Raw genomic sequence first — 144,179 nt, forward strand, 5'->3', positions numbered from 1 at the left:
AGGTCTAAGGGGAGGGTGACAGTGTGTGTGTGTGTGTGTGTGTGTGTGTGTGTGTGTGTGTGTGTGTGTGTGTGTGCTTTGTATGTACTGTATGTCGTATAGATTTCTTGCCGCTGGAGAGGTCCAGGGAAAATGATGAATGGAGCTGACAAACACCATGGAAGGATCTGTCCCATCTGTCCAGCCCCGTCGTCTCTGTCTCTCTCTCTCTGTCTCTCCAACGCTGCCAACTTTAAGACTCGTCGTCCGTGTGTGTGTGTGTGTGTGTGTGTGTGTGTGTGTGTATGTATGTGTGTGTTTTATGTGTGTGCGCGCGCGCGGTTTTCGAGGCTCGACTCAAAGTCCCTGCGTTTTTCAGTCCGGCTGTCTCAGATCCAAAAAGGCTGGAGGGGGGTGGGGGTGTGTGGTGGTGGGGTGTGTGTGTGTGTGTGTGTGTGGGGGTTGAGTATGAGCCGGGCTCCACGAGAAGCACACAAACCCTACAGACGTTGGAAGTGAAGTGACTGTGATCCAAAATCCCGAGAGTCTCTCTCTTTTGTGTCCGCCTTCGTTACTCTCACACAAAACACACCAACGTCCTCCTTAATGGTGTGTGTGTGTGTGTGTGTGTGTGTCTGTGTGCGTTGCAGAGAGACGGCTTCGAACGTCCTCCAGAAAACTCTCCCCCTCCGCGAAAAGGCCGTTGTTGATGTCTGGACGTCTGTTGGTTGACATTTAGGTGTCTGCGCGCGTGTGTTGTGTGTGTGTTGTGTGCGTGTGTGTGTGCGTGCGTGCGTGCGTATGTGTTTGTGAGTTCACATTTATGAGACGGAGAGTAGTAACGCTGGCAGAAGGGACACACACACAGTCACAGAGATGTGGCGGAGGAGTGGAGCTGATCGCCGGCTGCTGCTCTTCGGTCCTGCAGAATCCTGAGAGTCTATCGACCCCTGGGCCAACAGAGCCTGAGCAGGGGGGGGGGGAGATGGGTAACAAGATGCAATCAAATAGTTCAGAGACCGTTCCTGTTGGACGCAAGCACAGCGATGCAAGTTGAAACGTCGAGAATAAAGTTAAAAATTATATTTTGGGAATGAAGTTGAAATGTCAAAACAAAGAGTCGAAATGTCGAGAATGAGGTCAAAAATGTTTGGAAAAGGTCGAAATGTCGAGATAAAAACGTCGAGCGTAAAGTCCAAGTGTTGAAATAAAACATCAAAATGCGGAGAATAAAGTTAAAAATTGTATTTTGAGGGTGAATTTGAAATGTTGAGGGAAAAAAAAGTCAAAATATGTCGAAAACAAAGTCGAAATGCGGAGAATAAATGTTGAAATAGAAAGTCAAAATGTCGGGAATAAAGTTTAGATTACATTTTTCAGTTAAAAAGTCAAAATGTCGAGAATAAAGTTTAGATTACATTTTTCAGTTAAAAAGTCAAAATGTCGAGAATAAAGTTTAGATTACATTTTTAAGTTAAAAAGTCAAAATGTCGAGAATAAAATTTAGATTACATTTTTCAGTTAAAAAGTCAAAATGTCGAGAATAAAGTTTAGATTACATTTTTAAGTTAAAAAGTCAAAATGTCGAGAATAAAGTTTAGATTACATTTTTAAGTTAAAAAGTCAAAATGTCGAGAATAAAGTTTAGATTACATTTTTAAGTTAAAAAGTCAAAATGTTGAGAATGATGTCAAATTGATGAGAGCAAACTGAGAGCAAAGAAAAAAAACAGAAATGCCGAATAAAGTTGAAATGTTGAGAATGAACTTAAAATTATATTTCGAGAAAGAAGTCAAAATGTCAATGTAGTTTTTAAGAAAAAGTCACAATGACGAGAATGAAGTTGAAATGATGTTTTTAGAATAACATTGAAATGTTGAGATAGAAAGTAAAAAAAATTAAGGAAAAAAAGTCAAAATGTCGAGAATGAAGTCGAAATGATGAAAATTGACTTCAAATTATATTTCACGAAAAAAGAAAAGACCAGACTACAATTGAAATGGTGACATAAAAAGTCCAAGGATTGAGAAATATTGAAAGTACGGTAGAAATGTTGAGTAAAGAGTCAAAATAAAAGTAGAAAGGTTGAGGACAAGTCCAAATGACGACAATGGAGTTGGAAATTATATTTCAAGAGTAACATCAAAATGTCGAGATAAAAGCTCAAAATGTAGAGAAACAAAGTCGAAATGACGAGAACAAAATCAAAATTTATATTAGGAGAAAATGAATTTGACTTTATTCTCAACGTTTATACTTTATTCTCGCAAGCAAAATTAAAAAAAACAAAAATCCTCCAGCTCTGTTCCCTAATGTGGCCCTATTACTCGTAGTTGTTTGTCATGTGAATATTTCATGAGATATTTCTTTATCTGCTGTTGCAGTTTTAAAAGTTTTAAGTACAAATATGATTAAATATGACATTTTTTTTTTCCAGCGGTCTCGTCGCCACCTCCGGCTTATACGGAGGACCTAAATATTTGAATCTGTGTTGAATATTTTAAACTTAACCGGCTAATTATTTTTGCTTTACGTGTGTTGAGTTAGAGCAGGTGATAAAACATTCAGCGCGGTGAATGTTTTACATGCAAATAAGCTGTGAGGCAGAGGTGGGAAACCGACAATAGTTCCTAGGTATCGCTTAATTAAAATGCTATAAAAAAGCGATATAATTAGTTTCTAAACTGTCGAACCACAGGGAGACACGAAATGAAAGCTGCTCACCTCCTCGCACTCGAAGTCGTCAGAGGGAACGCACTTCTGACCTCCATCCTGTAAAACAAGAGCTCGTTGTGAGAAACTTTCAGGTCACAAACACAGTCAGCCATTTATTCTATACGACGACATGTTTAACGACATAATACACGACGACATGTTTAACGACATAATATACGGCATGTTTAACGACATAATATACGACGACGTGTTTAACGACATAATATACGACGGCATGTTTAACGACATAATATACGGCATGTTTAACGACATAATATACGACGACGTGTTTAATGACATAATATACGGCATGTTTAACGACATAATATACGACGACGTGTTTAACGACATAATATACGATGGCGTGTTTAACGACATAATATACGACGACGTGTTTAATGACATAATATACGGCATGTTTAACGACATAATATACGACGACGTGTTTAACGACATAATATACGATGACGTGTTTAACGACATAATATACGATGACGTGTCTAACGACATAATATACGACGACGTGTTTAACGACATAATATACGACGACGTGTTTAACGACATAATATACGACGACGTGTTTAACGACATAATATACGGCATGTTTAACGACATAATATACGACGACGTGTTTAACGACATAATATACGACGGCATGTTTAACGACATAATATACGACGACGTGTTTAACGACATAATATACGACGACATGTTTAATGACATAATATACGACGACGTGTTTAACGACATAATATACGACGACGTGTTTAACGACATAATATACGGCATGTTTAACGACATAATATACGACATGTTTAACGACATAATATACGATGACATGTTTAACGACATAATATATGATGTTTAACGACACAATATACGACATGTTTAACGACATAATATACGACGACGTGTTTAACGACATAATATATGACATGTTTAACGACAATATACGATGACATATTTAACGACATAATATACGATGACATGTTTTACGACATACTATCCGATGACATGTTTAACGACATGTTTTATGACATAATATACGACATGTTTTATGACATAATATACAATGACATGTTTAACGAGATAACATACGCTATGTTTAACGACATAATATACATGTTTTACGACATAATATACAACGACATATTTTACAACATAATATACGATAGGTTTAACGACAAAATATACGATGACATGTTTAACGACATACTAAACTATGACATTTTTAACGACATGTTTTACGACATAATATACGATGACATTTTTTGAGAGGTCAGAGAACAAAAGTCCGATCCACGCAGAAATCCTTTCCAGAAGAGCTTTTAACGTCTGCTCAGAAGAACAGATACGGTTCGGTTTTATCAGATCGCCACGACTCACTGAGTGTGTTTAACTTTCAAATCTACAAATTCACGAAGACCATAAATTGCTGATTTTCTTCCACCGGAGCCGACTACAAAGCCGACCGAAACCGACGCTACGTCTGAAATCTGCGACGGCCGACGCTTATGTTCCGCAAAGCTCGCGCGGAGGTCTCCGGGTTTTTTTGACGGCTGCGAACACGAGGCCTCTCAACATCTCTTCAAGCGGTCGATCCCGTCGTCGAGTCTCCTGCCAGATGTCAACGAGAAGGCCGCTGAAGACGACGAAGGCGACGCCGCTCCTGAAAAACCGCTGACGGGACCCGGCGACAGCGAGGAGTCCTCAGATGTTTGACGAGACGATCTGCTTCAACTTGTGCGGTAAAAAAAAACAAAAAACAGTTCAGATCTGTTTCTTAAATGCGGCAGAAAAAAAACAACCCAAAAAAAGCGTCGCACGAGACAAAAACCGAACGCCGTCAGAGTTGACTCACTCGTATGAGACACGAAATGAAACCGGGAGGCCTGTTGAGCTTCACTATCATTGAAATGCAGCGCAGTAATGATGACAAAGATGCAGACTTCTGTTTGCTCTCACACACACACACACACACACGCACACACCGCGCACACGCACGCGCACACACACAGCAACATTTATCTCCGTCCTCCATCGGCCTCTTTGTCGCCGCTTCATAAGCATATCCCCCCCCCTTCTTGTCGCCTGGGTGGGAGAGCCAATCAGATCTTATCGCCCGATGAGGGCGAAAGAAAAAAAATCTCTTTTCAGCGACGGGGGAAAAAAATCATGGAGATGCATCCACACACGCGCACACACACACACACACACACACACACACACACACACACACACACACACACACACACACACACGGTTGTTGACGGCGACCATTAAAACATGCAGATGAGTTATTATCCCACGGACCGCTGCAGCACTAACCTGCTCTGACTCCCGACGCTTTCTGCAGAGCTGCCTCCCGTTTAAAAAAAAACCCAAAACAAACAAACAAACAAACAAACAACAACAAAAAAACGGCTCGCACGAGAATACAATCAATATTCACATGCGCTTTCCCGTGAAAACGGATACAATTCAGAAAACAAATTTACAATGTTTCAGGCGTCCCCGTTTATTTCCTTGTAAACGAGCTGCTCCTTAAACCAGAACGGAAACCTGCACCAAAACAGAAATGACTGAAGACTTATCTGCTTCAAACACGTGCGATTAAGCGTTTATAGTCGCCGCGGTTGCTTTCGTAATTAAATAAAAACGATCTCTTCTGTTTCGATTCCGGCCGGATGAGCGCGGCGCGCGGCGCCCGAAGGCCGTTTGAAAGAAAGTAAAAAAAAAAAAAAAAATAAAACATAAATTCACCGCCAGAGAGACGAGAGACGAGAGCTGCCTTCGCTCCAAACGTCGGACATATAAAACGTCTAATTAAACTGTTTTTTTTTCTTCCCATTTACATATCGTGCTCAGCGTATTTAAATGATTCACGTTTGTGCATTTAATGGTGCGAGGGGATTTACAAAAAAAAACAGAGCGGAGAGCAGACGCCGCAGACAAGGTTACTACGCTTTCGCAGGTATTTAATTAGTGGTTAGTAGACAAATAAATCCATGAATTGCTGTATTACAAAGCACGGACCCAACTACCACCTTGAGTTCACCTTGAAAAATATCACCTTGAAAAATATCAAACCGTCTTTTTAACGTCGACCACGAACCTTTACACTCGGTTGCCGGGGGACCGTTTTCGCGGCCCTGAGTTTTGTCTGCAGGTTTCACCACGAGCCGCCTGCAGCCTCAACGAGCTCCAGCTCGACGGTCAACGTAGCCGTTTGAAGCGGGTTGTGAAATTCTCATTTCGGATTTCCTTCATTTTGTCTTTCCGTTCGCCGTTTTACCTGAACATCAAAGAGGAATCGGCGTCCGCAAGGGTCGCCGGAAGACACCGGCACGTCCGCGGGTTAAACAATCACTTTAGCGAGCGCAGAAATGTACCGGCGTCCCTGAAAGATCCCTTAAAACAAACCCGACGCTCTCCTCTGAACTCGCGTCGTCAAGACTTCCTGGTCGGGATCCGTTTAAAAACCCGCCCGTTCTGTCAAACATCTAGTTATGCATATTACAACACATTACAATATCTATTTTTAAACTTTGGTCCATGTTTGTTTATTTGTCCTTTGCCCTTTCTGGAACAAAATCGTTTACATTGTAGATTTTCAGAAAGAAATGTGACTTTCTCAGTCGCAGTGATTTAAAAAAAAAAAGCACACACGGTAGCAGGTGTAACTTTTCCTCCCCCTTCGCGTCGCATTTCATCATTAAGAGTGGTATGAATATGTAAGCGAGTTGAAAGTGAAACAGCTTCAGTGAAATATCTCTGCGTTGTACGTGTGGCGGTATTCTATAATTCAGGCTTTAAATCTCTTCCATAATGGAGAGCAATTTCTGCCGGCCTTTAACCTGCAGCCTTACACCTCGTCTCGGTACATAATGGATGGCTTTCCGCTCTCCCCGACGCGGGCAGGCAGACGTTAATGTGTGCGAAGGTGAAGAAGAGCGAGGCTCATAAATGTGACGGGACATGTTTCCTTTTCTCTCCGTCTCGCTCGCTAATCCAGTTTTGTTATGAATTTTATGACGCAATTCCAAGTTTTCAGGCTTGCTGGGAAAAGTTATAGCCTTTTTTTTGTTTTTTAGTCTCAGAAATAAAATCTTTGTTAAAAGACTTTTAATAAGATCTAAAAAAAAATATATATATATATATATATATATATATACCGACACAAATGCGAGAGGAAAAAAAACGTGGATCGATAAGTGAAATGTATTCTTTTCCGTTTCTCTCGCACTTTCGTTCGTTCGTTCACAAATGCACCTCTGCTGCGTCTCGTTTTATTGCCGGAAATTACCGACTCAATGCGCGTAATTATTTATTTAGTTTTTTTTTTTATTTCACTTTATTAATCCCCGAGGGGAAATTTCTTCGCTACAGCAGGGGGGCTCTCAAGGGGGAGCTGCTGCAGCGGGCTGCCACTAGCGCGGCGCCAGGTAACCTGACGTGCATGTTTTTGGATGATGGGAGGAAGCCGGAGAACCCGGAGAGAACCCACGCAAGCACAGGGAGAACGTGCAAACTCCGCACAGAAAGGCCCGGGACCGGACTCGAATCCCGGAACCTTTTTGCTGTGAGGCGACAACGCTAACCACTGCACCACCGTGCCGCCCAATTAACTGCATTAGTTGGCTCCCCACCCCCCCACGGATCGATTGCCCGAGCGTGGCGGTTGTACCCGGACGGGTGACGACGTCGCCGCCGGCCCCCGCTCGGGCGAGGGCCTCGGACCGACGTCGGGTTCTTTAAACGCACGGGTTAACCGTCGCTCCCGCGGATATTCATTCGGCAGCCACGAACGCGAGCCGCGTCCGTCCAAACTCACCTGCAGGTTGGCACACGTGGAGAACACGCAGGCGCTGTCCATGGGTTTGATTGCGTTGCCGTGCAGAGAGGGGGCAGGCTTAGAGATGACGGGCGGCTGGGCGGGGGGCGGGAAGGTGGACGCGGGCTCGGTCCCCAGAAGAGTTCCTCCTTCGGAGCCGTAACCGAATGACTGGATGGCGTTTTCTGAGAGAGAGAGAGAGAGAGAAACGGGAGTGGGGGGGGTCAATATCACCGTATCGCCTTTCACGTCCGCTGAAAGCCACATCACCACGGCAACTAAATGTTCTCTCCACGATGTTTTCAAAAACAACTTTTTTTTTTTAATTTTTTTTTTTTTAACCATCTACCGACACTAAATAATAACAAAACATTTGCAGTCAACCTAACGTGAGGAAAAAAGTCAAGTTTAATTTCTGAACGGTAGAAAAACTGAAAAAAACAAAACAGTTTGGGGTCTTACTGGATGATTTTCTTTACGAACAGGAGGTTGTGTATTTAATAGGAAGGATGTCCAGATAAAAAAATGGGCAATGTTAGTCCCACAAACTGGATGTAAAACTGTTCGTAGTGTCCGGTTCTGAAAAGTGAAGCCTTAAAGTGTAATACCACCGAGGGCCACTAGGGGCTGGCTCCAAAAAAAAACTCCAGCTCCAATAGACTCCCATTCAAAAAGCATCAAGTTCTCTCCTGAGATACAAAGTCAGTAAGTGTTTTCCACGAGTCATCATGGTGTCATTAGATAAAACTTCTGGAAATAATTCCAGCGTTCATCAGATATTAGGACTCAAACACAGCTATGTTCTGGGGGCGGGCCTGTTTGATTGACAGGCCCGTGGTGCAGTCGGGTTTTTGCCGTAGGTGGGCGGGGCATAGCGTCCTCGGGGTTTCCAATCAGATCGAGTCAGATCAACCCCTCGCTCCCCCCCCCACCTCGTCCAAATATGGTCACTTCTGGCTCCGAAAAAACACAAGATGGCGACGGCTGAAATACCGAACTGGAGGCTTTTAAATGACAGCTCACAAATCGTCCACTGGCGCCACACTATTCCTATGAGAACCCTTTTCCACATGTTCTTCCTACGTTAATCATACGTTGCTCAACATGCGTCGTACATGTGATCACGTGCGGTAAACATGGGAAACTTTTCGGTAAGGATTCAGTGCCTAAAAATGTCAAATATTTTCTTTTGTTTTCTTTGTCACACAGTGAACCGAATATCTTTGTTCACTGAACATTTGCAGATTATCAACAGGCTTTTTTTTTTTTTTTTTTTTTTTTTTTTAATATTTATTGTCATTTTATTGTCAAAATTACGAATCACAAAAATTGGGAATGAGTTTGTCCCGAAGCGTCTCGGCCCCGTGCGCAGCTTCCACCGACGTTTAACACCACGCGATCACGTGACGCTTGCCCTTTGTGCGACGCGTTGGTTCGCGCGAGGATGAAGGCTGTGTCTGACGAAGAGGAGCAGAGGTTATTTAAAGAAGGTCTCGTGGGATCTCCGGCGCGTCATTTCACACCTCTCACTTTCCCTCCTCCGTCTCACCTTTCTCCTCAAATTATCGGGCCTCGCTCGGCTCTTTTTCCTCGTCCACGAGCGTACTGGAAAGAAAAAAAAATACCCGACTCGCGCGATCCGAAGAGGGCGGCCCGGCGTCTCCTTTCAAATGCGCCGATTAAGATCTGAATCATTCGAGACGTCGTCCAAGAATAAACACTCAAGTCAGGTAAAATCTGAGCACCGCTGCGATCAGATCGCCGCGCAGCTCAAACGATCTGCCGACTCATCGGAGAAGGAATGAACTCGTCTTTAAGCGTTTTGATCGTTCAAATTCAGTCACGTTTCAGGCAACAACAACAACAACAAAAAAGAAGAAGCCCCAAAACGCTTCTGATTTCAGCTTCTTAAAAGATGTTTTTCAGTTTTTCTCTGCTCCGTGTTGTAACTGAACTACAGCTGAAATGATCAGCTGATTGATTGTTTAGTTAATGGACAGAAAATGAATCAGCAATTATTTTTCATAATCAATGAGATTAATCATTTTCCAAGGAATGGGAATGTTTTCTGCTTCTTTTTTTTTTCCCCCTCCACGTCACATCTTTATAAACCGAACATCGGCCGAACTTATTTGTTCGTTGATCGATGAGTGAATCGGTTAATCAACAGAAAAACAACGTAAATCAATACAATTGTTCCAATTTCGCTGCTTTTCAGTTGATTTGGCAGAAAACCATTTCAACTTTTCAAAGCAAAAGATGTTAAATAAAAACGTTATTTTCTACTCTCCGTCACTTCGTTTCAAAATGAATCAGCAGAAACTCAATCGTTCAAAATGTCCTTAATTAAGAGAGAGAAAAAAACCCCGATTATTTCATAAAGAGGATAATCGTTAACCGCCCGCCCCGCTCTGACCCCGACTGTAATCGCCTCCCACTTTGGAGGATCTTCTTTCTGTCTTTTCATGATTATTTCTTCTAATCTTTGTGTGTCTAAATTTGGGTCTTTTGTACGTCAGTGCGGCGGCGGCACCGCGGGACTCACTGAGGCAGGTGTTGTGCGTGAAGTCCCGGTGGAAGGCGTCGCACTCGGGCTCCTGGTGGCCGGTGCCCCTGCAGGTGCACCACAGGCTCATGGTGATGTTGGAGGGGCTGCTGTCGCTGTAGTTCGGCGTCACGTCTGAACCTGAAGGGGAAGAGACACGAGGGAGGAGGAGGAGAAGGAGGAGGAGGAGGAGGAAGAGGAAGAGGGAGGGAAGGAAGAATTACCGTGGAGATTAGCCCGGAGGGGGGTGAGGGCGGGGTGGGGGGGCGAGAAAGGGAAAGAGGATTTCTCCAAATTGGGAATTGATTCGCTTGACGATTTCCAGAGAAGAAATGAGTCACTCTAAATTTCTCAAATGGAGTTTTTCCTCCATTCGAGGAATTCAGAGCGACTCGTAATAATCGTCGAGGGACGAAAGCGCCTGGACTACAGCGGCTCGTGTGGTGAACACAGAATAATTCAACAACGACGGCGCATTAACTTTAACATTTCTGCTTCATCAGAAAAAAAAAAAAAAAAAAAAAACACGCCGATGAACGAGCTCGACCTTTTGCTTTGAAAAGGAGGGCTTCCCGCGGGACTCACCGATGAGGCCGACGTAGGACATGAGGCAGCCGTGGTAGTTGTCGTGAGGGCAGCTGGTGACGGCGTGCGGCGTCATCTGGCAGTTCATGTGGAAGTCGGCGAGTCGAGACCTGCGGCGGCAGAAACGACACGCGACAGGTTAGCACCGCTGGAAAAGAAAAGGTGCAGAATGCCGAGTCGTGTTTTTTTTTTTTTTTGTTGAACGACGCCAGCTGCGAGCTAACAGCTAACATGCTAACCAGCCAGGAGCGCGCTAGCACGGGTCGGTAACAACATGTCAGCTGCTTATTGTTTCTCAGAAGTGTTTTTTTTTTTTTTGACCAGAGGAGCCACAGCTAACAGAAAGAACATCTTGTCGAAACAGTTTGCTGTTGATTAACATCCAGGTTTCCATCCAAATGTAGCACAAATATTAACGGCTGATTCGGACAAAGGAGCGTACGGCAGGCAGGAGATTAAATAAATCACAGTGGAAAATCAGACTAGCCCTTTGACGACGTTGTGTTTTGGTTTCAGGAAAAGATCCCTGGTTTGAGTATCAGATACATATCAGTGAGGTTGTAGGACCTTCGTCGTCATAGTTTCAAACAGGAATTCAAGTTTTGTTGACCCGTCCATCCAGCCCAACCTCCTCCCTTTATCTACATTACCTCCTCTGTTCGTGTCATAACTATTATGGCCAGTAGAGGGCAGTGAATGTCAACAGATGTTGGTTTTTTTGGGGGGGGTGGGGGTGCAGAAAAGACAGTATGCCCCGCCAATCTATACCAGAAACCTGACTGCATCATAGGCCTGTCAATCAAACCACACCCACCCCAGAACATAGGTGTGTTTGAGTCCTAATATCTAATCAATGCTGGAATTATTTTCAGAAGGAACCACCAGAATACTGATCAGAAGGAGGGAGTTTATATAACGACACCATGATGACTCGTGGAAAACATTTACTGACTTTGTATTTCAGGAGAGAACTTGATGCTTTTTGAATGGGAGTCTATTGGAGTTAGAGTTTTTTTTTGGAGCCAGCCCCTAGTGGCCCTCAGTGGTATTACACTTTACGGCACTTCTTTGGAATAAAACGTAAGGATCATAATGAGTACAAATAACCTCTGGTGTTGATCTTTTTTCTTTTAATTGATGATGATGAAACAATAAGATGTCGTAAAAAAAAAAAAAAAAAAAGTTAATAAAGCGAAATCCAAGTGATTATGTTTGAATTACTCAACGAGATGCTCCAAGTTCCTGCAAAACCAAACTTCAGGACTCTTTTAGAAGAAGGATTGAGTCGAACAAGGTAAAAACAAGAAAGAAGCAAAATTCGGCCTTCAAGATCGACGGCAGCTCAAACCTTTATCTTCTGTATTCATTTTGTTTGAGAGTAAGTTGACGTATTTGTGTGATTAAAAATGTTGGAAACATCCGGTGGAGAAGTTCTCCAGAGATTTTTGCCACTTTAGCAGGTAAACTGTCTTTTTTGGTTGGTGGAGGTGGCTCATTGAATTTTTGATCCAGTAGACAAAAGGTAATTTAATGTTGTGAGTAATGACACTGCACTGTTTTGTTTTTTTGGTGGTACTAGTAAATACTTGTGTTTTTTTTTTACTAATAAATACTTTTTTTTTTTTTTTTTTAAACCAAAACCAAAACCAAAACGGCTCAATTATCCAAGACATTCTCAGCTGAATGAGTTGGAATGAGCGTGTCTAACGTTCACCGTCCGTCCGTCCGTCTGTAGCTTCGAGGCCAATTCGAACATCGAGGGGTCTCCGACAACGTCGGGGAAAAAAAAATATGTGAAAACGAACAACGCAAATTCACTCGTCCCTTCCCGAAGCTCATCCGTCGATCGCAGCGACGCCACTCAAACAAACCGATTGTCGGTCCGTCGCTTTTATCCGCGCGTTGGCGAGCACGTGCGCGCCCGTTCGACCGCCTGTAATTTCCACCGTCGTTGTGTAACGTCCTTCAGAAATGCAATTCAAATTTAAGCAACGCAGATTGAACAGACGCACGGGGAAGCTCGCCGAGAGAGAGAGAGAGAGAGAGAGAGAGAGAGAGAGAGAGACAGAGAGAGCAAATCCTCGTGGAGATAAAAGGCTGATTCGCGCAGTCGTTGGGAGATTATCTGCACTTCCAGCGCGCGTGTCCCGCAGTATCCACGACATCATGCATATGTTAACGCGCGAGAAAACTGTCGCAGGTAATAACCGCTCAGAAGAGCCGGCTTAATCTACCGTCTGTCCTAGTTTTTCCATCTCGTTCCCTTTGTCTCTCTGTCCTCCTCCTTTAAAACCGGAGCTTGTCTTCCTCCGTCCTGATGGAAAAAGGGACGACGCGGCGTGTTTATTTATTTTTGTTTTTTTGGGGGAGGCGGGAGGGCGGGGGTGAAGGGAGGTGAAAGACGGCGTATGGTCGGGTCAGCGGGGGCGACAGGGACGCGTGATCCCCTCGCTGTTTGAGGGCGGCGTGATAGATGCAGGTCCACCTGTGTGTGTGTGTGTGTGTGTGTGTGTGTGTGTGTGTGTGTGTGTGTGTGTGTGTGTGTGTGTTCAGCTATCTTTGTGAAGACATATCAGATTAGAGGCAGGTTTAGGTGGATGGTGAAGGTGCGTCTCCTCACAGAGAGAGAAGAACAGACGTGTGTGTGTGTGTGTGTGTGTGTGTGTGTGTGTGTGTGTGTGTGTGTGTGTGTGTGTGTGTGTGTGTGTGTGGATGCGAGTGCTCAAAACAAGTATCAGTGAAAGTGTTTGTGTTTGCTTTGTCTGTCTGCCGCAGAGAGTGATACAGGCTGACAGGTCTGAGTGCTGAGTGTTTGACTTTCACGCAGAGGTCAGTGTGTGTGTGTGTGTGTGTGTGTGTGTGTGTGTGTGTACGTGTGTGGACAGAAATACGTCTACACAGTGACATTGTGGCGACATCTGTCCCTCACGGCAACAAAAAAACAAGTAAGATGACTGAGCTTTAGTCCGAACCGAGCGGCAGCCGGCAGAGACGTCGCCCGCTGTTTGGTGAACGAGGTTCGGAGGTCATCTTCGTCACCATCTTGCAAGTTTGGAGCAGTTTGGAACAGGAAGTGACCACATCTGGAGGAGCGAGCGGTGGATCTGACTTGATCTGATTGGAAACCTGGGGACTCTAAGTCCCGCCCAACGATAGCAGAAACCTGACTGCACCACAGGGCATGTCAATCAAACAGACTCTAGCGGCACCCGGTGGTACCGCAGTCTAAGGCGCTTCCGCATCGGCCCCACTTTTCAGACACGGAAACTTCGTCCACGTTTATATGCAGTTGGTCCAAACCAAGCAGTCACCTCCGTGGCTGCAACATGAAGCCAACAAGAAAAACTATTCGTGCAAGAAATAAATGCAAGTCAATGTCATGTCCTCTGAGGTGTGTTGCTGTGTGTGTGTGTGTGTGTGCGTGTGTGTGTGTGTGTGTGTGTGTGTGTGTGTGTGTGTGTGTGTGTGTGTGTGTAGTTGGCCGTTGAACTGCATGAGTCACACTGGCGACAAAAGACACAATGACGAACACACACTCTCTGCCAGTTTTCAATTTGGCACATTTATGCATGCGCGCACACACACACACACACACACACGCTACTATCTGTGTGAGGACCCTCACTGATGTAATGCAGTTCTTCACCTCCCAGGACCTGATCCCCACTTGAACCCTGAACCAGGTCTTTGGACACAGGCTTCAGTCTTCCCAGAGACACACACACACACACACACACACACACACACACACACACACACACACACACACACACACACACACACACACACACACACACACACACACACACACACACACACACACACACACACACCGGCGCTCTCAAAATCGGGGTGACACCTCCACCCTCGACTTGTCAGACTGCAGTGGGAGAAGTGACTCAGCCGGTCGACTGCGGAGTTGTGTTTTGTGTTCGGCAGCTCGTCGTTTCAAAGCAACACGAGGAGAGACAAGTTTCCACACACGTGGCTGAATTTTAAAGGACGACTGCAACAGGTCGGCATCGATCAGCCGACGCACCATAATCATGTTACGCCTGTCAGACATTTTACCGACAGAGGCTGCTTCTTTGCTTTTTGATTTACCGGACGTCGTCCGTGATGGCGTGACAGCGACGCTTCAGACTTTAGGCTTCTCGCGTGTCTTGTTTTGCTTTTATTGTTGACGGAGTCGCTTTTAAATCGTGCGTTAATTGTGCCGCTGTGATGTTCGGGTGCAGCTGAGCTGCTGAACACAGCTTTTTTTTTTTTTTTTTTTTTAAAGATTTCTAATTAATGATGGGATTATTTTCAGATGCACCGCCAGAAAACTAATCTGGAAGAGTGAATTTAGCAAATGACAAACAGGAAACTTGTGGAAAATTTTAACTGACTGAGAAGTTGAATCGGGGTCTATGGAAACTGGCGCTTTTTGGAGCCACCCTCTAGTGGCACTCAGTGGTATTGCAGTTTAAGGCCTCATTTTTCAGAGCCGGAAGCTACGTCCACTTTTATACACAGTCTATGCACACGGCAAGGAAAAAAAAAATTCTGATGCTAAGTCTAATTAATGTCCTCATCAGCCTGTAAGGCATCATGGGAAATGCGTGTGAAAATGTGGCACGTAAACCTGCGAGCATGACTTCCTGTGCTCGGTAGAACCATATCTAAGTTTCACGGTTGGCTTGCAACATCTTTATCTTTCCATCATTTATTACACGTTATAATTAATGTGATTATTTTGAAGGTTTCTGACTCAACCCGTTTGGACTGGAACTAAACCCAGTAACAGATGGTGGACTCGGCCGAAGGTGTTCAAGGCTCCCCCCGGTGTTCCTGACGGCTCTACAGCGGGGCGTCACGGTTACGAGCGCCAGAGGGAGTAAATTAACAGCTTCGTATCTCCTGTTATCACGGATAAAAAGGAAATACGTGCGGTCTCCTTTAAACAAAACACCGTAATTGTCTGAGGAAGCGGATCGGTACCACTGAAGGTCAGAGCGGCGAAGACAGCAGGAAGAGTCACCGAGAGGTTCAATCTGCCGCCTCGGAAACCACTTGATCAAATCCAGGCTGAGCTCGCTCGTTTCCCCGCAGGGCTCGTTAAAGATTCATCTAAACTAATCATCAGCTGGGAGACGGAGAGGAGGACGGGGGGAGAGGAGAGGTGTAACTGTACTTTCTCTGACCTTAGTAGTCCCCCCCCAAAAAAAATAAATAAATCAGATTCCAGACATTCGGCTTCAAAGCAAAATTCATGAAAAAATAAACGTATTTGAATAAGACATGACTGACGGTTTTGCAGCCAGCAGAAAGTGCCGAGGGTCTAGAGCACCACGTGGACCTGAACGCAGCGAGGACTTTCATGCATGCACACGATAGCTGCAGGGTGCTTCTGTGTATTTAAAGTCCAAACTCTGCGGCTCCATCAAAATTTAACCCCGCTCCCCTCCCTCCAAAAAAAAAGAAAGAAAGAAAAAAAAAAAAAGCCCTCGTCTGCAGGGCAGCGCTGGAACCACAGATTCTGTAATGGACAGACACAGGCAGTACTCTGTTGTCAGTTCGTTAGCCCCGGGGTACGATTTTTTAATTTTTTTTATTAAGGAAAACTGGGTCGGACCAACTGACCCAGAATGGACCGGACCAACTTACCCGACTGAGCCATCCTGGATCAAACCAATTGATACAGACTGGACCAAGTGACCCGACTGATCCAAACTGGACCAGATAAACTCACTCAAAATGGAACCAACCAACTGACCCAATTGATCCAGGCTGGACCAACTGATGTGGACTGGACCGGACCAAGTAAGACCCAAATAATGCCGATAGAAACAGCCCAACAGACCCAGACTGGACTAGACCAACTGACAGCGACTGATTCCGACTGGAACAGATGTTCTTTTAGTATTTTAGCGTGTTCTCGTGCAGATTAAACCTGCCGGGCCGTTTGTCGTGTTGACATTTCCTCGAGTGTACGACGGTTGTCGTGTGCTGCGGCGACGTCTCGACATTCTCTCAGTTTGACCTGCGCGTGAAAGAGAAGGTGAAGAATATTAAAATGAAATTACAGCGAGGCTGAGTGAGTCTAATTGGCCTCATTACTGACTGTCACGCAGCAATGTGCATTCAGAGTCTCACACACACACACACACACACACACACACACACACACACACACACACACACACACACACACACACACACACACACACACACACACACACTGGTGCAACAAACCCATCCAATTATCTCCAGTGAAAACACACACACACACACACACACACACACACACACACACACACACACACACACACACACACACACACACACACACATTTAAACATATATGTGCACACAGTCTGCTGCACGTGTGAGCTGGTCCGCCGTCGGAGCTCCGCCCACTTTCTTTCTCTCACCTGTCAATCACGGTGTGAAAGACTCCGAGATCCCTCGAGTGTTATTTAATTATCACGTCTGCATTAACAGGGATAAACAAAGCACGCACACACACACACACACACACACACACACACACACACACACACACACACACACACACACACACACACACACACACACACACACACACACACACACACACACACAAAACCTGACACTTCACACACTCTTTCTGTATCATCTGTGATTCATCATTAATACGCAGCATATTAACATTCAATAAATTGTTTATTATGTAGTTGTTTGTAGAGAAAAATACTCAGTGTTATTTAATGTTGTTATTATTTATGTAACTCCTCATATTCAGCATCTGCGACCAGCGTATAAACTGATTACTTATACATAAGATCATAATTATTGTAACACCGATCCCTGAATCTCTACGACGGAGCAGGTGGAGAGTTAAAGGTTCGCCCTCATGCAAGCAGGCTGCAATAAAGCGCAGGCGTCCTTTAACGCAGCATACCGGCGACTCGCTGAACTCTCAGAGACCTCCCTCTTCAGTTAGAACACTTGAACGCATCAGCTCATCTTTTACAAAAGTCGCAGTGCATCAAAAATTCACTTTGTGTTGCGTCTGAACACCCTGAGACGTCCGCGTGTCCTTAAATGTCATCACGGCGCCCCGCGAAGGATTCATTTTTAGAGGAGCGGCGCTCGAACACGAGGGAGCCGACTTCTTGTTTCTATTTTCCCTCCTCCCGGAAAAAAAAAAAAAAAAAAAAAGACACAGAAAGCTCCGGACTTACACACAAAAAAAACCCCCAAAAAACCCGGAAGGATACAAGACACTGACCGGAGCCGCCGCCGTAACTTATCTACACCTCTGTAATTTGTGTGAACTGAACCTTTGAGGCCTTCGGCGGGGTGTCGGACGAAGAAAGTCACAACTCAACTTCTAATGGACTCGTCGGCGGGTTTCCATCGGGACACATCTGGCAGATGCGAGGATTTATGTGCATCAGGTTCCTCGTGACCCCCATCAAACCCGGGAACACTCGCTCTAATGACGGTATGTATGCAAACACACACACACACACACACAGAAACACACACGCGCGCGCGCACTGATGCGTGCGGCGCTAAACTGCTTTTCCAAAACCCCGGCAGCGGCTGAATGGTGTTTTTAAGGCGAGGGAGCCAATCTAGCGACGGCGGCGCTCCATTACACGGTCAGTGAGGTGAGGTGGTGGCGTGATGGAAATATCTGCCTCCTCTCCGGAGGTCAGGGAGGACGCGGCGATGCAACAGGCCCGCTCGCCTCCTCTCCCCCACGCCAACGAGCGTCTGTGCGTGTGCGTCGGTGTGTGTGTGTGTGTGTTTACACAGAATCAACCCCGCTGATTCATCTCATTTCCTCCGAGCTCGTCTCGAAAGCGTCCGTTTTTTTTTAGGGGGGAGAGCCGAGAGGGCCCCCCCCACCAGGAATGAGTCTTTAAAAAAAGGGGGAAATAAGGTCGTGCTCGTCCCGTGGAGAGACGGAGCAGGAAGCGGCGTTGGGTAGGGGAGGCGGTAGAGGGGGTAGCGTGGGCGGGACCGGAGGGCGAAGCATCCTGATGCAGAGCGAGAGCGACACCCGGCTGCTCATCAGCTATGCAAATATGTAAGTATGCAAATGAGAAGCTCCACTGAGGGATTGTTAATTAGAGAGAACACTGAGACAAAACAAAGCAGCTAATCGTCCCACACACACACACACACACACACACACACACACACACACACACACACACACACACACACACACACACACACACACACACACACACACACACACACACACACACACACACACAGGCAAGATGAAGAGGAGGAAACTAATCGCATGCGCAGCGAGGTTAAACAAACCTTCAGCGGCGCCGCCGAGTCGTCGCTTCGCATCATTTTCCAGCACGACGACGGCAGAAATCGGAGAGCAGCCGGCGACCCGCCGCTCATCTTCATCACAACAACCACAACATGTCTGTGTTGGTTTAGCGGAACCGAATTAGATCCAACCCCCCTCCCCCCATCCCTTCCCCTCCACCCCTCACCCCCCCACCGGAGGAGAATCGTCTCCACGAGCGCGCGGGGGGAGACCGAGCCGTCCGCAGGACGGGAGGCTCTCAAAGCAAACAAACAAACAAAGCGAACGCGAAGGGCTGCTGGAGTCACCTCTGACCTTCCGTGGTCATTAAAACCCGAGCGATGACGATGACGAGGACGGGAAGTCGAACTTAGGACGACGTTGTCTGCGCGAGTGGAACACGGTTTTGCCGGGGAAAATTCGCTTTTGAAGGTTATCAGAGAGGGAAGAAAAAATAAATAAATAAATTAAAAAAAAACGACGGTGGCCCCGAGGGTCAAACGCAAAAACATTTCAATCGACCGAAACATCTCGGCGTTTTTGCGTTAACCGAAATGTGTTTGCGATTTCTGAAATGTTCTGTGAAATGGTTTTGACCCTCGGGGCCACCGTATAAAACAAGCTCCTTTATTTGGTCGACACTCGGGGAGCTGAAGAAGCTCCGGCGGCGGCGGGATTTCACCGAGCGGTTCTCACCGGAGAGGAGTTCAGCTTTCTAAAACACGAGAGTTTGGCAAGTTCTCCAAACGGGCTCTGAACGTACCGATCGACCCTCTCATGAGTTAGTCGTAGTTGGATGTCTCCAGTTCTTTTTTTGTTGTTGTAGAAAATAGTCTGTTATTTTTTTTTTGGAGGGGGGAGGGGGAGGGGGGGACTAGTTTTCTACAAGTGAGTATTAAACATAAAAGTCCATGTGTCGACCTTGTAGCTTGGAGAGAAAAAAAATGAACGTGACTTGTCCTCGTGAACTCTTCCTCTGCTGCGTGTTCACCGAGGAGTCTGACGGAGCAGCGAGCGTGACGGGAGCGCTTCGCTTCTCGCTGAAAATGAACCGCAGGTGCGACTGCGCTCTTATTTGAAATGCAAATGCGGAGCCGCACGTCCTAAAACCTTTCAGACGCTCTCCGTGGGTTTCCCTCTGCGTTACTTGTGGCGAAGACCATATTTAATTACTCGCCGTGTCAATCAGCGCCGCTCCCCCGCTGCAGCCGCTTCCTCCCGCCGGCTCTCGGGCCTCCGCGGGAGACGGGGACGCCCCCCCGCGGAGGCCGTCGGGGACCCGGGGGACCCGCGGTGGGGAGGGGGGGGAAGGGTGATTATGCAGCTCTCCATTCAGAGGTTAATGGAGGCTAAAAGCAAAGAGAAGGAGCTCGCTTCAGGTTTCCTTTTACGGCCAATCAAACGACGGGATTCGCGCTCCGAGAGCGATACCTGGGCCGAGTGCACGGTTGTGGGACCTCTGGGAAGGGTGGAGGGGGGGAGGGTCACGCGGGTACCGAGCTGGGTCCTTCTGGCTCTGCAGTGCTGCTCTCCTGCGTGTGGTCTCATTCCCCCGATATCGATTTATCCGCCGCCGCCGATCTGTAAGTCGCTCGGAGAGAGACTCCCGCTCTGGTTACCGGCAGCAGACCAGAGCCCTTGGAGCGGCGGCGAGCCCTTCTGCCGGGGGGGGGGGGCGAGGCTCATCGTCTGCAGGCTTTTTCAGCTCGGCACCCATCCCGCTCTCTTTGTCCGCTTTTGCGCCGAGACGGAGGGAAACATGCAGGTTGACACCGTCCCGCGTACAAACCGAGCGGCGACGTCACCCGGCCGTCGCGAAGCTTCGATTTCGGAATTTAGCCGTCGGCGTCTCGCCAGTTCCCGGTGGCGGTTTTGGAGCAGGAAGTGACCATATTTGGACGGGCCGGGAGCGGGAGCGAGGCGGTGGGTCTGACTCGATGTGATTGGAAACCCGGCGACACTACGTCCCGCCCACCGACAGCTGTGACCTGACTGCGCCGCAGGCCTGTCAATCAAACAGACACGCACCCAAAAACACCAGAAAACTAATAAGAAGGACGAACTTAAGGTAACAACAGCAAAAAAAAAACTTGGTGGAAAAAATGTCTTGACTTCGATTCTATGGAGCCGGAGTTTTTTTAATTTTTTTTTAGATTCATCATCTAGTGGCCCTCGGTGGTATTGCACTTTAAAGGCACTTCTGCATCGGCCTCATTTTTCAGACAGCTCAAGAGTCATGGTTTTACGAGGGTATTTTAGTTTCCTGGAAAGAGACGCTGCCTGACAGACTAAGCTCGGGGAACAGTAATCCCGGAGCTTCGAAGTGGATTCTGGAAACACCTTCAGAGTTTGAGTGAACAACTTTCTGGGTTCAAAACAACCTTGAAAGGCGCACGAAAAACAAAAAGTATTTTTTAATCCATCCAGTCGTCAGGGGGTGAAAGTTCTTCTCCACGTAAACAAACACAAACAAAGACAAACAATCCCACTGTGCAGCAGACGGGCTGTTTTCCATCCAGATGGTCAGACGAGTTCGAGGATTCTGCAGATACCTCGAGAGTCTGGGACGAGTTTCCAAAAGGTCGCCCGGTGTTTATTCTCTGAAAATCAGACGTGAGCCGCGTGACTCGAATCTCACTCGAACAGTTCCCCCCTGACGTCGTTCAACTTCATAAAAAGTAAAACTGCATTTTCACGCGACGGCTTCCTATTAGCACGTCGTAATGGATTAATAATAACACGTCGTCGTGTACTGAGGGAGGGAAAAAAAAGGTCCATCGGTAACACTTCACTTCAGGCTGAATTCATTATCATGAATTCCTGCATTAATACCTCATGAAACCATCAGGAAGTAACATGAGCTCAACGTCTTCTAATTTGACATTCTCTTGCATGAACAACACACAAATTGAAGCATTAAAGGGGTGAGTACATCATCAATCATTGTGATTTATTAAACACGATTATGATGAACGTGTTGTTGCGTTGTTCGTGCATGAGGTGATGAATGAAAGAGTTTGAACTCGTGTTACTTCCTGATGATTTCACGAGGTACTAACGCAGGAATTCACGATAATTCACGTATTCACCACTTCATCAAACGCGTTTATTTACACATGCCTGTGGTACGAGGAATATGCGATCACTGCCCCTCTCATTGCCGATGAATGTCTCCGAGTTTTAAAATGAAATCTAAAAAAAAAAAAAATCCTCTTCTGCCGGACTGTAAAAAGAAACTCTTTCGCTGCCTCTCAAGGTGAGACGCTCAGGAAGAAAAACTGCGAGCTGCGAGGACAAAAGGGAAAAAAAAGACAAAAAAAAAACCACGCCTCAAAAAAAAGAAGGGGGGCGAGGAGCTCGGGCGACCTGTGACGCTTTGCACGCATGAAAATACTGCAAGTGTGCAGCCGCCTCAGCACCGAGAGTCGGCGTGAGAGGAAGCGATCCGATGTGAGCCGACGAGAGGAGCGAAACGCCGAGTCGGCTTTTTTTTCTTCTTTTTTAATAATTTTTTTTTTAAACGGGTACCTTTGACTTGCTCGCTGACAGTCCGGGTCAACGCTCGAGTCAAAGTGACGATGTAAACTTATCACGTGATCGGTCACGTCAGAGAAACGATCTGCTGACTGCAGCCTCAACAACACAGCAAGTCCAGCTGCAGCTACGGATTCATTTCAAACATTTGAATCAGATTTCTTCCAAAATTCTTTTTTTTTTTGCCCACATCTTTTACAAAGTCATTATTTTGTTTTTACTGATATATTATTTACATATATACACGTAACTTTTCATACACAGATCAATATTCGGAGCTCATCGATCTTGATTAGACATTGAATTAATATTTTTTGGAATATTTTTCAAAAATATTTGAGAAATTTCATGAATATATATATATATCTTTCATTGTATTTATATTTTCATATATTTGTATTTACATTTTTCTGAGATACTTGGGCAATTTGTAAAAGTCATATTTTTTCATATTTATTCCAGTTTTTTTGACATTTTATGAATATATTCTTAAACATATTTCAGACTTTTTCTCATATTTTTCCTCAAAGTGCATTTATATTTTCAGATAATTTCTTTCAGACATTTTAAGATTATGTTTTTTTAAAGACAATTTTCAGACATATTTGGGACATTTTATTAATATTTTTTTTGAAAAGGACATTTTAGCACATTTTATTCCTTTTACTAACGTTTTTAAGTATCCCATCTCGTTGCTGAACGGTTAGACAACGGCTGAGGTCCCCGTTCGCTCTTTTAATCATAAACGATGAGGAAAGTCTGAAGAGACGAAGACTACCGAGAGTCTTTTGTTCACTTCAGTCTGTCAACTCGTCACGGCCCTGCAGAGACTCAACACCTCGGAGTATTTGTGAGCAGCCATCGTAGCACGGAGTGGCCCTTTAACGGCACAAATCAACAGTAAATCTGAAGCTGGGAACGACGTGCCCGATCGCAGTCTGCTTTAAAACCGCATCGCCACTCCTGACGATGTGTCTACTGATCAATAACAACTACTCACGGCATCAATCAGTGTGTTTGTGGCCGTTTCCTGTCGGCCACGTGACCCGCTCCTGCTGCTCACCTTCCAACGTCAGACAAATATCTCACTTTGGATAAATGCAGAAGATGTTCTGCCTTTCTGAAACCTCCGCGCAGTTCTGATCGATTGATTGATCTTCCCCTCCTTCCATTTTCGCCCCTACCTCCCCACCCCGCTGAAACCTTCCCTTCCTGCCTCCACCACGGGATTCAGCTCATGCCAAAGCAGCCAATCACGCGCCTGCTTGTTTTCCACCGCGGTGACAGAGGGAGTTTGAGGAGAGTGAGTGTTCCTCACTTCATTTCCTCCACTTCCGAGCTCCCCTAACCTTTTAAAGCCAGCAGTTATCAATCAAATGTGTAATTTGGACCCGAGAGCCTCACACATTTCTTTCCAATTAAGCTCTTCAGCAGCTGATTTCACTGATTAGTTCCTCAATTCGACCGTAATCAGCGGCGCGGGCTTGCCAGCCGGAGGAGGGCCTCCTCCCGCGGCCGAGGTCGCGCCTGATTGGCCGCCGAGAGGGGCCCGCTCTCACCTGCAGAGGGCGTCGGAGCGGCAGGTGCGCCGGAGCTCCAGGCAGGTGGGCTTGTGCCTCTCCTGGTGCGAGCAGGACGGCACGATGGTGCGGCGGCGGCGCTCGGCGCACGCCTGGTCCGGGCAGGAGCAGAAGAGCAGCGGGTAGCTGAGCTCCCACGACACCCGCTCGAAAAACTGACGCAGCGCCTGCGACACACAGGAGGGACAAAAAATAAATAAATAAATAAATAAACCTCAAGATTAACCAACACAGCGCCGTTTAATCGTCGTCTCCTGAAAACATAAAGCTTTAACGGGATCGGGCTGATCTTTGCTACGTTTGTGCACAACATGGTGAAAAAAATAAATAGAGAGGATCGTAAACAATATTTTTGTAAATATTTGCGTGCATTTGTCGCTTTTTTTTTCGTGGCGTTCACTGGCTGATATAAATGCTGCATTGAAATGGACCTTGTGTCCACCGTGTGCTTGGGCATTTAAGTGGTTAAGTCATTGCCAGGCAACAGCAACGTGGACAGCGTCTAGAAGCCACACAGGCTAACAATTTAGCAAGCTAACAGGCGGATGACAAATACGTTTTAGAATTAGTATATTAGTAATTTGTGACAATAGAGTTAGAAAAAGAAACAAGACAGTTTTCCCAGTTTAACATGGCAGGGACATTAAAATACATAATAAATCCAGGGCGTTTTGTGAGGTGAGAGCAACACCTAAAACCACGCCCACCTCAGGCCACGCCCCCTTCTCTGCAGGCTGCAGCCAGAACCGTATCGTCCTTCACAAACACCTGAATGTCTCTTGACTGTCTGTATTCAGCATTCAAACATCAAACTGCACCGACCTTCTGACATCTCTTCCTGCTGCACGGCTCCTGATTGGCCACAGAGGGCTGCGGGGGCGTGGCCTTGCTGCAGATGGAGTTGTAGGCGGAGCGCAGACGTTTACACGTCTCGTTGAGGTTGCAGGCCTTCGCCGCGTCCAGGCAGGGGTTACAGGGTTTCCCGGCCTCGGAGCAGGGGCTCATCTTCGACAGAGACGAATCTGAGAGAGAGAGAGAAAAAAAGTTTCATCAGATTTAAAGTCGCAAACTCATCGGATCTGTTCGAGAGCGCTTGTTAAAGGATAACTGAACATTTTCAGACTTCCTGCTGGTGTTGAACTCAAATCACTGCTGCTGTGCGACTGTTTGTTACTGTTTGTCCCAAATTTTCTAATTGTTAGTTTTGTGAGAAACAGCGTTGTTGTTTACTTCTTCTGTTTATCGTTCAGTGATGTAAACACGACCGCCGGGAAACACAGACCGGACCCACACCCGCGACTCAGGACACGTAATTAAAGTGCTAAGTTTTTATTCAGTGCCCACAACCCAGTGTCACTGCAAAGCGTGAAATAGACACGCCTGTTCGCTGCAGCAAAGCGTGACATAGCTATGCTTGGGGCAGTCCAGGCGTGACAGTTACACGCTTAGCTGTCTGTTACACATCTTTGAATCTGACGCAGCAGAAATGTAAACGTTTTCCTCCGAAATGCATTTCCTCGACCACCTGCTGCTCTACAACCTCTGACGGCTCGAGAAAAAAGCTGTCAGCAAACGTGAACGCGTTTCACGTGCAAACGTGTGTAAATGAGAGCCTCCACCCTGATCAGCACGGCGTCACAGCGGAGCTCCGTCCATCCGTCTGTCCGTCCCCTGCCGACCCGAGACGACGTCTGACACCTTCGCAGACGAGTGGACATCTCCAGAGATCCCATCACACGTGTGAATGTCACAGCATAGTGCTGAGCGCGAACACACACACACAAACACGTCGACACCATTAAGCTCCGGCCCAACACATCCAATTCCACCAGTCTAATGGGAGAGGGAACTGGAACCTCGGCCCATAAAAGCCCTTTAAAGTGTGGCGTGATGACCCCCCCCCCCTTGAGCTCTTACACGTTTTCATCAGGAAACAGCAACAACTGCAGGTTAATGAAGGAAAACCGGAGGCCTGCCTGCCTGCCTAGAACGAATCGATCGAGCTGTTAACAACTAGATTTCCTACCAGATCCAGGCTTTAAATATCGAAAGGTATTTCCTCCCTCATCAATAAATTCTGTTCAGGCAGGAAAGGTGGAAAAACACGGATTGAACAGCAATTCGAACAGTGCCGAACCCCCAGGAGCCCCTAAGGACCCCCAGAAATCTCCGGGACCCCCCCCCCCCCCCCCCCCAGGAGCCGCTAAGAACCCCTCCCAGAAACCCCGTAACCCCCAAAAAACACCCCAGGAACCCCACTAGGAACCTCCTCAGAACCCCCCCGGGAGTCCTGCACTTTGCTACCGGATCATGTGCCCGGTCTTTAAGGAGCGCTACATCAGATTATACCGATAATAAATCCAGAGCGACGACCAAGTGGGTTAAACCATGATCTCCGAGTCCTCTCGTTCGAATCCCGGCCGTGCGCACAATTATCTGATTTATTTCCCCACATTTCCTGTCTGTCGACACAACTATACACCAAAATACTCTGAAAACTCGGATTCCCGAGAGGCTGAGATGTCTGAAAAGCGTCGTCCGCTGTTTTGTTCTCGGTGAGTCGGAAACGTTGACCGGCCTGCGGTGCTTCAGAGGGAAGAGAAACGCTGCTGCTGCTGCTGTAGCTGCGTGCGTGTAAATGTCTTCTCAGCCTTTGAACCAGAAGAGCGTGCGTATCGTTACAAGAAAGAGCGGCGAGCCGAAGTGAGAGGGGTGACGGAGGGTCCACCACCGCGAGCTGCCATCACCTCCACACGTCTCTTACAATTAATTATGAATATTGCCACAATTACCGCACGCGCGCGTGCGTGATGTGTGTGTGTGTGGGTGTGGGTGTGGGTGTGAGGCAACGCGGTGTTTGTCTCTGGTATCAGTATGTTCCCTTGGAGCTTCACACTGTGTTGTTTTCCCTGCAGATAACCTTGGTGCACGTCAGTCTGAACACATACACACACACACACTGACGACACACACACACACACACACACACACACACACACACACTGGCAACACACACAAGCTCGGTCTCTGTGTACTCGGCATGCAGGAGTTTACAAGATGGGATGTACTGTAGTGCTTTGCAGCATTTTATTATCACTGACAGAGTCGTCTCTAATGGAACATGTTTTTCTTCAAACTCAAACATCCACTGGCAGTTTACTTACACACACACACACACACACACACACACACACGCACGCACACGCACGCACACACATACACACACACAAGAAGCCCCTGAGCTGCAACAAACAGCAGTGCGTTTCCAGGAAAGCGGCGATGATGAGCCGCTGAATGAAACCAGATCTTCTTCTGAATGCAAAAATAAAGACACACCGCACAGGACGGGATGATTTATAATGTAGTATAAACATACCTCGTCTCCATCGAACCCTTTATGTAAATGTTTATGTTCCTTTTGAGGAATCGTTACGAGTCGCTTTCATTTTTAGTATTGCTATTAGTTGTGTTTACTTATTAAACCCGCGTCGATTTATTTTGGTGCTGTTTTTCTTTGAATAATAGAGATAAATTTGTTGACTCTGTTATTAATACCATTACTTTAATGAATCGGAGGAATTGTTGATGCTTTTATTTTGAAGGCACCGTGTCAGCTCAGGCACCTCAGGTGAATCTACAAATATGGGTATGGAGGTATAGCAACAGCAGGCAGGGTTTATAGTCTTTTTTTTTTTTTAAATCGGGGCTAGAGAAGCAGCGGACGCTGTCGTTTTGCTGTTTTGCTTGTTTGAAATGGTCAAATTAATCTTCTGAAACGTTCGGCTCGCCTAAATAGACTTTTTTCCATGAGATTCGTTCGTTGGTGCCTCAGTGGCCATTTGGGATTTGAGCATTGATTTATTTATTTTTGGTTGTTGAGCCACTAGAAAAAGAAAGTCAAATCATTTTAACACGAGTTCGAGAAGATGCTTCAGGCGATGGAGCGACCTGACCGCTTGATTAAAAAGGTGAACTTGTAATGAAAGTAAAAAGCAGCAAATGGTCTTTGGTTTGTTTGTTTGACGGTGTTTGAATTAAATCTTTCTTTTTTTTTTCTTTTTTTTCCCCAAACGGAATCATTTTTTCTGCTTTTGATCCGAGGAGAAAGTCAAATATTTGCCTGTTAATTTTGTATTTCTATCGGTGAGAGAACTGGTGATGCAGAAAGCTGAGTAACATTACGGTGATTTAACGGTAAAATAAAAACAGAGCGGGACCCAGAATCGTTCCTTGATGAACACCACATTTTGCTACAAACGTCTGCGACACCTAAAACTGACCACAAATCTTCCTCCTGAGAAACAAAGGAAAAGAATGATTGATTAAAACGTCATGATCGGTTGTATCGAAGCGGCAACCAGCGGCGACGTCACCGGTTAGTTTGTAATAAGCCATTATGAAGCGTGGAGTTCGAACGTTGTCTGGCGCCATCTTGCCAGTTCGGAGCAGTGAATCTGACTCGATCTGCTTGGTAACCCGAGGATATTACGTCCCGCCCACCGATAGCCGTAACCTAACTGCACCACAGGCCTGTCAATCAAACAGACATGCCCGCCGTTTTGAAGCTTAGTTTATAATTAATGACGGATTATTTGAATCTGGAACAGTGAATTTAGCGAATGACATAAAGACACAAGTTGAATGGGAGTCTACCTCTAGTGGCACTCGGTGGTATTGCAGGTTAAGGCACTTCTGCACTGGCCTCTATTTTCAGATCTGGACGCTGCATCCACTTTCATATACAGTTTGCGGTTGTATCAAACGCAGCGCTCACATGCGGCAGGGGGAGGAGGACCTCGCTGTTTGAAGTTTGTTTCCGCCTTCAGCGAAGCCGTTTAATTGCTCTGGTGGGTTCAGAGATCTGTGAGTCCGCTGCTGCGGCGCGGAAACCTGTCGGGTTTGTTTAACTTAAAAGTACACACAGCCGGTACAACACAATCGTTTGGAGACCATCGGCTGAATCCGGAGGAAACTACACCGTCTTCAACCCCGACAGACGGCGGAGACGGACATCCGGAACAAACGCAGGCTTCTCCACGGGACGATGCACCGCAGAGAGCACGCGCGGGATTCGACAGCTTACGTCCGGAGATCTTAAAAACGAAGGCACGCCGAGCGTCTTTTACGACGCGTTCAAGGAACGCGCGGCGAAACCGCCGCTCCCAGCAGCATGACTAATTTCTCCGGTCGCTTCAGAGCCTCCTGCCGTAATGCACGCATGGTGAAATGAGCATGTTTGGTCTCGGAGGAGCGGCCGACACCTCCTCACGGCCTCACGTCCTCGCTGCCGTATCGATTGTGTGAAACGAAGCGGGCTGGAAGCACGCCTCGGTTGGTGCACGTGTCGGAGGCTCGTCCCACGACTTTCAGAATAAAAGAGTTCGCGGCGGCTGCCGCTCGCAGGTTAACGGGACTTCATTAGCCTCCGAATTGCTTCATTTAAGGCTCGCGCGCCATCTTGATGCACCGGCTTCTTATTGACATATTAAACGAACGACTGACGCCGCGTCAGCGAAATGTAAAGAAAGACATCTTTTTTTTTTTGTTGTTTCTGCCGCAGCTGATTCTACCTGATTGCTCCCATTTAATGGCTTAAATAGAAGAAAAACACTTTCGCTGTCACATTTGGAGGCACAAATAACTTTTTTTGTTTTTTTTTGTTTTTTTGTCTTTGTGAAAATGTAGCACATTTAAAAAAATGTTTTCTTCCACATTAAATAAATTCAATTTGCAAGATTTTTTGTTTTGTTTTGTTTTGCAGTGAAATTAAAAACATTAACCACGAACAATTGTTTTCATGTTGACGTGTGAAAGTGCTCGGGAAGATACTTTTATTTTTCACAGAAAAACAGCAGCACTTATAAACTTCTAATTCTCTCATAATTGTAGCTGATAAGTTGTTAAGCCTCCAAACCCCCGGGGCAATTTTTTTTTGTTTGGGTCATTGTTGGGGCTAACCATTTTATATCTTGTTTTTTTTTCAGGACAGTCGAGGCTCTTCAGATCTTTCATCATTTAATTTGATAATACTGAGAGATTTGTTTTTATATTAGGCTTTATATATATATATATATATATATATATATATATATATATATATATATATATATATATATATATAAAAAAAAAAAAGAATTTCGTCTCCTGAAATTGTTATGTTTTTACATGTCTCACCATAAAACATTGGCGGGAGAGATATCTTTTTATAATTGCGTAGATGAGATTTTTCTACAATCTGGCATTACCTGAACCACGTTTGTGGGACGCTGTATGACTCGTTGTTATTATAATTTTTCACACAAAGTGGGCTGTAATGTCAACCTCTATGTTGGAGACGGTACAGAAGGTCAGCTGTGATTTAAAAACCGGATTAGCTGGAAATCGCTTCGTCGTACAGAGAAACGAGCGGTGTCGTCAGAAAGGGCCAGTTCTGCCGTTTATTTTGATATGCAGCACGTTATGAAGCGATAAGGAGTTATTTGATTAAGCGCAGCGTGGTGGAGATGGACGCAGTGCTACGTGCATGCGGAGTGTAACAACGGTAAAGTGTTCATGCAACTCTAAAGTAGGTTTTCTCTGCAATGCTTCGATACTCAGACGAGGAACTGACATTTTTGGAAAGCTGAATTTGTGAAGTTTCATAGATATTCCGTGCATCTGTCTGTGATAAATACTCATAATGTGCTACTCGACCCGAGAAGAAGGGGTGGGCATATGCACGTTAATAATTCGGACATCTGCATTTGTTCGACCGCCGTCCACACGAGAAAGAGAAGCTGACGAACTGGAGAAAGTGGATATTAGTGTTGAACCGCACTTTAAGTTGAACATCAGCTGTGAACAAACAGCAGAAAAAAAGAGCCCCGTGAATTAAAGATAAGCACACAGGAAAGCATATTTCCCACCACTGGAGACAAAAACCGACCTCAGAAACTGAAATCAGGACCTCGGCTGCCTGCGTTTTAAATCCTTTATGTGGAAACAGCACATTTTGAAAAGAGAAGCTCTAAATGTGTGTTGACACAAGCCGGATCCACAACTGCCTTCGAACAGGCACATTTCTCCTTTAAATGCGGCATTTTCATTCGAGCCGGTCTCGCTGTTTAACCCTCTCAACCCGAGGCGTCATCTCCGAGGTCCCCCTTCCTTGTCCTCCTCCTCTCTTTGCCTTTAATGCATCGCCTGGCTCGCACTACCTAACAGCAGAGGCAGAGGAGGAGGAGGAGAACGAGAAGGAGACGAACAAGCAGTCAGAGAGTTTGAAAGGGAGCAGATATATATATAGAGAGAACGGGAGCAAGTATTCGGGGCAAGAGTGCGGGCCAATTAGAGAGTTGCCCTGGGTTGTCCTGTTATCTTATCTCACACACAGCCTCAACAGGATGTACACACAAAGCCCTGCCCTGGGGCGCGCACACACACACACACACACACACACACACACACACACACACACACACACACACACACACACACACACACACACACACACACACACACACACACACACACACACACACGATCTACACACACACACACGATCTACGCACACACAATCGCTCGTTTCGCTCACATGATGTTTTATTAAAACACTGTGTACCCCAGTGTCCGTAATAGATGTATATATACACACACCGCGGAGACATGATCTAACAAGGTCAAAAGCAGAGTCGGAGGGAGGAGGTGGGCGAAGGGGGGGAGTCGGAGGAGGGAGAGGGAGAGAGAGAGGGGGGATAGAGGGGTTGCGGTTGAGGGGAAACAGGTCGGGCTGTGAAAAGAACGAGGGAAGACGTGAGGAACAACCGAGGGCTGCGAAGGAGCGCCAGACGCTCTTCTGTAGTTAGAAAAACGCTCTGCAGACCGCAGGAGGGCCGAGCGCTTTGGGAGCGCCTGCAGCGAAGCTCCTGCCGGATTCACCTTTTAAGTAAAAAAAAAAAAAAAAAAAAAAAAAAAAAACGACCCCGCAAAACTATGTTTCCACCGTGTTTTCCCGCAGACTCTGAGGAGGAACTTTACATGTTAATTTTTTTACGCCTGCCGATCCGAATCGGGGTGAAAAAAAACAACAACTCGGAGCTGTCTTCACAAAAAGTGGACGTATCTTCCGGGTCATGAAAAGTTGAAGCGAGAGCGGAAGGGCCTGAATGTGCAATACCACTGAGGGCCACTAGGGGCTGGCTAAAAAAAAAAAAAAAAAAAAAAAAAAAAAAAAAAAAAAGCAACTCCAATAGCCCTTACTGCTGCCATGACAACAAGGGCTGCATACCATGACAGAAGTATTACATTTTAACACACAACCACAGACTGTCTATAAAAGTGGACGTAGTTTACCGTTTGAAGGGTGGAGCCAAGACAGAAGTGCAATACCAATGAGGGCCACTAGGGGCTGGCTCCAATGGACTCCCATTCAAAAAGCATCAACTTCTCTCCTGAAATACAAAGTCAGTAAATGTTTTCCACAAGTCATTATTGTGTCGTTAGATAAATTCTGTCTTTCTGCAGTGTTCTGGTGGTTCCTTCTGAAAATAATTCCAGCATTCATTAGACATTAGGACTCAAACACAGCTATGTTTGGGGGCGGGGCTGTTTGATTAACAGGCACAGTGCACTCAGGTTTCTGTTATTGGGGGAGGGAGGGGGGGCCATAATGTCCTCACTCCTTCCCCAGCTCGTCCAAATATGGCTGGAAAATAACAAGATGGCGACGGACAAAATGCCAAAGTCGAGGCTTCAGAACAGCAGCTGTCGGCAAGAAAGCTGAGAGAAGTTGAGCATATACAGGTCATGACCTTAACACTCAAGATCTCCCCTCTTTTGTCAATTTTTTCCATCTTTTTCCGACACAACACCGGAGCAATTCAGTCATTTGGAGGAGCTACTATCTAATAAGAATCAAAGTTTCTTCTCGTCGTGAATTTTCGCTCTGAAAAGGGTTTGAAAACGAAATAAAATGTCAGTGAAAAGAGATGTAAGCAGCTGAAGTATCATGTCTTACCACTAAAAGGAATTGCAATGTCATTTGAAGGGTAAGTCGTGAAAGTATTTGAGTTGTCAGCCGAAGAGAAAGATGAAACCACAGTCAAATAAGAGATGAAAGCAGCTGAAATATCAGAAGAGAAAGAAATCAATACAGTGTGGCTGCTGTCATTACATGTCACCCGCTATGTTTACCTTTTTTTTTCTTCCCCCAAGCAGGAAGGTTAAATAATTTATGGAAGTGGTCTTTTAGTTAAATCTTCGTTAAACTCCAATGTTTGTTCATCTTTTATAAATTATTCATGTGTATTCTGGGCATCTTTCATCACCAAAGAAAGACAACATAATTACACTGCATGTGAAACTGTATTCAAGATGCATCGTGTAGCAGCAGGCTAATCCTCATGCAAGTGCTAATCCAAATCATAATGCCAGTGTTAATCCTAATCTAGCCCATTAAAATCAAAATCAAATGGCTTTTTGTGATTATCTTGCTTTTTACATATTTTCTATCAGATCGTGGTGTCATTTCCAATCTGACCTCAAAATGTACGAACGTAATCTGCAGTTTAAACTCAGAAACATTACATCTAATGTTTGAGTTTGTTTGTCAAACGAGCAGTAGTAAAATAATTTGAAATATGTTTTACCATACTTTAATAACATAATAACATAATAATAATTTAATAACATTGTATTTGAAAATACTGAAATAAGTCGAATACTGAATACTAAATACAAAATAATGAAATAAATAAATACTAAATACTGAAATAAGTCGAAGTGGTTGTCAAAGTAGAATTACTGAAGGAAGTTGAAGTGGCAGCTAAAATAGGTATTAAATATGTTCTGACAGTGAGAGAAGTTGGTGTTTTTTTTTTTAGATGACTTGAGACCTGAAAGGATGTGAAGTGTCAATAAAGAAGTGGAAACGTAATGACTGAAAAGAAATAGGCTAAAATCGAAAGCAGCTGAAACGTCATTAGAGAAGGAGATGAATGCACTGAAAGCAGTTGCAGTGTCATTTGAAGAGTATATGATAAAATCAGTTGAAACGTCAATAGAGAAAGAGACGAACGCAGTGAAAGAGGTTGAAGTGTCAGTAAAGAAAAAGAGGAATGCACTGAGAGCGGTTGAAGTGTCATTCGAAGAGTATATGATGAAATCAGCTGAAATGTCAATAGAGCAAGAGATGAAAAATTAAAATGTCATTTAAAGAGTATAAGATGAAAGCAGTTGAAGTGTAAGTAGAAAAAGAGACAAACGCACTGAAAGCAGTTGAAACGTCAGAGATGAGTGAAGTCGATGTGCAAGTAGTAAAAGTAGTTGAAATTTCCGTCGAAGTGGAAGCACCGACGACAGTTCAGGCGCACTGTTAGGAGCCAAAGTGTCCGCTGCTGTGAACACTTCAGTTGATTTCAGCGTTTCCCTTCAACACTATCACTCCATTCTTTCACAGCATTACCTCGTCAGCTACACACAACGCCTCGCGTCTTTGCGACGTCGAAGCGAGAGGCAGCGAAAGTACCGAAGCCAAAGTAAATGTAAGGAAAGTGTTTTTTGAGGCCGCCTCGAGGACCACATCCTGACCAAACCCACACCGATGAAGCTGCGTCAGGAGGAAAACGCTTTCCTCCTCTCTCCCCTGTGGATAGATTATCTGCTTTGCTCTCTTTTCTGCTGCCATCGCCTCTCCTCTGCTTTCTGCTTTTCCAAGCTCTCGTATCACATTTCCTCTTCGGCTTTTCGTGTACTCCCTCCTCCTTCCTCACCTGTCACCCCCCCCCCTCCCCCCACTGCCCCTCTTCATCCTCCTCGTGTCCTCTTCTCCTTTCCTTTCATTTCTCTCCTTTATCATCTTTTTCCTTTTCTCCTTATTGGACACCACTTGGTCCCTCTGAGACTCCTCTCATCACATTTCATCTCTCTTTGTCTCTCCTCCTGTCTTGTTTCCTCAAATCCTTTCTCCTTTCTTCTCTCCTATCATCTATCATCTCCAATGTCTCGTACCGGCTTATCTCCTCCCCTTTGTCTTCTCTCCTCCTCCTCCTGGTCGTCTTTTGTTTTCTCTCCTCTCCTCAGTTTATCTCCTCGTTTCCTCAGGTGTATTCTCCTCTCTTCCTGAGCCTCTTTGGACTGTGCAGCTCCAAAGAGGAAGCAAACATCCCTGAATTCAGAGTCCACGAGTTCAGATGATGCTTCTCTGAAGTCAAATCTGCGAATCTGATAATTTCAGTGTTTAACGTCAATGTGTTCACGGTTACCGACCCGAACACGCGGTTAGAAAGCGGGAGCGTCTCAGGCGGTGACCTCCGAGGGGGCCGAAAAACGAAGCCAGCGCGGAAGTACCTAAAGCTGCAGTTCCTCGAATGTCCACTTTAGGCTCCAGCAGCAAGTCAGTGCCCAAAGACCTCAGTGTTAAAACTGTACAGCAGAAATAAACATGTTTGCAGCCCGGGCACAAAAAAAAAACGGTTTTGTTTTTTGTAGCTAATATTCATATTGATGACAACTGTACGAATTTGTTTTCATAGAACTCAGTTCGAGTTGTATTAAGGCTTAAAGTTCTGCAGAATTAAGGGGCGGGGCTACTTTGGATCAACCGGTAGTACGGCTGAGTCAGGCGCTGCCAAGATGGAGGCAAGCCTGCTCTAAATCTGTAACCAAGGCTACTTCCTGTTTCTATAAACAGTCTGTTGTATATCTCCAACCTTTACGTTCTCTCTTTGTAATTAGTCCTATCACCAGAGGGCACTGCCACTTTAACGTAAACAGAAAAAATAGCATTTTTCGGGAAGATGCGTTTGCTAGAACGACTGACGTGGTCTCACGTGACCACCGGCGGTCGCTCAAAAATGAAAATCAGCTGCTGCACCAAGGACTCGTGGGGCCGTTACATCGTGTCCAAACAAACACACCTCGCAGAGAAAAGTCGGGGATTTAAAGTGATGACATAAATAGGTGTTCACGTGAAAAAAACACAAACACAAAACTGGACGGTGGAAACCTTGAAACACTCGATAATGACATTTAAATTCCCTCATCAGATTTGCAGCTGCCTCTATAATTCTAACGATTACAGCTCTTATTGGCTTTACTCACGCCCCTGAAATATTCTCACTGCTGCTCTTTTCAAGTCTGTAAACAGTTCACTACTTTCCAAACTCCCTTTGTCATAAAAAAAAAAAAACACACACACACACACACACACACACACACACACACACACACACACACACACAAGGCTCCACATTCACAAACGCTGTCACGCCTACCCTTTCCCTCCAATCAATTTGTGACACCCTTGTCTGAAACATACTTTAATGTTCCAGCTCTCTTTCTTCTGCCACTGCTATTTAACACACTTCTGTATTATCCTCTTATCTCTCCCTCCCTCCATCTTCCCTCCGTCTCCTTCCCTCTTTATCTACTGGGCGCATTTGGAGGCGCTCTCGCCTCGGATCTTCACATCACGCCTTCCAGACTCCAGTCGACAGGTGATTTGACTGCGAACAGCGATAACAAATGGAATCGGCCGCCGCGCGCCGCCCCGGCCGCCGCGCCGCTCACCTCCGCGTGCGCCCGTTTTGTCGTCGACGTTGTGTTTTTTTTTTTTTTTTTTTTTGCCGGAGTCCCCGGCTGGGTGTTGGAAATAATTGAAATGTTACACAACACCTGCACAGCAACACCCCCTGCTTGTGTTTGTACGTGTGTGTGTAGGTGTGCGTGTGTGTGTGTGGGTAGCAAAGATAGGGACAGAAAATGCTTTTGAAGTTGCATTGGTTGCAGCTCTCCTGCTTTGACCGTGTTTGTACTTGTGTTAATCTGAGAGAGCAGAAGCCAATTTACAGAGCTGCGAGTCTATTTCACAGCTGTTTGACCACACACACACACACACACACACACACACACACACACACACACACACACACACACACACACACACACACACACACACACACACACACACACACACACACACATGCGCACACACAGAGTGTAAATGACGATGTATCGCTCGGGGCCCCTGACATTTAAACACTCCTCAGAAACGTGCGTGAAGCCGTCGCAGCGTGTTGCGCGGCAGGTTTAATGCAGCCGACGGAGGCCGAAACATGTCTAACTAAACGTATTTTATTATTTATTGAAGTGTGTGGGTTTTTTTTTGTGACTTGGAACTTATTTCATATTTCCGGAAGTGTGTTTCCTTATGGATGAAGCTTCCTTGCTGCAGAGGGACAGATAAGAATAATGCGTACCGGGGATCCTGCGGAGTCTCCGGCTGTGACACTGAGCAACAAACTGGACCTCCAACCCACCTGATCACACTCAGGCTCGCCAGAGAGCTCCGAGTCTGTGTCAGCCTGCTGCTCTTCATTCCCTACACGTTGGAAATGTGACAGAACACCAGCTGCTGAGTCACGATCACCATTAATTATCATACAAGTAATTTTTTTCCATTAACACTTTAATGGTCTTTTTTCCGTTCATTTAATGCCACTGTTACCGTTTAAGTCAAATCATGGTTTAACAGAACACCTAACGAAGAAGAAGACACCGTTGTTGGCGTTAAACGTAGAAATAAAACCTCTAACGCCACCTTTCTGCGTTAAAAAACAACCTAGCGTCCGCGAGGGGAAAATGTGTAACTTTCACGCCTAGACAGCGTAGCTATCTCACGTTTTGCTGTAGTGGGAGGGCGTGTCTATTTCACGCTTTGCCGTGATGCCAGGCTGGAAAAACCACATGAAATTTCACGTGCAAAAACTCGTGAACACATACTGTACTGTGAAACGTGTGGGTTTTTAACATTTTCATGGTGTTAATGTGTGAAGCCCATGTAGATTTCCCGGGTGAAAACCTTTCCGCATGTTTCCGCTACGTTATCACATGTTGCAACGTGTTGTAAACGTGTGCCATACATGCGATCACAAGCAGAAAACATGGGAAACATGTCTTTTTTTTTGGAGGGGAAGCTTTTGGGCTCCTTTTTTTAATTGGCTTAAATCTCAGTCAAATAATTTGGGGATGGCTGTTTCACACTAATTTTAAGGTTTGGCAGTTTGATCCCTGACTGCACCACGGGCCTGTCAATCAAATAAACACACCCCCAAAACACATATTTTTTAAGCTTGTAATTGTAATTAATGACTGGAAAATGTTCAGATGGACTGCCCGAAAACTAATAGGAAGGATCGACTTTAGCTAACAACACAAAAATTACTTGAGGAAAATATTTATTGACTTTTTTTTATGAGACTAGTTGAACTGGAGACCCCTAATGGCCCGCGGTGGTATCGCAGCTTAAGGCACTTCAGCCTTGGCCTCACTTTTCAGACCCATTAAAAAATTTCCCCTCGGGGATTAATAAAGTAAATACCTACCTACCTACCTACCTATAAACTATGTCCAATAAAGCCGATTCTAATTATTCGTGTGGGACTTTGACGTCAAATCGAGTAAAAAAAACAACAACATTTAAAGGCAACAACATTTAAACAACATTTAAAGTTCAGGTTCGAAGTTCTGATAGGCATCTTTTGAAAAAAGAAAAAAATTGGATCTTGAAATGACCAAATGATTGATTGACTTTTTTTTTTTTTTTAAATGTGCAGAATTATCAATAAAGAAAATAACGGTATAGCTGCAGTCCTGATCAGATTGATACACCGAGGCCGGTACATCTGTGGCGAGAACAGGTTTCCTCTCTGCCCTCCAAATAATGAGAACATTATGCTGCAGCACATACGAACTTTGGAAGGAAAATAGGTTTCTGTGAAAGAACTGCTTCAGCTGCAGAGAGTCTCACACTCAGACACACACACACACACACACACACACACACACACACACACACACACACACACACACACACACACACACACACACACACACACACACACACACACACACACACAGCCTTGCAATTACAAAGACACGCATTCATTCACGCACTCACAGATGGAGCGAGTGGGCCGAGCTGTTCAGTTCGTCTTCATCAGCGGGGAATCCGCTCAGTTCCCCTCCCCGACACATCAGTAGTCGCTGCTGCTGATGAGCGTGTGTCAGTCTGTTCAATCTGCTCACACACACACACACACACACACACACACACACACACACACACACACACACACACACACACACACACACACACACACACACACACACACACACACACACACTTGGCAGCGTTACCTGAGATGATGGAGGCGTGTCTGAATTCCTCGGAGAAATGGATGGGCTCGTACGGAGACGTCTCGTAAAACTCTTCCCCTGAAAGATGACAGAAGGCAGAAAAGTGTTCAGCCGGTATACGCACGCACGCACGCACGCACGCACGCACGCACGCACGCACGCACAAACAAACAAACAAACAAACAAACAGATAAACAAACAGCAGCTTCCACACCGGACCATTTAGCTCTTCCTGGAAATTACCTTCAAAGTGTTGCTGCGGGAAAAAAAAAAAAAAAGCTGTCCGACTCAATTTTAGCTTCAAAAACACGCTTGTGAAATCGAACTTCCTGGTTCTGTGCCAGACGAGAAGAAAAACCTCAATCACTCCACATGTCTGTCGGGAAGTAAACACTCTCAAGGTGACAGCTGTACCACTGTGTCCAGGTGCTGCGCCTGTGCTGGACTTCACACCCACAGGCTGTACAGAAGTGAATTAAGCAATATTACAGGAGATCACCCCCCCCCCCTCCCGAGTGTAATATTGCGATTACATATCTATCTATATCTATATATTTACCAACTAAATAATCAAACTAACTAATACTAATCAAAATGTATTCATATTGTGGGGCAATTCGCACCCAAAACACACAACTTTTTGTTAGTGTGATCTCCGTTTCCACGGCAACACATGGGGGTGTGACTAAGAACCGGAAGAACTGGCATCAGCAGAAGCGAGCGTAACGCGTGCAGTGTTTACCACGCCGGGAAGTAGGCCGAGCCTTGGCAACGACCCTAGCAACAGGGAAGAGATCCGCGAGGAGTACCGATTAGGTACAGCACATAGAAACACTGAACTGCTTAGCGAGCTTAATCTCGTCGCAAGTAAGAAATCCACTGAAAAACTTGGACTCATGTATTTTTTTTTAAAGATTTTAGCACCGTATTATGTGTCAAAACCAAACCGGTCACGCTAGCCGCCGCTAGGATTTTACTGTAAGTGCGCGACTACGGTACGGGTGCACGGAGCGACAAAAAAAGGACCCGAAGAGACCCGATTTCGCCAAATGGGTCACATTCAATAGACCCATAACAAGTAAAAACAACATTATATTGCATATTGTATGAAATTCAGTTCCAATTATATATTCCCATTGAGAAGGCGGAGTGATATTTTCTCGTGATGAGCACGGTGTGCTGTTACGCTCATTTGAGCACGTTACCAATTGTACAGTTGACCGACCAGATCAGCTGGGTCGGAATTACTTGTTGCATAAATTAAGAATATCAGCTGACATCTCACGTTGGTGATGTAATTTCCAACGGTGAGCGTGTGCGGAAGCAGCCTCACTGTGGTGGCATTGGAGAACATCTGTCTGTCTGCAACCAAGCTCGTAGCTCATTATGCTACCGGGGGGTGGGGGGGCGACGACAACAACAACAACAACACTTGTTTGTATTTCTTTAAACCAATCACAATTGTCCTGGGCGGAGCTAAGCCAAGGATGCAGCGCTTCGTAAAATAGCGTCGGGTGGAATTTGCCTGGTGGCACGTTCGCACGCACGTTTATACCAACAGTCTACATCCAGTGAGGCAGACTAAAGCAGGAGTTCGGACACATTTTAACGATTAGACTGCTTGTTTTTCCAGCATTTTACAGTAGGAAGAAGTTGATTTAAAATATGAATCAGAGATGAGAATCAGTGAGTGTCCTCCCTCTGTCGAAAAAGAAAAAGTAGATAACCCCAACAAATATCCACTACCAGATATAATAAATCATCAGATCTCTCTTTTCGTATCTGTCCACCCCCCCCCCAAAAAAAGTAATTTAATATGAGAATTTGTTGTGACACTAAGTGCGAGGCCCCGTGTGACAGCCTTTATCGTGGAGGCGGCGGGTTCATCAGATTTCTGCTGCCATCAATCACGAAGTAATTTGTCCTTTAAACATCCTCCATGCTGAGCCGAGGCCTGCGAGCGCCGGCTGTCAGCGTTTCTCACGCCGCCGCGGCTTCACCCGCTACAACTTTCTGGTCGGCTGCCAGAGAGCGTCGAGCGCTCGCTTCTGAAAATGCATCAAAGATGACAAACAAAAGCCGCCGAGCGCCCGCGACTGTAAATCACCGAGAGAAACCCGAGCGGGTAGTCCAACAGCCAGAAACAGGAAATGAGCTGTGTTTGGCTCGATCTGCAGACTCCACAGATCACTCGGAGGATAATTCTGCTTTATTCCAACCTGCTGTATTGCCCATTCATGTGGTTTCGTGTGGCTCCGAGGCTTCCAGGCGGCTAATTTTCGTGTTCCCTTTCAGTCGGACTGAAAATTTTAACTGATTCAAGTGGAAATCAGGTTTGCTGGAAAGCTGCAGGGAGTAGATCAGTGAGACTCTTCGTTTGACTCAAGTCTCAAATCTTCCAGGTCGTGGTCTCTCTAAGTCCTCTCTAAAGACAGCTGGACTTTGTTGATAAAGCTTCTTTAGTTCTTCCTGACTGGTGGGGACTCCCAGGCTTTGACCTCTTGTGGGCTGCCTGAGGAGGGATTTCCGCACTGCATTGTAAGTGGTTGATAATTGGTGTCAAAGGCGAAGTTTAACGATGGTTGTTTCAGTTTGACGTTCTTCCACTCGTCTTCAAGAACCTTCAGCCTGTCCGGGGGGTCTCTGGAAAGTTTTTTGAGTCACTTGCTTTCTTTTCCTTTGAAGGAATTTGTCTAACGAATCCGACTCTTATAAAACACAAAGTTGTTGCCATGACAGCAGACGATGCTTCAAATCTGGATGTTGCTGCAAAGAAGCTACAGATTCTATTCATTTCAGTTCACTTCAATTCACTATCAGACCAACGGTCTCCCCTTCTGTTCCTCAGTTATGGTGTTGCATTCACAAAAATGTCACAGACATGACTTTCGTGTGATCTTTGACCACCAAAATCTAATCAGTTCCATCGTTAAGTCCCAGTGAATGTTTGTGCCAAATTTAAAGACATTTTCAAAAAGGCGCTCTTGCGATATCACGTTTGTGTGGATGGGAGGACATGAGGTTACTAGAACCTATTACCACTAAAATCTAGCCAGTTTATCTTTGGGACCAAGTGGACATTTGTGCCGAATTCAAAGAAATTCCATCGAGATTAGTTTCACCAATTCAGTATGTGATCACTTTTTAAAATACAGTCACAATCTCCCCTTTTGTTCTTCAGTTACGGTGTTGCGTTCAACAAGAATGGGACGGACTTGAGGTCAGAGTGACCTTTGACCACCAAAATCGAACCGGTTCGTCTTTGGTACCGAGTAAACGTTTCGGTTAAATTTGAAGAAAATGCCTTTAAGCATTCTTGAGATATAACGTTCAGAAGAGATGGTAGAAAAACTAGTAACTAACCTTTACCCTAAAAATCAAATAGGTTTTTCCTTCAGTGAACGTTTGTGCCAAATTTGAAGACATTTTCCAAAAGGCGCTGTTGAGATATCACATTCATGAGGGTGGGAGGACCCCATGAGGTTACCGGAACCTATTACCACTAAAATCTAGTCAGTTTATCTTTAGGGCCGAGTGGACGTTTTGTGCCGAATTTGAAGAAATTCCATCGAGATTAGTTTCACCTATTGAGTATCTGATTACACGTTAAAATACAGCCACAATCTCCACACGGTGTTGCGTTCACGAGAATGGGACGGACTTGAGTGACCTTTGACCACCAAAATCGAACCAGTTCTTCTTTGGGACCGAGTAAGCGTTTGTGCAAAATTGTAAGAAATTCCCTCCGGGCGTTTTTTGACACACCAAAAACACGGCTTTTAAAACGCGATTCCTCCGGTTGCAACAAGTCACCATCGCGGAGGCATACATTTTATTTACACCTGCAGCGTATCATAAATCTGGAGGTAATGTTGAGTAAAAACGTTCAAAAATAATTACCGAGGAATTGCATTTCCTCTGAAAACAGCAGATGGTGGAAACCCAAACCTGACCTGCGAAAGGTTCGCCTCCTTCACTTGTGCCCATGAAACACTGCACTGATTGTATTTTCCAGTTCCTGTGTGACTCCATCAGATATTTTGCTCTGCGTTGTGCTGCAGCGACGAAGACAAACAGAATGGCTCAGTGTCACTTCGGGACAGAGGGAGACGGCGGGGGGAGCTTATCATCAACTTCCCTGTTTCTGCTGCCGCCGCGCTGATGGTACACAAGCGCAGGGGCTTCTGCACTCCGGCAAAATCAAACGCACCCAGACGCGACGACCACTTTAACCAGTCCCTCCAGTCTAACCGGCCCCTCCGGCACGTATTAGAGGTGTTTTCTGATTATTGCTGTCAAAAATAATTTGAATAAAATGTTTAATTAAGAAATTTGAATTTTACAATTTGTACTTTTTTCCCCCCAAAGAATATATGTATTCATTGTCCTATATTTTCATTTAGATGAATACATTGAGTAATTTAATTTTGTACATCTAATAGTACGATATTTAATTGTTCGGTTGAAGTCGGTCCTGTGATGTTTACGTCGAGCCTTAAACAGACACATCTCCATTTAGAGATTAAAAATACAACATCTTCAGACACGTTAGTGACAGAGTCGGCATTTCATCCAGAGGCCAACAGCTGCCTGCAGCTGTGTGTGTGTCCATGGTGTGTGTGTGTGTGTGTGTAGACATTGTGTTGCCTTTGACATATTACGTGATGTTTACTTCCTTGTGTCCAGCTGGTCGGCCCGCAGCTGCTGAGATATGAGCTTATTGACGAGCCCTTTCAGCTTAAACCAGCTATACAACGAGTGCTAATTAAATCATATTTTGTTTTCTTGTCAACAAACAAACAAACGAGTGCTGTTTACACTCTGACCAAAAGTCGGCATATGAAATCTTTGAGCTCCAACCAACATGTTAAATTAATTTCCTCCCCAAATAAACATTATTGTTACGAATTCTGAACTCCACTGTCTTCTAGCTCAGGTGTGGTTTAACGTTAAGGGCGGGTTTAAACCTCGGTTGTTTCGGGCAAAGTCACATGATCACTTAAACTCAACTGCTGCGTCCTCAGTTAAACTGCCTCTACGGTTTAGCCTGAACCAGATGCTAAATCCTGTAACAAACTTATCTGAGGTTCGACTTAAACCTGCAGTATACCTGGTTTAACTCAGGCTAAATTTAAACCTTACGCAGACCTGTGTTAACTCAGGTTCAACTTAAACCTGCAGCATACCTGGTTTAACTGAGGTTTAACTTGAACCTGCAGTAGATCTGGTTTAACTCAGGTTTAACTTAAACCTGCCTTAAAACCCAGGTGTGCAGAGGTTTAACTTAAACCTGCCACAGATCTGGTTGAGCTCAAGTTCAAGTTAAATCTGCTGCAGACCTGGTTTAATTGAGGTTTAACTTAAACCTGCCTCAAACCCAGCTTAACTCAGATTTAACTTAAACCTGCCACAGACCTGGTTTAACTCAAGTTGAAGCTAAAACTGCTGCAGACCTTGTTAAACTGAGGATTAACTTAAACCTGCGGCAACCCTGGTTTACCGGAGCTTAATCAAACACTCAAATCAGAATTGTTCTTCATTCGACAAGGTAACTGATTATCTCACAAAAATCAGAAACATCAGAAATATATCAACACTAATATTTCTTAACCAGTTTGAGGACACGTGCTCTGGCCACAATAGGTTCGCGATTCCTCGGTGGAAATAAATCTACCGTCAGCGCTTCACTGACTCATCTGGTCATCACCGATACAAACGATCTCAATATCGGCGCATAAAGCGTCGCCCACGGTGTGTTCATCGCTGATGAATGTTTTTAATTTTCTTTCGACTGGAGCAGCAGTCCGAACACGACTCTGCAAACACTAAATGCGGACTGTCGAGCTCAGCGTCACTTCAGTCGACCAGAGAGCTCGTTTCCCTTTTTTTTTCTTTCTTTTTTTTTTTTTTTACCTTTAACGGGAACCAGGCCGAGGATTATGGCGGCCAACATGTCCCCCTTCTATCCTTCAGGTAAACGCTCGGCTCGCTTCGCACCGCATTCAACCATGCAGCTCGACGCTTCCAAACCGCCGTCTGCAGGAGCTCTCTGTAGCTCAGCCCCGGGGATCCACCCAACCCACGGCTCCTCGCTCATTCGGCGTTTTTGTCTTTAATCTCTGAGCAACACATTAGCATGCCGGCAAAGTATTGCTGATTTACTGCGGCCCCGGTATCAACACTGCCCTAAATTCTCTCTGCAATCATTTGCCACCCCGTGAGCATTTGTCTGGCATTTAGCGGTGACGCGCCCTCCCACTGATCCACTGACACAGCATCCCGCCTGTAGTTACAGAGCTGAGATCATCGCCTCCCGGAGAGCTTCGACTCATTTACTCAGACTCTTCGACTCTCACGGAGCAAAAAAAAAACAACAATGCTTCACGGAGAGACGAGCGGGGCCGCCGCCCGCCGCTGCCACCCGCCGCAGCGACAGAACGGCAATCGATCAACCGTAAACCTCCCGTGTTACACCTGCCGCATCCTCGTGTACGTATGTGTCGGTGCTGCCGCAGCTCATTGTGTTTGCGGTGTTTTTGACTCCTGCAGAGGGATGATCTCTTTAAAGTAGCAACGTCTCCAAATGGGGGGGGGGGGGGGGTGCCTCTATTTCTGTCCACAGATTGGTGCTGAGGGGAGATGAAAGGAATACTAAAGGAAAAAGGGAGAGGTCGTGGCCGAAGTGCTGCTCCGTGGCTGTGGTTACCGGGCAGGAGCTGCTGTTTGCATCCCCCTAGAAAACGACCTTCATGTGCTCACACGGCGGAGGAAGCCCGACTGTGACTGGATTACTGGAGGAAATGCTAATTAAGTCATTGGTGGTTTTTTTGGAGGGGTGGGGGGGGGGTGCGTCTCTGTTTGATTGACAGGCCTGTGGTGCTGTCAGGTTACGGCTATCGGTAAGGCGGGACGTAGTATCGCCGGGCTTACAATCACAATCGGATCGAGTCAAATCCACCGCTCGCTCCTCCCACCCACCCGGCTCGTCCAAATATGGTCACAAGACGGCGTCGGCCACATTCCGAACTCGAGGCTTCACGACGGCCGTTCACAACCCGACGGGTGACGTCGCCGCTGGTCGCCGCTCGGTTTGAATCCGGTCCTGCAGAACAACCTCCACCGGCAGCGACTCCACTGTTACGAAACTGTTCCGTTCGGACGCCATCAGCAGTCGGTTAAAGTCCCGCTCAGGCCGACGATTTGAGACGAAACCGATTTCACAACGGCGCAGGAAACATCGCAGCAGCGTGAAGCGACCTGTCTCAACCCACGGGCTCGTAAATAAAAGTGGACGTAGCTTCCGGCTCCGAAAAAACACGAGGCCGATGCGGAAAGCGCCTGGCGATTCAACCCGCAGCCGCTGTTAGAAACGCGGCCGGGCCTCCGGTTTCCCTGCAGAACATCGCTGACTCAGCAGCACCGTGATGACGGGAAACACGAGGACATAGAGCCCAGAAGTAAATTACTCCGAGCGGTGAGGGTCTTTCTCGGCGTCACATCACGGACCGCTGTGGAGTTAAAATAAACAACAACAAAAAACAACAACAACCCCGCTTCGAACATCAAAGTCCGATTTCATCCAGTCAGCGGTGCGTCATGGGAACTCGTCGCGTCCGCGCGGTTCTCGAATGTTCCCGCGTCGGAAAAACAGACTCCGTTCAGATTAAAAACAACGATGTGAAGAGCAGGATTAGCCCGACGTCGTTCGAAAGCAAATGTTTCTCGTTTAAATGTTCTGCTCAGCCACACGGTTAATGACAACACCGTTTCACCGGGAGCTTCATTATCGAGACACGTGAACCACCTTGAAAACCAGGAGAGTGTGTCAGGAGGAGAGGAGTGTGTGTGTGTGTGTGTGTGTGTGTGTGTGTGTGTGTGTGTGTGTGTGTGTGTGTGTGTGTGTGTGTGTGTGTGTGTGTGTGTGTGTACACATATGTTAATGGCGATGCAGTGAGAGAGAGAGAGAGGGTGTGTTCAGGTAATCCAGCCTGGGGGTGAAGCAGCAGTGACGGTAAACAGAGCAGCTGTTTATGTATGAAGCTATAACAGTGATTTCAGCCTGCAGGCACGCGCGCGCGCGCACACACACACACACACACACACACACACACACACACACACAGGCAAATGGCAGCGCGGCGCTCAGGTCCAATGAAGGTGTGAAAAATGTTATGAAGAACGCTTTTCCGCTGGCGGCGTTTTCCTTATCGCACCTATTGATCCTTTAAGTGTTTGCAGAGGATTCACGCAGCAGTTACTGTTGCCGCAGCTGAACTGCACTTGCAGGAAGCATCCAGGTCCTTCAATTAAAAGTAACAGTGCAACACTAAAGAAATAGACCTGCATTTAAAACTGCTGGGATTCAAAGCCTCTTGTAAATATCACAGCTTCAACTGAAGAGGACACTTCCACCATCAAATATCAGCATGAAGTACTTTTTACTTAAAAAAAACCCTGGAGAAAACAGACCTCAAATACGTAAAAAATAAATAAATAAATAAATCGTAATTAAAAATATGCTGTTTTCTGTAATTGAGCATCTTCATGGATCTTATTCAGGCTGTTTCTCTGATAGAAAATGTTCAAAGAGGTTTTGGATGTCTTGAATGTGATGTAATGCTCGAGAGTGATTTATGCTGATTTATTTACATGTTTGCGAAGATAAATCTGCTTTTAGATTGCACTCGGGTTCTAACTGGGAGGCCAGTTTGTTGCATTTTGCCAGCTTATTCCGTAAATGCCTTCGTGCGGCAACCGAGAGTGATGTCAGCATTTGGGGCACTTTGGAGCTACAAGTGACCATATTTGGACGAGTTGCGACGGAGTGAGAGGTGTACCTGGGTCGATCTGATCGGGAACCACTGGGCACTATGCCTATCGCGGATATGTGACTGCTCCGCAGACCTGTCAATCAAACAGCCACGCCCCCTCCTCCCCGTTCCCCCAAACATAGCTGTGTTCGAGGCCTAATATCTAATCAATGCTCGATATATTTTCAGACGGAACCACCAGAACACTGATCGGAGAAGTCGACGCTTTTTTGAACGGGAGTCTATTTGAGTCGGCCCCTACTGGCCCTCAGCGGTATTGCACTTTAAGGCACTTCTGCATTGGCCTCACTCGTCAGACCCAGAAGCTACAAACACTTTCATATGTAGTTTATGGTTGCGACCCAAAAGTGAGTCACGGGAAAAAAGCGTCCAACTCTCATTTGGAAGTCGAGCAAATTTCTGCAACTGCGCTTTTATTTTGAAGGCCATGCGTTTTCCACGACACAACACGTCGCGCAGATGCCGTCTGCCGCCGGTGTAGTCACGACAGTAACGTCCGAACCACACCAGTAGCCGTCTCTCATCGAAACACAAACATGACGACATTAAAACCGTTCTTTTTCTTTTCTTCACTGTGACGACCAGAGAACAAAACTTTAGAGTGATGTGTGCAGCCAAGTGCCGGCGCAAGAAGGCACGAAGCAACAAAATAAAACAGCCATTTAAGACATTTTTAAAGACGACTCCAGCAGCTGAGGAGGCGGAATCAACGCTCGGCATCTCAACACGTAGCTCACCGTGTGGTCCCTCTCCGCTGCAGGAAACCAAATCGAACCTGGAGCTGCACTGCGGCTCCTGTATACATACATGCATGCATTTTTAGGTGTCAAACGTGTGTGTGTGTATAATACGCTGAACTGGAGGAATCACAAAGTGCTGAGTTGCACTCCTCCCTGCTGCCCCTCTCAGCTTTCACTCCTCCCTTTTAATTATTACTGACGGAGGAGAGAGGCGAGCAGCTTCACCCTCTCAAACATCTTTTACTTTCCATCAAACAATCACCTGAAGTGCTGCGACATCACTTCACCTCCTCCTCCTCCTCACTCTTCGTCCTTCCTTCGTTCTTCACAAGAACACAACGTGGGCCGCGCAGCGCTGATCACTTTAGACAGTTCGTGTCCAGTTAAGAGATCGAACCCACACCTCTGTAATAACAATGCTAACAGCCTGAAGCTAACACGTCCCCGCTAACAAGTCTTCGTCCTCACCCGCTGATGATTAAAAAAAAACAAAAAAAACCTGTCAGATCAGACTGTTATTTCAGTAGCTAGAGGCGGAAACGCGACATTTTTGCTTTACCGAACGAGTATTTCGGAAAAAGAATTCAGCGATGAGGACAAATCGATGGATCTGATGCCAACTACTCAGCTAATGTCAGCCTGAACTCTGACAGCATCCAGGACCGGCTTCCACACAGAAGACGCGCAAACGTGGATGCATTCAGGAAAAATGGAGAAGAAAGAAGAAGAAGAAGGAAGAAGAAGAAGAAGAAGGAAGAAGGAAGAAGAAGAAGAAGAAGAAGAAGAAGAAGAAGAAGAAGAAGAAGAAGAAGAAGAAGAAGAAGAAGAAGAAGAAGAAGAGGAAGAAGAAGCATTAAAAGGAAATGTACTTGTCCCAAATTTTTCCTTTTATTTCAAATGTCAAGGTGCATTTTTTATGACAAATTAGTACGTCCCAAATGTGTACATACTGCGCGCAACAGTACACACTTTTTAAGGTAGCGGCAGCACATACTGAAAGTAAACTGAACAAGTACGACATTCGAGATGCGACAAGGAAGTGCATCTAATGTTGTCTTTAAACTTCCTGTCTGCACAGGAAGTCGGGTTGTGTTGCACTCTGTGCGGTCTGACCGGCGCGGATGAGTTCATCAGATTAGGTTCTGGGATGAACTGCATGTCGGTGGTGTTATTACTGGAGGTTTCTGCATCGTTAATGTGAGCTCATATCAACGTGACATCAGAACAGAAGCTGCCTGAAGGGTTTTCCATTCCCGTCGCGTGTCAGCACAATATTCCAGTCTCGTTACAGTCCTGGTTGTTTTTTTTTTTTTTTCCAACCTGATCTCACAGAAATGTTTGAAATGACCATGACCTCATCGCACCGCATCACGCGGCAGCGTCACGGCCTTTTTCCGCCTCTTTCTCTGAGATCATCGGAGATCACGCAAAAATGACGATCACGAATGTGGTTCGCAAAAATGAATGTTTCACAAAGGGCCACAGATTGGAAGCTTGTGAAGGTTAAAGCAGTTATAATTCCTGTCGAGTGTGTGTGTGTGTGTGTGTGTGTGTGTTTGTGTGTAATGTGAGGGGGTGAGGAGGAGAGGGGAGGAGCGGGGGGTGGGGGGGATTTGTTTTCTTTATGCTTAATGAGCACACGCACACACACACACACACACACACACACACACACACACACACACACACACACACACACACACACACACACACACACACTGAGCTGAATGCTGGCAAAGAAGAAAGTGAGAATCATTTCAGGCCTAATCACTGTAATTACAGCGTTACTGTTCTTGTTTTTACTGTTGTGAGGACACAGTGAATGTGTTTACACAGTCACACTGTGGGGATAAAAAGCAACAACATAAGACCATTGTGCGAGGGTGAAGAGTCTTTAGGGTTTAGGTCAGGTTTAAGTTAGATTTAGGTTCTGTTTGGGTCGGGGTTTAGGTCGATTTTAAGTTAGGGTTTAGGTCAGGTCAGCTTAGGTTAAATTATTGTTAAATTTATGTCAGGTTTAGATCAGATTTAGGTTCTGTTTAGGTCAGGTTTACGTTAGGGTTTAGGACAGGTATATAATAGGTTTATGCCAGGTTTAGGTCATGTTAGGGTTAGATTTATGTCAGGTTTAAGTCCGGTTTATTTGAGGGTTTAGGTCAGGTTTGGGTCAGACCTAGGCTAATTTTAGGGTCGATTTAGGTCAGGTTTATTTGAAGATTTAGGTCAGGTTTAAGTTAGATTTAGGTCAGGTTTATTTGAGGGTTTAGGTCAGGTAGAGGTTAGATTTAGGTCAGATTTATTTGAGGGTTTAGGTCAGGTTTAAGTCAGGCAGAGGTTAGATTTAGGTCAGGTTAGGGTCAGATTCATTTTGAGGGTTTATATCAGGTTTAGGTCAGGCAGAGGTTAGATTTAGGTCAGGTTTGTGTCAGGTTTAGTTCCTTTTCCAAATTTTGTAAGCTTTGTGATTTTTGGGGTTCAATATTCTAAATACTACATTCAAGTTAATCCTCAGTTAATTACAGTACTCACTACCTGTTGCTCAAAATCAGTTGGTAATTTTCAAATCAAGCGCCGCTGATTTTGATGGAAGGATGGAGCGTGGATCCGAGAACATTTGGCCTAAAAAAAACGCCGTACATCCTAAAGTCCAGTAGGTAGCAATAGAGTTCGATAGTCACGCCGGGTTCATTCAGTTTGTCTATCGCCTACATCCTTCAAGAGGTTGACTAAAAATCTCTCAGCTGGCACTTCTACAATCAGACAGTGAAACTTTCACAACAGACACACACACACACACACACACACACACACAGTGTGTGTTCGATCCTGAGGGCTGTGTAGTCAGCAGTATCCAAAATGAGCCGATGAACACAGAAATCTAGCCACTTAGCTTTCTTTTGTTTTCAGATAATCGATAGAGAGGCCGTGAGGTGGAGAGCCTGGTGGAAGTTTACACATAATGAATCAAGCTCGGTCTGTTACGTTTCCGGGTCAACCAAACGCGCTCCTGTCAGGGGAAACCGTGGCGCTTTTAGCGCCTTGTTTTGGTCCTTTTGCACGTTCGCAAAAATGGTTCGAACCGTGGAACCCTAAAGCCTCGTGTTTGAAGACTGAGGTAGAAGTCTGAACCTTTTGTTCCTACTTGGCTTACGGTCTCTGGTCTCAGACTTGACAGGACCAGGTGGGTTTGGTTGGGTCTTGAAGGGTTCCAGTACAGGTTCCGGTTTTAAGTTTTGGTTTAAGGCTCAAACAGAACTTTTCCAGATTTGTTTGTATGCTTTTTTGGGGGGAGGGGGAGGGGTAGGGGGCTTTTGTGTATGAAATATACTTTACAAACACAAGTTGCCTCTTTGGGACGTAACAGGACATCAAATTCACAGCTCGGTACATTTTCAGCAGAGAAAAACGAACAGAAAAGGTCCGCCATCCTTTCTTCAATAAGAAAAGACTCCGCCCTGCTAACTCACGGCTGTGAAGTGAAATCGTAAATCGAGGAGAGTTAAGCCGACATAAATCGACTTCGCAGCCACGAAAAGTCACAACTCTAACCGAACGCCGAGTACCGAACAGCATTCCTCTACCTTTATAGCTCTGAGAGTCACACACAGAGGAAATAAGTGAGAATGCAAGAGACAGAGGAAATCTCCACGTAATTGCAGCCGGTGATTTGCTCAGAGAGTTGGAGAGGAGCAAGTCTATCCTGCACCGCAACCTTCCAACGATCTGAGGGAAATCAACGGGCCACGACGGCACGAGATCTGATTTTGAATTTTTCGTTTCTTTTTCCTGGAGCTGTCCCACTCATACATTAAAAAACAAACAAAAACAAAAAAAACCACACACGCACACTCTCTTCACATTCGTGTGCATTCTCCGCTCGCGCTCGGCAGACTCCCGGTGACTGTTTCTGTGTGTGCGTCTGTCAGGCAGCTGAGAATGAGATGAGTAAACAGCGAACAGTGGCGTCTCTCTGCGGAGCAATACTAATCAGCCTCCAGCTCACTCATTAGCCTGCATGCTAAACACATCACTCATTAGTCAGACTGGTAAATTAGCCATTTGTTTGACTGCATGCTAAATACCAATGTCGGTGTTAAATGTGTAATTTAGCAGGCTGAACTCTAAGCACCTCTGTGATTAGGGGTGCTCGCACGAGCCAGTTACGGGACGGAATACTTAAAGCCCCGCACATTAGCTCGCATGCTAAATAGCTTCAGTCGATACGAAGTGCCCTGATCTATTAGCTCGAGGATTTGGCAATCTAGTCTGAGCAATTACTTAAATACTGCCTGGTCACCGTGTGACTGATCCACGGCCTGCTTAAAAACCCTGCATAGCCCGAGGGAGCCGCAGATCCCCAACGATTCTCACTGGACCTGAACATCCACACAGGCAGGGCTGCTATCCTTCTATCGAACAGCTATGGCCCTATTAATGTGATTATTTATTATTATTTACGCCAGAGGCGCGCACATAATCTCCTACGAAGGGCCGAACATGAATCTGGATGGATGACCACGGGCCACAAATAAATGTTTATGCTACGTGTGCTATGTTTCATTGAAACTTATATGGTTTACAGAAGATCAACATTCTAAATCTGAAATAAAATTTGGGAATAATTCAGACACTGCTCTTTAATCTGCTTAATAGTGATGATGCCACGCCATCATTTTCCGATGTCTGAATAGTCATTAAAACAACATTTTTGTGTGTTATTATACGCGACTCACGTTCTTACTTATTTCCCGTTTTTACCCCGCCCGGGTTGTGATACGATAGTCCCGTCAGAAGGTGGCGGTAAAGCCCCTAAAAGCTGTCTGCCAGCCGCCGGTAAATAACAGAAGAAGAAGAAGAAGACGTCGTCGCCGGGCTCTGGAGCTCCGACAGTCGACGAATGCTGCGTTCAAATGGAACTCGGGAGCTCGCGGCGACAACACGGGTGCGTCGTATGCTCGGCGCTCAAGCGGTTTAAGTAGTAAAAACACCGTTGCTAGGCAACAGCAACACGGACTATGTCTGTAAGCCACGGGGGGGTGGGGGGGGGGGTAAACATATTTGGCACGCTAACAGCAGGGGGCCGCGTACTGAAGGAAATGCAAAAGGCACCGAGGGGAAGGATGAAAGGATGAAGCTGTTGGGAAGATCAACATAAGTTATGGAGACAAACTACACGACTCAAACTACGACACGTCGCGACGTTGACGCGAAACGAAAAATAACACGCTCCCCGTTGGAACGCAGCGTACTCGTCAAATAGTTCGGTGCTGAATAACGGACAGGAATTTTTTTTTTTTTTTTTTTTTTTTTTTTTTTTTTACAGAGCATTATGATGTCGCAGTAAAGACCTTTGACCTGTTGGATAAAAAAAAAAACCCCGTCATCGCTTCATCATTTATAACATTGACTTTTAGCTCACCAGTTCATTGTTTAACTGTCTATCCATTAGTTTTAGGCAACAATTTCAAATATATATGTTTATCTTTATTTAACGTTTGCCCATTGCTACTGGCTAACTCATAGAAGTGTTTGTCCGCTTTTAGCACCTAAAACATTACCTTTATGGCAAATTGTTTAGCCGGCAGTTTAACTTTCTATATTTCAGTTTATCCCTTATGTTTAGCTAATTATTAGTCAGCTATCAAATTTATGCTTATCCACTACGTTTGGCTAATCCTTTCAACCTGCGTAAACTTACGATTATTCCCTTTTGGCAAACTATTTCGACTTGCTATACGGCACCATTTGCTTTTAAAAGTGTATTAGGATGGTTAATCTCCTTATACACTGAAAAGTCTGGTCGTATCTTTTAAAATCAAGCTACGGTTCCTATATTTTTAAATTAGCTGAAGTACTACAAGTCTTTCCACCTCCGGCAACTCCCCTGAATAAATGTAGGCTGTTTGTGAATCGCAGATAGCCGCAACACTCAATTCCCTGATAGTTTGAATCCATCCCAGCATTGTAATTCTGAATATCATTATTATCTGGAGTCAGACAGGTATAAAAAAAAAACCCACGAGTACAGGTTTTTCTTGTCGCTTGCTCGAAATGAAATTCAGAAAATGTAAAAACTGCATCCATTTATCTCACATGATGATTTAAAACTGCTACTAATGTTTTATTCAACACTGTATCAATGTAATCAGCTTATAAGTGACACCGTGTCTTGAACCGTCGCTGTATTTTAAACTGCTGATAAATACATTTGTATTTGACTAATTTGCAACCGTACGTCAAACCCCCCCCCCCCTCCTCCTCCATCATCAAAGAAAAGGGCTGAAGGCGGTATCTGCAATTTCTATCTGCTGTGATTTCGGAGGGTAAATAATCAGCATATAATAAAAGCATTACAACATTTTCATGTATTTTGCAGTTTGCCTTCGAGCCTGAAAACTTTTAACCATTTTTTATCAACTTTACAGATCCTGCAGTTTTTCCGCTCTCTGGCTTTGCAAGTTGGAATATATCTGAAAAATACTAAACTTTAATAAAAGTCCAATTCATGGCTGAACTGTTGGACTGGACCGCATTTGATTTTAATAAAGTGGACTGTGACGGTCCTTAAACTTATAATAACCTTATAATTCCTACAATTTAAACTGAAAGTAACACCAAAGAGCTCGAACTCTAACGAACTTTTACTCTAATCACGTTAACATAATTTAACTTGTTGTTTATCTGAGCTCCGTCTTTCCCACATGACTCTCTTAATGACTTTTTAATTGCATTTCGCTGCAAACTTGGATGATCGCAAGGTCTAAAACCCGGTATGAAGAACAAAAAGTGTCTGAAGAGAAAACTGGCAGGCCTGTTTGAGGATGTTTTGCTCTTATTGTAGAGCTACTTTGTTACATCTGTAATCAGGCATTGTCTGAGGATTATAAAGGAGGATTTCAGCCTCCGACTGTCTCATTTCCTGCAGTCAGACCGTTCACGTTAAGCCACTTGAGACTTTCCATCATCAACAAACTTATTAAAATTCATCACACATGAACAAGGATGTCTGAACCAAATAAAGATCAACTCAACAGCTGCAAGGAATTTAGTTTAGTAGTTATAATATACAAAATGACAGAGCACTGTTGCCTCCAGTTGTTTATTTTAATCCACTAATGTTATAAAAAAGGGCATTAAAAAAGTTGCCGTGGCATCCCTGAGCAGCAAAAAAAAAAACAATCAGCAGATTTTGTGAGTTTTTTTTTTTTTTTGGTAACCAACACGATAACTTATTAGCAATAACCTGTATTATTGTACTAATGAATTGAAATGAAAGGTTTCTCCACAGAAACATCAAGCTTCTACGACAAGACACGGTTAGCGAGATGAGTTGTGACGATAACGCTGTAGGTGAGTGACGCTGTACCAAAAATCGCTTTCAAAAAATACAAATATGGATGTTGTCGTCTCGGGTGATATGAGCGCCTCGTAAATGTAGACGTGTGTTTTAGCGACCAGATGTCAGACAGGCAAACAGGAAAAGGGAATAAATGTAAAAAAAAAAAAAAAAAAAAAAGGGGGGGGGGGGGGCGCATGAGGTCAATTTTATCGTCAACTTTAGCAGAGGGCCCGCGCAAACGTCTCGCGTTTCAAAGTGCCACCCTCAGTCGCGGTGGCTCGCCTGGCCAGCCCTCACCGCGGTGGACGCTGCACATTTTGGCACAACCGGCAGCAGGAAATAGAGCCACTTCACCAGCCGGCCCGTCGGCACGCTTTGGTCCCACCAGGAGCTCGGAGCGGAGGTAAAGAAATCAGCTGGCCGTGCAGAGAGCTGCCCGTGACTAATGCTGCCGCCTGCCCTCACGCGCGCGACTCCCTCCGGGGACAGCTTACACCGGTCCCCCGTGCAGATTACTCCAAACCCTGCAGCCTGCAGCCCCCAACCCCCCTTCCCCCCCACAGCCGCACGCGCAGAAATCAATAATTATACACTTTCTGTTGTCTCGTAAGCCTCACGGGGAGGGGGTGAGGGGGAGTGGGGGTGATTTCTCTGAGAACAAATGTGTGCAGCGCGATCATCTGTCGCGCTTTGATGCTGAGAAAACACCTTCAGTTTGGCCCCTGAATTCCGGATCTTAGAGGGATTGAAAATCCGCAAAGAATCCAAAATACATATTTCTCTTTAATCAAAGCTTTTTTTTTTTTTTCCCCCTCACGGGCGTATCGAATCGATTCAAGGGGAAGTGTTTTATCTTCCCCTCGCTCTTCCTTCGACCCGTTATATCTCCGCTCTCCAGGAGTTCGCCGCAGTTGCGAGGCGGCGCCCGGTGAAACATCTCGAATTTTGCCCGTATCTGCCCGTCTGATCTGCCGCGACTCGATAAGAAACCGCCGGGCTCGATCGCGCTTCAAACAGCTGTTTGTCTGAAAGTCGCGCGTGAGGATGTCACACGGGCGCTTCCGCGGCGTCCGTCTCTCGCGAAGGGAAGCGGCGTCCCCGCTGTGAAACGTGGACGGGGGCTCAGGTGTGTTATTGAGCTGCTTCGCCGCGGCCCTCGAAGAAATCTGAATATTATAGAGGGGGGCGCAATCCTGGAGAGAGACATTGCGTCCGGCGTCGCGGCCCTACTTATTGTAGGAGAAAATTAAGGGTTTTTTCTTTTTTGGAAACGTAGCTCCCAATAATTTTAGCGTCACCTGTGCGTGCAGATGGTACGTCCGTTGGTCTTTATATATGTTTGTTGCGTTCCTTCCCACAAATGAATGTATCTTCTTTGGGTAATGTGCTGCTCTGTCGGCCTCAGCTCCGAATCCTTCCCTCCTCATTTTTTCCCTCCCCGATTGGTACAGCTGGAGACCTGCAGCCAATCAGTGTTTATAATGACTGAGGAGCCACTCTTCCTTTTTCCTTTCTGCCTTGTGTTAGTGTGCCTTCCTGTGTGAGTAAAAGAGCAGCTGTGTTTTACGCTGTCTTTGTCAAAATAGGGCGAGCCACCTTTTTCTTTAACCCTCTTTTCTCCTGTTTTTTTGGTGTTGTTAGGGAGGAACTGGTATCCTGGATTTTTCCTTCGCTAGTGGCTTTAGTTTTGTGGCTTCAGATTTTTATTTTAAGTTTTGCTTTTTTTTTTGGCCTAAGCTCTCCCTGAAGTTAAAGTTTAAAAAAAAAAAAAAAGAAGAAAAAAAAAGAAAGAATATTTAAACAAAATGACCCATTAGATCATTTATCGAGACTTATGTTACTCCTCTTTTCCCCTGGACTGAGCTGGAGACGTGACATAATTGGGGGCTCGTCCGGGATCATATCTTGGCATCCGATTACTTATTTTGGGCTTTTCTTCTAGATTTTGGTACATCTTTGTTAGGTTGTGTGGTCATAAGTAGCCTGTCTCTCCCTTTTGTGTGCGGTAAAAGTGAACCATCTGAACTGATTTCTCATTTCTTCCAGCGGCTCAATATTTGATCATTTTTGCCCTGTTTGTTCTGAGGTATATCCTGTTTGGGGACACCGGTCCGTTTGCTGGTCTCAGGTCCCTCCAACACCTGCACAACGCGAATGTGAACAGTTCCATCAATTTCTGAAGCAGGACCTCCTGTCTGCTCCGTTCGCTGTAAATGGTTTTCCTCACGACCACACCGGTGATGATCGTCGCTCTCCGGCGTGGTTTAATGGACCACCAAACAGCAAACATCACGGCGCACATCAGAGGCAAAGTGATGGATCTGCGCGGGTCAATGAGAAATCAGATCTCCATATATCACCCCCGACGTGTTTGAGCAGCTCGTAATGAAAGAGCCAGACAGTGATTCATTGACCGTTTCACCGTTTCTGCCACCAAACGGATGATACGACTTTACAATCCCAAAAGTTTTCCAGACAGTTTAAAAACAAATAATCCTCAGAGTGGGCTGTTTGCACAGGGAGACAGTTGTTCAACCACCGTCCGACGCACTTCCCTCTGTCCCTCAATGGACAGAAGGCACGCAAGGGTTCAGATACACAGCGGTTCGATGCCCCTCCGTTTATTTGATCTCATCTTTCTGCTCTCTACTCCACTTTTTTCTTCTTTCTGCTCCCCGTCCTCAAATTGCATCTGCCTCCGTCATCCGCCGTTATCACACTTTCATCTAATTCCCTGGATATCGGTGTTTGATCTGCGCTGATCCTCTGTTACCCGCAGCTCCTCTGTCCCGCTGCCATTCACACAAAGACTGGAGTTTAATCAGCGTTGTGTTTTTTTTGTTTAAATAGCCCGCAGACTCGTTCTTTTAAGTAAACGAAGGCAGACAACAGAGCGGATTAATCTGCTGTCAAAAAACATTAGTTACATATTTCAATCACCCATCCACTCACTGCCTGTGAGCATTATGTAAGCAGTTAAATAATGCTTCATCGTGGAGTTGTCAGCCGATACGGCGAGAGCAGTTTAAACTTGTCTGTTGGCTTGTTTGGTAACGATTAGAATTCCTCCCATGAAGCGTCTGTCACTGATCTATGAACTGTTAACGGGTGATTCATGACACAATAATGCAGAGCTGTCATCCATCGGCCTTAATAATCCCTGATTCATGAAGCAGGTTAGTAATTAGATATGTAATGACCGGTCCCCCCAGGAGTTGTTTGTGATTGCTGCGATCAAAAATGCCGGATTTTTGCAGCGTATTTTCGCAAAACTTCTGAAGTTTTAAGTGACTTTTTTGCCTAAAATCTTAGGAATTTCAAAAAATTGCAAGTCGAGAAAGAAAAGGCCAATTTTTTTTTTTTTTTTTTTTTAGCACCCCGCTAAAGGAATAAATATGTAATAATTTTCTTTGGTAATAATCATGCCGCACCTCAGAAATATTTTAGTTCTAATCTTTTTTTTGTATTTATTCAAATGACTGAAAAACCGTTGGGTTAAACGTTACAAAAACTCATAAAAAGTGACATAACTTCACAGAACGGCCTCCACAGTGTCTCCACTGTTTGAAAACCAATCCGCACATCTAAGAGTTACGTGTATTTTTTTTAAATTTCCTTTATCTATTTCACATGCATTTGTTCTGTGTTATTTGAGTTTCTGTCAGCTGGAGAGCATTTGAAGTGCTCCAAAATAAAGTTTGATTGAATCATTTAAAACATAAATCACGATAAATCCGTGTTGTTCCATGCCGCTCGTACGTGCGGAAAAGGAGGTTAAACTAAAGTGTTACTGTAAAGTTGTTTGATAATTTCTTTGTCCTTCATCGCTCTTCCGTTCCGCCGCGTCCTCCTCGGCGTTTTCCTCCTCCTCCTCCTCCCCCTCCTCTTCCTCCTCCTCCGTCTCACGCTTTGTTTCGCGTATGAATATGTTTGTGCAGCTGCTGATTCTCTAGACCCGCCTCACACCTCTGGCCTTTTTTTTTTTTCATGGTCCACGCTGATGTGATGAATTACATGTCATCAGCGAGCTGTACAGAGTATCGCTCCCTATCTGCTCTCTCTCACCTGCAGGCTGCTGAATCATGTTTGAAATCAGTGCGATGAAGACCGCAAACACAAATCAGGATGGATGATGGGGCTCTGCGGCGTCGGGGCATTGAAGATGCACGGGATGAGGTGTGTGTGTGTGTGTGTGTGTGTGTGTGTGTGTGTGTGTGTGTGTGTGTGTGTGTGTGTGTGTGTGTGTGTGCGCGCGCGCGCGCTTCGTCGGTGTGGAACGTAAAGTAGGGCAGCAGAGGAGAGCCGAGCGCCTTCCTAAATGAGATGTCAGAAATTCGGCATGTTTACCGAAATCAAAGTGAGGCGGTGCTGCGGGAGGTGGAGCATCTCTTTAGCACACGAGAGGCAACGGATCTAGAATTAGTCAAATGAAATGTGTCCTGAGACGCGATGATATCAGAGGCAGCAACAACAACAACAACAACGTCGGAACTTCCTGAAGATTCCTTAAAAGCCTCCAGCGCTTTATTTTTTTTTCCGCAGTCCGTGTCCGTTACCTGAATCTGAAGCCGACTTCGGACTTGCGGGATGTCTCGCGTGACGGCCGCTTGGCTCCCGACCAATCAGAGGTTTCCGTCGACCTGCGTGAGGTCACCGTGGGAGGAGGAGCCAGGAATATAAACTGCCATAAACAAGGATGTAAACAAACACTGCTGTCCAAAGTTATTTACGCGACGGCGACTGTGGACCCGTCCTTGTGCAGTGCGAGTCGTCTGTCCTTCAGACCGCCTTTACCGTCGCTATAGTAACAGTCTCTGCTTTTATTGGTCAAGGTCAGAAACGAGAGGGCGAAAAAGAAAAAAAGAAGTCTGACTGGCCCATCTTTCTGTCGGGACGTTGTGAGGCGACAAAGATGCAGCTGCTATGATCCTCTACTTTGAGGTCGGGTTATTTACGTAAAGATACCGTGGAGTCTGACAATTTAGCCCTTTGTGTCTGTGAAAAGTTTTTGTACAAATAAACGTGATAGGTCATGATTTCCAAATATTAGAAGTCGTCAAAATATATATATAAATTTTTTTTTTTTTTTAAAATTTGATTTGTACATGTGACTCTCGTTCTTCCTTATTATTGCTGTTTTTACCGGTGCCTGGTTGTAATGTGTTGCTCCCGTCAGAAGGTGGCGGTAAAGCACCCGAAAGCTATTTGATAGTTTTAATAATCAAATAGTAACGAGGGAATTTAAAAACAGTATTTTTGCTTGAAATGCTCATCCTCAAAATAAACTCGTTACAGACTTTCTACCCGACAGCTTGTTTGACTTTTTTCGTGTACGTCAATTTACCTCCTCAGCACAAGCTTTGAACTGATAATCTGGAAGATTTCCATTAAAATAAAAATAAAATCTTTACAGGATCATGAGCTGAACGAGCGATGAAAAATCACCAACGATGAGCAGCTAAGAGACGCGTTTCCCATCAGCCGGCAGCGGTCGGTCGGCCTGAGAAGGTTGGGCGGGGCTAACGCTGCCGGCTCGCTCTTCAACTGCCGACCGACCAGGAGGTGACGCCCCAAAAAAAACACAGCCGCAATTACCACTCATCACCACAGGTGCCGCCAAAGAGACCATCTTTAGACCTTTAATCCTTAAAAAATGTTCCGCAGAGCTTCTTGTCTGGCAGAGGAGCACTTAATAACAGGTGGGTGGAAACTTTTAAGACTTTGAGATACTCTACTCCGCTCCCTCTCAGTCTGTCTCAGGCAGGGAGTCGTGGTCCTCAAAGAACAAATAATGAACAGAAAGCCTGAGGAAAAGGTTGCAGAGCGACTCCGGGTTTTCCATCTCCAGACTCGGCTCTCTCCTCCGACAACCAATTTCCCCTCCCTCAGCTCATTAGTCATATCCACCCTCCCTTTCAACGCCGTCCCAGATCCTCTCAGAGGATCTGCGGGGTAGCGAGATTCAGTGGAGAGTCTGCGGAGTGAAACCTGGATGCTGCTGTCAGTCACAGCCCTCTTCATTAACCAGGAGGCTGACGATTCACTCAGTGACTGACAGAACGGATTAAAGTTTAGAAACTAGATTGAAAAATTGATTAACAGCTATAAACTAGATTTAAGACGAGATCAAGGCGATAAACTAGATTTAACATTAAATTAAAGACTAAAAACTAGATTTAAGACTCCAATTAAAGACTATAAAATAGATTTAATATTACATAAAAAAACTAGATTTAAGACTCGATTAAAGACTACAAACTAGATTTAACACTAGATGAAAGCATAAAAAAATAGATTTAAGACACGATTAAAGACTATAAACTAAATTGAACACTAGATTAAAGTGTAAAAACTACTAGATTTAAAACAAAATGAAAGACTACAAACTACATTTAACACCAAATTAAAAATTACAAACTAGATTAAAAACTAGATTAAAGATTAAAAAAAATTTTAAGACTAGACTAAAAACTAGATTTAACACGAGATTAAAGACACAAAAAAATTGATTTAAAACTAGATTAAAGACTAAAGACTAGTTTAAAGACTTAAGACTAACTACGACAGACTAAGAGACCATTTAAGACTAAAGACTAGATACAAAACTAGATTAAAGACAACATTCAACAGGAGATTTCAGACTGAAGAAGAGATTAAAGACTAAAGACTAACTATTGAAGACAAAAGACTACGTGCTTGATTTACTGAAGGTTTGCGTGTGTAAAATCACGTACAAACTCCACACCACCCGCAAACAAATTACCAAGCAGATTTACCAACGACGTGCAGTGAGCATTGCGTCTTTCAAATGTGCAATTTAACACGCGTTGTCCATTTTGCGTGTTGCGTATGTAATATTGGGCGTTTCTACCAGAAGGTGCAAAATACCGGGAGGTGAACACGCAAATGGAACAATTTAGCACCCGCGACGATATTCACTAAACCTGAAAGTAGAAATATGAGAAGTGATTGTTGCGTATTTTAGTACGACTGAAAGGAGCGTCTTAATCAGGCGCGCAAATCTGGAGAGACGGCCGCTGTTATTGTGGTTTTACACCCAGTGGAAACATTTCTGAGACGTCAGGGGGAAAAAATGATTCAGATATATCGTTTGTCCAGGCGACGACGTTTCTTAGTTATTGAATGACAACAACATGGAGGAGCCACGAAATACCAGCAATTAAAAAGAAATTCGTACGACTCAGCATTTTTTCCCCCAGCCTCTGGGTCGTTCCGGCGTACCGCTGCTAGGATATCCCGCCCGGTCCCGTTATTCAGGTGTGCTGTCACGGGTCCTGAATGTGTCCCGCAGAACTCACAGGGAGCTTCACGAGGTTCTCGAGCACTCGCGAGGAACTGAATTAAACCAATTCACTTGCTCATCGCGGAAAGATCTGGACCTGCTGATCGTTGATCGTCAAGAGGATCTCGCGTTTTATCATGAAGCCTTTTTTTTTTTTATTCCTCGCCTTTTGGTTTTTCCCACAGCATTGGACTTTCTTGCTAATAATCTACAATGTAGCGTTTTGTTCTTGTTACGTTTGTATTTATTCATTTCAATGGGATCCGATTTCCTTTTCCTTTTCGCGGCCGCTCCGTTTTCCATCGCTGGAATCACTTTGACACGCGCAGACCCCTCATTTAAATACAGCGATTTGCATCTGATCTGAATGACGAAATTACTGGTAACAAATCACCTGCAAAACGGGTGAAAAAAAAAGAAAAAAAAAAGGTGCAAACTTTTGGAAGGAACACGCAATTTAGTACCCTTTATTTGACCTCTTAGTAAATCAGGCGATAAGACCATACTTAAGACTAAAGACTAAATAAAAACAAAAGACGAGATTTAAGACTAAATGAGTGTCTCGTACGTCCCAGTTGTTTTCCCCCCCGAGTTGCACACTCATTTCACATTTCAGCATCTTTGTTTTAACATTATTTTGTCTTGCGTAAATCACTGTAAGACTACATTTAAGTAATATTATTGCCGTGGGGTAAAAAGCCTGCACTCGACTTAATCTCCTTTCCAACACTGACCACGGCTTCTTACTTCTTGAATTTTTAATCCTCCCCCCCCCTCCCCCCACCCCCCAAACTTTTTCACCTGCTGCGCTTCAGCACATCCTCCACCTCGGACGCAGAGGAGCTAGCGAATTATTTCAGTCTCACCTGTTCTGTCCTCCCGCCCGGGCTTCTAATATAAGTTTTAAGCTGAAAAGCCAACAAATCCTCCTCCGCCTTGTTAAATATTCATGCACGAACGAGACACCGAGGGGGGAGAAAAAAAATAAATAAATAACAGCGCAGGATAAAACTCTTTTGTTCACATGAAAGACAAAATAAAGCCGGAAAGTAAAACTACAAGAGCACAATTTCTTTTTTTTTTTTCATAAATCAAACCGTTTATAAAGCCATCGGAGAAGTGATGTAAATATCCGAGCGGCAGGTGAACCTTCCTCTCAGAAACATTCGAAAGCTTCTTTGCAGTCGGACGAACGTGTTGTGCCCGTCTGCCGCTCGCTTTGCCGCCACGTTCGGCGCATTTGTGGGATGTTTTAAGATTAAGGACTCGGAGGCGGCGTCCAACGTGAACCCATTTACCTCCACGGCTGGAATCCCGCCCTTGAACTAACGTGCTCAGGAAGAGTCCATCCAAAAAAACAACAACAACAACGCTGTTTTAGATTTAAACTCTTAAATCATCGTGAAGATTTTTAAACAAAGGTGTAGCCGACCGGCTAGAAAGCTTCGTGAGCACGAACTGCTTCTCAGGTCAGACCGATGGACCCAAACCGGTCAGCACAGTCATCACCGATCACAGATTTAAGACTGGATGAAAGATTCAAAACTAGATTTCAAACTAGATTGAAGACTAAAAGCTGCATTTACAACTACATTAAAGACTGAAAACTACATTTAAGATTAGATTAAAAACTAAAAACTAGTATTAAAACTAAAAATTACACTTGAAACCAGATTAAAGACTGAAAAATACTTGTAAAACTAGACTAAAAACTAGATTTAACACAAGATTAAAGACTAAAAACAAAAAATTTAACTAGATTAAAGACTAAAAACTATTTTTAAAACTAGACTAAAAACTATTTAACACTAGATTAAACACTGAAAACAAAATTTTAAACCAGATTAAAGACTAAAAACAAAATTTTAAACTAGTTCAAACACACGGACGCATCGCAGTACTGAGACACACGAACGCCCTGTGGTACCGAAACACACGAAACAAAGTGCAGTGCTGAAGCTCAATAATGCACCACAGGCGCACCGTAGTCCTGCGACACCCGAACGCACCGCGCCGCACATCCTTGAACGTGTTCAGCTGCTGCTTGACAGTCACAGATGTCTGAGACGTCTTTATGCTCCTGTACATTGTAGGTTCAGCTTAAATGTGCATCCTGTGCAAGGCTGCCAAGTGTGTGTGTGTGTGTGTGTGTGTGTGTGTGTGTGTGTGTGTGTGTGTGTGTGTGTGTGTGTGTGTGTGTGTGTGTGTGTGTGTGTGTGTGTGTGAGATGCAGGGGCTTTGCGAGCATTGCTGGCACTACAGAGACATCCTTGGTGGAATGGAGAACAAAGCGAGAGGCTCTTAATGAGCTCTGCCACTGCTGAGACCCGAACTAGGCCAGCCAACAGGCCGTGTGTGTGTGTGTGTGTGTGTGTGTGTGTGTGTGTGTGTGTGTGTGTGTGTGTGTGTGTGTGTGTGTGTGTGTGTGTGTGTGTGTGTGTGTGTGTGTGTGCGTGCGTGCCAGAGTGCAGGACCAGCAGTGGGATCTGAACCAACGCCGCGGGCGTTAGCAGGTGACTTGGAAGACGCAGCAGCTTCCGCCACGAACAGCTGATCACCGGCGTGTCGCTCGGCGCTCACAGGGACGGTTTCAATAAACGATCAATATCCGTTTGAGTTTCCTCCGCAGACACAACAAACACGTTTCCCCTTTCACGGTCAACTCAGCGGCCCAGGACCAGTCCAGTTTGGGTTCGATAGAACACAATCCAGGGTTAAAGTAAGAGTTTCTGCTCTCTTCCGTATGTTTAATTTTCTTTAGTTTATTACTTATCGATCATAAAAATGCGAACACTGCTCGGCTTTAAAGGGCATTAACAGCATTTTTTTTTTTTTTATATATAAATGTGAGACGGTTTCAGAGTAAATGCGGAGCTTGTTGTGTTTAACAACTGGATCGAAACAGCAGAATAACAGCAACAGTGACACGAACCAATGGGTCCAAAACCGGCCAGCTCAAACGAACATAATACGAAGTATTTTTTGGTATATGACTAGCCTGACATTTGTTTCTCACCGTGGCTCAACAATAACAAAAAAAAATGCTGGCAACTTTTAGAAAAATTCAAATGAATTCTGCAAATAGTTCTCCTCTTGTGATGAAAACATTTCTCTGAAGCTAAATTCTGGGGCTCTTCTGCAAATCGTGGTCTAATAGATAATAAATGTGGCAATTTCGGATGAACCCGTATCAATCCCAGGCTCAAACGAACAATTTACAGTTACACCCCGCCCACTTCCAGATTAAGCCCCGCCCCACCGAGCACGGCTACAGGGCAGCGAGCGGTGGATCTGACTCGATCTGATTGGAAACCAGGCGACGCTATGTCCCGCCCGCCGAAAGCTGTAAAACTGACTGCACCGCAGGCCTGTCAATCAAACAGCCCCCCCCCCCCCCCCCCCAAAAAAAAAAACAACCCACACCTTTTTGAAACTTATTTTAAAATTAACGACGGGACTGTTTCAAGAAGGAGCGGCTTTAGCCGACAGCGCCCGAGATAACTCGAACTAGAAAAAAAAAATGTCATGACTTTTGTATTTCCAGAGAGGAGTTGAACGGAGGTCTCCGGAGGCTTTTTTGTTTGGAGCCGACCTCTAGTGGCACTCGGCGGTACCGCGGCTCGGGGCGCGTCAACGCCTGCCTCCTTTTCTCAAACCCCGAAGCTCCGTCCGCCGTGACACACGGTCTGCGACTCTGAAACGTGTCGGTACGCCAGTAAGTCCTTTACGACGCAGCGTCGCGCGCCTTCGATACAAAAAAAGCTTCAAACGACGGCGGAGTTTTCTCCTCGTCGCGCCCTCCGAGGCGCGAACCGACAGGACGGGGACGGCACGGCGCTCTTACCCTCGGTCAGGCCCATGTGGATGCTCCAGTAGTTCTGCAGGCACTGCAGCTCCTTCTTCATGCCCCTCTTGCAGCGGCAGTCGTACAGCGGCGAGTCCTGCAGCACCTCCAGCGCCCCCTGGCACTCCTTGGAGGCCAGCATGGCGCTGCGCTCCTTGTCGCCGCCCGACAGGCACTGGCGCATGATCCGGTACCGGGAGCTGCACTGGCTGTTCTGGTTGCACAGTTCGGAGGCTCGGACGCAGTCCAGAGGTTCCCTCCAGCCGGGCGGGCCCAGCTCCGAGTCGCACGCGCACACATCTGCAAAAAAACAAAAAGAAAAAAAAAGGGGCGGGACACACACACACACACACACACACACACACACACACACACACACACACACACACACACACACACACACACACACACACAGGGAGAAGGTTACACCTGTAGGTGGGAGGGGCTTCAATCGGGATCAGGTTTTAGAGCTTCAGAACCAGACTCCGTCTCTAACTGTTTTTAACATTCAAACTTCCCGTTTGATAAAAGTTTACGGTTGGAGCCGCTACGTTTATTTTTTTTAAACCGATGTTGTTGTTTTTTTTTTTTTGGGGGGGGGGGTTATTTTTTTTATTTGTTATTTTCTCACCGTGGTTTCTCTTTGTGTAAACTGTCCCGGGATCACGCCGCACCGAGAACTGACACTTTAAACGAACAGAAAGCGTTTTTTTTTATTTATTCGCGACGGTATCGAGCTGCGTCGACACACGCGCGACTTTTATTTTTGAAGTTCAGATGCCGTTTCTTCTTCGCTCCTTGCTTTTTTTTTCTTTTTTTTTAAATGTCAGTTTTCTTTGGGTTTTTTTTACTCACCGTGTGTTTTCACTGGAGTTAAAGGTGGGGGGGAGAGCAAACAAACACTTCCCGCTTCCTGCTCCGCCTGCTGACGTCCTCGACGACGTCACGGGTTGAACCATGTATGGTGCGGGGGTGTGGCGGGGGAGGAAGGGGTATTGATTCGTATAGGTCACGGAGTTTGTATGAGGTTTGGTTTGTTCGTTGTTGGATACGTTCTTTTTTTTTTTTTTTCAGAGAACAACCAATTCATTCATTTATCTTTTTATTTTATTTTTTATTTTATGTTATTTGTGTGGTTTATGTGTTGTTCGTTTTGTTCCTCTCCTTATAAAAGACAGTAAAGCTCTCCCCCCTCAGCCCGACCGGTCGAGGCAGATGCTCCGCCCACCTCTGAGCCTTTTTCCTGTCGGAGGTTTCTTCACCGTTAAAAGGGAGTTTTTGTTTTCACCCTTAAAGGGGAGTTGTCCCCCCCCCCCCCCCAACGGGGGAATTGTTGAACGGTTGGGTTCCTTCTGTATCACGTCATAACGTCCCGTTGTAAAGGACTTGGATGTGTTAAGTGCCAATGAAATAAGATGTGTTGTGATTTGGCGCTGTGTGAATAAAATTGTATTCATTTGACATGTTGAAAAAAACAACAACCAAAAAAAGTGTTCTCACATCACTTATTGTTGTTTTATCCGTTGTTTCTTGGAGATTCCTGGCCGTTTAATTTTCAGTGAAGTTCGGGCCAGGGGCCTCTTGACTGCACTCAAGTTCAAAAAGCTTCCGTTAACGGCGGAGAGGTCTAATTTTAACGGAGCGTCACGGAGACGGGAGTTACTCGGGTGTGAATGTTTACCTGCCGATAGCTCAGGCAGAACTTCCGGCTGCCAGGTGTGCACCTTCTTTATCTGCTGGGATTTAAAGAAACAGGGCGAGTTCACGTCCTGCACAGCGCATTGTGTACGCACGGATTAATCAAAGGTCCCATAATTCGAACCTTTTTCCAAGTCTTGTAATCTATATTTCTGTCATTTTAAGAGCTAAAAATCATCTCCTCTCTGCAGCTTTAACACCAACAGGCTCTTTGTACCTATGTCTTGAACAGCTCATATATATATATATATATATAAACATATTGAGTTTGTGACATCACAAACTTACAGGAAGTCCAAACTGGATGAACTGGGACTCATTTTTAATGGGCATCTTTTAAAGACTGTGAAACAAAAACATCGTTTGTAACGGGGAAAAAAATGGTTTTGGACATTTTTCAGCCCCGAGTCGAGTCCGCAGGCGCTTTGTCTTTCAGGGCGCATCCAGCCCGAGAGGCGAAACTCAGGGGGCCACCAAAGCCCCAGTTACCGCAGATTTCTCTCTGCAACTCCGTAACACAACATATCGATTTACATTATTCCACCCGTGCAGCCGAACACCTGGAAACACTCGCTGAGGTGGAAAACCCCCGCTGCAGTTCACCTTCAAAATAAATGTAACAACAACAGCTGGCTTTCGCTTTCTCCTCCTCTTCCTCCCCCTCCTCCTCCTCTTCATCCCTTTTTTGCACTTCGGGCAAAAATCAAACCGGCGCCCACACAGCAATCGATGCGGAGCGTCTCTGACCTCGACACGCGTGAAGTTTCTCACAGAAAAATCTCAAAAGTTTTCCCGTTCGACAGCTCAAAACTCGGAGGACGAATCAACAGGCAGCAGCAGGCTTCGTTAAGTCAGACACCGAGTTCACCTTCAAAGTTGCTGCCGGAGACAAACCGCCAATAATGCGTCCCCCCCCCCCCACACCAAAAAAAAAAAACAAAAAAACCAGACTCACAATAATAATCCGCCAATCAATACCTCGGGGCGTCGCTGACAAACGTCACCGTAAAAGTCGCCGTAGCCGCCAGGAGGAAAACACCAAAAGAAAACAACGATCAGCTGACGCAATCAAACAGACACGCCTCCAAAAGCTTCATTTTCCCATTAATGACGGGATTATTTTCAGATGGAACTACTAAGAAGGAGCGACTTTAACTAACAACACCCGAGATAACTCGTTCAGAAATTTTATTGGCTGAGAAAGTTGAATGGGAGTCGACTGGAGGCTTTTTTTTTTTTTTTTTAGCCACTCCACCCCTAGTGGCCCCCCGGCGGTATTGCAGCTTCCGCATCGGCCTCATTTTTCAGACCCGGAAGCCACGTCCACTTTTACATGAAGTCTATGATTTGTGATTATCCGATACAGTCCTCCATCTCAATTGATTCGGACCACGAGCTCACTTCAATCGCTGCACAGCAGCGCCGCAGAGGAACGAAGTAGTTTTGACTCGAGTTCGGAGGCAGTTTCACGTCACTACTTGCCACTCGTCTACGTCTAAAGAGGAAATATTGTACTTTTCACCGCGTTCATTTCACTTCGCTGTTTATTTTTGTGGACGACGTTAGAACAAAACCTCCTGTAAGACACAGTGTAAGAACTGCATGGAGGAAATAATTCACCCAGAATCAGCTGCAGCTAAAACACAAGATAAGATTAGATAACATCAAATAAGATAAGATAAAATCAGATTAGATAACATCAAATAAGATAAGATAACACCAAATAAGATAAGATAAGATTAGATAACATCAAATAAGATAAGATAACACCAAATAAGATAAGATAAGATAAGATTAGATAACACCAAATAAGATAAGATAAGATAAGATAAGATTAGATTAGATTAGATAACATCAAATAAGATAAGATAAAATAAGATAAGATACGATTTGATAGATCCATAACAACAGGGACAGAAAATAACAAGCACTGCCCACAGTCATACAGCAGTACTGTATATACTCTGTGTACTCTGTAGTAGTACTACAGGCTGGTACGGATGAGAAAAACACAAGGTGAAATGTACAAAATGTTATATAACGTGACGAAGGACAGCAGAACAGTCTGGAATAATGTCCTGTCATGAGAGGCCTAAATATTTATGTAATTAAAGGAAATAAATACATGACACCTAAATATTAACGTGAGGTTTTTCCACAACATATTTATGGGAACCAATTTACTTGGGATAGGTTAGTTAAGAGAGTTTTTACAGGTAATGGAGTATTTTGTGTGTTTACTGGAGTATCAGAGTACTTCGACACTGCTGTACTGCGACCACGGGCGCGCACCCCCCTCCCCCCCCACACACACACACAGGTGATTGTCCTTTTAAGCCAACATTTCATTTCACCACTCAAGTGTTTTTTCTGCTTCAAGTGAACATCAGACCTTCATCTGAACGCAGCTTCGATCCGAGTCTCACACGCGCGCGCGCGCGCACACACACACACACACACACACACACACACACACACACACACACACACACACACACACACACACACCTGAATGATGGGGGTTGGGGAGCAGTAGGGGGTTCAGTGGCTGACATCTTAATGATCCCCAGCAGGGTTCCCGCGCGGTCATCCTGTGCTCTCACCTGTGTGCGTGCGTGCGTGCGTGTGCGCGCGTGCACTCACCCAACATGAACAGCAGACAGAAGACTTGGATGAGGCTCATGTCGCGTGCAGCTGTAATCCCACAGGTCATGATGGAGAACGGGGGTCGGTTTCCCGCGCTGCACGGTCTCTCCGTGTCCCGGTCTCTCTCTCTCTCTCTCTCTCTCTTTCTTTCTCTCTCTCTCACTCTCTCACGCGCTTTTTCTGTCTGCGCTGGAATCCGGTGAAACTACCACCGACATGGTGGCGCGAGCGAATCCGCGCGGAGACGGTGTTAACGGGGAGCCTGCACCCCCACCGGGCCCCCGGACTCAGACCGGCACGGAGGAAAACGTGTGGGCAGAGCCCGTTAACGATCGCATATTCCGGTGAGGCGCAGCGAGCGTCCACGTTTTATCCGGTGAAGTCGGTCCATGAACGGTGAAATAAGCACTTTCCTCGGTGATGAGTCGGTGGCTGTCACTCGGTTACCGTCCCGGTGTCGCCTCTCTCCGCCCTCCCCCCGCGTTACTCCCAACTTTCCACGGTGGTCGGTGTGCTACCGGAGCTGGACTTCGGACTCGGTTAACGGTGGTACCACGTCTCTGTCTCCTCCTCCTCCTCGCCTCTTCCTCTCGCTAACATTAACAGCAGGAAGAACCACCGGAACCGATTCAGCAGCTCGATGCGTAATGGCACGCGCGTCTCTCGGTAACATCCACTCCAGCTGCCTCGTGCGTCTCCTTCAGCGAGCCCGGCGCGTGTGACCACAGTTGAAAACCTCGAAACCGTACCCGGTCTCTCCTCCTCCTCCTCCCCCGCCTCCCCCCGAACACACTGAGAAACACTCCAGGCGCGTGTCAGCCCGGGAGGAGGCTCCGTTATTACTGACTCTCTCACACCAGGTGTCTAACTCGTACCACGCACGCGAATTGACTCCGCGTGATGACCCGGGGTGATGGCGCCATTAAAAATAACGACCCCAACGGAGTTACATGCACGTGCCCTCCCACGTATAATATACAGGATTATTATTTTTTTTATGTTAATCCTGTCCCCCCTCCCTCTTTATTTCTTTTATTGTTTGTTTCATTTATCTTTTCTTCTTTCTTAATTTATATTTCTAATATAAAAAATTGTTTTGAAAATTAGTGTCATAGTTCATTTATTATTTAAATGTTTCCCTTTTCAATTTTTTTCAATTTGTATTTTTCTCCTTTGTCTTTATTTTTTTAATGAACTTTTATTGTCCTTTATCATTTATTCATATTTTATTTTAATTTAGGCCTACATTTAAAATGTTTTTTCATTAGGCAATTCTTTAAACTTTTATAAATATTAACAAATAATTTATATTTCATTATTCATTACTTTTTCTTCATTTTAAACTTTTATCATTTATTCCTAATAATTTCATTTCATTTACATTTGAGAGTTTTCTTTCATTATTCATCAGTTTCATAATTATGTAATTTTTTTAAAGATTTTATTATGTTTAAATATGCTGGATTCTTATTAAAAATTTTATCATTTATTATTATTTTATTTGGATTTAAAAATGTTCTTTAATTACTCATTAAACTTATAATAATTACTTACAGATTATTTTTATTTTAGTATTTCTTTCTTTTCCCATTTTACTTATTATTTATACATTCTTACATTAATGAAAGTTGATGGGTTGACAGCTGTTGACTTGAGGTCGAGGGTTTGATATTTTCTGCTTGAGGGCCTGGTTTTACCACCTGAGGCACATCGTCCACGCTATGAATATATCACGTGAAACTTGTAAAAACTGTTTGTGCCTGAAGACGCTCGTATTGATCAAACCATTCCTCGAAATGATCAATAAAATATTGCGGGAGGATGGACTGTATGAGGAGGATGGACTGTGTGAGAGCCAACGTGTCACTCTCAGTTTGATGCCGGGCTTTATTTACTTCTTTGTTTTTCGAGTTGAACAACACCACTCCTCAGTAGATGAAGATGAATAGACAGTCAGTGTCTATCGTCCCGGCATGAGACGTCTGTATTCACAATCAGCAAAGGTTCCTGTCTCACAGGAGACGGAAAAACATGCAGAAGCCCAGAGCTCATAAAGAAGACATATTAATACAGCGACACGTCTGTGCACACATACGAGGTGATCAGTCATAAAGCGCTGGGGACCAAAGTCTCTCTGCAGACTGACTGACGGACTAACAGCCCATCAACTTCTGCTTCATCAAACTGTTTATTCCCTCAGAAAAAAAAAAAGGCTAGCTTCAGAGGTGTGCTAACGCAAAAATAATTAATTATGATAAACTGTTCTAGTGTGCCGTCACAAATAACGAAACGTAAACTTATGTATTGCGGCTCCACGTAGAAAACTTCATTTATCTTTATTGGGGGGAGGGGGAGAGGGTCTGTATTATTAATAAGATACTAACTGTAAGTAAGAAGAGCAACATGCTTTTTACAGCCCTGGTTGCAGGTTTTACACGGCTAAAAGCTTATATATAGCTTGCTCGCAGTTATTGATCATGTTTGTCTAGAAAATAATCAGCATACGGTGAGCGTCCACGACAGTCCAACACATTCGAGATAATAGCGGAGCGGAAGCTGGGCTACGTTGAAGGGGTGTGGCTTCACATTTGGGCGGGGAAGAAGGCGGGACCTCAATACCGTGTCTCCACCCCACTCGACACTAATGTACACACTCAGGTTGTCTCAAGCGGCCACCAGCAGTGACATCACCCATTGGTTTGTCAGCAGCCGTCATGAAGCCTCGAGTGGCCGGCGCCATCTTGCTAGTTCGGAGCGGTTTGGAGTCGGAAGTGACCATATTTGGACGGGCCTGGGGGGGGAAGCGGAAACCCGACGACACTACGTCCCGCCCACCGACAGCCGTAACCTGACTGCACCACAGGCCTGTCAATCAAACAGACACGCTCCACAAAACACAGCTTTTTTTTTAAAGATAATTTTGTAATTAATGACGGGATTATTTTCCGATGGACGGCCAGAACACTAATCTGGAAGAATGAATTCAGCGAATGACATACGGGAAACTTGTGGAAAAGGTTTATTGACTTAGAATTTCACGAGAGAAGTTGAATGGGAGTCTATGGAAAACGGCGCTTTTCGGAGCCAACCTCTAGTGGCACTTGGTGGTATTGCAGCTTAAGGCAATTCCGCATCGGCCTCAATTTTCGGAGCCGGGAGCTACGTTCATTCTTTTATATACAGTCTGTTAGTTGTCTATAAAAATGTTCTTAGTCGGGGCCCCTCAGGAGGTGAATCTGGCCCTGCTGATAAGATACAACCTGTTTCAATGAGCGGACCACCTGTGCTTTACTGCGCTGTGGTCAGTGAGTGTCTTCTTAAATAGTCCAGTAAAAAGTATTGATCGTTCACTCTTCCCTTTGGGCCTCATGAGTCAGAACTTCACCTCAAATTTGCACAATGAAAGGGATAAAAAAAATGTGTGCCATGGTGAAAGCTGCCCTGCTGCTTATTTATACATATTCTTAGCTTCTAAATTACAGTTCATTTAGCTACTAAATTATCTGAGAGATGTCAGCAGGTCCACCTGGACACAGCGCTCGCTTCTCATTAGCTGCCCATTCAACGCAGGTAATATGGAGCCACAAGCTGAAAGGGATTATTTCAGAGATTCACAGCGGGACACCGAAACCTCACACTGATAGAAGAAACGCCGTCGGATCTAGACTCTAGTTCGCTAGAAATGCACCGTCCCCATACCATCATACTATTAAGTGAAAACGACTTAGTATGTCCCAATACATAGTATTGGAAATGCAGTATGTCAAAAGTACTTATGTCCTTATGTAACACAACAGGAAGAAGAAGAAGAAGACACGTTAAAAAGAAGTTTAACGTTAAGTGCAGCACTCGTACAAAATCCTTTTTCTTTTTACTTCAAATGTCGCGCTGTAGGTCATGACGGATTTGACCAAGAAGGTCAAAGGTCAAGGCAGACTTTTTTTTGGTAACAAATTAGTATGGGATTTGTGAGCTCGGGGTTACAACACGGGAAGTCGTGTGCACCGTATACGCTTGGCGTTCAAGTGGTTAAGTCGTCAAAAAGAAAAACATTGCTTGGCAACGTGGACGGCGTCTAGAAGCCACCAAGGCTAGCAATTTAGTAAGCTAACAGTGCGGGGAAACGTTATGCAGGAAATGCAAAAGGGACAGAGGGAAAAGATGAGGCCTTTGGGAAGATAAATATTTCCCTCAGACGTAGAATATATCTAAGTTATGAAGACAAACTAGACATGACTAAAATTACAATATATTAGCTCAACATCCAACGAAAAATGAACTTCCACGGCCTCTGGCATTTCTGTAAACGTCAGCAAGCCCGTCACAACTCGTGAACTCGAAGCTTGTAGAAAGTTGTAAGTTTCCCGACGTCCTGAATACCACAAGAGGGCGCCGTTCATACAGACTCTTTTTCGCGTACACGGTAAATACGATCCCGTTTGAACGCCGCATCGGCACCAATTGTAGACACGCTGCGCGCAACAGTGCAGACTGTGAAAGGGCAGCGCTGCAGTACAGTTCGTCGTTCGTGATGCTCATGAGAACCTGGTGGCAGTGCTCATCAAAGACATTTGTTGCATCGTGAAATTCAATATTTAGGACTCCAGTATTATATGTGGGAACACATAGAGAGCTCTGATATCAGCGGGGCCCGTCCTCCTTCCTATAAACGGGATGATACGTTCGGTTTGAGATGTGTTCATCGAACCAGCAGACTGGCACAAAGGGCAGCACGCAGCCCCTCATTATGTCAAATTTACCAAGACAGATCAAAGGAGCTGCAGCCGAAATCACGGAGCTCGAACACAACTCATTTAGATGGGAGACGAGCGATCGACCAAAACACACGTTCGTAGAATCCTCGAGAAAAAGCCAGATCGTCTGTCTGTCTGTCTGTCTGTCTGTCTGTCTGTCTGTCTGTCTGTCTGTCTGTCTGTCTACCAGCAGCATCGGAGGAGAAGCTGCTCTCCTGGTTTTAATGAGCCGCAAGTGAAGACTTTACATTTATAATTTCACTGTTTAACCTGGAGGAAGGATTACAGCAATTAGTTGACTTCCTGTGACACAGACAATTCCCCTTCCTGCCACGGAATATGAGTCTCATCGTGGGAAACTAGTTTGTCGCACAACCAAATAAAAACTTCCCGCAGATGTTTGAAACCGATGTATATACAGCATCAGGTTTCGTGTTGAGGTCGATTTCTATTCACGCAATAGGGTTGCAACTAGGGATGGGCATTTCCAGCAAAAAAAACACTATTCGAAATTTGCTCGAAACCAAGCGGCAACCAACGGGGACGTCACCCGGCTGGTGTGTGAACGGCCGTGATGAAGTTCGGATTTTGTCCGGCACCATTTTGCTAGTTTGGAGCGGTTTGGAGCAGGAAGTGACCATATTTGGACGAGCTGGGGGGGACGAGCGAACGGTGGATCTGACTCGATCTGATTGGAAACCAGTCGATACTACGTCCCGCCCACTGATAGCTGTAACCTGACTGCACCACAGGCCTGTCAATCAAAATGACCCACCCCTCCCCAAAACAAACAAACAAACAAACGTGTGTTTTTGACGTAGATTAATGATGGGATTATTTTCAGATTGACGGCCAGAAAACTCATAAGAAGGAGAAATTTAAGCTTGCAACACCGAAATAAATTGTACACTTAAACATTTTTACATTCAGGAAAAAACTGTTATGGAAGGTAAACTAAAGAACATGGTTAAGGCCGGTAATGTCAAAGACTTGGAAATCATAATCATATTTTTTTTACACTTTTTTTTTGGGGCTGTAAACTGTGGCATTTAATTTGACCTATTCGATAATTATTTGTTGTATTCTTACAATGTCAGGCTTGCTAGGATTATTTTCAGATGGACCATCAAAAAACTAAAAAGAAGGAGTGACTTTAGCCAACAACACCGAAATAACTTGAGGAAAAAAATTCATTGACTTGAAGTGGAATGGGTGGCTTTTTGGAACCTGCCCCTGGTGGCCCTCAGTGGTATTGCACGCTAGAGCGATTTTTGCACCGGCTTCATTTTTCAGACCCGAAAGCTACATCCACTTTTAACATAGTGTTTTGGACGATGTGACACGGCTACAAACGCGACGTTCGTTGGGATTGCGAGAACTCGTTTTGAGGGGTTCGTGAGGCATGAATAACAAGCGCAGATTTTCCGGATGGAGCTCAGAAGAGAGTCGCCGCCTGGTTGCCGGGTTGAGGCGGTTCGGGCTTCCGATCGGGATTCCTCCCGGACGGCTTCCATTTGAGGTTTTCAGGGCTCATCAAGCTGGTAGACCCCCCCCCCCCTCTCTCCCCGGGGTAGACCCAGAACACGCTGGAGAAATTACATATCTCATCTGTAGTAGGAACGTTTTGGGATTCCCCAGGAGGAGCATGGAAGACGCCGGGAATGAGAGACGCCTGACAAAGCAGCGGAAAATGAGTTGATGGGTAAATATATAAAGTGTGATTTTCGAAATACCTCCGTGTCACTTTGCAACGCGTGCATCCACCAGCTGCAGTGAAGGCAACCAGCTGGCCCCACCACCAGGGTTCATTAGGATTCTGCACGGTTTCACAGGAGTTTTCTGCACATCCTGCCCGGATCGGCTGGAAATCGCAGCCTGCAGCAGAGCAGCGACCGATGCCAGATTTCAAACACAATCACTGGAGGAGGTTTCTTTTTTTCTTTTTTCTTTTTTTCAGCTGCCGGTGGCTTTGGCTGCACCACAATCACCCCCCGACATCACAAGACACGAGAAGTGTTTGAGATAACGGCTCGCACAAAGACCCCGCGTTTCTGAAGAGACCACAAAAAAAACAAAAAAAACCCCACCTCCGAACGTTATTAGAGCTTCCCAAAATTCACAAAGACTTTGTCAAAATGAAACGTTCCTGCGTTTGAAAATTAAGAAGAGAAAGTGTGACAATTCAATGCAGACGCAGTGTGCTGGGAAATCACTTCTTACAACAAACTCTCGGGATTAGTCTGCCATGATTTCCCCCTTCATCATCCTCCCTGTTTTCACGCCCTCCGCCCGTCCACGCTGTCCTTCCTCCTTCCTCTTTCCTCATCCTCCTCGCTCAGACCTCACCTCTCTGATTGCCCTACTCTCTGTTTCCATTTCTCCGCAGCACAGAACCTGAATGTCCCGCGACACCGACCTCTCCTACCTTGGCACTAATTCAATTACAGCGACCACTAGGAAAGGCAATTATAATTAACACTGATTAATGAGGTGAAGTCAGAGGATACATCAGCGATAGAGTGATTGGGCAACATTAGCGGGGAACAATTAGGGAGCCCAGGAATTAAGTGAATCGCGGCCGTGGTCGTTAGAGGAGGAATCAGCGCTCGACATGAGAGGGAGAGAGTGAAGGCCAGAGGTTCATGTTCGGGTAAACGAGTCCAAATCAAGACCAAATCAATTGGCTTTTCATCAGAACCAGCAGGTGTGTGTGTGTGTGTGTGTGTGTGTGTGTGTGTGTGTGTGTGTGTGTGTGTGTGTGTGTGTGTGTGTGTGTGTGTGTGTGTAAAGTGTGTGTGCAGGTTTTTCAGAGAAAAGCACACGAAGAACTGGGTCAACCTATTAAATCTTCTACGATCTTAAAAATGTACAAAAATATGTAAAACAAAAGTCACACTCAACAAATGCAGAATATTTTTGACTTAATTGTGCCTGCATAAAAAAGGCAACTAACCGCGACCTTGAGTTCCATATTTTTCCCGCCCACCTATCGTTGAAACCTGACTCGAACCCCAGGCCTGTCAATCAAACAGCCACGCCCCCAAACATAGCTATGTTTAAGTCCTAATACCTAATCAAAATTAATCTCAAATTAATTAACCGTGACCTTGAGTTCCATATTTTTGCTGTCGCCATCTTGTTCTTTTTTTGGAGCCAGATGTGACCATATTTGGGATGAGCTGGGGAGGAGCAACGACAGTATGCCCCGCCCACCTATAGTTGAAACCTGACAGCATCCAAGGCCTGTCGATGACAAAAGCCACTCCCCTAAACATAGCTGTGTTTTGAGTCCTAATATTTAATCAAAATTAATTCAAAATTAATCTAAAATACTGGGTGGGAGCCGCCTAGTGGTTATTGGTGGTATTTCACCCTTCATACCATCAAGACCGCATGAATCCTTACAATACTCCTGACTGAAAAAAGTAATCACATGACTGGAACCCTCGCTGGTCTCCAGCAGCATGCCTGGTGACGGGCTTGAATTAAACTTTTGCGTTATTTAAGTACATGATCTCGTACTGGAATCAGAATTTAATCACGTGGAGAGACGGCGGCAGGAACAGAACCGACATCTTTCTTTTTACAGCTGTTTTATTTTTTTCAGAACTCTCTCCAGGCTGCTTTTGGTCTTATCCCCATCATTAATTCATGCAGACCTGTATCACGTTCACGTGGCAGATGTGACTCGTCACATCTGTGTCTTCAGCCCTTTCTTTACAGCCAATGTCATCTCCAGTTACACACAGCTTGGCTCATTTAATAAAGATGTAATTATATCTGAAGATACAGACATGTACTGGGGAGTTCTCTGCAGGTTTAATATTACTCATGCCCTCATCACGCAGGGCAAATCCAATCTTCTTTAAACTAAATCTAAAATTAAATCTGGGATCAGTCTTAAATCAAATTTGTGCTACTTTGAAGTGAGTGCATTATCTGCAGTTTGGTGGCTTTAAAGAACTATTTTGTTGTACAACAGAGATGATTGAAACTGAGATTTGAACCAGAGGTTATTTTAGCAATTGCTGACGTCCACGCTAAGTGTAGCAGCTAAATGAGACCTGTGAGGTAACTATGTGTGGATGTAATTAATCCAGTTAACTTGGTGGCGAACCAACCTGCGAGTCCTCGAGGTGGATCGTTCAGACTAACAACTATTTGAGAGTGGACTTCCCTTCTTCACTTCACTGTGCGGTAGGACGGACAAAAACACAAACACGGATCAAGCCCAGCGATCAATCCGCTAACTGACAATCCCAGACTGGACCCAGAGACAATTATTTATTTTATTTGTGCGCACTTTATTATTTTTGTTTTGTTATTTTTGGGGCGAATTTTTGTCATCTGGTCTTTAACCATCTTTACAGTTGTAAATACAGTTCACGAAAAGTTCATTCCTGTGTTGTGCCTCTTTACTGACGTTCAATTCCTGAGCTCCTGCGGTCCCAGTTCTTTCTGATACGGGTTCACATTCCTTTCTAATCATTAAACCTAACCAGGGTTACACAGGTTTACAGGTAGTTTTCCTTTAAAATGATGTTGGTGCAGAGTTCAGCTGCTCCTCTTCAACCTTAAGATCTGGTGGATGGTTTGGATTGTCCGTTCGAGCCGCCCCAAGCGGTTTAAGTCTTTAAACCCTTAATGCCGGCAACATCTGACACGTTGCCGGCAAGAACCGAACGTTCATCCCGGACTTTGGCACGACCCGTTCTTACAAGATAAACAATGTCGAATATTTCCCTCAATGTGTATTTACAAGAAAAAAATTACAAATATGAAGTCAATATACAACCCTGTTTCCAAAAAAAGTTGGGCACGTGTAAAATGTAAATAAAACTAGAACGCGATGATTTACAAATCATGTAAACCGATATTTAGTTGCAAATAGACTAAAGAAAACAATTAAAATGTTGAAACTAAGAAATGTTATTGCTTTATTAAAAATATATGCTCTGAACTGTGTTCACAGACAATAGTTCTCAAAAGTGTTCCTGAGCCCATGCAGTGATTTCCACTCCAGAACTGTGTATTGGTTTTCAGCCTCGTCCCTCGCGTACAGCGATTTGTCCAGCTTTTCTGAATCTTTTAATGATATTATGAACCGTAGATGATGACATCCACAAATTCTTTGCAATGTTATGTTGAGGAACACTATTTTTAAATTGTTGCACGGTTTGCCCAAAGTCCTTCACTGAGTGATGAACCTCTCCACCATCTGGGTAACATTTGTGGTTTTGGTTAATATACCTGAAAATTTGAGCCGTATTGATTTTTTTTCAACATACAAAATATGAACAATACAAAATACGACATTCCAAATTGCATGAGACCAGTAAACGAAACTTTAACAGCGACATATCATAGCTCAGCTGCGATATTAACACGCTGAACGGTTCAGAGTGAAGCGATCATCTCTTGTGCACAAACATATATCTAATAGCAAAGATATGGCAAACTGAATGTAAAACCAAATAAAACCAGCTCAACGATACAAGTTGGTTTTAGTTAGTTATTTTGTCTGCAGACTTTCACACATTACTTCGTAAATAAGTCCCGGTCTGACTGTGTTTCCGGCGCTGATGTTAGCATTTAGCTCAAAGGTTCTGCCATGTTTTTATTTCACGTGAAATACGTGTGGAGGATGATTCACCGACCGACACGAGATTCTTTGGTGAATCTCCATAATGAACCACACAACTGCTCGTTCAGCACTGCACGCACAAAGAAAGAGGTTTGAGCAGAATTGAGCCGCGGCGGTAATTACCTGCAGACTGTAATGCCCGTAATGAGCTCAGTGAATTTTACCTGCAGCGTTATCCAGGCAGATACAGTCAGAGGTAATCTCTTCCCTCTGCCTTCACAACCTCCCGCACTATCGACGAGCTACGATCGCTTTTCACGAGCGCTTGGAGTGATCTGAGGCTGCGGTGACCTCTGCGGGGTGGGAGGGGTTACCCTGAGGTCACCCGGGGCCACCCGCGTCGATCAATGGCTTCGGGCGTTTTGGACTCACTGCAATCCCACATCTGCAGATGTGAATTGATCGGCTCATCATCCTCCCGCCGACGGCGAGACACTCAGTTTTCCTCGCAGATCGTCCTCCACCTGCTTCAACGGACGGAAATCCTCTTTATTTATAATAAATGCATGTTGTTGGTTTTTTTTTGTGTGCAATATTTTTATGTCATCTGCCACACAGCAAGTTTCCCATCAGGCTTGAATTATATTATTTTGTTTGTTCGTTTGTTTGTTTTAGCTCCTCTCGTTTTTATCCATTAGTCCCATAAATAATTTCATATTGCCAAATATTATGGCATAAAACACGTTTTATTGTGTGTCTGGTATCATATCAGAATTGATTAGAGACAGTTTTATTTGGTTAATTTCTGTGTGAATACATTTACTTCCTGTGTTAGTGACGTCAGCTAAATGATGTGTGTGTATGAGTGCTTTAACGCTGGTTTGTGGTAGATCGGATCGGCCAGAGTGACACGCACTCAAAACCCTAAGCTACTTTGCTGTTGCTGCGTTCATGCACATATATGCATTTCGGTATACGGGTGTATGTGTGTGGTTATATATTATACTTCGTTTGTCTTTGTTTTACCCGATTTTGCTGTTATCTCTGCTGTTTATTTATGGTTGCTGTTGTTATTCACATGTTCTGTTTTGGAAAAAAACTGTGTGTGTGTCGGTTATTTCCCGACGGAAAGAAGATAACATTTTTTATTTTTTGTTTCACTGTGACTCAACCCTCCCACATCTCAACTGTCAATCACAGGCCGAGCCTCCCTCCAGCTGATCCAATTTAGCAACAGCCTTCAGTTTTTGGCAATAAAAGTAGACCCGGAAGCTGCTCTCCGATTGGTTGCTTTTGATCTTTCACGGACACGCCCACTTCGGACAGTTTTACGCCCCAAAAAACAACTCTTGCACACTACATCGCAAGTCGTGAGCAAAGTCACCCACATTTTTTTTTATAGTTTTGCAACAATCCTGGAGTGAATTCTTTCATTACAACAGTGGGCAAAAAAGTTTCAAATTAAAAGCATACAGTAAGAATAACTGCTGTTACAGTTACATGAGCACGCTCCTCCTCTACAATTATGTCTGAGGCAGTTATTCCGCACTGGAAATCCATCTGGCTGTTTTTTTCAACAAGCTTCTTTTTCCATCCTGCTTTCTGCTATACACACACACACACACACACACACACACACACACACACACACACACACACACACACACACACACACACACACACACACACACACACACTCTCAGGTGTATGAACAACAGACCTGTGAGGCAGTATCAGTGTGAGACATGTTGGTTAGGTAACAAAGCTCGGAGCTGTAATTGGGGACTCATTCGCTGCCTATGCAGAGCCGACGCTGATTTAATTCAATTTAATTTCGACTTCCCTCCACGGGGACGTTCAGATAACATTAATTAGGTTTTTCTCTTTTAACTTTTCTACCGTCATGTTCCTGCTTGCATTTCTGCAGAGCCTTCTCCACCTGTCTATCTCCCTGTCGATCCGTCCATCACCGCCCCGCCCGTCTCTCCAACCGATCGCCTGTCTGTCCGCCGCCGCCTCTAACACACATTATTTTTCAACCTTTATCTCAACCCGCAGTCCTGACAGGAGCTATTTCACTCGCACATGTAAATGTTTTCCTGACGCACACAGTCAGAGTGGTAGGCATGGATACAGTCCAGCTTTTAAATGTTTTTTTTTTGTTTTTTTCTCCTAGAGGCCAGGACTGATGCTGCAACTGCTGTATAATTATAGTTGACAGGCGGGGAGGTAGACAATAAAAGCAATAGCTGCAGTGTGGCTTTTATCTTTGAATACTTAAAATCCATCCAATGGCTCACTGGGGAGACCTTCGTGGCCTCAGAAGGATACAGCGCCGAGTGCTCAGACCTTTATTCTGGAAGGTCGCAGTGGCTGTTTGGTTAAATTACACCTCCCGAGGTCAGAATCTGTTTCCACTGTTGAATAAAGATTAGTAATATAATAGGGGTGTTCAACTGCAATAATATAATTCACTCGCACTACTCCGCTCCTCCGCTCCCTTCGCTGGTTACCAGTGGCTGCCCGAATCCGTTTCAAGACATTGGTACTTGGGTACCGTGCTGCGAACAGATCGGGTCCAGTCTACATCCAGGACATGGTCCAACCTTACACCCCAGCCCGCTCCCTCCGCTCTGCATCTACCAATCGGCTTGTTGCTCCCTCGCTGCGAGCTAAACACTCAACAAAATCACGACTGTTTGCTGTCCTGCCTCCTAAATGGTGGAATGAGCTCCCCAACGACATCAGGACAGCGGAAAGTCTGGACATCTTCCGTCGCAAACTAAAAACACACCTCTTCCGACTACATCTTGAATAGGAAAAAAAAAAAAAAAAAAAATGAAATTAGCACTTCGTAGCACTGAAATGGCACTTACTGATAGCACTTTGTAGTTTGGCTTTCTTGAAGAAAATTGTATTTTCTTGATTCTTGTTCTGGGTTTTGTACCCTCATGGTTGAAATGCACTTATTGTAAGTCGCTTTGGATAAAAGCGTCAGCTAAATGAAATGTAATGTAAAATAAGTTTGACACGGAACTAAACTGTAAAATGTAAAATTATAAATATAATAGGCTATATTTACTTTCCTTGGGAGGACAGAAACTCAGCTGTTCAGAATTATCCCCCCCCCCCAAAAAAAAAACCACTGCTGAGGAGAGGAAAATATTTGTTTGAAACTAAAACTGAATAAAAAAGTTATTGGAACGACGTGTTTTCTTTTACCATACCCTAAATAGTTGATTTTTACCAAAGCCGGCAATATGTTTTGTTTACCAAACCCTAACCGCGTGTTGTTGTTTTGTTTTCATTGTAAATAAAAAAGGTTAACGCCTCGCCCACCTACAGCGCAAACCTGACTGCACCACAGGCCTGTCAATCAAAGAAGCCCTGCCCCCAAACGTAGCTGTGTTTGAGGCATTTTGAGGAATTTAGCTAATGACATCATAATGACTTTTGGACAACATTTACTGACTTTGTTGTATTTCAGGAGAGAAGTTGATGCTTTTTGAATGGGAGTCTTTTTTTTTCAGAGCCAGCCCCTGGTGGTCGTCAGTGGTGGTGTACTTTGAGGATCTTTTGCATTGACTTCATTTTTCATTTTCATACAGAGTCTGTGAGAAAAACGATGTTTTTGCTGAACACAGACGTGCTTAGAAATTGTTTCATGTGGATTTCCTCTCAGTCATGAACCCGCAGAGTGTGAACCTGAGTGTCACTCGGGTGTGATGAAGCGTAGGAAGATCTGTTTACTCACGTTCTATTGTTTTCCTCTGTGGTTCAAACACGTCAGCCTAAACAGTTAAATCAAACGAAACCAAGAAGTCAAAGATTTTCCAGCTATGATTTGTTGAGCTTAGTGCAAAACAGGGCGAAGGAGTTTCTCCGGCTCGACGATGTCTCCGGCGAAAGCGTCGCGGCCTCTGCTTTCTTCGATCCATAAAAACACCATCGCTCCACCGACTTTTCATGTTCGTCAGTGAAGCTCTTCGTTTGCAAAGATGTTCAGTCACAAAACTTCGGCTTTGTGTCAAGATGAAAGTGTTATTGAATCATTCAAGGCCAGCAGACACAACTGAACACGAGCCACGACGCTGAAGCAGTCACACGAGGCGTTCGGGGAAAACCTGGTGTCTCCAAAATGATTGTAGAGACTTTAGAAAAGAAGAAAAAGCCATTTGAAAAAGTTGCTTTGATCATGAGAACTAAAAGAATGACAACACTGAAAATGTAATGTTTTCATCTGACTGCAGCGCCAACATTATTTTTACATGTTTTGTGCCTTCATTTATAGTGAAAAAAACCAACCCAAAACAACAATCTGTTTGTTTTGGTCTCAAATGAAAAAAAACAAATTATACAAAAGCAATTACATTGATTTCCTTTCATCAGCGGGACAGCTCCGGCGTGTTTGCATGCAGATACGTCGAGAAAATGGAGACGACTCTTCCCTCGCATTTGAATGTGGTTGACTTCATTCCGCTCCGCCGGGCTTTGACGCTGCACTCACATGTTACTGCAAACCAAACTCGCCAGCGTGACACCAGCAGGAGGTAACGAGATCGCGACTAGTTGACTCTGACGGTGTTCATGCAGGTACTGGCTACGGCGTGCAGTCATACTCGTGTCCATCCGGTCTGTTGAGTAAAATACGGGTACTTCCTGTTGTTTTCGTGGGTTGAGTAGGGAGGGCCTAGCGTGGCTCCGCCCACCGGTCGCTCACATCTTCGGTTTTCCTTACTGTGATTATTAGTCTGGATACGCTGCTCAGTATGAGCGGGACCAATTTGCGACCAGTGTCAGGGAGTGGTCTGGGGGAGGGGGGATTGAGTGTGTTTTTCCCCCCCCCCTCCCGCCCCCTCCTCACTGTGATTGGATGGCTGGGTAAAAAGGGAGAATGACAAGTGCAGCAGTGGAAGAGTTTTCAACTCTCAGCGACCAGAAAAAAAAAAAGAAGCCCTTTAACCTCACCTGAACCATCACGACTAAAGATCGGAAAGCCAAACTTAAACCCGATTCTAAACCTAAAACCAGGTCTTCACCCTCAAACAGCAGACTTTCCCTGCGAGGACCTCACGGTGACACACGTCCCCGGGTGTTGGTGTTGGTGGGTATTCAGGTTGGAGTCCACACCAAGATATAAGTCCCCAAACACACACACACACACACACACACACACACACACACACACACACACACACACACACACACACACACACACACACACACACACACACACACACACACACACACACACACACACACACACGCACACTTCATGCTTTTCTGCCTCCTGCTGTTATCGCAGCACATCAAACAGTGAGCCTGCCGTCATCTCCCCGCGCGCGCACACACACACACACACACCATCAGAAAGAAAATCACTCCCGGCTCTGCATCATGCGTTTCCGTGCGCTCGCGCACATTATCCGTGATTTCAATACACGTCAGCCGTGTCAGCCGTGTTTGTGCGGTCAGTGCTTCTGAGAGGCAGATGCAGGCGGTGTGACCGAGCTGAAACGACAGCCCACCGAGCGAACTCGTGCACCCTCCTGCCGCTGAATACCAAAGAGCGGCCCCCGCTGAGGGTAAACACGGGGCGCAGCGGGGCCGTGACGGATGACGCCGCCGCCGCTATAAACACATCCGCCATCAGATGCTAAACGTCATCGGAGAGGAGACAATCACGGGCGGGGAAGGTAAGGGAAAGGGAGGAAGTACGGAGGCAGAAGGGTGAAGTGCAGGGCAGCAGAGCGAGGAAGAGGAGGGCAGTCAGTGTGAAGACGGAGTTGCTGGAGGGAAGCAGCGAGCGCTCTCACAACCTCGCGGCAGGACGGCGGCCCGGGGGGGATGGGAGGGAGGGGGGGGAGGCCTGCACACCGCGCTGCTCCCACAACCCCCGCCATCACGCCGTCTACCACCCCGGGGCAGCTCCGCCGAGGAGCGCCGCGATTTCTCGGGCCTCGCAACACACACCGAGGCGACGGGCAAGCCAACAAAGAACGCTATTCGATATTCACTCTGAACCAGTCGACTATGAATTGACTATTAACCCCCACGCCCCCCGCTAAAATTAGAGAGAGAGGGAGAGACACGTTCACGCTCTCCACAACTGTCATTATATGGTTCTGAATGAGGTGGAATCCAGACTCCACATAAAAGTGGGCTTAGCTTCTGGGTCTGAAAAATGAGGCCGATGCGGTTGCAATACCACCGGAGGCCACTAGAGGTCGGCTCCAATAAGCGTCCATTGACTCCCGTTCAACTGGTCAACACTAATCCTTATTCGTCTTCTGCCGTTTCATCTGAAAATAATCCCGTCATTAATTAGAAAATAAGCTTCAAAAAGCCGTGTTTTAGGGGGAGGGTGTGTCTGTTTGATTGACAGGCCTGTGGTGCAGTCGAGGTTACAGCTATCGGTGGGCGTTACATAGTATATCGTCCCAACGTCACGGTTCGAAGGCCGATGTCTTTCTTGGTGCTGCCGGTTGATTCACATCGACCAGGACAGATCACCTATTAGTCGACTCGCGGCTCGGCCTCTCGCGAGCCGACCGTTTAACGCGTCGCACGCTTTCACATGTTTCCCTTCTGATTTCATCCGATCACGCCCCGCCCCCCTCCAGGGAGGGATCTGATTAGCCCCAGATTCACCTTGCAGCTGGACGACGAGCTCAAACATCCAAACAGAGTCATAAAGAACCATCTTGGGCGACAAGAAGAACAAGATGGTTAGATTCACCTACAAAAAGGCAAAAATAACTGTTATGGGAGGAGGACTATCTCTAACATCTTTTAGAAGCTTCTTCTTTATATCACGATGATCAAACACAGCCAAACGTCTCAGCTGTCATGCACATCGTTGCATCGTCAGTGGTTGAATCAAAACCAGTCAAATAAACCGAAAAAGTACGAACGAGAAATAACTAACCAACTGTGTTGAAGCTCAATAATAACAGTTCATATTTAAGTTTTTCATTCAGTCCAAAAGTAGACAGTGTGTTTGTTTTGTGTGTCTAAAGTGTTTAATGTTTTAATGAATGTTGAAAACTGTGCAAACATTTTGCAGAAAATATTTGACCACACTAGAAGTTAAATCCTGTTTCTCACGGAAAATGTGTTTTCCGAAATCCCAAATAAATGTTCTTTTACTGCTTCGTCTTGTCCACATATAATATAAAAAGCCCCGTAGGCATTCTAGAGGTAAACAACAAGTACGTCCTCTCGCTACAACAGTCCTGAGTGGGGACGCCTGAACTCCTGAGTGCCCGCTTTGATGCAACGAGTACATGAAAAACAAAGAGAATTCCGATTTCAATGAGCTCGAAGAGGAAAATATTATTTTCTCAGTTTCTCGTTATGAAGAGAAAACGTTCTTGTTTCAGTGACGAAAGTGTCCTGTTGTAACAAGAAACAAGAAAAGTAAGTAGGGTAACCTGAAACAACAAAAGTATTTTGTTTTGACGTCGTATAAAAGCACCTGTTTTAACGTAAGAGAAAATATCTTGTTTTGAGGTGAAACAAAAGTATCATTATTTAACGTGAAACAAAAGTATCATTTTATTTTTTTAACGTGAAACAAAAGTATCTTATTATAATGAAAAATTTATTCCTGCCCACAGGGCGCCTACGTTTTAAAGTGAAACTTTGACAGGAAAACAAAAGAAGCAGCTCTGTTAATGAGAGACAATAACAGATTCTTTTCTGCTTCTAATGAGAAAAACTGCATCACAAAAGTTCTGCAGCAGAACGTGTTTAACATGTATCCGGAGCATGAACAATCCGCTACATCTGGACCTCGTGTCATTAGATGAAACACGAAGATAATGGCCGCGTATTAATGAGCACGTGCTTAAAAAAAAAAAAAGAGAAAAAAAAGGGCAGAAACAGCCGGTACAGAGGCCGACCTCCACATCACGGAGTCAGTCTGAGATTAACTCGACAGGTCCGGACCGAACAGGGTCAGAGTTACTCTGAGTGAAGGATTCTAATTTGAAAGGAAATCAGGCCCGGTTAATTGTTCAGCCATGAACACGCGGCTCTGAATGCGATTTAGTTGTATTTCTTGTCATTCATTTTGCATTTGTTCATCTCCATTGTCACATCTAAATAATGTGGCTTAGATAATAGAGAGTTGCTATTTTGGTCGCCCCTGTTTCAAGCTCTGAGAGGCCTATTTGTTTTCACAGACAGCATTGGTGACTCACTTCTACAGCTTGAATGGACATGACACACTTCTGGTTCTGTCAACAGTACAAAGGATGGCCAGCTCTGTTTAAAAATAAGCGATACTTGGATTAAAAAAAAAAAAAAGGAACAAATTTAAGAAGCCTGTCGACGTAAAACTGGAGAAAACTAAACTATGAAGAATCGTTCACTTAAAACGTCTTTTACCGATGTCCTGTAGCAACAGCGGCCGAGGCTCATGGGTGCTGTAGTAGTAAGAGCCATCCACTAAACTGATGGACCGAAGACCTTTTGGTTTTTTTCCAAGATGTTTGTAACTTGCGTGATGGTCCAAATCTGTTTTAAAGATTACAACTAAACTGTTCAGCAACACTGAACTAAAACCGTCTTTCCTAAACCTTCACCGAAGTGTATTTAAACCCAAAGACCACAGCCTTGATGTGAAACCTCAGTCTCTGTAGCTAACCGCCCACCATCCACCACATCACAAGCTCAATAACCAAAACTTTGTCTGAATGGATACTTTTCATTTACAGATAACAATTATAGGAAAAAAAAAGAAAAAACCCCGAGCTTTCATTTTAGTTCGTGCAGCTATATATTTTGCTTGCTTTGACATTAACTTTGTAGTTAGCTGCGTTTATGACATTAGCTGTGTAATTAGCAGTTTTTTAATATATTAGCTGTGTAGTTAGCTGTATTTATTGTTATTGTTCAAGAACGCTCAAGAAAACACAAATAAAATGTTTTAACTGTATACTGTGTTTTCCATTTGGATCATCTAAATGTACAGCGTGATTTTAGTAACTTTCAAGTGAAGTCCGTGACATTCATTATGATTCAAGGAATGGAATTAACGTTATTTAGCGTATATACCGGTGACATGATTTAGCTGACAGCCTTCGAAATTCAAACCTTTTTTCCCCTAATTTACCTTTTCTGCAGCTATTGCTGCTTTACTTTGAAAGCCAGCGCAGTCGGGCGTCCTTCCATAACGACATTAAAAAAACTGAAATGGCTGGGGTTTCCGACATTTGCAACGATATCAGTGAAATTATCCATTCATTTTCTTGCACTCCCCCACTGACCGTTTGCGACAGACGCAATGACACTGAAAGGCTTTTATGATATTCGTAGATCTCCGCTGCCTGTTCTCAGGTAGAGGAAACAAAGGGGAAGCACCTTGCTCCTTCTAGCTCTCCTCATGCAATGTGACCTCCTGTGATTTGGCTTCACATGTCAGAGCAACTGGGAGACAGCTCCCCTCACAACAGCGAATTACCTGGCATTATTCACAGGCTGCGGCTCTGCGCCGGTTCAGGTTCTCCTTCACTGACCTGAGGGCAGCCTTCATATTGTTCCAGACAGGCTGGGAGAACATTCAGAAACCGCTGCAGAGATCCAAAAAAAACCGTGAGTCTGACATCTCATGAATAACAGCAGCTATCCCAACATAAATGCCGGTAATGAAGAGTCCGTTTTGGTCTGTAACAGATTTGGTAAAACGTTGAATGTTTTTTTTTTTTTCAACCTGGCATATTTCCCATAAACGTGTCTGCTGTGTCTGTATGGATCAGGCTAAAAGTGTACTCTCCACCTCCGTTGTAGAGAGTCGTGGAAACGAAGAGATCCTTTGTAGTTAGCAGTGAGCAAAATGTCTGTTTCAGGTCGGCTAACCCTTGAAAGACTGAAAGTCGAGGAGTCAAATCAGACAGTCGACAGAGAGTCTTTAAATCGAGCAATTTTTCTTTTTTCCCCCGTCTTTCTTCGCGGCCGGAGGCATTGTTGCTTTTGAACCACGTAAACAATAAAAATGGCGACGATCGAGGGGGTCAGTACTTTGCTGACGCCGAGATCCCAAAGGGGACAAAACGCCATCGGCTCCATCTCCACACTGCCCTCTACAGGTCGGATGTATAATGCATCTTGCGGACTCTGGAGTTTATGAGGACGTGCGCAACCAACGCTCCAAACAGATGCAGGATACGTGAGGCAGCCATCATGCTGGACTAAAGATTAAAGCAGGTGTATTGCCGACAGTCGGGGGTATTTGTCGCGGACACTGAAGGTGGAGGTGGTTGAAGACGTAGGAGGTCACCAGGAGCGCACCAGGCAAGAGACCCTCGGATATCTCGAGACAAAGGAGAATGCACTGTGGGTTTTCTGATGTCCGGATTAAATAGTTTGTGTTGAACAGCCAAATCAAATTGGACATACTTTTGAGTCACATTTCTGTGTTTGTTTTCAGTCCCAATTCAAAAGCAAATGTTCTAAATAGTTATGTAAAATGAATGTAATTAAGCAATGCTATTTCCTAAAGCAAAAAGAAACTCCAAAACCAAAGTCATAGAAAGACAGCATTACACTTTGTGTTAAAAAAAAAAGTTTCTCATCTGTTCAAACAAATGACACTTAATATGGAAAGATAAGGCATAAGTTTGGCTCACAACCACAAGCAGAGGGAAAAAACAACCCTGAAAATAAATGCCAAGAAAACAGACCCAAATTGAAATGAAGCTTGTATTACATTTAAACACATCACAGTAATGTCCCCGTGATTAACTCTCAATGACTCAACCGGTTGACGAGCCTTTGATTGACATTTCTAGTCGTCGTCAGGACTTTGACGTGATCGATATTTACGTCAGAAATGTATCAGTGCGGTCGAACTCGGGCCGACCCGCCCGCTCGCTCCTCGGCATCCTGTCGGCAGCGTTACAGTAACATCCTTCAGAGCGCTCACTCCGTCTAAAACGTCTCCGAGATAAATGTGAGAAAATGTCAGGCGCTCTACATGCAAAGGTCAGAGTCAAGCTGTTTGAACCGCTTCTTGATGGATTCAGGATGCTTTGGATTGGCTCGTGTCGGACACACTTCACAGAGGCTTGTCTGGGTCAAAGCAGGACATCGACCCTTTTCGGTTTTTTAGTTTAGTCTGATAGTTTGAAAAAAATGAAGTGAAGTGTTGTTGAGAGTGAGAAACCCCCCCCTGTTTTCAACGCGCCGTGAGCGGGGCGTGTTCTCACGTTGGCGAATCTTGTTGCCATGGCGACCGCAGTACAGGTGGTTTGTGTTCTCTGGGTTTCAAAACACGTGGTAACGGACAGGTGACTGAAATAAACTGATAAAGAGGGAAGAAGAAGAGCACACAGACTAATAAATACAGCGGGGAGGGAAGGACAAGGAGGGACAGGTGAAACTAATCAGGGGGCGGGGCCAACAATCATACAAAAGACAGGACGTGAAACCAGACAGACACAAGAGGTAAGTCATTTCAAAATCAAACAGGAGGCACAAAACCCAGACTGACCTGAAGACTACGAAGCAGAAAATAATTCCAAACCAGAACAGAACCTCAGGAGGACCCAGTAGAACTCGGTGTTGACAGTCTGTCCCTGGGGGACGAATTCACGGGGACACAACCCCGTCGACGTCAAAGGAAACACACGTAGTTGCTCCTGACCCGACGCGCCTTCTTCGGTCTTGGACGGTGAAGCTCCGCCTCCTCTTGAAACATTGAACGTGTCACAGAACACCTCGCCCGGCTCGTCGCTTCATCGCCGCAGACTTTCCGAAGCGTTCCAAGGGTCTCTGTTTCCCCAAACTCTGAGGACTTTCACCAACCAAACCGAAATGCAAAGAACGGATATCGAGGTGATTGGGTCAGACAGGAAGTCTCCCCCCCGGATGTACATCACGAACAGTCAGTAAAATGTCAAATTTCTGTGTTTCCTCGACGTCTAAACCGCGTCACGTGAAAACGTTCAGTTGCTTTTGGCCCCGATATGCGACATGCAGCACTGACCCGTAGAGACACCGCAGGAGGAAATAAAGCGTAATCACCCTTTAACATTGAAACTCAAAGCAATAATAATGGATTTTCTTTCCCGGTGACGGAGCCTTTGTCACCACTTCTCGTAAAAAGACGTCACTAGCTGTCAGATGACGTAGGAGTTGTCGGGTAATTAGCCTCCGAAGGAGATGACGCTTGCAGACGATGATCTGATTGACTGAGTGCTACTCGTGCTCCGGGCTCTGTGATTGTATTTGAATACTTTCGTCTCGGGCTCTCTCCGCAGCTGAAGTGTCCGTCTGTAATTTGTGCGAATGTCAGCTGCTGTCTTGCGGCTGAGTCGGAGCAGCCTGGCATCTTTAAAAGCTCAGCCTGACAAGTAAATCGCAGAAAATTGCCTCAGAAGAGATTTGTTTGGGCTTTTTTGTTTTGATTTCTGCTGAAAATTGCATTCCTTTTAGGAAATGGCAGGAAGATAGCTGCGGGGAGAGCATCAGCGTCGGGGGGACGGGGGGTGGACAGGGGGGTGCGGGGCGGGGGGCGGGGGGGAAGAGGGGCACGACCCTCGTTTAAACCTCCGGGACATTTCAAACGCTGCGTCTTTGTCTCTGGCATAATGTCAGCCGGTCCCTTTCCTCAGGACGCAACATCGCATAGGTCTGATGATGATGATGATAAGAATATTATTAACACCTGACACGGCCCGCGCTCCGTTTGTCCTCTGGACATCGGAGGTGAGCAGGCCGTCCGTCCAGGAAAACATTGATTCAGAATCCGTCTCCACGTTTCCAGAGCCGTTTATTCTGCCGGTGAGCGGAACTGGACGACATGTCGACAAATATACACGTGGAGTTCACCTGCAAATGAAGCTGCGGTAGGAGAAGGAACCATTACATGAAAACACACGTCGTTATCGCATCATAGCGAATAACACACTGGGATCATTTCCATCGGTTCCGTCTCTGACACGGTCGCCTGAAGCTGATCCCGTCGGGTCGCGCCGGGCGGCAGCGTCCCAGAGGGAGGAGAGCGGCGGCGACCGACAGTGACGTCACCCGTCGGTTTGTGAGCGGCCGTTATGAAGCCTCGAGTTCGGATCGACCTGATCGGAAACCTACCGATAAACACCGGTAGCTGCAACCTGACTGCACCACGGGCCTGTCAATCAAACAGACCACCCCCCCACCCGGCACCTCCCCCCTCCAAAACAGGCTCGTTTTCGAATTAATGACGGGATTACTTTCACGAATGTCACGAGCTAACGGGCGACGTCACCACCGGTTGCCGCTTGGTCTCCACCCACCGGAGCCTTGGTTCTTTTTAATTAATCGTCTGAACGAATGTAAAACAGCGTGCCTTCTTCACCGGGTTTGATTTATAAAACAGGGCAAACAAACTCGCCAGCTGGGCTTCTTCATCCTGCTGGCGGATACGAGAGGGTTACGGTCCGTGCAGACCACAATGGGGGCCAGAATAAGGCCTCTCTGCATTAGTGAAGTAATAAATTGTCCGCGTGGAGACTTCCAGCCCGTATCTGAATAAATGTCCCGCGCCGTGTGTCCGAAGCTCGTCCGATTCCCGATCAGCTCCGATCACTTTATTGCGTCCGCGCTGCGGGCGTTTCGGGCCTTTTCAGCCGCCGAAAAAAAAAAAAAAAAAAAGCAGCAGAAACGAACCCTTTCAACCGCACTTTGTTCTCCGTCACGTCAAGGCCTCCGCGGGAGGAGGAAATTGGAAACAGGAACTCTTGTTTTCATCCGTCCTCCGCCCCCAACCGGCTCCGGCGAGGGACAATACTCTGACACGCGGGTACCTTTACCCTCGGCATCGGGGCTCCGATCCCAGCGCGCCCATCGCACTCCGATGCTCCACGCGTCATCAAGAAACACGCCTAACGAGCGATTATTGCCGCTCCCACGCGGAGACGATGAAAGACTCTGGGTTGATAACGCCTGCGTCTTCACCTTCAGAGCTCCGCCGCCCTCTCAGCAGCCCGTTAAAGGACGAGGCAGCGGAGGAACTCGGGAGGTGGGCGGGCCGCAGTTCATGAAAGCCTAACTGGAGGCGACGCGCGCACACCAAACACCGAGGAACCCGAGCGACACACTCAGCACAAATCAAAGCAGAAAACAAAAGGGAGACGACAACGCGCTTGAAATTTAATTGGATTTGAGTCAGCAGCTTTTTTCTCAAATTCTTTTTCGTTCTCAATGTCACCGACACGGCGATGAAGAGGGAGGGAAGGGGGGGGGGGACGGAGGGAAGGGGGGCTCGTCCCGCGCTAACCTGTAATAAACACCTGCGGCCGGCGGTGGGCGGAGAGAAGGTGACGGGAGGAGGCCGACGTGACTGTTTCCATTTTCTGCTTCTTTCCGGAGAGAGAAACGGCAGCGCAGCGCGAGATCTGACAGCTGCAGCAACATTAAACAGATGGCAATCGGATCATGAAGCGATGATGTCGTTTAATAAATATTAGAACATCATTGTGTGATAACGGAGATCAACGGCGGCGCAAACTGCAGCTCCAGACGAGGTCAAAGACGCCAGCCAGCCTCCCCCGACAGACGGAATCCACAATCAGATGTGTTTCATGTAAACTTTAACGGATGCAAAGCAGTCACAAAGTTCACAGAAATCAGGAGGCAACCAGGTCGGTTTTCTTTGACGTCGGCGGTGGTTGTGTCACCGTGAATTCGTCCCCCCCCAGGGTCAGACTGTCAACACCGGGTTCCACCGGGACCTTCTGAGGTTCTGTTCTGGTTTGGACTTCTTTTCTGCTTTGTAGTCTTCAGGTCAGTCTGGGTTTTGGGCTTCATGTTTGATTTTTGAAATGACTCACCTCTTATGTCTTGTCTTGTTTCACTTCCTGTCCTTTGTATGATTGTTGACCCCGCCCCCTGATTAGTTTCACCTGTCCCTCGTTGTCCTTCCCTCCCTGCTGTATTTAGTCTGTGTGCTCTTCTTTTTCCCTCTTTCTCAGTTTGTTTCAGTTACCTGTCCGTTACTGTGTCTTTTGAAACCCAGAGAACAGAAACCACCGGAACTGTGGCGCCATGGCAACATGTTTGGTTGTTACCAAGCGCCAACCAGCAGTGACATCGCACATTGGTTTGTGAACGGCCGTTATGAAGCCTCAAGTTCGGAATTTGGCCGGCGCCATCTTGCTAGTTCGGAGTGGTTTGGAAGAGGAAGTGACCATATTTGGGCGATCCAGGGAGGAGCGAGCGGTGGATTTGACTCGATCTGATCTGATTGGAAACCCAGCGATACATCGTCCCACTCACCGATAACCGTAACCTGACTTCACCACAGGCCTGTCAATCAAACAGACTTGCCTCCAAAAACACGTCAGCTTACTTTATAATTATGACAGGTTTATTTTCAGATGGACCACAAGAAAACTAATGAGGAGTGACTTTAGCTGACAACAGAGATAACTCGTGGAGAAATTTTATTGACTGAGAATTTTAGGAGACCAGTTGAATGGGAGTCTATGGAGGCTTTTTGGAGCCGACCTCTAGTGGCACCCGGTGGTATCGCAGATTAAGGCGCTTCCGCATAGGCCTCATTTTGCAGAGCTGGAAACTACGTCCACTTCTATATACAGTCTGTGGTTGTCACAGACACAGTCTCTGGTTTAAGGTGCTTCAGTCGAATGTTCTGGTTAATTTGCTGCGGCTGAAGTTATTCGTCATATTTAAGATGTGATCCACTGATATGAAACAAACCAAGAAGTGTGTCAAGAAGTTAAAAATCTGCCTCCTCGCGACCTCCTACGTTCCCCTGAGCCGTACACGTTGACAAGAAGACAACCCTGATATCAAACATCTGTTTAAGAGAGAAATCCAGGTGAGATCGGGTCTTTGTGGATTCATTCAGATGCGATGCCCTGAAACACCCCTGAAACACTCGGATAAACTGTTGACCTCTCTTGTCATTATGAAATATGTGCATCTGTCAATAAAGTTTTTACCCGCTAATTAAAATATAAACTCACTTCTGGTAGCATATGGTCCTGCAAGAACATTTATCCCCGGCTGTAACTTTCCACTTTATTTATATCCTATTTATTTTGTACGCGTCATGAGTTTTTAATGATGCTGCACATTGAACTCTGTACATGAGTTCAAGTTTAATGAAGTCTGAATAAAATTGAAGGCCGAGAAATAACAAACATTTGCAGGCAATCTATTTTATTTAAAGCAAATATAATCATGACAACACGAAATATACACATTCTGTACTCTGTGGACTTGTTTGCTCGTATCCACATCGTCGATAATAATCTCCCCCCGCCCAGGTTTCCCTGCACACTCGCATCACCGCAGCGCCGCTGGAGGCTAACACGTTAGCCGCATACACGTTAGCGCTCAACAGGTCACCTCAACTGTTTTCTCAGGACTGTTCACTCCCACTGACGCGTCGTTCTCAGAATCACTTCATTCAATAAAGACTTTCCTGAAATGACGTGTCAAAACGTCTCTGGTGAAAAAGGTTTACAAAATAAGAGAGAGGGGAAAAAAAAGAAGGTTTCCGAGCTAACGGGTTGTTAACCAGCAGAGAGGTGAAGTCCCGATGGAGAAACGAGGCAAAACCAAAATCCGGCTCAAAGAAAATGAATCAGTTTGAAAATCAGTCGTTTTAACGTGAGATTGACCGAAGGTGAAACTGAGCGGTCTTTCTGTTTTATGGGCATCAATAAGAGACCGGGATGCATTCACGTTCCCCACATGATTTCAAGGAAATCACGATGCATTCAATTGGTCATGCAAACGATGACACCTTCGTAAAACATGGTCACATCACAGACTCGGATTGACCGTCTGTGACAGAAACGTAAAACGAGACTTTCTAGCAGGGTTTGACACTCACAGGGGGACGAAGCGGTGAATCGTCGTGTCGGCGCCGCCGAACGTCGGCGGGAAGCTGGTGAGGGATCCCCGTCTATCGGTTCCTCCTCCCGGTCGGTCGGTCGGTCGGTCGGACGAGGTGGAACACCGTGGCGTTGCCTCCGTTGAATCCTCGAAAGCAAACCTGATGGAGAAAAGTAAAGCACCAGAGTCACCTTCGGAGAATAAACTCTTTGTGTATTCACATATTTCCAGGACTGGAAGAATTCAAATTTCCTCGGAGCGGTGAAAGCGTCGAGAAAGTCCCCGCTATGAAACCTGAAAAGCGTCATTTTCTGCAGCGAGTGTTTGCTGTATTCAGTCGAGGGCTCCCAGAGCGAGCAGGATGACGGAGCGACTGTAAAACAGCTGACGGAAAACTCAAAAGCAAATGTGCAGCGACCAACCTCTTTTCCAGGTGAAAGACCCGGCACTACACTTTTGAGCCTCTATTCGTTGTTTTATTTAGCTTTCATGTTTCACCACTTGCATGCAGGTACATTTGTCGATGTTTTAACTCTCTGCTGCTGGGAGAAAAAAAAACATTTCTTCTCTTCATTTCATAGAAGAGTCATGTTCACTGCAGCGAGGCCGTTTGTGTCCTTGGTTTGTCATTTCTAAAAAAAAAAATTTGTTGTCGGAGCGAAAAACATTTTCAGCCAGGGAGCTGAAATCGCTCCTGTTGGAGGCCGACGGATGACGGGAGGTGACGCCGCGGTTCTCACAGGTGATCCGCAAATGATGATGGTGATGATGTGATGATGATGGTGGTGTGGAGGTAAGACGAATGCCGGGAAGCGATCTGTAAAATATCAGCCTCTTGTCCAGGAGAGAGTCGGGAAAACAGCAGGTGAGATTGCGTAATTAAGCTGTGAACCAGCACAGAAGTGGGAGTTGGAAGCAGCATTTAACACACTGCAGCCTCATTTTAATTCTCCGTCTGCTCGAAATGTATTTCACGTTTGTAAATGTCTGAACACTTGAGTTTGTAATTCCCAACCTGAACCGTCAGACTCGATTTGATCAAGTCGGTTCGGGCGGGTTTGAGAGGGTCGGGCTCTGCGATGAGGTGCATCAGTGAACCGTGTGAGAGGGCGGGGCCTCTTCAACAGCTGTAGGTCCAATGTGTGTCAGAAATTACAGAACAGGGGAACTTTGGTGAAGCCAGGCACAGCCCGAGTTTTTCTTCGGTAAACAGCTGCTTTATAGACACCAGTTCAGTCTGCAGGAAATCTTTCCTACTTCCTGTACAGGTTTAGACTGGTTTTGGACTCGTTTTGGGACTGGTTTTAAGACTGGTTTTAGACTAGTTTTAAGACTTGTTTTAAGACTGGTTTTAAGACTGGTTTTGGGACTGGCTTTAGACTGGTTTTAAGACTGGTTTTAGACTGGTTTTGGAACTGATTTTAAGACTGGTTTTGACTAGTTTTAAGACTGGTTTTCAGACTGGTTTTGGGACTGGTTTTAAGACTGGTTTTAGACTAGTTTTAAGACTGGTTTTAAGACTAGTTTTGGGACTGGTTTTAAGACTAGTTTTAGACTGGTTTTAAGACTGAACTGATTTTAAGACTGGTTTTAAGACTGGTTTTCAGACTGGTTTTAGACTAGTTTTAAGACTGGTTTTGGGACTGGTTTTAAGACTGGTTTTGGGACCTCATTGACGCTGCATTATACTGAAAGTTTTCCAAAGTTTTGTCTACCCTATTGAGGATTTATGGCAGAGGTGTTGCATTAGATTGCACAGGTGGTCCTAATAAAGTGCTCGGTTTTCACAAACGTTAACTGACTCCAGCTCCGTGTTCCAGCAGAGCAGCTGCTCAGCCAAAACTGAGAGCGATCCAGTGTTAGAAAAAAAAAAAAAAGGAAATCACTGTATTTATCAGTATTTTCTCCACATTTTCTCTGGGATGTAGGATGTAGTTTTTCCCTCCTTTCCAAAACGCTGATTACCCCACACTGCATCCAAGCCAGTATCGCTGTTGTTCCATCTGGCTGTTTGTGAATATATTTTGTGTATACCGTACAAAAAGAGGATGAATCCGTTTCCTAGCAACTGCTTTAATAGCTGTGAAACCGCCGAACCCTGTTTAGTGTGGAATGCTTTTTAAGACGTCACTTTAAAGTTGCTGAAGAAACATGAAAAACAGATCTGCAGTCTGCCAGTCCAATCCCTCTGAGGACTAAGGGAGATGCTGCTCAATAAACATTTACTTTACCTGTGTGATTACTGTGAGCGGTGCAGCTCCGCGGGGAGTTCAAATCCAGCAGCGTGGGTAAATAGAGGACGGGGAGGGAGGGAGAGGAGGGAGATGGGCTCGCAGAAGGACAAAGAAGAAGCTGAGAAACTAATCGACACTCTGACTTTCTGTTGAAGACACTGATGGAGTAGATCTGCAGCCGTTACGGTGGTTCGATCCCCGCTCCGCTGAAAAAACAGCCGTAAGAATCAAACGGAGAACAAAGTGCAAGTCGCACCTGAGGTTGAAATTTTAAATGTGCCAGACAGCGAAAGCTTCCTGTTCATCTTACGAGATTTTAAAGCAACACTCCTGCAGCCTGACGCCGGTTGAATTAAGAGATTTTTTTTTTTAAATCCATCCTGCACTCACAAATCCCAAACACAAACCTACCCCCGTTAACCCCTTCAGCTCCAGACTAAATTTCACATTTGCATCTGAAAAAACATCCTCAAAGTCAGTAAGTAACTGGAAGGACACCCAGCGAGCGCAGACCCCCGCCACGGAGCTTGTAGCAGACAATTCACGTGTCTGTGTGCCTACGGGTACAGTTAGTTGCATGATATGTGTTCATTTACGTATCCATATCGGCGCATTGAGTTTGAGAACATGCGTTGTTTATCACTACAGTTGTGGTGATGTCACAACGGTTCTAGCTGTAGTTCTCCGCTGAGAACTCGCCATCCCCGAATGCTCCGAGATGTTTGTGACCAACATTGAAAAGCTGCGTGGGATCCATACACTGTATATAAAAGTGGACGTAGCTTCAGGCTCTGAAAAATATGAAATTAATAATATGAAAATAATCCTGTCATTAGTTATAAAAATATGATTCAAAAAGCCGTGTTTTTGGGGGGGTGTCTGTTTAATTGACAGGCCTGTGGTGACGTCAGGTTTCGACTATCGGTGGGCGGGACTGAGTATTGCCGGAGTTCCAATCAGATTGAGTCAGAGCCACCGCTCGCTCCTCTTCCACTCGCCCAAATATGGTCACTTCCTGCTCTTCCTGATATTTCCAAAGAAATCCCCAAAACAAAATGAAATACAAACAGGAAATCCAAAACTCAGTGTGTCAGCTAGGATGAACTAAAGAGTCAAAATCCAAGACTAAGACACTAAAGCAACCAAGAACCGACAGAACGTACTTGCTCGGAACATGCACGGGAACAAGCGGGAAACTTAAACAAACTGACTAAAGACACAAGGGAGAGGAGGACAACGAGGGACAGTTAAAACCGATCAAGGCAGGGTAGATAATCACACTGTTTGATTGGGGGCGGGGCGTAGCATCGTGGGGGTTTCCAATCAGATCGAGTCAGAATCACCGCTCGCCCCTCATCCAGCTCGTCCAAATATGGTCACTTCCTGCTCCAAACTGCTCTGAACTAGCAAGGTGGCTTCGTAACGGCCGCTCACAAACCGACGGGTGACGTCACTTCTTGGTTGCGGCTTGGACGTTACTTTTGGTGACCCTGACAGGTTATGAACCCCATGTCCTGTAGTCAGCTGGCTACACCAGTCCCACATCCTGATTTTACTTTGAGCTCCAATAAATTTCGCCCTGTTCGGGGCAGCATTGCCTTCTGGTCAGTATTTTTTGACATTCCTGAATGGTAGCTTCCCCTGATAACAGATGTAACAGAGTCCTGAAGTGTTGGCTCTGTGTTGTTGATCAAAGGAGACACTGGAGGCAGCTCGAGATTTGTGGAGGCTAAAAAAAGAAAGGCGGCTGTTGTCTCCCGTGTTGCTTTTGAAAATTTCGATGATGGTATGCCGCGTCTTCTCCTGGCTGGATTACCCGACAACACTCGCGCCAATACGGCTTATTTCGAAATTGATTGCATGCATTCTGCATCCAGTATCATCCACTCTTCTCCTCCTCCTCCTCCTCCTCCTCCTCCGCTCTGTGGGAGGTATAATTCTGGTTCAGTGAGGGTGTGTCAGGTGCAGCAGTCAGATTATACACCAGCAAGAAGGAGCACACTGTAATAAACCCCCTGACCACCCTCTGCTGATTCCCAGTCCGTCTTCATCCCTGAATAATGAAGTTATTAAACACTCGAATCAAAAAGTGAGTCCCACAGGCCGCTCGGCTCTCAAACATCACTCATTCTGCTTCCTTGTTTTGCGGCTCCGAGATTGCAATTCAGCGGCTGTGTCTTCGCTTCAACTCATCGACGGCAGAACAACACGCTTTTTCTTCTGCTAATAAGCCTCTGATATCAAAACTCTGCTGGGGAAAAGTTAATGAGACATGTCTGTTTCTGTGTGGCTCAGTAATGTAATGACTGAACGATGATGAGGCCCTAACGTCTCTCTGTCATTACAGGGTCTCAGGGCGCTCAGTAGACCTGCAGGGAGCCTGAACTCAGTTGATTTGTGGCTCGTGTGAGCGGTGATGAGAGGACTGTTTGTCTTTTCTATTTTTGAAGCGTTTTATTACTTCAAAAGAGATTTTCTTCTTTTTGTGCCGGTTGAGTCTGTGTGTTTCAGCTTTGAATATACGGAGCTGTACGTACACAAGGTGCGATCAAAAACTTCGGAGAGAGTTCCTGTCGCCCAACTCGTCGCTTCGTCGCCGTAGACTTTCCGAAGCGTTTTCGAGGGGTCTCTGTTGACCATTTCCAGAGTTTTGACCCCAAAATCTGATGTTTCTCTGCTCCAGTTTCAGGTCCGTGGTGAAATCACAAATGTTCACCTACCAGTGGTCACAAAAAAACGTGTGGAACTCTGGCGCTGATGTCGATCAAGAGACGACACTTGGAATACTTCCTCATGAAGGTTACCGATTCCTCAGGAGAATGGGACGGACGACCCGAAAACAGAATCCCTCCAGTTACGACCGTTGGCAAAAATCTTTCCGTGTTCAAAATGCCCCGATTTGAGCACAAACTTACTAACAATCACACTTCTATCTATGTGTGTGTGAGACGAGATGACTTGTGGCCGGCTGTGGGAGTCGGACTCCAAAGTGACCTCTGTTGTCAGGATAGAGGTCTGACCAGCACCTCCTGTGGTTAATGTGATACCTGACATTGATCTGTGCTCCACAGTCCGCAGCCTGCATGGAGGGAACAGCAGGAGCTCCTCCTGTCCATCATGAGATCGCCAGAGACGCTCGCAGCAGCTCCACAAACGTGACCGAGTCATCGTGAAGGCAGGAGGTGAGGGCTACAACTGTACAGGTGGAGCTGCTGGTGCGTCGGTCTGATAGGCGGCCTGTTAAAGGACCACTGCAACTTTTTTTTTTTTTCATATCAGCGGTATGTTACAATCTACAAGTTGTTTCCTCTTCCCCTTTTTTCCTTTTTTGCCTGTCAGTCTGAAACAAACTGACAAAGAGGGAAGAAGAGCACACAGACTAAATACAGCAGGGAGGGAAGGACAATGAAGGACAGGGGGCGGGGCCAACAATCATACGAAAGGACAGGAAGCGAAACAAGACTATTGCTACGTTCAAATTTGGTCGTATTTACCGTGTAACATGAGAAGAGTCCATATGAACGGCGCCTTCTTGTGGTATTCACGACATCGGAACTCCAAATTTTCTACAAGCCTCGAGTTCACAAATTGAGACGTGTTTGCCGACGTTGATGGAAGTTCATTTTTCGGAATTGTTTCACATACAATGTCTGTAGCAGTTTCTTAAATGAAAAGTTCCCGGGGGTGGACGGTGATGTAGTGATGTGTTGTATGATCAGTTGAAAAATGTACTCGTTTTTTTCTCCGTCTGTCTTCCTGTGGCTTCCGTCAAAAATAGACTATCGCACAACCAGCGGGATATAAAGCATTGACTTTATTGACGGTGGTCAGCTCCGTCGGTCTTGTCGGAGAGGGAACTAGTGGAAAATTGCCTTGAGTTTTTCCTTCCAGCTGTTACTCCTGTTGAATGGTCGGTTTCCTCTCTGCGATGTTCTACGGTTCTGTTGTAAGAACTTTACTCTGTAAAGTACCCTAAATTTACATCTGATTTGGCGCTATATAAAGAAAACTAAGTACATCTGACGTTTTTAAGTGCTCTAACTGCGAGTCTTTCAACTTTGTCTGCAGGAAAAAAAAGAGTTTAGAATATAACCATGTTGCCATTTATGGTGAAAGCGCTGCTTCTTATCTCACAAACTGTCTTTGAGTCTCACTGAGAGTTTCGCTCAGCATCTCCGACAAAATCTGTGAAAAGGAAACGCTCAGTGAAGAACTTTAAGTGCCGTTTAGATGGAGTCCCACCGGGAAGATAAGATCCTTTGTGAATACGGCCGTTGCTTCTGACATCTTTCAGGGTAACAATAGATTAACACAAAAGCAAACCAAACACAGCCTTCTTCTTTCTTCAAACTGTCTTCAAAATCAACATGTTTCTTTACCTGAACCATCTTGGCTTTATCCTCACACTCCCACACCGCTCCCAAGGTTAACATCTGAAGTAAATATGCAAACCTTGATGTCAGAAACAGTAAAGGAGACGTCCATCACTGTGATGCTCGAACACAGCGTAACAAAGGGATTTACTGAGTTAATCTGTATTCAAGGCTGCACTGGGAAAATGGACCATTTTAAGCCTCTTGTTTTGATTTGTGGTTTTCTGGTAATTCTAATTAGCACGATTTTTTCGAAAAGGAAACCGTCGTTCTTGCGGGACAGTTGAGCATGAATCACATCCAAAGCAGGACGGCGGAAACGCCGAACGAAGAAGCACCTTTTGAAGCTGATAAATCCAAGCCTTCCCGCAGCGCTCGTCGGTACCTCACCCTCGCCTGCTTATCCGATATTTTTTAAGAACCATCGTTTTTCCATCTTTTGACACGTCCCACGACAAATCAGAGTTTGTGTATTTCTGTGTTTGTGCCCACAGACTTGTGTGCATAAGCTATTTATGCTGGAGTGTGTTTGATTGTATTCGATAGAGCGGCGGAACAATTTGCGGCTCCACTGTGGAAGTACCTGTCAGGCTCAGATAAGCATTAAAAAAAAAAGAAAAAGCGGCGAGGAAGAAACGGGGGAGGAAAATACCTGGGGAGTGAAGGAGATGGAGGGCGGAGAAATAATGAAGACGAACGCGCTTTATTAACAGGTAGCATCATTTCGAGATCAATGAACGTGGATGGAAACGGGTGTTTCAAAGGAGGTTCAATATTTGTGATGTGAGAAGCAAACATCGACCGAATCCAGAGTGGGTTGAGAAACAGTTTTATGTTTGCGTGATCAGAAATCTGCGACATGTAGCCTAGCTTAGCACAAAGACGGGGAACCAAAGGGAAACTGCTAGCCTATGTTACGGTCGGTCGAGGTGCTTTTTGGATTCGGAACCAGATATTTAAAAAAGAATTGGGATAACATTTTTGTGAGGACATTCCTGTCCCTGTAATCTACTGACTTTGCTCTGGCGCCACCGTGAGGTTCATATTTGGCAGTCCCTAAAGGAAATCAGGATCTTGCAATGGTAATAATTAACGCACATTTAAGCTATCTCCAATTTGGCAGCCTCTGGGGTTGAAATATGAAGCCTAAACCTGCAGTTCCTCAAATGTCCACCAGAGGCTCCAGCAGTGAGTCAGTCCCAAGCGGCAACCAGCAGCGACATCACCCGCTGGCCGTAATAAGGCGAGCTGGGGGGAGGAGCGAGCTGTGGATCTGACTCGATCTAATTGGAAACCCGACGATGCCCACCGATAGCTGTAACCTGACTGCACCACAGGTCTGTCAATCAAACTGACACGCCCCCAAAAACACAGCTTTTTGATGTTTATTTTCTAATTAATTACGGGATTATTTTCAGATGGACCGCCAGAAAACGAATAAGAAGCAGCAACTTTAGCGAAGGACACTGAGATAACTTATGGATCGTTTTACTGACTGAGAATTTTAGGAGACCAGTTGAATGGGAGTCTATGGAGGCTTTTTGGAGCCATCCTCTAGTGACTCTGAGTGGTATTACAGTTTAAGGCACTTCTGAATTTACCTTCAGACACAGAAGCTATGAACACTTTTATATACAGTCTATGATTATAACTTTACAGCAGAAATAAAGATGTTTACAGCAGAAATAAACAACAACAAAAAACTAATTTGGTCTCTGCAGCAAATTTGTCCGTTTACATCAACTGTACAAATATTTGTAGAAACGGTCCCTGCAGGAAATTGCGATCTTGCGATCGCAGACAGCTTTTAGGTGCATTACTGCCACCTTCTGACGGTGGCAGAAGATTACAACCAGGCGCCAGTAAAAACGGGAAATAAGGAAGAACAATAGTCCGATTTTCTTTTTATACCGATTTTATACACTTGAATGACTATTCAAATACTCCAAAATTGTGACCTGTCACTACTCAGAGTTTTTAAGTGCTGCTGTTGTTTTACAGCAATGTGAATATTAAAGGTCATTTAACGGAGCTTTAAAAACTTTGCGCATTCACTTTAAACCTGTTAACCGTGGCTTTGTGATGTTTACAAAAGACATTTTTAAAGGGCTGAAAAGTTTGATGTGTTTTTTCTCGTTGCTCGGCCTCTGTTTCTTTTAGCGCGTAAACAGAAAGCCCCCGAAAACCTCCAGTTGTCCTTGTAGTCATAAGTTTGTTGCAGAAGTGTGTGTGTGTGTGTGTGTCTCTGTTTCACACACACACACACACACACACACACACACACACACACACACACACACACACACACACACACACACACTCTCTCTCTCTCTCCTGGCTGTCAAATGTCAGCAGTTGCGGCAGAGCGACTCGCCGTGCGGAGGCTTCACAGACAGAGATGATTGCTTGTGTTATCAGTGTTGAAACAGACAAATCAATCCCGCCCTGACAACCAGACAATTAGCCGCTTTATTAGCCTGCTTGTAGACTGGCTCATCTGGAGGAGGGGGCGGGGGGGGGGAGGGGGAATCAAGTACCCGCAAATAAATGTTCCTCCAGCGTGCAGTCGGCGGCAGGCGGTGGAGGGTGGAGGGGGGAAAAGGGGGGGGCAGGGGGCGGCGAGCCGGAGAAGTGTGTGTTTAATATGGAGAGCGGGGGAAAGGGGTGAAGATTGATTGGGCTGATTAACGCTGTGAATTACAGAGAGGATCACAGCTCTCTCTCTTGGCATATCTGCACTTGTTGACCGTAATGAGGGCCTGGCGTTCCCATTAATGTGTCGGCCGCATCTCTGCGGGTCAGGCCGACTTCAATTCTCCACATCCGTTGTCGGGACTCAGGGAAGCGAGGAGTCGAAAACAGAGCGGAGCAAATCGGGGCAGAAAAGCTCGAGCTCCCTGCAGCTTTACCTCATTTTCACAGGAAAGAGTTTAAAGTTTTTTCAGGAAAGGTGGGGGAGGTGGGGGAGGAAGGGGAGGTGGAGGATTTCAGGATACTCCAGAAATTCCACGGACCAGCGGGAGCCCCAGTCAGAAAATGGTGAAACAAGCCGATCACTTTCCCCCGAAGCCAAGTTAACATATTTAAAATATATAAAAGGAGGATATTTTGTTTTATGAAAAGTAAAAAACAAAAATATAACAAAAATGTCGGATTTACCGTCAGAGCAATTCAGGAAATTTAGGTTATTTGGTTTGAAAAGGAATTAAACGATTAATCAATTATCAAAACTGGTATTATCATAAACTGGTCTAATCAGTTACTGTATTATTTACAACCTGGTAAACCAAAACTTAATTAATCAATCAGACCGTGTGCAAAATATTAGTATTATTTTGGGGGTCGAAGAAGACCGTGACTTTGTGTTTCAGCAAACTGACGAAGAGGTCGGTTAGCGAGCGAGCGTGATGAAGGCTGAAACACTGAAGAGCAGCGGCCATAAATCTTTGAGAGGCAACAGGCAGCATAAACAGGAGCTGTGAGCATCCTCGAGTCTGCTGGGCCAATACAAAGCCAGGCTTATTGGTCTGATGGTGCACGCTCTATATATATATATATATATATATATATATATATATATATATATATATATATATATATATATATATATATATATATATATATATATATATATATATATATATATATATATATATATATATATATATATATATATATATATATATACTGTATGTGTGTGTGTGTGTGTGTGTGTGTGTGTGTGTGTGTGTGTGTGTGTGTGTGTGTGTGTGTGTGTGTGTGTGTGTGTGTGTGTGTGTGTGTGTGTGTGTGTAGGGACAGCCATTGATTTCCCCCTTCTACAATTGGTTAACTCAGCTGGACCAGCGAGGGAGAAATGAGGGGATGAATGAGGATTATTTGGTGGTTTCACACACACACACACACACACACACACACACACACACACACACACACACACACACACACACACACACACACACACACACACACACACACACACACACACACACACACAAACAAAAACACACGCACACACGTAAAATCGATAGGGGTAAGAGGAACATCACCCTGAAGACTGATTGTTTCCGGCCCAGATACAGAAGGAGAGAAAATAGTTTTCTTATTGAATCAACACCAACCTGCTGCGCCCTTATCACACACACACTGTGTGGCTCCTCACGCACACACACCTGTTTGTTGTTTGTTGTGTGTGTGTGTGTGTGTGTGTGTGTGTGTGTGTGTGTGTGTGTGTGTGTGTGTGTGTGTGTGTGTGTGTGTGTGTGTGTGTGTGTGTGTGTAAATTATCAATCAAAAGCATCAGACAGGATCTAACGAGCCCGGAGACAAACTCTGGCTGTTTTTTTTCTCTTTTCTCGCTGTTTATTCACAGTTTATTCCACAAAACTAATGACTGTCACAATCGAAATTATTCTGCTTCATCTGACGCTCAGACTCGAAATGAAACGCTTCCTGCGGGTTCACGTCACACGACGAGAGGTTTTTTTTTTTATGCCGCTGGTTGGAAAGTCAGGAGACGCCTTAGTTCAGGAGTTCGGTAACGGGAATCGTTCAAAGGGGTTGTAGATTGAAGGCTGTTGAACAGATACGCTCAGTGAGTGTCTAATCAGGCCGTCCATCTGAAAATAATCCGGTCATTAATTGTAAAATTTATTTCAAAATGATGTTTCACCTATGACGTGTGAACGCATCAGCTGCGTGGTGGGAACTTTCTGTGGACGTATCAACATCCCTTCATAATAAAACCTGTGATTCACTGTGTCATGAAACAGGACTGCGGGAAGCGAGGGGGGGAAAAAAACTGGAGGCTTCATCTCGGAGTCTGAGACAGAGCGATTAAAACTTTCTGAGGACTTTTTGTTCACTTTTAAAAAAGCTACAAAATGTTTGTTTGATTTACCAAAGAGAAACAACGCAGAACGCTGGGAGCTCCACTGACAGGATTAGGGGGGAAAACCGGTTTGATGAAGACCCAGTTAAACAAGTGGCTGAAACGGCCCGGAGGGGGGCGACGGCTGACAGAAGTGTGTCCTTCATTTTACACCTGAGAAGACGTGTGTGTGTGTGTGTGTGTGTGTGTGTGTGTGTGTGTGTGTGTGTGTGTGTGTGTGTGTGTGTGTGTGTGTGTGTGTGTGTGTGTGTGTGTGTGTCGTCTGCAGGAAGTGTTAAGAGAGCCTTTTCTTTATGTTCTTCTTTAGCTGCAGCCCCGGGAGATGAGAGCAATGGAAGAGAAGAAAAAGTTTTTTCAGCTGCTGACTTCGTTGAGGTAAACAGCTTCATTTCTGACGTTTCCATATCATTCGCTTCTTTTTTTTTTTTTTTTATCCTAATCTCTGACTTTACACACATTTGCATGCATATATGCGGCTGTGCAGACACACAGCAAACACACACACACGCACACACACAAGATCAAAACCCAGTTTGAAACAACTCCAATGGGATGTGCTGAGATTAAGGGGATTAAAAGTCATGGAGCCCCGGCAGCGGTGAGCGAGGATAGAGTCGTTCCCAAGGTAACGGCGCTCGGAGCTTCCCTCCACCTGACACACTTAATCTGCCTCTCTGAATCAACACCGTGAACTCTGCCCGGTCCCGTCGCTCCCTCTACAACCGCCGCGCTTCCGCTCCGTCATTTTCACCGCTGCTGCTGCTGTTTAGCGTCGAGGTTCGCCTGAAGGAGTCCCTGCTCGCACCTCCTGCTGGAACACCATGAAATAATTCACACCGTGCTCCATTTATCTGTCCACCCAATGATTCACACAGTCCTCCATCTGTATGTCCACTTCTCCATCCGTCCACCCAATTATACACCCGATCATCCATCTATCTATCTATCCATCTCTCCATCCATCTCTCCATCCATTGATCTATCCATCCATCCATCTATCCATCCATCAATCTCTCTCTCTCTCTCTCTATCCATCCACCCATCTGTCCATTTATATATCAATTCATCCATCCATCATCCATCCATCCACTTATCTTTCCGTCCATTTATCCATCTGTCAATCCATCCATCCATCCATCCATCCATCCATCCGTCCATCCATCCGTCCGTCCGTCCGTCCAGACCTCCATGGCAACATCTTCCAGCTCATCTTGTAGGCGTTCCCAATCTCTCCAGGGATTCACCAAACGGCTCCGAGGCCTAACCCTTTCCAGAACCACTTCGCAGCATCAAATACTTGAGCAGGCGGGTGGAGGAGGTCAAACGTCAGCGGTCGGGAGATCTTAGAAGAAGAGCGGCGGCCATTTAAATCCTAACCTGGCCTGTGTGTGTGTGTGTGTGTGTGTGTGTGTGTGTGTGTGTGTGTGTGTGTGTGTGTGTGTGTGTGTGTGTGTGTGTGTGTGTGTGTGTGTGTGTCTGCGAGCAGAGAAGGAAGAGGAGCTGCTGCCCTCGTTTCCAAGTCTGCGTAACTGCGGCTGTCACAGATAATTGAGCACGGATGCACATCGAGTCTGAGAGCATCACTAAAGCAGGAGAAGGAAGGAGGCAGACCTCCCTTTCAGCTGGGCCGCAGGTTCGACGGCCTCATTAGCCCACCGTCACAAGCTGTAAGTCACACAGAGGGACATCGGCGGGGGCCCCTGAGTTGCCGGCCCCTTCCGCCTCCACCCAGAAGCCCTCGGGTGTCCTCCTGATCAGCCTGAATCACCCAATCCTCCTGCGCCCGCCTGCCCTCTTCTGCCCTTGTTTGTCTCCGCAGACGCTTATGCAACTGCAGGCCTTCACTCAGGGAAGACAAAGAGACGCACACGTGCGCCGTCTTCTCCTGTTTGTGTGTGTGTGTGTGTGTGTGTGTGTGTGTGTGTGTGTGTGTGTGTGTGTGTGTGTGTGTGTGTGTGTGTGTGTGTGTGTGTGTGTGTGTGTGTGTGTGTGTGTCTTTGCGTTTCTGAAGGTGGGAAGACGCAAAACAGGCGCAAAGACACGGAAAACAAACCACGAAGAGACGGAAAACAACCACGAGGAGACGGAAAACAACCACGAGGAGACGGAAAACAACCACGAGGAGACACACAACGACTACAAAGAGACATTTCACGTAACGAGTATTTTTACGTGTAGGGTAAAGTACTGAAAACAACGCTCGCCTTTGCGACGCTTAGCGAGCTGGTCGGTGAGTGCAGTCAAAACCAGAACCGGTGGAGGAAGACGAAGAGCAGCCTGAACTCCACCAATAAACACAGACACGCATAGAAAACAACGGACACACAATGCACATGGACTGGAGCGTGCCCAGTGGAGTCGGGGGTCACACGAGGGCAGAGAGAACTTTATTGTTGATGCTTTTGCTAAAAGACATGTCAGAACCCCTTTACCTCCACTAAGTACCTAGCTACACACACACACACACACACACACACACACACACACACACACACACACACACACACACACACACACACACACACACACACACACACACTTTGTCTTATGTGTGCTCTTCAACCTCGAGGCTGTAATCAGGGAAATGTTCGAGCAAATTTGTTGTGCAACAGCAGCCCGAGAGGAGGCTGAGTAATGAAGCACTAAAACAAACACACGACTTCTTATCGTGTGTGTGTGTGTGGTTGTGTTGTTGTTGTTGTTGTTGTTGTTCACACTGACACGACCGCAGCTGAAAAAAGAAAACGACAAACTGTCTCAATTCCCCGCGGTGCACACTGAGTTCGTATTAATCTACAGAGAGGGCTGGGTTTTACTACTTGAATGCGCCGCCGATGATACAATTACAGCTGGCGACACAAACCGCACACTCCGCACAAACAGGGTTTCTTTGTTCCGATCGTTCATTACTGCTCAGAAGGAAAAATGAAGACGTCGGAGCTGTGAAATAACACAAATAAAAACTAGAATCCCCGCCTCGAGGGTCGTTTCCAGGCTCGGATCACATACGTAGTGGAGACTTTGAAGGAATTTGTCCAATAAATCTCACTCTCGTGGAACACAAAGTCGTTGCCATGACAGCAGACGATGCTTCAAATACGGATGTTGCGGCGAAGAAGCTACGGATTCTAAAAGGTGGATGCTTCACACGTTTTCAACCCAACAGAGCTGCAGTCTTCCCCTTCAGTTCGTTAGGTACAGTATAACATTGTGTTCACAAGAATGGGACGGACGTGAGGTCAGAGTGACCTTTGAAGGCCAAAATGTAATCAGTTCATCTTAAAGTCAGAGTGAACGTTTGTGCCAAATTTAAAGAAATTGCCTCCAGGCGTCCCTGAGATATCACGTTCAGAAGATATGGTGGGACATGAAGTGACTGTTACCTTTCACCACGGGAATCCAATCCGTTTATTTTTGGGACCACGTGAACGTTTGTTCCAAATTTGAAGAAATTTCATTAAGATTATTGTAACTGATTTTCTATAAATGCTGACATCATAAAGTTCCAAAATAAAGTGAAAATACTCGCGGGCCCACCAGTTTACCACGCCTGATGCATGTTCCACGTTTCGTGGAGCACACCTTGACCTGAAACAACCACTTCCTGTGTCATAGCGAAACATCAAACTTTTCCGCATCGCCATGGCGACGCCCTTTGACGCTCGGGCTTCTGAATACATCATCATATAAAATGGCGACTAAATTCAAAATGGCCGACCAGCTGCTGGGTTTCGGTCATGGTGCTAAGAGACTTTTTTGAAGATCGAGGTGTGATACACATGTCGACCGAATTTTGCGCATGTAGGCGAAAGTGCGTGCGGGGGCTGCAGCTTAAGGGGGCGCGAGCGAGCCATTTGGCCACTCCCATTTGCGAAACGACAAAAATACGCTTTTTTTTTGTTGCCAGGACTGATGGGTGTGCCAAGTTTCTTGAGTTTTTGAGTACATTAAAGCCTCCAAAAGGTACAATTCTTTCCGGAGAATAATAATAACAATAATTCCCTGCATTGTAATATAATAACCTCAACGCAGTAAATATGCTGTGAATATAAACTTTTGCTCACACACGGCGACAGTCACCGAGAGACTGAATCTTAACCTTTGCAGCCTGACAGAGATCATCCACCCACACAGACAGACACACACACACAGACACACACACACACACACACACACACACACACACACACACACACACACACACACACACACACACACACACACACACACACACACACTCCTGAGATCTGATGAGAGGAAATCTCGGTTCAACACTATATTACTTTCCTGTCCTCAGGCCCAATTCCAATCGGACCCAGCTGCTGATAAACTGGCTGTGATATCAGCTGCTGCCCTCGATCCCGCACAAACACACACACAAACACACACTCACCCTCTTACACTGCCCGGCCCTCCGCTGCAAGCGTGCACATTCACATACGATATATATATATATATATATATATATATATATAAAGGCGGCTCTCTGTGTGTATACACACACAGAGAGCCGCCTTTTACTTATAAAACGCACAATGAAACGAGTGCGGTAACCCGCTGCAGGATGCTCAGATATGGTCCCTCAGATGGCCTCCGTGACGGCGGCGCTGATGGAGCAGCGGGCGGCTGCTGGCAGGGGATGAGGGAAGCTGGGGAAGCGAGATAGAGGAGAGTCCGGGTGGAGCGGAGGATGATGGGAGAGCCGGAGGGTGGAAGGATGCTGAGAGCAGACGCAGCGGGGACGTGCGTGTCCACATGTTACACCCGAGCGGCAACCAGCACCGACGTCACCCGTCGGTTTGTGAACGGCCGCCATGAAGCCTCGAGTTCGGAATTTGGCCGGCGCCATCGCTGCTAGCTCGCAGCGGTTTTGGAGCAGGAAGCGATTTGGATGAGATGGGGAGGGGTGAGGGAGGGGGCGGGTGGAGGGGACGGGGGGGATGGAGCTGACTCGATCTGATTGGAGCTCCGGCAATACTACGTAACGTCCACCGGTAGCTGTAACCCGACTGCACCACAGGCCTGTCAATCAAACAGACACGCCCTCAAAAACACGGCTTTTCGAAGCTTATTTCCTCATTCATGACGGGATTATTTTCAGATAGACCGCCAGAAAACTAGCTACCAACACCAAAATAACTTGGAGACATTTTATTGACTGACCTCTTTTGAAGATTATTTCATAGGGAGAAGCAATCAGACATCATGGTTTATTTTTATTTTATTGTTGGCGCAACAAACCACACACCAACTCTTCAGTACTCAGTTATTCATTTAAAGCGGTTAGTTTAAGGAAGACGTTTGGAGAAAAGTCCCGACTTCCTTCGGTTCCCCGTCGCCGTCGATTCAGGGATCGGGTGACATGATGCCGCTCTGACGAACATTTATTTATTTATTTATTGTTTTCGTTGGAACCACTGGCGACGAAAGGGTCATCTGCAGAAGTCTCCAGAAAGAAGATAATTAAGATACCAGGCTTCATATGAAGAACATTAGTGTTCATAAAACAGCCGAGCGACGAACAGATGTGAGAACAAGCTGTGTTTTATCTGCTGAGAAGTGCCGCAGCTGCTCCAGTTTAAAATCTCTCTGCACCTCCCGACAAATTCTAGGCACAAATTAACAAACACATTTGCAGTGTGGCGTCGTGGGTCAGCACAGCTGCGATGAAGACGAGCTGCTGATTTGTTTTTGTTTTTTTTGTTTTTTTTGAAACGCAAAAGTTGGACGTGGACGAGCCGCGTTCAACTAAAGCGATGCCAAAACCTTGAACACACCACATGGCGGCACGATAATTAGCAACGCTCTCTGACACAGCTCTGCCTGAGACGACACACTGCGAGGGGGCCGTGAGGGGGCCGCGGGGTCGCCGCGGGTCCCGGGGTTTTCATTAGCGTCCGGCCGCAGGAGTCCCGACGCAACACGGCCCTCGTGCGCGGCCGGGTTTTACATTACGTTCCCATGTTTGACTCTCAGACCTGACACAAGAAAAGTGCAGTCGGAAAAAAAGATGTGCCAGAGATGAACGTAGATCAGGAACGTTTTCTACAATTTTGAAGCACCAAATCCAAACGAGCACTGCTGAAGATATAAATCTTTAAAAACAACTCTAAAATTAAACAGTTTCCTCAGTAATTTACTAAAACAGCTGCTCACTGCAGTTTTTAACAAACATCACAGAAGCTTAAAGGAGCTGGAGCTTTTCCCTGGGATTATTTTCAGTGGCGGATTAATACACCTTTAAAAATAACAATGACAATTAACTTTTCATAACACCCTTTTTGACGGTTACAAACTGCTTTACAGAAAACAGGAGAATAAAATAAATAAAAGAATAAAGAATAAAACTGCACCACAGTTCTGTCAATCAAACAGACCTGCCCCCAAAACACTGCTGTGTTTGAGTTCTAATATCTAATCAATGATGTAATTATTTTCAGAAGGAACCACCAGAACACTGATCAGAAGGAGGAAGTTTATGTCACCGTAATGACTCGTGGAAAACATTTACCGACTTTGTATTTCAGGAGCAGAGTTGATTTTTTTTTTTTTTTTTTTTTTTTAGCCAGCCCCTAGTGGCCCTCAGTGGTATTGCAAGTCAAGTGCTGTTTTTTCATTTACAGTCTGTGGTTGGGAGACTGAGCATAAGAAGAGAAGAACAGCTGTGCACGGCCGCCTTCAGTTTCTATTTGCTCAGAATGAGAATCAACGGTGTGCATTCAGAGACTCATTTTCTACAAATAAACATGTGAGCAGACTGTTTGCACACACAGACACACAGACACACACACACACAGAGATAGTTGAAAGTGTTCGACCATCCTCTAGAGTTACTGCGAGATTAAAATAATGATAAAAGCAAAATGGTTATCAGGAGACGAAGGAAATTAAAGGCACCGTGTGAAATGAGAGAATGGAAATCATTCGGTGATTTCTGCCGTTTTCTGAACTCTAACGAGCTGATTTGTCACCAGCACAAAGTGAAAACGTTTCCAGACATCCCTGCCTTATCACAACTATCTCCTGGAAATTCATCACATCCAGTCAGTTAGATTTAAATGCTACGAATGTGTTTTTTTGCCATCTGAAAATCGGTTTGGTTTTGTTGGTTTTGTTGGTTTTGTCGCTGTGTTGTTGATTTGTATCCAGCAATATTGTTTTCTTGGTTTTGGGTGTCTTTATGTTCACGTTGTGTCTCTTTATGTTGGTTTAAATCTCTTCCTGGTTGTTCTGAGTCTCTGCAGTGGTTTAGTTTTGGTTGTTGTGTCGTGGTCTTTTTTTATTTGCAGTAATTTTGTCTGTTTGCGGTTGTTTTAGCATCTATTTGTGTTCATTTTGAGTCTGTTTTTGGTTTGTCTCTGTTGTTTTTTTAGTCTTATTTTTCTGAGTCTCATTTATTTTGAGTCTCTGGCGTTTATTTTGAGTCTCTGGCGTTTATTTCAAGTCTATTTGTCGTTTAGTTCGGCTCTCTGTTGTTTTTCCAAGTCCCTTTGTTGTTTTTTTCAAATCTATCATTTTTCAAGTCTGTAGTTGTTTAAAGTGTTTGTCATTTTTCTGAGTCTCCTTGTTGTTTCTTGTTGTGGTCTGTTGTGTGTCATTCTAATAAGAGACTTTTAACTGTTGCTTTAAATTGAAGGTCCGGACCAAGGAGCCCCCGGGACTCTTCAATAGTTCTTCCATGCTTGCAAGTTTCAGCTGTTCTTCAGATTTGTCTCAAATGTCTTAAAGAAATCTCCCTGCTGATGGACGGACAGTTGGAAACATCTGGGTCAATAAGCTGTAGTCCATAACTGGAGACCAGCTGACGTGTTTTTATTTTGATGGACGTGGAGACACAAATGACACCACGACTATCATTATATACACACCGACCTCTGTAAGTGTGTGTGTGTGTGTGTGTGTGTGTGTGTGTGTGTGTGTGTGTGTGTGTGTGTGTGTGTGTGTGTGTGTGTGTGTGTGTGTGTGTGTGTGTGTGTGTGTGTGTGTGTGTGTGTGTGTGTGTGTGTGTGTGCAGGGAGAGACTGTAAAATGTTCATTATATTTTTCCAATAAATCAATGATGAGCTGCTGCTGGAGGCTGTTATCAAAATCCTCTAACAGTCTAATTATGAGTGAACACACATCGCTCTGAATGGATTTGAGAGGATGTGAGATGTTAAACCTATCGGTCCGTTTGCCCTTTGGCTCATTTAAAAACAAATTTTAAATTAAAAAAAAAAATGAAGGAAAAGGGTCAGGACTGGGAGACAACATTTCAATCAGTGATACTGATGTCACAGTGATCGCCAGATGTCACACAGGAGCACTGGGTACATTTTAAATGTTGTGGAACTGCTCCTTTTATCTGTGACATCGGGAAGATTATTCTCCTGAACTTCCAAGATTAAGATACATGTTATTTTACAACATCCTAAACGGGCTAATGGGTTAGAGGATGTGTAAATTTCAGTGGTTCAGCTTTTAAATATGTTGGTCTGTCTGTGATGAACCGCCAGAGTCTGACTCATTGACTCATATCATTTCAATATAAATTCTAAAGGATACCCAGTACCACTCCACCTCATGAGGGACATCTAGAACTTCAGTGACTCCCAGAGCCCTTCAAAATAACCCAGGACCTCCTTAGTAGCCACTAGAACCTTCTAAAACACTTTGTTTTGAACACTAAACAACCTGAAAGACCTGTAGAACTTCATAAGGAACCTCTAGAACCTCTGACGGACCTAGATTCTCATCTGTGACCATGTAAATGCCCTGAAAGATATCAAGAACCATTTAAAAGGCAAAGTACATTCCTTTTGAAAGTTCTATAGGTCTTAGAGGAGCTGTAGAATATCACAAAAGACCTCCAGAACCCTGAATGATCAAGAACCTCCTCAGTCACCACAAGAATCTCCTCAGACACCACTAACAATTCCTCAGTCACCAACAGAACAATCTAGAAGCCTAGAACCATCTGAAAAACAACATAACATTATTTTGGAAGGTCTCAGAGGTCTTAAAGGACCTGTAGATATTCACAAAGGAACCACTAGAACGCTTAAACAACCTACAACTTCCTCAGTCACCACAAGAACCTTCTCAGACACCACTAGAATGCCCTCAGTAACCAATAGAGCTGTCTCAATAACCAATAGAACCTCTTAAAAGACCTTGTTCTGAACACTAAAATACCTGAAGGGCCTGTCGCACTTCGTAAGGCAACTCTAGAACCTCTTAACGGACCTAGAACCTCCTATATGGACATTTAAATGCACTAAAGGACATCTAGAACCATCTAAAAGATGACAGAACATACTTTTGGAAGGTTCCAGGGGTCTTAAATGAACGGTAGAACCTCACAAAGGACCTCTAGAACTGTTAAACGACCTAGACCCCTCGTCAGTCACAACAAGAACCTCCTCAGTCACCAATAGAACCTCCCAAAAAAAAAAAAATCTTGATTTGAACACTAACCCCCCCCTCTCCCCACGAGTGACATACAACCTCATCAGTGGCCATGAGAACCATTTTTTGCAGAAATTATACTCAATTATTTTAATGTAACAGTTCAACTTTGATCCAGAGCCCAAAGTAGGACATCCATTGAAATGGGTTCAAATCTAAATTTAAAGACAAATAAGACATCGGAGACAGAAGACAAAATGTGATTCACTGGATTTCATTCTAGAAATAAAACCCGAGTCATGTTTAGAAAGCACACGCAGCAGTTTTCGGTCGAATACAAACAGAATTGACAGTGAACGAGACGGGCAGAGAAAAGCAGTTTGATTTGGGGAGAGTGTCGGGGAACACGGCGCAGACAGTAGCTCCTTCCCACGGTAAACAATGACGCACCAACTGTCGAGTGTAAGTCATAACAGTGTGTGAAAACTGTCACGGATGATGAAGCACAAACACCGAGCTGCCAACAAACCTTCAGGAAAAGAAAGTGTTCATACAGATGATGTGACAATAATAAACATTTATGTAACTGCAGTGGGGAAGTGTTTGCTTCCTGTTCTCCTGAGAGCGGCGTGTTTGGAAGCACTGATCCTCTGGGTATCACATATTTCAACATATTAAATAGTGGGTTTTACTTTTTGTTGTTTATGTGGTGGAACTAGTGATGTTTTGGATATGCAGGATGTTCCTCTGCAGCAAAACAGTTCAACAGACGGGTCTTAAAAAAACAGATAATAAATGATAGATTGGTGACTTCAAACAGAACCCTTTACTACAACAATTATATCAACATGTATGATTACACACATGTTGTAGGCATCTAAATGTTATTATAAACCCTTAAATATCAAAAAGTTACTCTCTCACACACACACATGCACACACACTTGCGCATACTCTACAGTAATCACTAGGACTGTGTCCGAAAAGATAGTACAGCCTTCATCTTGAACACCAAACACCTTAAAGAACTTGTAGAATGTTACAAATAACCTCCGGAACCCCTCGATGAAGGCGAGAACCTAGAAAAGAACCTAAATTCAATCCCTCGGATCTCCCCAATGACTCTTAAACCTCCTTAAAGACTTCAAAAGGGCCCACTTGAGCCCCATCAGAGCTCACTAGAACTAGTAACCACTTCAACTTCTACAACCATCTAAAGAACAGCCTCAATCATAACTAGAACCTTTAGAACCTCCTAAATATCTCACAACCTCCTCAATGACAAATAGAACCTCCTCTGTGACCACTAGAACATCCCAAAAGATAAAAATAAAGCTTTTGTTTTGAACACTAAACTTCTTAAAATGACCTGTGGAACATCTTGAACCTCCTAAACAAGCACTACAGCTTCCTAAAAGAAAGCCAAGCCTCTTTATTGAACACCAGAACACCTTAAAGAACCTGTAGAACGTCATAAATGATCTCTTGAACCTCCTTTTAGATCTGTAGAACTTGAAAAGGGACACCTTGAGCCCCATCAGTCCTCACTAGAACCTCTGAAAGAACATCTAAGACCACTAAAGTAACAACTACAAACTTTACAACCATCATCATTACCTCAATTATCATTAGAGCCTTTAAAGCTCCCTAAATAACATACAGCCTCCTCAAAGACATATAGAACCACTAAAACACTCCAAAAGATAACAAAGCTATGGTTGTCAAGACGTATCTTGGAGACCATCATAAATTAAATCTAGAACCTCCTAAACGACCAAGAACCTCTCATTAAAGTCAGTGTCTCATGATTTCTTGAAAATATACATTTATTACATATATGAACCCATATTTACAAAACCATTTACCATATATCTCCACTTCATATAGACACCTTTATGATGACAGTCACTGAAGAGCTTCTTTATAATAGCATGCATGATTCCACGTGTGTTCTGAACCTGTATGAGTGTACAGGCAACCTTTTTTTCTTTGCAAGCTTAAGCTGATTATTTGCGAGTCTAAAATAGGTCAAATCAGTGTGCGGATGTTCTCGCCAAGAGGGAGCTAAATTTGTTTCTTGTGTTTTTTGTGAAAATTTGATGTGTACCAAACTAAACCAAAGACCAAAGGGCCATGCCTGCAGAGTCGAGGTTTCACTTCAACTGACAACCAGGCAAAAGGTTTGTGATATAGCCAGGAGCCAGACCCTGCTGTGCCTCACATGTGACAAACGGAATCTTAAAAGTGCAGCTTCAAATAAGTGGGAAGGAGGCTGAAACACATAATTGGTTAGATGCCTAATTTTAGCATGTTAAAACTTAGTAAGAATAATGTTTTCACTTGGTCCTGTCTGGAGTTTTAATTAGCGAGGTTTAGGCAGCAGCGTGCCATGAGTCAGACGTTAGTCTCATGAATTTAGGCTTGTCAGTGTTTGTTGATCCACCTGATCAGAGACCTTCAGGCCCCACCAGAATAAAACGCTAAATATAAAACAGCTTGAGAACTCAACCACTCTACACTATGTCTAAAACTGGCTTTGACTCGACTGATGGGGTTTGTTTAGCTCGAAGGTAGCTACCATCAAGATTTACCGGTCTTACGGACTCGACTGATAAGCAAAGAAACACACTCACTTTATTTTAATTGACTGACCACAAAAAAAAGGACAGTTTGCTGAAAATATCAGCGCTTTTAAATTTGAACTTAAACTCGAACAGAACAACAAGAAAAACCTAAAACACGATTAGAATCCTTTGAGGGTTTTTTTTTTTTTTTTTTTTCAATTGAGGCAAAATTGTCTTCATACAATTTAACGGACAAGTTACCCAAGAAAATGTGCACCTCTCAATGAACTTACAACATACATGTGTCAAAACACTTATTAAAATGTCTGACACAATCTAGAATGACTGAAAGGAGCTATACGCCCTTATCTGACCACTAGAACATGCCAAAGAACCAAAAGCCTCTTCAGCGACCATTAAGAGTTTTTTAATGAACCTCTAGAACCTTCTTCTTAGAGCCAATCGAGAAACTGACAGGACCTAGGTCCTAGGTCTTCAGTGACCGCTTAAACCTCCCAAAGCACTTAAAACCTCTCCAGTCACCACCAGTGCTTCCTAAAGGACTTCTAGGACTTCCTTGGAGGCAACTAGGACCTTTAGAATGACTGAAAGAACCCAGAAGCCCCTCTCTGACCACTGGAATATCCCAAAGAACCTAAAACCTCTTCAGTGACCACCAGCACTTCCTACAGGGACCTCTAGGATTTCATCAGTGGCAAGTAGAAACCTTTAGAATGACCAAAAACCTGTGCAGTGATCACTAAGACTTCTTAATGGACCTCTAGAACCTTCTTGGTGGCAACTAGAGACCACTAGAGGATCCCAAAAGACAACAAAGACAAAAGACAACCTGTGCTTTCAATAGCCTAATCAGCACAAAAAAAACACGAGTCTTATATCTGTGCCACCGCTGTACATTTGTACATCTTAAATAGAATTAAAACGTCCATGGCACAGGTGTCAAAGGGCCGGCGCCCGCGGTACGTTATCATCCGGCTTTGGCGGTGTGGGAGGTAAAATACCCCAAACATCGGACAAGCTCTGAGCGCCGAGGGAACAAAGTGGTGCACAAACACAACTTTGACTCATCAAATAGTCTCTCTGCCTGTATAATTTGAGTGTGGAAGGAGCAGTGTGTGGGCGGCAGGAAGGTAAAAGTGAGGAGACCAAGGTTCAGCTCCCGACGCTGCTGCCTCGGCCCGACCGCTCGCTCGTTCCCAGCACAGCTTGCAGTTGGGGGTGTAAAAAAACCAAAAACCAAATAAATGCAGATAATTACTGTTAGAGTTTTTCTTACGTTAAATACATCTTCTGAATTCTCTTCTGGTGTTCATTCCTGCATTTTTAAGACATTGCTTAACTTTGTGTATTAAAACAGTATGAATGCATTTATTCATTCATTGATTTTCTGGTTGGGTCAGAGATGGCAGCTGCTGATTGGTCAAACAGTATCTGTATCTTATATGTTAACAGTGGCATGAAATAAACAGAAAAAGCCAACTAAATAGGTATTCAAATGACAATTAATCTTTAATCGTGACAGCCCGTGTCAGGTCGTATTCTTTCTGTTTTTGTTTTTTTTCGACATTCTTTGAGCAGTACAACACTGTAAAAGGTTTTATGTAATATTATATAAACCCGAGTAAAGTCCCAATCATTTCCGAGGACAATTTCCCAAAAGATTTGTGTTGAGTTGGTTGGAAGTTAGTCATGTCTCTGCCTGTCCAGTCTGAGATTTTCTGAGATAATAAAAACATTTGTTCAGCTGAAAATTGGAGCCGTGTCCCAATGACGTCTTTCCCCCTGACCGGTCTTCCTCGCCAGGCTCCGCCAATGGACACAGCCAGGCCCCCTTTTTTTTTTTTTTTTTTTTTTTCCCCCCAGTCTGGGCGCTCTGCTGGAAGCAACGCGGCAGAGGAAACTTGTCACAACAGTCTGATGGGCTCGGGGCTGTGCACAGAGCGGCAGCGAACAGCAAATGGCCATAACGGCTCCACTTGGCCAAAACAAATTACTTCGAGCTGCTGGCAGCGTTCGCAGCCCCGAAAGGTTTTCTGAAGTTTCTCGAACCGCTGTCACGTTTTGACGAGCTGTGACAGCTCCACAACAATACCTGACACCACCCGTAGGCGGGGGTGCCCCCCTCCCTCCCCTCTCCGCCCACCCCTCGCACAGCCTCCTTGCCCGTGTGCGACCCAGGGGAGTCGGGCTGTTAGTCTGAGGCAACAGTGTCGCAATCTCCTGCCATCGTCAGGAAAAGTTTAGATCAACCGGCAGGTTTTGTGAACGGCTGTTTCTAAGTTCGGAATTAGTCCGCCGCCATTTTGCTAGTTCGGAGCGGTTTGGAGCAGGAAGTGACCATATTTGGACGAGCTGGGGGAGGGGAGGAGGAGACACGCCCTCACCCCTTACCTCCAAAAAAACCCCAAAAAAAACATGTCGTTTTGAGGCTCAATCTTCTAATTAACGACGGAATATTTCCCGATGGGCCGACAGAAAACTAATAATAAGGAGTGACTTTAGCTAACAACACTGAGATAACTCGTGGAGACATTTTTATTGACTGAGAATTTTATTAGAGAGGTTGAATGGGAGTCTGTGGAGCAACTTCGACCACTTCCGCGTTGGCCTCATTTTTCTGAGCCCGAAGCTACGTCCGCTTTCATATACGGTCTAAGATTTAAATCCATTGTACAGATTCACCTGCAACACGGATCAGGTCCACACAGGAGCCCGGATCGGGACGTTAGAGATGAAACCCACGAGGTCCTGAACGTCCGATGTCAGCCACATGTAAAGTGGCTGGAAGGCTAACGGAGGGTAATTAAAGTACATTCGAGTCCTAAAAACGATCTCCGCCAGCCGCGCTCACATCCCGGGGTTGACGATTACGCTCCCCTGGCCGGGAAAACACACTGCCTGGTGGAAATAATGTGGTCAATCACGCCCTGCCAAAGATCTATAACGCTGCGGCAGCCAAGAGGGAGATGTCGCATCCTGCTGCGGAACACAGGAGACACAAATCTGATGGAAATATGTCTGCATTATTTAAATGTCTGAGGATATTCAGTGTCCGCTGCGGTTCCCAAAGGGGCCGGCTGGACGAGGGGAAGGCTTCCTCCCCCTCCTCCAATCGGTGTTGAGCCTCTGCCGTGTGGAATCCTGCTGTGCCAGCTCGTGGACCGGCTCCCTGTTTCCGGTCCCGGGTCCTTTCGTCGACCCCCTACAAGGTTAAAGTCTCTTCACACCAGCCGCGGTCTCCAAATAACAATACTTTTACGAAGAGGAATCCAAATCACCTGCGTTTCGATCCACGCACACTCCGGTTTTGTTGTGTCACCGTTGTTTGCTCATGATGTTTAAATGAACCGTGTTGATCCGTTTATTTGAAATCTGCTTTTCCTCTGACGATTGCGCCACCTCACGAGATCAGACATTTTGGTCCTGAGTCCATGTCCAACCTCCCCTCTTCTCTATGATGCAGGTGCGGGCAGTGAACGTCGTGTGATTGATTTGTTTCTTTTTTTAAATTTTTCTTATTCGTGTCGAATTTGTCTCTTTGCGGTTGTTTTTTTTGTCTTTTCACGGAGCTTATGTCCCTACGTGGTGTTTTTTTGTTGTTGTTGTTTCTTTGTGGTTGTTTTGTGTCTCTTTGTATTTACTTTACGTCTATTTTTGTTCATTTTGTGCTTTTTTTTGTGTGTGTCTCTTTCTGTTTGTTTTCATGTCTCTCTGTGGTTGTTTTGTGTCTCTCCTGTCATCTGATTTAAGTTTGCATACTGACATTTTTTTTTTTTCCTCAGTGAAAAACGAGTTGAAGCCAGGCAGATCTTTATATGATTTTTTTTTTGTACTACTGTTACAAAATGCGTGCATCTCTCGCACACGCACACGCACACACACACACACACACACACACACACACACACACACACACACACACACACACACAGTCAGTTGAGTAGTGCGTACTCTCACGCCGTGTCGGTCTTCAGCGCTGCACTGATCGATCTACGCGGGCCGGTTAGAAAAGACATCATCTGAACCTCGGGGAGTTAATGCTGTTTCTATTAGCGTGCTGCGTGTTGACACGGAGGGACGTGGGTGAAGTGCCCCGGAACCGCGCACCAACAAAACACGCGTACTCTCCGCTGTTGTGAGCCCGTCGTCCTGAAATCACATACATGCTCACATACCTCTCCTCGGCTGCAGCTCCCGGGAGAGGGTAACGAATGAACTGGGGGAATATTGCATCCTGCCTTCGGGGTGAATCGTTCATGCTGCACTGCACTAAACTACACACTTAATGACCAGCACTTAGCTGTGCTAATTAGCCTCTCTAGTTTGTATGGCTGATACAGTCTTTAGCGGTGGTGGACGGGAACGAGCGACGGCGTCGAAACGGAGGATCCAATGAAAGCCTTCAGACTTAAACCGCAGAGAGTAGAAAATGCAATACACGAATCGAAACGGGAAGTCTGCGCAGGCGACGGCCGAGCTTTTTTTTTTTTTTTTAAGGGGTCCACACGTCGAATCCAGAGTTTAGGAGCCGCAGCGTGAAAAGCTACAGCTCCTCGTGTCTTTAGCCCGAAGACGAGGAACCAACAAGCCCTGATCGGAGAACCTCCGAGTCCTGCAGCTGGTGTTGCGCTTCAGAGGCTCGGCGGGCGCTTTGCCACGCCGTGATCACCAGAATCTTTAACAGGAAGTCACCGAGGAAACCGCGGGAGACCTTCTGGAGCTGCTTATTAATGATTATGGGGGTTTTATTTTATTTTTTTAGCAGCGTTTAAGGCAGGTCTTGTTATGTCAGCATTTACCCGTAAAAAAAATATTCTGCCATGTTCGTACTTATAGAACTAGTGCGACGCTCGGGTGCTATCGTAGACTCTATCTAAAATCGGACGTAGCTTCTGGCCCCGAAAAATGAGGCCGATGCGGAAGTGCCTTAAACTGCAATACCACCGAGTGCCACTGGAGGTCGACTTCAAAAAGTTTCCATAGACACCCATTCAACTTCTCTCATAAAATTCTGAAATTTGTTTGTTTGTCTTGAGCTAAATTCACTTTTCCAGATTAGTGTACTGGCGTCCAACGGAAAATAATCCCGTCAGTAATTAGAAAATAGGGGGGGGGTGAGGTTCCACATGAGAACCAAAGGACTCAATCTGTACTTTATTCGACCACACAACGGCTCAGAGGGAAACATTTGTCTGACAAACAGTTTAGACCATTAGAGCTGCTCTTTTTGATTAGTGTTCCTTATTTGTCTTTGTGGGTTTTTTTTTTGTATCTGTCACAGGTGTATGTTGTGGTAGTTTTTTTGTGTGTCCCTTTTTATCTCCTTTTTATTCACCCCCCATCTCTTTGCATTAGTTGTTTATTGATTCATTCTTATTGTGAAATTTTTTTTTTTTGTCTCTTACAGCTGTTTTTGTGTCTCTTTGTCGTTGTTGTTTTTTTGTCTCTTCTGGTCGTGTTGCATCTCTCAAAGGTTTTTTTCACGTCATTGATTTTTTTTTTTTTTTTGCGTCTGTGTTTTTATCTCTTTTTTTTTGGTCACCTTAAATCTGTACGTGGTCATCTGCTGCGTCTTTGTGATTGTTTCTCATCCTGTTCTAGTTATTTTATGTCTCTTTAGGCTGTTTCGTGTATTTTCGTGGCTGTTTTGTGTCTCTTGCGACGGGACTGAAACCTCCCCTCTGGAAACACGCACATTCCTCTGTTTATCTTTTTCCATTAATCCCACATGACGTAAACGTGTCATGTGATGCCGCGGGCGGTGGGAAACGGGAAAAGAAAGCCTGAGGTTCAGCTGAGTCTTCTCAAAGGAGTAAATAGTGAGGTAAAATGGACGAGGTGAAGACGGAGGACAGAGGACATCGGGTTCGCAAAGTGTTCGAAGCAGATCATTTCCTTGTGTTTTCTGCATCTCAATCTCCCCTCCACCCATCGATCCTCCCCTCCCCGCGGACCACAATCTCCTCCACATGATAGAGTCAAGAGGGGCCACCTGTGGCCCCAGCTCTCATAATATCCCTCCTCCCTGCCTCCCCCCTCTCTCGCCCTCCATCTGTTCTTCTCTTAACCTCACTCACTTCCATTCCCTCCTTCTGTTTACTCTCCATCTTCTCTCAGGCAACATCCACCGTTTGGTTTCCAATACCAACCGTCCTCCTTCCCTATTCCACATTTCCATCTCATCACGCTTTTCATTTTCGCCTCCTCACCACGCAGACAGTGTGTCTTATTCACGTGGAGAAAACAGCTGACTTTCATGTTCAAACTCATGTCATGTCTGAGCTATCGCTGTCTTCTCTCTGTGGCGAGCAGCGTCGTGCCGAGAGCCTCTTTTCTTTCATGCAATACCCAGCAGGTGTGTGTGGGCACCAACACCCACACACACACAAGGTGACAACAATCATGTGTGTGCAGCATGAGACCGAATCACGAAGCAGGTTTTTACCATGTATTTATACATGTCTATGTTGTTTAAAACAGCAGTGCTGCCCCCTGTAGGATACAATCTGTCAATAACTGGAAACTTAAAATGTGAATTTAAAAAAAATCAATACGATAAAATAAATCATCAAAATTGATTTAAAATGAGAATTTATAAGCGTGTACAAAAGAGCAACAAATATAATATGATTTAATATAATATAACGAAAACACAATGAACGCCGTGAGGCCAGTTGCAGAGACTCGTTGCAAAAACCAAAATCGTAAATGCTCGTTGTATTTGAACGTGTCAGATGTGAAATAAAGATGTAATTATAAAGTAAATAAATGATAATAAGTTGATCAATAAAATGAGAAGGTAACCAATGAGGGAAGTTCAGTTCTCAACCACAAAATAGTTCCAGTCCAAGGTCAAAAGGGGGCAGGTTTAACTCAAAACTGAGTCCAAAAGGGGGCGGGTCTAACTCAAAACCGAGTCCAAAAAGGGGGCATATTCCCATCAAAACTCAGTCCAATACAGGTCAAGTCCAAGTCAAAACCGGGTCCAAAAGGGCTCAAATCCGAGTCAAACTTGGGTCTAAAAGGGGTCGAGTTCAAGTCAAAAGTCTGAGCCGAAACCACGTATTTAATTGCGTTGAGATCGAGCTGGACCACAGCCCACACAATTACATAAATACAGACATTTCTAAGAGGAACCACTCGACCTCTTAGAATTACAGTCCTGTGCAGGTAAAGTGTTCAACCAAGTACGAGGTGACTCGCTGACTCGATTACTTTGAATGAAATGTTATTGAAGTAAAATCGTGAATAAATACGTTTTTTTGTCCCCGAGTGAAGAAACGCCGCAGGTGCAACTGAGAACTGAGGTTTGGTGATAAATTACAGAACAGCTCATCCCAACGTGTTCAGTGGCGGAGTGTGTGTGTGTGTGTGTGTGTGTGTGTGTGTGTGTGTGTGTGTGTGTGTGTGTGTGTGTGTGTGTGTGTGTGTGTGTGTGTGTGTGTGTGTGTGTGTTTCGGGACTGGTATGTATATATGTAACGTCTGTGACTAAACGGACACTCTGTCTCTGCCGTCACTATAGCAACAAGTCTGTGGAGGGGGGTGGGGGTGGTGGAGGTAGTGGTGGGGAGGAGGGGTTGTAATTAGGAAAGAACAGAGAGGAGGGGGAGGGCAGAGGTGCGCGAAGCGGCAGACGAGATTTAAAAGTGAGGAGAATATTTTGAAGGCTCCACTGCTTCTGCCTCATTAACTCTCCGTCCGACGGTCCAGCGTGTCCGTCTGTCTGCAGCGTCGCCTGCGTTCTTCACGGTGTGATGTGCCAATCAGAGATGCAGTACAAAAAAATAACGAATGCAAATGTGGAGAGAGGAAGATGTGAAAATGTGCTATAGGATCCTGATCCTGCACCTGCTTCAATAGAGACACGGTTACGAGCTGAGATTGTCTTGTCGGCGGATCGACGTCTTCCCATCCAGCTTCAGTTGGAAATGTCTCTGGTTGTTAAGAAATTAGCTTCACGGTGCCTCGTGAAGCCAAAGAGGCCAACAACAACAACAAAAAATCGAATTAAAAGACATCACGCCAGAGCAAAGACGCTTCAACGAGGGACTAGACGAGGAGCTTTTTCTTGACGACGCGCAGGATTTTATTTGTTCTCAAAACAACAACGCAAGAATGAATCAAAAGCGAGTGCAAAAGGGGGCGAGTCCATCTCAAAACTGGGTCTAAAAGGGGTCAATTCAGAGTCCAAAAGGAGGCAATCTGAGTCAAAACGCAGTCCAAAAAAGACCAGGTTTGAGTAAAAAACAAATGCAAAAGGGGGCAAGTCCAACTCAAAAGTCAAAACCGAGTCCAAAAGGAGTTAAGTCAGAGTCCAAAGGTGGGCAAGTTTGAGTCAAAGCCGTGTCCAAAAGGGGGCGAGTCCACCTCAAAACCACCGAATTACAGCTTAACCCCTCCAAAAAAACTTCTCACCAAAACATCGACAGATTTCAAACTATTTAACCACGGTCGTCGTCGGCTGACGGTACACTTGGAAGTCACAATGCTGGATGTTGGCTCCAAAAATTCCCGGTCAGCCAATCAAACGGTGTCAACTTCTCACTAGAAATAATCAGTCACATGTAATTCAGTCATTCGGCTCTCAAGCCTTCAAGGCTTTCATAAATGTGCTGTGGGTCACTTTGAAAATGATTAGTCAGTTCATAAAATATGAAGGCTGATGGAAGGCTTTGATGTCTCCTGAACTCTTCCTGACTCAAACCGTTGGAGCGCCTCTTTGAAGGTAAACTGATTTTTCTGCAGACAAGCAGGTCAACTGTGGTTGTGGTTCAAGACGTACACGAATAGTGCCTTCACAGGAAGTTAAACGCAGCGCTTGATTACAAAACCAGTCCCGCGGCTAAAAGAAGCAAACGTCAGCCCGCGTGTGGACCGATCTGCGTCTCAATTCACGTTGTTCTATTAGTGCGCTTACTTGTTTAGTGCGTCAATTTCGCACCCAGGCGGCAACCAGCCGTGACGTCACCTGTAGGTTCATGAACTGCCACCAGTTCGGGATATCGTCCGTCACCGTCTCGTTATTTTGGAGCCGGAAGCAACCACATTTGGACAAGCTGGTGAGGCGTGACTCGAGGACACTATGCCCCGCCCACCTACACCGGGAACCTGACTGTGACCTCCCTTTGAGTCCAAGTAAAACAAAAATCGAGTGCGTAAAGGGTCAAGTCAAGGTCAAAACTGAGTTCATAAATGGGTCAGTCCAAGTCAAAACCGAGTCCAAAAAGGGGTCAAATCCAAGTCAAAAAAAGAGTCCAAAACAGGGCGATTCTGAGTCCAAAAATGAGTCATCGGAACCCTGATCAGAAGGAGTGAATTCAGCTAATGACACCATCATGACTTCAGCCAGATGTGGTTTTTTTTTGGAGCCAGCCCCTCGTGGCCGTCAGTGGTATTGCACCTTAAGGCACTTCTGCATGAGCTTCGCTTTTCAGACCAGGAGATGTGCTTCCATTTTAATATACAGTCTTTGGTTAGAACACGTCGTCAGTTCTGCCTTTATTTAACTGTTGGACGATAAAAATGTTCACCTGACGATGGCGCCGGACGATCCGTCCGCCAGCTGTTGAGACGTTTCAGCCTAGACCAGAATGACATAAATCACGGAAAAATTGAAGAGCCTAACAAGCCAGTTCCATTCGCCGCGCGTCAGTCGCGGACCGTGGAGGCACAACTCGGAGAACATCAAGTGAGTGTTCGTGTCAACGGCAACCGCACGTGGCTGCTGTTGACACTGTGAAATTGGAAGGGAGGAAGTGAGAGGTGGCAGAGGGGATTACAAGGTTGGAAATAGCAGCTAGACAGGAAGGAGGTGATGGGAGGTGGAAAAACTCCTAAACACGGCATTACACATACAACCGGGAGCACACACGCGCGCGCGCGCACACACACACACACACACGCACGCGCGCGCACACACACACACACACACATGCCAACGGGAAGAAGCGGCGGCGACGACGAGTCCTGACAGCACGCTGACGATCAGAATTGAGAAATAATGCTTGTTGGAAAACAGTCGGAGATAAATACGCCACATGTAGCAATATTACACACACACACACACACACACACACACACACACACACACACACACACACACACACACACACACACACACACACACACACACACAGAGGTGACAGGGCTATGAAGGCACTCTAAACATGTGAGCAGCAATCATGACAATCACTGTGACAGCTCCACGCACGCGCGCGTGCACACACACACACACACACACACACACACACACACACACACACACACACACACACACACACACACACACACACACACACACACACACACACACACACACCGAGGTGACGGGCCACTCATCACATCAAAGGAAACACGTGGCTGCAGGAAGGTCGTCATTTATACGTATGAAAAAAACACTAGCGAGGTGTGTGTGTGTGTGTGTGTGTGTGTGTGTGTGTGTGTGTGTGTGTGTGTGTGTGTGTGTGTGTGTGTGTGTGTGTGTGTGTGCATGCGTGACAGAGTGTGACATTAACCACGGAGCACCCCACCCCTCCCCCCCGCTGTGAAATGTGATGTGGGAGCAGCAGCTAAAAATAACCGCAATGCACCGAAACTTTCGACGAAGAAGAACTCGATAAATTGTCGTGTTTCCGTCTCGCGTTTCATTTACGTCTAAATTTATCCACCAAAGCTCCGTTTGGATGGGATGAACGTTAATGGGGGGGGGGGGGGATGAAATATAGTCACCCATCCCCTCCCCCCGCCACCCTGGAAATCTTAACTCGTCACTCCGGATGGGATTGTTTGTGAAAGTACAGGAGGTTGTCAGATACGAAAGTGTACGGAGACAAATCAACGTAAAACGTTTTGTCCGTTTTAAAACAAAATTTTTCGATTGAAATATAAAATTTGAAACTGAAAATGGACATATTGACCTTAAAACCAGAACGAATTCAATGTTCAACTGTAATTTGTATTATTTTGGGGGAATTTCTTTGAATGAATAATTTATTTTCAGAAAGCCATTAAACTCAAATTGTTAAAACGTTTTCATTTTTCAGGGTAGAAAAATGAATCTTTCAGCTGGTTCACGATTCAGAGAAACGATGCCGAGTCATCTGTTTGAAACAGGAAACGTTAAAGTCCAAAGTTTTGGAAGTTTGGTTTTTGTTGACCCGTCCATCGACCCCGTCAGCTTGCTTCCAGAACTACATCACCTATTATTCTCATTTGTTCTTGTCATAATCACTAATAACAAAGTTACTAAACTCAGCAAGTGTTGCTATTGCTGACATTTTACTTTGTTTCACAGCTCGCTGCTTTGAGAGGCATCATTTTCTTTGGCAAACAGCTGAAACTGGTTCAGTTCGAAATCTTGTTCGTAAGAAATTCTATTAAAAATTGAAACAGTTCAGAGTTGGGCTAAAAAAAAAAGCTAAAAAAAACTCTACTCTATATTTGTTTGTGGTTTCATCAGATTTGACTGACCTTCGATTTGTGCCTGGAAATATGTAACCACTTATTTCTTCTTCTAACTGAGGCCTTTCCGTTTCCAACTAGGGAGAAAAACACAAAGTCAAATACAGAAATAAATATATGAACTTCATAAAGATGTGTTAATCTCGGACCCAAGAGGCAACCAATGGAGTTCGGAATTTTAGTCATCGCCATCTTGGTTTTTTGAAGCCAGAAGTGACCATATTTGGACGAGCTGGGAGAGGAGCATGGACAATATGCCCCGCCCACCCATAGCAGAAACCTGACTGAACCACAGACATGTCAATCAAACGAGCCCCGCCCCCAAAACTAGCTGTGTTTGAGTCCTAATATCTAATCAATGCTGGAATTATTTTCACAAGGAACCACCAGAACAGTGATCAGAAGAAGTTGATGCTTTTTTTGAACGGGAGTCTATTAGAGCCGGCCCCTAGTGGCCCTCAGTGGTATTGCAGTTTAAGACAAAGAATTTCCCCTCGGGGATTAATAGAGTACAATAAAATTTAAAAAATTTAAAATTTCTACATTGGTGATATTTCTTAGACCCAGAATCTACCTCCACATTTCAGGGCATTTAAAAAAAAAAAAAAAAAAAAGGGTCCGGCGGTCTCTGTGGTCTCCCAGAAAAGCATTAGATGCAGAACTGGGACCTGAGTTTGGCCCATTCAACACGAGTAGTTTCTGAGTAGCTCGCCGGGTTTGTAACAACCGTGGATGAGTGGAACAACATTAACAACGACACTCAGCAAATCTGCATCTACGCAGACGTTCCTCCCCGCCGCCGAACAACGAATAGTCATTTGCATCAGGTGTCAATCAAAGGATTTATGCTGCCGTTATGTTTGTTTACATCAGTCGCAGCTCGCAGCCGGAGGAACCGGCTCGAGCTGCCGGTTCTCGTGAGACGGAGGAAACTTTGTCCGGCTGAGAGCTTTCGCAACATTTCTGCGCGACCCGGTCGACCCAGAAAACAAGAAGAACTTTCCACCGGGCGGCCCTTAAAGCGTCGGCTTTATCTGGGACTGCGTACGTCTGAGAGGCAGCGACTGCTGATGTGAATGTCATGAAATCTGAATTCAGTACCAGACTGAGACATGAATATTTAAATGAGTCCATAAGAGTGAACCTCAGTGGAAGCGCTCCAGAATAAAGCTGTTGCCTTTTTTTTTTTTTTTTTTTTTTTTCAGTTTCTCTAACTCGGACGTGCGTCTGTTTGAAGCAATCTTGGAACATTTCTTCCCGGAAAGTCGTTTCAAATGACCTGATTCAAAACAACCAAGAGGAGACCTGAAAACAATAAAAAAAAAAAAACGATAAGAAAAAAAAGACAGAATAAACCTTATAGATGCGAACTGGCTGCAAAATAACTACGAAGAGATGCAAACCAATAAAAACACGCCTACACTTTTCGTAGTATTTTCGTGTCTTCCTGTTTTGCAGCAGGAGTGTGTGTGTGTGTGTGTGGGGGGGGGGGGGCTTTTGCCAGTCCGTGCCCGGGGCCCGTTGTATCATAATCCGTCCATGCGTATAGTAATGCGGTGTGTGTGTGTGTGTGTGTGTGTGTGTGTGTGTGTGTGTGTGTGTGTGTGTGTGTGTGTGTGTGTGTGTGTGTGTGCGCGCGAGAAACACCAGTGTGTGACATAACCCACGGAGCACTTTCACTCGCTGGTGTGAAATGTAGTGTGGGAGCAGCAACTAAAAATAACCGGGATAAATGAAATCTTCTGGAAACACAAATCACGAGAGAGCTCGTAACGCTCGCGGAGCGCCGAGTCGGCAGGACACAGCGAGCGAGCGCGAGCGACGCGTCCGTCTCCGCGTGGCAGTCGGCCGGGCGTTGATGAGACGGGGCCCGATCCCGAAGAGGTCACCTGACCGAACGCACCAGAAACGACACGACGTCGCCAGATCGTCTGGCAAAACCGAATCTGAGCGGCTCCCGGCTCCTCCTGCTGGTTCGTCGGCAACACGGCGGCTCGCGTGAGAAAACTGTCTGTCAACTCCAACCGTCTCTCCCGCAGATCGTTTTGAATGCAGCCGAAAACCGCGGCGGGGGGCCGCCGTCTGTAAAAACGACGCGTTCGCCGATTTCACCGAGACGACGTGCGGGTGACGTGCGGGACCGCCGGCGTGAGCACGTCGTCGCCGTCACGGGCCGCGTTTCATTTCACCCTCCGGAAGGAGAGGAGAAACAACAACAACAACAACAACAACAACAACAACAACAACAACAACAACAAAAACACGTGTCAACGAGAACCCGGGCGGAAGACACCACGTGACACTCGGCAGAACGAGAATAACGGCATCGTCACGGTTCATCCGGAGGGGAGCGCGAATGTCCTTTCGAGTAACGCGGAGACATCCGGTGTCTGGACCGACGTGGTGGGTAATTCGACGAGAGGGAATTGTTAGGAAAAAAAATAATAATAATAATAATACCCCTGGTTCCGACTCCGAGGATTGTGAACGCGCACGCTCTCGCTTGTTATTTCAGATGTGATGCGCTTTAAATATTCCCCCCCGCCACCGCCGAATTAAACGCAGAACCACCTCCGGCGGCGTCTTTAATCCGACCGCTCAGAAGCTCGCGTGCTTTAAAAAAAAAAAAAAAAAAAAAATTTGGTAGTTTTTTTTTTCTGATAATGAATTCTGAGATGAGAAGAAAAACCACACAAAAAAAAAAAAAAAAAAAAAGGATGTTTGAAGTGAATCAGCTGTGCGTCTGCTCCCAATGATTTCCTCCTCTCCAGCTGGTCATTGATCAGAGCTGGATGTGTGTGGATGGAACAAATCCAATGCTTCCCCTTCGTCTCTATCGATACACACGCACGCGCGCGCGCACACACACACACACACACACACACACACACACACACACACACACACACACACACACACGCGGACACACTCCGCTGACGACGATCATTATTCAGGAAAACGAGAAAGTTTGTGGCTTGCGGGGGCTGAGGCTGCACTTATTGCTATTAGCCGAGTGGATAAATGTGAGGAACTACTTCTTTCATTTCGCCCTCCTTTGTTCTTTTTTTCATCTTCCTGCCTGCTGCATTGTGTGTTTTTTTTGTGTTTTTTTTTTTTTTCCTTTCCTTTCTTTTTTTTTTTTTCTGCTGCAGACATCAAGGCCGTCTTTCTGCCTTTGCTTCGGGACAGTTAAACGTCTGTTGTTAAAAGGAGACATTTTCTACAAAGGCAAAAAAATATATATATAAATACTCGGGATTGACGCGGTTTTGGCCTTTTTTTGTTGTTGTTTTTTTGTTGTTTTTTGTTGTTTTTTTTGCTGGCGGAGGTGTAATCTGACCGTCCCCTCGATCCCTCCCTCCCCCCCCCCCCCCCCACATTCAAAGCGTCAGCTTGTTGCTTTTGAGCGCGCCGTTATCGCTGTCGATAAAGGTGCCGCGTATCAGCTGCATCTGTGGTACTGGAAGGAAAAGAAGAGGAAACATCCGTCACCAGCACGATCCGTATCTGGTGGATGAGAGCGGAGCGAGGCGGAGGAAAAGGAGGAGCGGGAGGAGGAGGAGGAGGAGGAGGAGGAGGAGGAGGAGGAGGAGGAGGAGGAGGAGGAAAATTTTTTTTGCCAAAGCAGGGAGCGAGAATAAAAGGGTGGCGCGAACGGAGAAAACGCCACAAAATGTAGCCGAGTAAAAAAAATTAAAAAAATAGTAATAATAATAATAAAAAAAAAAAAAAGCATTCGAGAGAGACGCTCGTAAATGTCGAGCTGCGCTCCGGCGATCTCACCGAGCAGCTGTGTGTCTTTCTTTCCCTAAATTAAGGCCGTGTTTCTCACGGCAGGTCGTCGGCGTCCCCGGCCTTCCTTCCACGTGTCTTTTCCAGAGACGGATCGGTTTTCGACTGGTTTGGCGCTATAGAGCGATCAACGGGTCGCGTGACGCTTGGAGTTTCTGATTTGTACCAATCGGACCCGGTGGTTCCGTTTCAAAAGGACTCGTCTATATCTCGGCGGGTATGTTGAGGGGGTGACTCGGTGCCTCTTTAACGGTTTGTAGGTTTTGAGCGCGAGTGACTGTGGACTTGTGGCGACCCGGCCGGGGTGCACAAAGCGTCTGCAGTTGCGAACAAAGCGGGGCATCGATAATGGACAACTATACAACGAGTAGTTCCGACGCAGCGATCTGATTGGTCGACTGTACATTTGGGATCATCGTAACGTACCTGCTCGTCACAAGAAATATCACTCCGCCTCCTCAATGGGAATATGGAGTTGGAACTGAATATAACACAATATGCAGTATAATGCAGTTTTTTTACTTTTTGGTCTTTTTATTTATTTTTTTTGTCGCTGCGTGCACCGGCACCGTGACACCACGGATAGTCGCGCACTTAAAATCCGGTTTGGTTTTTAGCACATGACACGGTGCTAAAATCCCAAAAATTTGAGCACCATTGATCTCCATTGATATCTTTTTTTTTTTTTTCCATCAGATATCTTGGTTGCAACCAGACTGAGCTGGCTGAGCAGTATAGTGTTTCTAAGCGCCGTATTTATTCAGTTTGAGAAACGGTCTCTAGAAAGCAATAAAAAAAAAAAAACGGACAAGATCTCGTCTCTGTTGCTAAGGGTCGTCGCTAAGGGTCGGAACTGCTTCCTGGAGCGGTACACGTTGCACGCATTACGTCCGCTTCGACCGACGCGGCTTTCCAGCTGTTAAGTCGCACACGTGTTGCCGCGGAAGCAGAGATCGCCCCGCAACGTGAACACGGTTTGATTACATGCGTCCGTGAAACTACACGCGAGATATTACACGAGAGGTTGTGCTTTAACGTGATCATTGGCACTGTCGATGTTGTCGTAGCAACAGCGGATTGAGGCTCGGTTCTGTTGAATTCTCCCGAGGCTTTTCTCCCCGAAACTTGTGGAAACGCAAGTCGCGATCTATCGGAGGAACTGTTGCCCCTGCAAACGTTCCCGGACGTTAGTCCTTGGGAAAGGACCATTTCTATAATAGTAATAGCAGTTAAGTTCGTACGTCTAAATCCTCTGAAAAGGAGGTTCTGTTTGCGTATTTATTGATCTATTTATTTTAGTTTCCGGTTCTTATCTCACGTTACCACTCTTCTTGTCATTTTAGCTCTTTAATCTATCATCTACATTTCTATTATCTCCGTCGTCTTTGCGTGCGTTGGTTTCAAATGGTGGTTTTTTTTAAATTCTTTAATTTGTTCTCAAATCTATGTTATTCTTCTGGTCTACAACTATCCGTCTTATTGTTGGCCTGTCAAATCATCCGTGAAGCACAGCGCTCCGCGGACAAAGTTCGACCGATCGATCGTTATTGTGATCGTTCAACAAGCTCAGCAACTTCTTCGTATTTCTTCCTCTGCAGACTCGGTTCCGTTCAGACTTTGATCGGCGCCGCGCGAGGAGGGCGAGCCGGAGAAAAGGCAAAGAGACGAGAGGTTGCAAAGGAGTGTTTACTGCGCGACGACAACTCTCCTGCTCGCGTTTCAGGGAATGAACAGAGAGAACAGTTCCTCTAAGTCCCTTCATCTGATCCTCGTCCAGACGCACCACATGGATTTTTTTTATTTACTTATTTTTTTCCCAGAACCCGCTCGTCCTGCTTCAAACAGCTGACTCCGCTAAATCCGGACGGAGTTCATCGGTGCGGGGAGGAATGTTTTTTTTTTTTTTTCTTTTCTTTCAAATTGTCTGTAGTTTAACCTGCAACTTGCACGGAAGTAATATCACAGACAAATAAACACGAGGAGCGTCGTGGCAACAGCGCGGAGTTCATCTCGTCATCTTGTCCTCGCCATCTAGAAACGAGCCGTTTTTATCTCGTTCGCTGCGACCTCAGCTGCTCCGACACGGCGCCGAGCGGAAAGCAATCTACGGCCGTCACTCGGCGGACGGGCACGTCTGCGATCGGGTCAGGCGGGAAGTGTCCCACAATGTAGATTCTCTCAGTTTCTTGTTATATTGAGATTGTATCCGGGCGATTTAAAAAAAAAATAAATAAATAAAAAAAAAGAAAAATGTCTAGACGGTAGAAATTCAGATCCAAATCACATCCGGAGGTTTGAAATGTGATCCCAGTCAGATTTCGTCGCCGTCCGGACGCTTTGCTGCCCCGGGTCGGATTTCTTGAAAGCGCGTCGCGCGATGATGACATCATTTTCAGAGAGACAGAGTTGAGCGGTATCTACGCTACTGCTAGCACAGCTATCAGAGAGCGGAGAGTTTTTTTTTGTTGTTTTTTTTGTCTCGGTGGAGGACGACGAGAACAACGGTCCTACGTTGGACAGACGCGCAAACAAACCGCGTTTGAACCGCGTTGGAAAGCCGCGTCACCGGCGTGGCTACGTCATTACCACGGCAACCCGCACAGATAGGCTGGCGATGTCTGGACGTCCCAAATCCAAAAACGGTCTGTCCTAAAGATCTGAATCTGAGAAATGAATCGGATTCACCCGCAGTCCGAACGAGCTAAAAAAAAAAAAGCCGGATGTTTCTTCCACGTCTCCAGCAGACAGATGTCCATCCTTGTCCGTCCTCGGAGTCAGCAGCTGCGTGTCTGTTTATATTGGCTCACCCCACGTGAAAATAAGAATTCACTGGCTTTACAAGCAGCATAAACGCCAGCGCAAATCCTGCATGAACGCAAATGTAAATGTTTGAATCCTCTTGTTTTTTTTTCCAAGACAAATGTACATTTGGCCTTCAAATCCAAAAACATGCACCTCAGGTCGGGTTACCTGGCGCCGCGCTAGTGGCAGCCTGTTGCAGCAGCTCCTCCCTGAGAGCCCCCCTGCTGTAGCGAAGAAATTTCCCCTCGGGGATTAATAAAGTGAAATAAAAAAAATAAAAAAATTTAAATTTAAAAAAATGTTTTATATTCTTCGTAAATGACCGTGACAGAGAGAAAGCTTCGAGTACAAGCCTCCTCTAAAGGGAATATCACCAGTGTGTTTGTACGTCTCTCGCATTACAGACGGACACTCACTTCATAGTTTTAAAATGAAGTATTTGGGGTTTCAGGACTGTCGGACAGACAAATACAGACGTTTAAAGACGCCAACAGGGACTGTGAGACATAAATATAAATAAGCTTGAAATAAGATGAATCAAGTAACTCAATAATCAATCATTAAAATAATCTCGCAGTCCTACATATTCGACATTAACACCGTAATACCGTCTTCTACCGCGGTAGTTTACTGATGCGGTTTCACCAGATTCAATTAATATTAAGTGTTCCTCAGCGAGATGCAATCAGCGTCATCCAACCGCCGTGTCACCCGCCGATGTGCGAGCTGCCGCTTTCAAGCCTCCACAACGTCGCCATCTTGTTATCTTGGACCATATTTGGACGAGCAGGGGAGGAACGAGGACACGACGCTCCGCCCACCTATAGCAAAAAAAAAACAAAAAAAACACTGAGTGCACCCCAGGCCTGTCAATTAAATCAGCCACGCCCCCAAGCATAACTGTGTTTTAGTCCTAATATTTAATCAATGCTAGAATTAATAGGAGCCAGCCCCTGGTGGCTCTCAGTGGTTATTGCACTTTAAGGCACTTCTGCACTGCCTTCACTTTTATAACCTGAACGCTCCAAACATTTTTAAATACAGTCAGCGGGAAAGACACGAAAACTCAAATGGCTCCTGTTGCTCACTTGGTAGCTGCCATCGGTGTGTGTGTGTGTGTGTGTGTGTGTGTGTGTGTGTGTGTGTGTGTGTGTGTGTGTGTGTGTGTGTGTGTGTGTGTGTGTGTGTGTGTGTAGGTGATTGAGAGGCAATTGGAAAGCACTTATATAAAAGTGCTCTATAATGCAGCCATTTGCTACTGAGTTGTTGAGACATTTCATTCTGGACCAAAGTGGACCGACTGAGCGTCATTTTGTTCCACCGAGCCGCAACGCCGAACAAATTTCAGAAAAGCTATCAGGTACTCAGATCTAACAAAAAAAAGGTTTGTGTTCCACAATAAAGGATGAATAAGAGAAAATCACAAACAAGGAAATCAAATGACCAAATGCAAATAAAAAAGTAATGAAAGTTACATTTTTAAATGTGTAATTCAGTGTTCTGGTGGTTCCTTCTGGAAATACATCCAGCACTGATTCGATATTAGGACTCAAAACACAGCTATGTTTGGGGGCGGGGAGAGGGTGGGGGGGGGTTGATTGACACCCCCCACCCTCTCCGCTGGTGCAGTTAGGTTTCCGGGTATAGGTGGGCGGGGCATAGTGTCCTTGGGTTTCCGAAATAAGATCGAGTCAGATGAACCGCTCGCTCTCAATGCGAAGTGAGTAACTGTTTCCCACGAGTCATCACGGTGTCATTAGATAAACTCCCTCCTTCTGATCAGCGTTCTGGTGGTTCCTTCTGAAAATAACTCCAGCATTCATTAGGTTAGGTTAGGTTAGGTAGTTACTTTATTAATCCCCGAGGGGAAATTTTTTTTCGCTACAGCAGCATACAGGAAGCAATAAGATAATAATAGAATAATAGAAAGCAATAAAATAGCAGTAAAAATATAAAATGCACAGTATATACAGTATATACAGTACAGTATATATCTATATATATTATATACAAACAACCAAGAAACACAGACAACAGTGTTATTATTGTTGTGTGATGGACAATAGTAGGACTCGATTTGTTCACTGAGCTCCACAGTGACACATAAGACAAAAAAAAAACAAGAGTCATCTGCGCGCGCTGCGTTGGGAATCGGTGGCGGAGAACCCATCTTTAATGCAGACGTTGACGGAGGTCCAGATTGTTGCGTCAGCGTCTCTCGTTTTTTTTTTTTTGCATCGGTTTATCAGTGTTTTTCGCCTGAATCTCCACCCTGTTACTGAAGCTTCAGTATCTTTTATGCTAATCGGAAAGCTAACCTTTAAAAAAACAAAAAAAACAAACAAACAAAATAACAACAACAGTTTTCTCTTGCACTTTTTTTTTTAATGCGCCTGACGTTTACTAGTAAACGCTGACCCGACGTGGAGCCTCGGAGGCAAAACACGACGACTCGTATTTGAGCATTTTACTAAGAGCGGGCGAGAGGGTGGGGGGGGGGGGGTGGGAGGGGGTGGAAGGGGTGGGGAGGGGTGTTGTCTGCACCAAAACAAGCCCCCCTCCTTCCCGCTAACCACACTCCCTCCCGTCTCTGTCCTCGGGGCAGCATGCCGCATCACTGCTCTGTTTCTGGGCTATTTCAGGAAACCAGCAGCGTCATGTTTCATGCACTCCTGCATTCCCCCCCCCCCCCCCCGTTCCCCCCCACTCCCCCCCAGCCTTTCCCAACAGCAGCCTTTCAATGGGACTACGCGCGTCTTTATTCGAAGGCACACCGAGTATTTAATAGGACACCGGGCGCGGCGGGCTGGTAATCTGGCCCCGCAGCGGCGTCATCCAGCTCCGATCACGCTGATACAGCCGCAGCGGTTCTCTCACACACACACACACACACACACACACACACACACACACACTGGGGGGAGGAGGAGAAAGGATGCCCCCCCCCCCCCCCGTTCCTCCTCCACCCCCACCCGCCCACGAGTGCAGCGGCTCGGCGCCGACGCCACGTCAGAATTCTTTAACACAGTTTGGAGTTTAATTTCACAGCGATTATCACAGAGCTGTGTTTTAAACAACACACTCCACCAACAAATAAGAGGAGGTTCAGGACACACACACACACACACACACACACACACACACACACACACACACACACACACACACACACACACACGCATGAACAGAGTTGTACTGTTAAATTCATACACTGCCATGACGGCGTGAGGTTTGCTGTGCAGAATACAAAGAATCGAAAAAGATGTTCATTGCGCGACCCTCTGCGTCAATCAGCTCATTCTGAGGGGAACACGATCTGAATCAAACCTGCAGGAAATCCATCCAAAACTGTCAGTGACATCTCACGACAAAAGCCCCCAAAAAACATGCATCCGGGACTTTATTCCACTGCGACAAACTAAAAGTGTTGTTCAGTGTATTTTTACAAAAGTGTTCAACTGCTGCAAATGAAAATAAATCAAATGTGACACCAGAGTCGGTAGGATTTGTCCTCTGGGGATCATGAAAAGTCGGTACTAAATTCTTTGGTAACGCGGAACGCTAAAAAACGAAGGCCGAGTTCAGACTGGCAGCCTGAATCGCGTTTTTCTTCATATCCAGATTGTATCCGGATGATTTCTGAAAGTCTGGAAGGGTAAAACATAAAAAAAAAAAAAAAAATCAGATCCAAACCACAGGTGGAGGTTTGAAATGTGATTTCAGCCAGATTTCGACAGGTGCGTCTCAGAGTATTTACCGTGCACACGAATCCGTGTGAGCAGCGCCCTCTTGTGGTATTCACGACGTCTGAA

The 144,179-nt window shown here is 45.3% G+C and overlaps 1 protein-coding gene across 2 annotated transcripts; it reads right to left on the reverse strand.

The window, feature by feature from the left end:
• Window positions 1-420: 420 nt before the first annotated feature.
• Window positions 421-72,381, reverse strand: gfra2b (GDNF family receptor alpha 2b). Of its 2 annotated transcripts, none has more exons than XM_069701004.1 (10): window positions 71,650-72,381; window positions 67,309-67,608; window positions 39,252-39,329; window positions 24,900-25,099; window positions 24,057-24,244; window positions 10,659-10,768; window positions 10,074-10,208; window positions 7,529-7,713; window positions 2,704-2,751; window positions 421-944 (listed from the first exon to the last, which is right to left on the reverse strand). In XM_069701004.1, the coding sequence occupies exons 1-10, from the start codon at window positions 71,717-71,719 to the stop codon at window positions 801-803; spliced, it is 1,458 nt and encodes a 485-aa protein (XP_069557105.1). In that variant the 5' UTR covers window positions 71,720-72,381; the 3' UTR covers window positions 421-800. The 2 variants fall into 2 exon arrangements, with proteins under 2 accessions (XP_069557105.1, XP_069557104.1); XM_069701003.1 differs by having other exon boundaries at window positions 10,074-10,214.
• Window positions 72,382-144,179: the final 71,798 nt, after the last annotated feature.

This window comes from Brachyistius frenatus, unplaced genomic scaffold (genome assembly GCF_029030835.1).
Source record: "Brachyistius frenatus isolate BFR_SWC_R1_liver_20210118 unplaced genomic scaffold, ASM2903083v1 Contig_35, whole genome shotgun sequence".
Lineage (NCBI taxonomy): Eukaryota > Metazoa > Chordata > Actinopteri > Embiotocidae > Brachyistius > Brachyistius frenatus.

Coding starts and splice junctions, on each gene's coding strand:
- gfra2b (XM_069701003.1), bottom strand. CDS start 71,719: ATGACCTGTGGGATTACAGCTGCACGCGACATGAGCCTCATCCAAGTC. Junction 7,714..10,073: donor CACGCACAACACCTGCCTCA/GTGAGTCCCGCG, acceptor TCTCTCTCTCAG/AAAACGCCATCCAGTCATTC. Junction 945..2,703: donor ACGACTTCGAGTGCGAGGAG/GTGAGCAGCTTT, acceptor CCCCCTGCTCAG/GCTCTGTTGGCCCAGGGGTC.